The sequence below is a fragment of the Hypomesus nipponensis genome, chromosome 13, assembly GCF_054491055.1.
Source record: "Hypomesus nipponensis isolate SF chromosome 13, ASM5449105v1, whole genome shotgun sequence".
Taxonomy (NCBI): Eukaryota; Metazoa; Chordata; class Actinopteri; order Osmeriformes; family Osmeridae; genus Hypomesus; species Hypomesus nipponensis.
Window position 1 is genome coordinate 2,896,700 of NC_140373.1, and position 142,415 is coordinate 3,039,114.

Consider the following 142,415-nt stretch of genomic DNA (forward strand, 5'->3'; position numbering starts at 1 on the left):
GTGTTAATTGTTGAAATAACTACCCCCTACCATCTTTCGAAGTTTGAATATCTTTGGGAAGCAGTTACGGAGGGAACACACATTCTTACAAAATCGATTAATTTTTTTGGTGGGTCACACATTCTGACAGCCGTCAGAAATGGTGACCTATGTTGTAATGGCTCTATGATGACTCTAAATCGGAAAAAAATGGCTCCAGATTAGTGTTAAATTGATTAAATAACTACCCCAAACCATCTTTCGAAGTATTGATAAATGTGGGAATTAGTTACGGTGGGAACACACATTCTTACAAAATCGTTTTAATTTTTGGTGGGTCACACATTCTGACGGCCGTCAGAAATGGTGACCTATGTGGTAATGGCTCTCTGATGACTCTAAATCGGAAAAAATGGCTCCAGATTAGTGTTAAATTGATTAAATAACTACCCCAAACCATCTTTCGAAGTATTAATAAATTTGGGAATTAGTTACGGTGGGAACACACATTCTTACAAAATCGTTTTAATTTTTGGTGGGTCACACATTCTGACGGCCGTCAGAAATGGTGACCTATGTGGTAATGGCTCTCTGATGACTCTAAATCGGAAAAAATGGCTCCAGATTAGTGTTAAATTGATTAAATAACTACCCCAAACCATCTTTCGAAGTATTAATACATTTGGGAATTAGTTACGGTGGGAACACACATTCTTACAAAATCGTTTTAATTTTTAGGTGGGTCACACATTCTGACAGCCGTCAGAAATGGTGACCTATGTGGTAATGGCTCTATGATGACTCTAAATCGTAAAACATTTCTCCAGATGAGTGTTAATTGTTGAAATAACTACCTCCTACCATCTTTCGAAGTTTGAATATCTTTGGGAAGCAGTTACGGAGGGAACACACATTCTTACAAAATCGATTTATTTTTTTGGTGGGTCACACATTCTGACAGCCGTCAGAAATGGTGACCTATGTTGTAATGGCTCTATGATGACTCTAAATCGGAAAAAAATGGCTCCAGATTAGTGTTAAATTGATTAAATAACTACCCCAAACCATCTTTCGAAGTATTGATAAATTTGGGAATTAGTTACGGTGGGAACACACATTCTTACAAAATCGTTTTAATTTTTGGTGGGTCACACATTCTGACGGCCGTCAGAAATGGTGACCTATGTGGTAATGGCTCTCTGATGACTCTAAATCGGAAAAAATGGCTCCAGATTAGTGTTAAATTGATTAAATAACTACCCCAAACCATCTTTCGAAGTATTAATACATTTGGGAATTAGTTATGGTGGGAACACACATTCTTACAAAATCGTTTTAATTTTTGGTGGGTCACACATTCTGACGGCCGTCAGAAATGGTGACCTATGTGGTAATGGCTCTCTGATGACTCTAAATCGGAAAAAATGGCTCCAGATTAGTGTTAAATTGATTAAATAACTACCCCAAACCATCTTTCGAAGTATTAATACATTTGGGAATTAGTTATGGTGGGAACACACATTCTTACAAAATCGTTTTAATTTTTGGTGGGTCAAACATTCTGACGGCCGTCAGAAATGGTGACCTATGTGGTAATGGCTCTATGATGACTCTAAATCGGAAAAAAATGGCTCCAGATTAGTGTTAAATTGATTAAATAACTACCCCAAACCATCTTTCGAAGTATTAATACATTTTGGAATTTGTTACGGTGGGAACACACATTCTAACAAAATCGTTTTAATTTTTGGTGGGTCACACATTCTGACGGCCGTCAGAAATGGTGACCTATGTGGTAATCACATACCCCAAACCATCTTTCGAAGTATTAATAGCCTACATTTGGGAATAAGTTACGGTGGGAACACACATTCTTACAAAATCGTTTTAATTTTTGGGTGGGTCACACATTCTGACAGCCGTCAGAAATGGTGACCTATGTGGTAATGGCTCTATGATGACTCTAAATCGGAAAAAAATGTCTCCAGATTAGTGTTAAATTGATTAAATAACTACCCCAAACCATCTTTCGAAGTACTAATACATTTGGGAATTATTTACGGTGGGAACACACATTCTTACAAAATCGTTTTAATTTTTGGTGGGTCACACATTCTGACGGCCGTCAGAAATGGTGACCTATGTTGTAATGGCTCTATGATGACTCTAAATCGGAAAAAAAATGGCTCCAGATTAGTGTTAAATTGATTAAATAACTACCCCAAACCATCTTTCGAAGTATTAATACATTTTGGAATTTGTTACGGTGGGAACACACATTCTAACAAAATCGTTTTAATTTTTGGTGGGTCACACATTCTGACGGCCGTCAGAAATGGTGACCTATGTGGTAATGGCTCTCTGATAACTCTAAATCGGAAAAAAAATGGCTCCAGATTAGTGTTAAATTGATTAAATAACTACCCCAAACCATCTTTCGAAGTATTAATACATTTGGGAATAAGTTACGGTGGGAACACACATTCTTACAAAATCGTTTTAATTTTTGGGTGGGTCACACATTCTGACAGCCGTCAGAAATGGTGAGCTATGTGGTAATGAATCTATGATGACTCTAAATCGTAAAACATTTCTCCAGATGAGTGTTAAATTCTTGAAAAACTACCCCATACCATCTTTCGAAGTTTGAATATCTTTGGGAAGCAGTTACGGAGGGAACATAAACTTTTGCAAAATCGTTTTATTTTTTTGGTGGGTCACACATTCTGACGGCCGTCAGAAATGGTGACCTATGTGGTAATGGCTCTATGAGGACTCTAAATCGTAAAACATTTCTCCAGATGAGTGTTGAATTGTTGAAATAACTACCCCCTACCATCTTTCGAAGTTTGAATATCTTTGGGAAGCAGTTACGGGAAAATAAACATTCTTAAAAAATATTTTTATTTTTTCGGTGGGTCACACATTCTGACGGCCGTCAGAAATGGTGACCTATGTGGTAATGGCTCTATGATGACTCTAAATCGTAAAACATTTCTCCAGATGAGTGTTGAATTGTTGAAATAACTACCCCCTACCATCTTTCGAAGTTTGAATATCTTTGGGAAGCAGTTACGGAGGGAACACACATTTTTACAAAATCGATTTATTTTTTTGGTGGGTCACACATTCTGACAGCCGTCAGAAATGGTGACCTATGTTGTAATGGCTCTATGATGACTCTAAATCGGAAACAAATGGCTCCAGATTAGTGTTAAATTGATTAAATAACTACCCCAAACCATCTTTCGAAGTATTGATAAATTTGGGAATTAGTTATCGTGGGAACACACATTCTTACAAAATCGTTTTAATTTTTGGTGGGTCACACATTCTGACGGCCGTCAGAAATGGTGACCTATGTGGTAATGGCTCTCTGATGACTCTAAATCGGAAAAAATGGCTCCAGATTAGTGTTAAATTGATTAAATAACTACCCCAAACCATCTTTCGAAGTATTAATACATTTGGGAATTAGTTATGGTGGGAACACACATTCTTACAAAATCGTTTTAATTTTTGGTGGGTCACACATTCTGACGGCCGTCAGAAATGGTGACCTAAGTGGTAATGGCTCTATGATGACTCTAAATCGGAAAAAAATTGCTCCAGATTAGTGTTAAATTGATTAAATAACTACCCCAAACCATCTTTCGAAGTATTAATACATTTGGGAATTAGTTACGGTGGGAACACACATTCTTACAAAATCGTTTTAATTTTTGGTGGGTCACACATTCTGACGGCCGTCAGAAATGGTGACCTATGTGGTAATGGCTCTCTGATTACTCTAAATCGGAAAAAATGGCTCCAGATTAGTGTTAAATTGATTAAATAACTACCCCAAACCATCTTTCGAAGTATTAATACATTTGGGAATTAGTTACGTGGGAACACACATTCTTACAAAATCGTTTTAATTTTTGGGTGGGTCACACATTCTGACAGCCGTCAGAAATGGTGACCTATGTGGTAATGGCTCTATGATGACTCTAAATCGTAAAACATTTCTCCAGATGAGTGTTAAATTGTTGAAATAACTACCCCCTACCATCTTTCGAAGTTTGAATATCTTTGGGAAGCAGTTACGGAGGGAACACACATTCTTACAAAATCGATTTATTTTTTGGGTGGGTCACACATTCTGACAGCCGTCAGAAATGGTGACCTATGTTGTAATGGCTCTATGATGACTCTAAATCGGAAAAAAATGGCTCCAGATTAGTGTTAAATTGATTAAATAACTACCCCAAACCATCTTTCGAAGTATTGATAAATTTGGGAATTAGTTACGGTGGGAACACACATTCTTACAAAATCGTTTTAATTTTTGGTGGGTCACACATTCTGACGGCCGTCAGAAATGGTGACCTATGTGGTAATGGCTCTATGATGACTCTAAATCGTAAAACATTTCTCCAGATGAGTGTTAAATTGTTGAAATAACTACCCCCTACCATCTTTCGAAGTTTGAATATCTTTGGGAAGCAGTTACGGGAAAATAAACATTCTTAAAAAATATTTTTATTTTTTCGGTGGGTCACACATTCTGACGGCCGTCAGAAATGGTGACCTATTTGATAATGGTGCTAATGTAGCTGGTGTGTTGAAACTCACTCCTCAAGTATGTAATAGGTCACCCGCGTCAGCGTGTGACTAGGTTTTTCGTTGGCTTAGTAGTTAGTGGTGGCGCTTGGGAAGTCAGAGGTGATGAGTTCGACTCCCAGTGGGAGCGGACGGTTGCCTGCATACCTATGACGGAGCTTGTAAGACCAATTCAATTACGCTATGATGACTCTAAATCGGAAAATATGGCTCCAGATGAGTGTTATAGTCTTGAAAAACCTACCCCATACCATCTTTCGAAGTTTGAATATCTTTGGGAAGCAGTTACGGAGGGAACATAAACTCTTACAAAATCGATTTATTTTTTTGGTGGGTCACACATTCTGACGGCCGTCAGAAATGGTGACCTATGTGGTAATGGCTCTATGATGACTCTAAATCGGAAAAAAATGGCTCCAGATTAGTGTTAAATTGATTAAATAACTACCCCAAACCATCTTTCGAAGTATTAATACATTTGGGAATTAGTTACGGTGGGAACACACATTCTTACAAAATCGTTTTAATTTTTGGTGGGTCACACATTCTGACGGCCGTCAGAAATGGTGACCTATGTGGTAATGGCTCTCTGATGACTCTAAATCGGAAAAAATGGCTCCAGATTAGTGTTAAATTGATTAAATAACTACCCCAAACCATCTTTCGAAGTATTAATACATTTGGGAATTAGTTACGGTGGGAACACACATTCTTACAAAATCGTTTTAATTTTTGGGTGGGTCACACATTCTGACAGCCGTCAGAAATGGTGACCTATGTGGTAATGGCTCTATGATGACTCTAAATCGTAAAACATTTCTCCAGATGAGTGTTAAATTGTTGAAATAACTACCCCCTACCATCTTTCGAAGTTTGAATATCTTTGGGAAGCAGTTACGGAGGGAACACACATTCTTACAAAATCGATTTATTTTTTTGGTGGGTCACACATTCTGACAGCCGTCAGAAATGGTGACCTATGTTGTAATGGCTCTATGATGACTCTAAATCGGAAAAAAATGGCTCCAGATTAGTGTTAAATTGATTAAATAACTACCCCAAACCATCTTTCGAAGTATTAATAAATTTGGGAATTAGTTACGGTGGGAACACACATTCTTACAAAATCGTTTTAATTTTTGGTGGGTCACACATTCTGACGGCCGTCAGAAATGGTGACCTATGTGGTAATGGCTCTCTGATGACTCTAAATCGGAAAAAATGGCTCCAGATTAGTGTTAAATTGATTAAATAACTACCCCAAACCATCTTTCGAAGTATTAATACATTTGGGAATTAGTTACGGTGGGAACACACATTCTTACAAAATCGTTTTAATTTTTGGGTGGGTCACACATTCTGACAGCCGTCAGAAATGGTGACCTATGTGGTAATGGCTCTATGATGACTCTAAATCGTAAAACATTTCTCCAGATGAGTGTTAAATTGTTGAAATAACTACCCCCTACCATCTTTCGAAGTTTGAATATCTTTGGGAAGCAGTTACGGAGGGAACACACATTCTTACAAAATCGATTTATTTTTTTGGTGGGTCACACATTCTGACAGCCGTCAGAAATGGTGACCTATGTTGTAATGGCTCTATGATGACTCTAAATCGGAAAAAATGGCTCCAGATTAGTGTTAAATTGATTAAATAACTACCCCAAACCATCTTTCGAAGTATTAATACATTTGGGAATTAGTTATGGTGGGAACACACATTCTTACAAAATCGTTTTAATTTTTGGTGGGTCACACATTCTGACGGCCGTCAGAAATGGTGACCTATGTGGTAATGGCTCTATGATGACTCTAAATCGGAAAAAAATGGCTCCAGATTAGTGTTAAATTGATTAAATAACTACCCCAAACCATCTTTCGAAGTATTAATAAATTTGGGAATTAGTTATGGTGGGAACACACATTCTTACAAAATCGTTTTAATTTTTGGTGGGTCACACATTCTGACGGCCGTCAGAAATGGTGACCTATGTGGTAATGGCTCTCTGATTACTCTAAATCGGAAAAAATGGCTCCAGATTAGTGTTAAATTGATTAAATAACTACCCCAAACCATCTTTCGAAGTATTAATACATTTGGGAATTAGTTACGGTGGGAACACACATTCTTACAAAATCGTTTTAATTTTTGGGTGGGTCACACATTCTGACAGCCGTCAGAAATGGTGACCTATGTGGTAATGGCTCTATGATGACTCTAAATCGTAAAACATTTCTCCAGATGAGTGTTAAATTGTTGAAATAACTACCCCCTACCATCTTTCGAAGTTTGAATATCTTTGGGAAGCAGTTACGGAGGGAACACACATTCTTACAAAATCGATTTATTTTTTGGGTGGGTCACACATTCTGACAGCCGTCAGAAATGGTGACCTATGTTGTAATGGCTCTATGATGACTCTAAATCGGAAAAAAATGGCTCCAGATTAGTGTTAAATTGATTAAATAACTACCCCAAACCATCTTTCGAAGTATTGATAAATTTGGGAATTAGTTACGGTGGGAACACACATTCTTACAAAATCGTTTTAATTTTTGGTGGGTCACACATTCTGACGGCCGTCAGAAATGGTGACCTATGTGGTAATGGCTCTATGATGACTCTAAATCGTAAAACATTTCTCCAGATGAGTGTTAAATTGTTGAAATAACTACCCCCTACCATCTTTCGAAGTTTGAATATCTTTGGGAAGCAGTTACGGGAAAATAAACATTCTTAAAAAATATTTTTATTTTTTCGGTGGGTCACACATTCTGACGGCCGTCAGAAATGGTGACCTATTTGATAATGGTGCTAATGTAGCCGGTGTGTTGAAACTCACTCCTCAAGTATGTAATAGGTCACCCGCGTCAGCGTGTGACTAGGTTTTTCGTTGGCCTAGTAGTTAGTGGTGGCGCTTGGGAAGTCAGAGGTGATGAGTTCGACTCCCGGTGGGAGCGGACGGTTGCCTGCATACCTATGACGGAGCTTGTAAGACCAATTCAATTACGCTATGATGACTCTAAATCGGAAAATATGGCTCCAGATGAGTGTTAAATTCTTGAAAAACCTACCCCATACCATCTTTCGAAGTTTGAATATCTTTGGGAAGCAGTTACGGAGGGAACATAAACTCTTGCAAAATCGTTTTATTTTTTTGGTGGGTCACACATTCTGACGGCCGTCAGAAATGGTGACCTATGTGGTAATGGCTCTATGATGACTCTAAATCGGAAAAAAATGGCTCCAGATTAGTGTTAAATTGATTAAATAACTACCCCAAACCATCTTTCGAAGTATTAATAAATTTGGGAATTAGTTACGGTGGGAACACACATTCTTACAAAATCGTTTTAATTTTTGGTGGGTCACACATTCTGACGGCCGTCAGAAATGGTGACCTATGTGGTAATGGCTCTCTGATGACTCTAAATTGGAAAAAATGGCTCCAGATTAGTGTTAAATGAATTAAATAACTACCCCAAACCATCTTTCGAAGTATTAATACATTTGGGAATTAGTTACGGTGGGAACACACATTCTTACAAAATCGTTTTAATTTTTGGGTGGGTCACACATTCTGACAGCCGTCAGAAATGGTGACCTATGTGGTAATGGCTCTATGATGACTCTAAATCGTGAAACATTTCTCCAGATGAGTGTTAAATTGTTGAAATAACTACCCCCTACCATCTTTCGAAGTTTGAATATCTTTGGGAAGCAGTTACGGAGGGAACACACATTCTTACAAAATCGATTTATTTTTTTGGTGGGTCACACATTCTGACAGCCGTCAGAAATGGTGACCTATGTTGTAATGGCTCTATGATGACTCTAAATCGGAAAAAAATGGCTCCAGATTAGTGTTAAATTGATTAAATAACTACCCCAAACCATCTTTCGAAGTATTGATAAATTTGGGAATTAGTTACGGTGGGAACACACATTCTTACAAAATCGTTTTAATTTTTGGTGGGTCACACATTCTGACGGCCGTCAGAAATGGTGACCTATGTGGTAATGGCTCTCTGATGACTCTAAATCGGAAAAAAATGGCTCCAGATTAGTGTTAAATTGATTAAATAACTACCCCAAACCATCTTTCGAAGTATTAATAAATTTGGGAATTAGTTACGGTGGGAACACACATTCTTACAAAATCGTTTTAATTTTTGGTGGGTCACACATTCTGACGGCAATCAGAAATGGTGACCTATGTGGTAATGGCTCTATGATGACTCTAAATCGGAAAAAAATGGCTCCAGATTAGTGTTAAATTGATTAAATAACTACCCCAAACCATCTTTCGAAGTATTAATACATTTGGGAATTAGTTAAGGTGGGAACACACATTCTTACAAAATCGTTTTAATTTTTGGGTGGGTCACACATTCTGACAGCCGTCAGAAATGGTGACCTATGTGGTAATGGCTCTATGATGACTCTAAATCGTAAAACATTTCTCCAGATGAGAGTTAATTGTTGAAATAACTACCCCCTACCATCTTTCGAAGTTTGAATATCTTTGGGAAGCAGTTACGGAGGGAACACACATTCTTACAAAATCGATTCATTTTTTTGGTGGGTCACACATTCTGACAGCCGTCAGAAATGGTGACCTATGTTGTAATGGCTCTATGATGACTCTAAATCGGAAAAAAATGGCTCCAGATTAGTGTTAAATTGATTAAATAACTACCCCAAACCATCTTTCGAAGTATTGATAAATTTGGGAATTAGTTACCGTGGGAACACACATTCTTACAAAATCGTTTTAATTTTTGGTGGGTCACACATTCTGACGGCCGTCAGAAATGGTGACCTATGTGGTAATGGCTCTCTGATGACTCTAAATCGGAAAAAATGGCTCCAGATTAATGTTAAATTGATTAAATAACTACCCCAAACCATCTTTCGAAGTATTAATACATTTGGGAATTAGTTATGGTGGGAACACACATTCTTACAAAATCGTTTTAATTTTTGGTGGGTCACACATTCTGACGGCCGTCAGAAATGGTGACCTATGTGGTAATGGCTCTATGATGACTCTAAATCGGAAAAAAATGGCTCCATATTAGTGTTAAATTGATTAAATAACTACCCCAAACCATCTTTCGAAGTATTAATAAATTTGGGAATTAGTTACGGTGGGAACACACATTCTTACAAAATCGTTTTAATTTTTGGTGGGTCACACATTCTGACGGCCGTCAGAAATGGTGACCTATGTGGTAATGGCTCTCTGATTACTCTAAATCGAAAAAAATGGCTCCAGATTAGTGTTAAATTGATTAAATAACTACCCCAAACCATCTTTCGAAGTATTAATACATTTGGGAATTAGTTACGGTGGGAACACACATTCTTACAAAATCGTTTTAATTTTTGGGTGGGTCACACATTCTGACAGCCGTCAGAAATGGTGACCTATGTGGTAATGGCTCTATGATGACTCTAAATCGTAAAACATTTCTCCAGATGAGTGTTAAATTGTTGAAATAACTACCCCCTACCATCTTTCGAAGTTTGAATATCTTTGGGAAGCAGTTACGGAGGGAACACACATTCTTACAAAATCGATTTATTTTTTTGGTGGGTCACACATTCTGACAGCCGTCAGAAATGGTGACCTATGTTGTAATGGCTCTATGATGACTCTAAATCGGAAAAAAATGGCTCCAGATTAGTGTTAAATTGATTAAATAACTACCCCAAACCATCTTTCGAAGTATTGATAAATTTGGGAATTAGTTACGGTGGGAACACACATTCTTACAAAATCGTTTTAATTTTTGGTGGGTCACACATTCTGACGGCCGTCAGAAATGGTGACCTATGTGGTAATGGCTCTCTGATGACTCTAAATCGGAAAAAATGGCTCCAGATTAGTGTTAAATTGATTAAATAACTACCCCAAACCATCTTTCGAAGTATCAATACATTTGGGAATTAGTTATGGTGGGAACACACATTCTTACAAAATCGTTTTAATTTTTGGTGGGTCACACATTCTGACGGCCGTCAGAAATGGTGACCTATGTGGTAATTGCTCTATGATGACTCTAAATCGGAAAAAAATGGCTCCAGATTAGTGTTAAATTGATTAAATAACTACCCCAAACCATCTTTCGAAGTATTAATACATTTGGGAATTAGTTACGGTGGGAACACACATTCTTACAAAATCGTTTTAATTTTTGGGTGGGTCACACATTCTGACAGCCGTCAGAAATGGTGACCTATGTGGTAATGGCTCTATGATGACTCTAAATCGGAAAAAAATGGCTCCAGATTAGTGTTAAATTGATTAAATAACTACCCCAAACCATCTTTCGAAGTATTAATAAATTTGGGAATTAGTTACGGTGGGAACACACATTCTTACAAAATCGTTTTAATTTTTGGTGGGTCACACATTCTGACGGCCGTCAGAAATGGTGACCTATGTGGTAATGGCTCTCTGATTACTCTAAATCGGAAAAAATGGCTCCAGATTAGTGTTAAATTGATTAAATAACTACCCCAAACCATCTTTCGAAGTATTAATAAATTTGGGAATTAGTTACGGTGGGAACACACATTCTTACAAAATCGTTTTAATTTTTGGGTGGGTCACACATTCTGACAGCCGTCAGAAATGGTGACCTATGTGGTAATGGCTCTATGATGACTCTAAATCGTAAAACATTTCTCCAGATGAGTGTTAAATTGTTGAAATAACTACCCCCTACCATCTTTCGAAGTTTGAATATCTTTGGGAAGCAGTTACGGAGGGAACACACATTCTTACAAAATCGATTTATTTTTTTGGTGGGTCACACATTCTGACAGCCGTCAGAAATGGTGACCTATGTTGTAATGGCTCTATGATGACTCTAAATCGGAAAAAAATGGCTCCAGATTAGTGTTAAATTGATTAAATAACTACCCCAAACCATCTTTCGAAGTATTGATAAATTTGGGAATTAGTTACGGTGGGAACACACATTCTTACAAAATCGTTTTAATTTTTGGTGGGTCACACATTCTGACGGCCGTCAGAAATGGTGACCTATGTGGTAATGGCTCTCTGATGACTCTAAATCGGAAAAAATGGCTCCAGATTAGTGTTAAATTGATTAAATAACTACCCCAAACCATCTTTCGAAGTATCAATACATTTGGGAATTAGTTATGGTGGGAACACACATTCTTACAAAATCGTTTTAATTTTTGGTGGGTCACACATTCTGACGGCCGTCAGAAATGGTGACCTATGTGGTAATTGCTCTATGATGACTCTAAATCGGAAAAAAATGGCTCCAGATTAGTGTTAAATTGATTAAATAACTACCCCAAACCATCTTTCGAAGTATTAATACATTTGGGAATTAGTTACGGTGGGAACACACATTCTTACAAAATCGTTTTAATTTTTGGGTGGGTCACACATTCTGACAGCCGTCAGAAATGGTGACCTATGTGGTAATGGCTCTATGATGACTCTAAATCGTAAAACATTTCTCCAGATGAGTGTTAAATTGTTGAAATAACTACCCCCTACCATCTTTCGAAGTTTGAATATCTTTGGGAAGCAGTTACGGAGGGAACACACATTCTTACAAAATCGATTTATTTTTTTGGTGGGTCACACATTCTGACAGCCGTCAGAAATGGTGACCTATGTTGTAATGGCTCTATGATGACTCTAAATCGGAAAAAAATGGCTCCACATTAGTGTTAAATTGATTAAATAACTACCCCAAACCATCTTTCGAAGTATTGATAAATTTGGGAATTAGTTACGGTGGGAACACACATTCTTACAAAATCTTTTTAATTTTTGGTGGGTCACACATTCTGACGGCCGTCAGAAATGGTGACCTATGTGGTAATGGCTCTCTGATGACTCTAAATCGGAAAAAATGGCTCCAGATTAGTGTTAAATTGATTAAATAACTACCCCAAACCATCTTTCGAAGTATTAATACATTTGGGAATTAGTTATGGTGGGAACACACATTCTTACAAAATCGTTTTAATTTTTGGGTGGGTCACACATTCTGACGGCCGTCAGAAATGGTGACCTATGTGGTAATGGCTCTATGATGACTCTAAATCGCAAAAAATTGCTCCAGATTAGTGTTAAATTGATTAAATAACTACCCCAAACCATCTTTCGAAGTATTGATAAATTTGGGAATTAGTTACGGTGGGAACACACATTCTTACAAAATCGTTTTAATTTTTGGGTGGGTCACACATTCTGACAGCCGTCAGAAATGGTGACCTATGTGGTAATGGCTCTATGATGACTCTAAATCGTAAAACATTTCTCCAGATGAGTGTTAAATTGTTGAAATAACTACCCCCTACCATCTTTCGAAGTTTGAATATCTTTGGGAAGCAGTTACGGAGGGAACACACATTCTTACAAAATCGATTTATTTTTTTGGTGGGTCACACATTCTGACAGCCGTCAGAAATGGTGACCTATGTTGTAATGGCTCTATGATGACTCTAAATCGGAAAATAATGGCTCCAGATTAGTGTTAAATTGATTAAATAACTACCCCAAACCATCTTTCGAAGTATTAATACATTTGGGAATTAGTTACGGTGGGAACACACATTCTTACAAAATCTTTTTAATTTTTGGTGGGTCACACATTCTGACGGCCGTCAGAAATGGTGACCTATGTGGTAATGGCTCTCTGATGACTCTAAATCGGAAAAAATGGCTCCAGATTAGTGTTAAATTGATTAAATAACTACCCCAAACCATCTTTCGAAGTATTAATACATTTGGGAATTAGTTATGGTGGGAACACACATTCTTACAAAATCGTTTTAATTTTTGGTGGGTCACACATTCTGACGGCCGTCAGAAATGGTGACCTATGTGGTAATGGCTCTATGATGACTCTAAATCGCAAAAAATTGCTCCAGATTAGTGTTAAATTGATTAAATAACTACCCCAAACCATCTTTCGAAGTACTAATACATTTGGGAATTAGTTACGGTGGGAACACACATTCTTACATAATCGTTTTAATTTTTGGGTGGGTCACACATTCTGACAGCCGTCAGAAATGGTGACCTATTTGATAATGGTGCTAATGTAGCCGGTGTGTTGAAACTCACTCCTCAAGTATGTAATAGGTCACCCGCGTCAGCGTGTGACTAGGTTTTTCGTTGGCTTAGTAGTTAGTGGTGGCGCTTGGGAAGTCAGAGGTGATGAGTTCGACTCCCAGTGGGAGCGGACGGTTGCCTGCATACCTATGACGGAGCTTGTAAAACCACTTCAATTAAGCTATGATGACTCTAAATCGGAAAATATGGCTCCAGATGAGTGTTAAATTCTTGAAAAACCTACCCCATACCATCTTTCGAAGTTTGAATATCTTTGGGAAGCAGTTACGGAGGGAACATAAACTCTTGCAAAATCGTTTTATTTTTTTGGTGGGTCACACATTCTGACGGCCGTCAGAAATGGTGACCTGTGTGGTAATGGCTCTATGATGACTCTAAATCGGAAAAAAATGGCTCCAGATTAGTGTTAAATTGATTAAATAACTACCCCAAACCATCTTTCGAAGTATTAATAAATTTGGGAATTAGTTACGGTGGGAACACACATTCTTACAAAATCGTTTTAATTTTTGGTGGGTCACACATTCTGACCGCCGTCAGAAATGGTGACCTATGTGGTAATGGCTCTCTGATGACTCTAAATCGGAAAAAATGGCTCCAGATTAGTGTTAAATTGATTAAATAACTACCCCAAACCATCTTTCGAAGTATTAATACATTTGGGAATTAGTTACGGTGGGAACACACATTCTTACAAAATCGTTTTAATTTTTGGGTGGGTCACACATTCTGACAGCCGTCAGAAATGGTGACCTATGTGGTAATGGCTCTATGATGACTCTAAATCGTAAAACATTTCTCCAGATGAGTGTTAAATTGTTGAAATAACTACCCCCTACCATCTTTCGAAGTTTGAATATCTTTGGGAAGCAGTTACGGAGGGAACACACATTCTTACAAAATCGATTTATTTTTTTGGTGGGTCACACATTCTGACAGCCGTCAGAAATGGTGACCTATGTTGTAATGGCTCTATGATGACTCTAAATCGGAAAAAAATGGCTCCAGATTAGTGTTAAATTGATTAAATAACTACCCCAAACCATCTTTCGAAGTATTAATACATTTGGGAATTAGTTACGGTGGGAACACACATTCTTACAAAATCTTTTTAATTTTTGGTGGGTCACACATTCTGACGGCCGTCAGAAATGGTGACCTATGTGGTAATGGCTCTCTGATGACTCTAAATCGGAAAAAATGGCTCCAGATTAGTGTTAAATTGATTAAATAACTACCCCAAACCATCTTTCGAAGTATTAATACATTTGGGAATTAGTTATGGTGGGAACACACATTCTTACAAAATCGTTTTAATTTTTGGTGGGTCACACATTCTGACGGCCGTCAGAAATGGTGACCTATGTGGTAATGGCTCTATGATGACTCTAAATCGCAAAAAATTGCTCCAGATTAGTGTTAAATTGATTAAATAACTACCCCAAACCATCTTTCGAAGTACTAATACATTTGGGAATTAGTTACGGTGGGAACACACATTCTTACAAAATCTTTTTAATTTTTGGTGGGTCACACATTCTGACGGCCGTCAGAAATGGTGACCTATGTGGTAATGGCTCTCTGATGACTCTAAATCGGAAAAAATGGCTCCAGATTAGTGTTAAATTGATTAAATAACTACCCCAAACCATCTTTCGAAGTATTAATACATTTGGGAATTAGTTATGGTGGGAACACACATTCTTACAAAATCGTTTTAATTTTTGGTGGGTCACACATTCTGACGGCCGTCAGAAATGGTGACCTATGTGGTAATGGCTCTATGATGACTCTAAATCGCAAAAAATTGCTCCAGATTAGTGTTAAATTGATTAAATAACTACCCCAAACCATCTTTCGAAGTACTAATACATTTGGGAATTAGTTACGGTGGGAACACACATTCTTACAAAATCTTTTTAATTTTTGGTGGGTCACACATTCTGACGGCCGTCAGAAATGGTGACCTATGTGGTAATGGCTCTCTGATGACTCTAAATCGGAAAAAATGGCTCCAGATTAGTGTTAAATTGATTAAATAACTACCCCAAACCATCTTTCAAAGTATTAATACATTTGGGAATTAGTTATGGTGGGAACACACATTCTTACAAAATCGTTTTAATTTTTGGTGGGTCACACATTCTGACGGCCGTCAGAAATGGTGACCTATGTGGTAATGGCTCTATGATGACTCTAAATCGGAAAAAATGGCTCCAGATTAGTGTTAAATTGATTAAATAACTACCCCAAACCATCTTTCGAAGTATTAATAAATTTGGGAATTAGTTACGGTGGGAACACACATTCTTACAAAATCGTTTTAATTTTTGGTGGGTCACACATTCTGACGGCCGTCAGAAATGGTGACCTATGTGGTAATGGCTCTCTGATGACTCTAAATCGGAAAAAATGGCTCCAGATTAGTGTTAAATTGATTAAATAACTACCCCAAACCATCTTTCGAAGTATTAATACATTTGGGAATTAGTTACGGTGGGAACACACATTCTTACAAAATCGTTTTAATTTTTGGGTGGGTCACACATTCTGACAGCCGTCAGAAATGGTGACCTATGTGGTAATGGCTCTATGATGACTCTAAATCGTAAAATATTTCTCCAGATGAGTGTTAAATTGTTGAAATAACTACCCCCTACCATCTTTCGAAGTTTGAATATCTTTGGGAAGCAGTTACGGAGGGAACACACATTCTTACAAAATCGATTTATTTTTTTGGTGGGTCACACATTCTGACGGCCGTCAGAAATGGTGACCTATGTGGTAATGGCTCTCTGATGACGCTAAATCGGAAAAAATGGCTCCAGATTAGTGTTAAATTGATTAAATAACTACCCCAAACCATCTTTCGAAGTATTAATACATTTGGGAATTAGTTACGGTGGGAACACACATTCTTACAAAATCGTTTTAATTTTTGGGTGGGTCACACATTCTGACGGCCGTCAGAAATGGTGACCTATGTGGTAATGGCTCTCTGATGACTCTAAATCGGAAAAAATGGCTCCAGATTAGTGTTAAATTGATTAAATAACTACCCCAAACCATCTTTCGAGTATTAATACATTTGGGAATTAGTTATGGTGGGAACACACATTCTTACAAAATCGTTTTAATATTTGGTGGGTCACACATTCTGACGGCCGTCAGAAATGGTGACCTATGTGGTAATGGCTCTATGATGACTCTAAATCGCAAAAAATTGCTCCAGATTAGTGTTAAATTGATTAAATAACTACCCCAAACCATCTTTCGAAGTACTAATACATTTGGGAATTAGTTACGGTGGGAACACACATTCTTACATAATCGTTTTAATTTTTGGGTGGGTCACACATTCTGACAGCCGTCAGAAATGGTGACCTATTTGATAATGGTGCTAATGTAGCCGGTGTGTTGAAACTCACTCCTCAAGTATGTAATAGGTCACCCGCGTCAGCGTGTGACTAGGTTTTTCGTTGGCTTAGTAGTTAGTGGTGGCGCTTGGGAAGTCAGAGGTGATGAGTTCGACTCCCGGTGGGAGCGGACGGTTGCCTGCATACCTATGACGGAGCTTGTAAAACCACTTCAATTACGCTATGATGACTATAAATCGGAAAATATGGCTCCAGATGAGTGTTAAATTCTTGAAAAACCTACCCCATACCATCTTTCGAAGTTTGAATATCTTTGGGAAGCAGTTACGGAGGGAACATAAACTCTTGCAAAATCGTTTTATTTTTTTGGTGGGTCACACATTCTGACGGCCGTCAGAAATGGTGACCTATGTGGTAATGGCTCTATGATGACTCTAAATCGGAAAAAAATGGCTCCAGATTAGTGTTAAATTGATTAAATAACTACCCCAAACCATCTTTCGAAGTATTAATAAATTTGGGAATTAGTTACGGTGGGAACACACATTCTTACAAAATCGTTTTAATTTTTGGTGGGTCACACATTCTGACGGCCGTCAGAAATGGTGACCTATGTGGTAATGGCTCTCTGATGACTCTAAATCGGAAAAAATGGCTCCAGATTAGTGTTAAATTGATTAAATAACTACCCCAAACCATCTTTCGAAGTATTAATACATTTGGGAATTAGTTACGGTGGGAACACACATTCTTACAAAATCGTTTTAATTTTTGGTGGGTCACACATTCTGACGGCCGTCAGAAATGGTGACCTATGTGGTAATGGCTCTATGATGACTCTAAATCGCAAAAAATTGCTCCAGATTAGTGTTAAATTGATTAAATAACTACCCCAAACCATCTTTCGAAGTACTAATACATTTGGGAATTAGTTACGGTGGGAACACACATTCTTACATAATCGTTTTAATTTTTGGGTGGGTCACACATTCTGACAGCCGTCAGAAATGGTGACCTATTTGATAATGGTGCTAATGTAGCCGGTGTGTTGAAACTCACTCCTCAAGTATGTAATAGGTCACCCGCGTCAGCGTGTGACTAGGTTTTTCGTTGGCTTAGTAGTTAGTGGTGGCGCTTGGGAAGTCAGAGGTGATGAGTTCGACTCCCGGTGGGAGCGGACGGTTGCCTGCATACCTATGACGGAGCTTGTAAAACCACTTCAATTACGCTATGATGACTCTAAATCGGAAAATATGGCTCCAGATGAGTGTTAAATTCTTGAAAAACCTACCCCATACCATCTTTCGAAGTTTGAATATCTTTGGGAAGCAGTTACGGAGGGAACATAAACTCTTGCAAAATCGTTTTATTTTTTTGGTGGGTCACACATTCTGACGGCCGTCAGAAATGGTGACCTATGTGGTAATGGCTCTATGATGACTCTAAATCGGAAAAAAATGGCTCCAGATTAGTGTTAAATTGATTAAATAACTACCCCAAACCATCTTTCGAAGTATTAATAAATTTGGGAATTAGTTACGGTGGGAACACACATTCTTACAAAATCGTTTTAATTTTTGGTGGGTCACACATTCTGACGGCCGTCAGAAATGGTGACCTATGTGGTAATGGCTCTCTGATGACTCTAAATCGGAAAAAATGGCTCCAGATTAGTGTTAAATTGATTAAATAACTACCCCAAACCATCTTTCGAAGTATTAATACATTTGGGAATTAGTTACGGTGGGAACACACATTCTTACAAAATCGTTTTAATTTTTGGTTGGGTCACACATTCTGACGGCCGTCAGAAATGGTGACCTATGTGGTAATGGCTCTCTGATGACTCTAAATCGGAAAAAATGGCTCCAGATTAGTGTTAAATTGATTAAATAACTACCCCAAACCATCTTTCGAAGTATTAATACATTTGGGAATTAGTTATGGTGGGAACACACATTCTTACAAAATCGTTTTAATTTTTGGTGGGTCACACATTCTGACGGCCGTCAGAAATGGTGACCTATGTGGTAATGGCTCTATGAAGACTCTAAATCGGAAAAAAATGGCTCCAGATTAGTGTTAAATTGATTAAATAACTACCCCAAACCATCTTTCGAAGTATTAATACATTTGGGAATTAGTTACGGTGGGAACACACATTCTTACAAAATCGTTTTAATTTTTGGTGGGTCACACATTCTGACGGCCGTCAGAAATGGTGACCTATGTGGTAATGGCTCTATGAAGACTCTAAATCGGAAGAAAATGGCTCCAGATTAGTGTTAAATTGATTAAATAACTACCCCAAACCATCTTTCCACGTATTAATACATTTGGGAATTAGTTACGGTGGGAACACACATTCTTACAAAATCGTTTTAATTTTTGGTGGGTCACACATTCTGACGGCCGTCAGAAATGGTGACCTATGTGGTAATGGCTCTCTGATGACTCTAAATCGGAAAAAATGGCTCCAGATTAGTGTTAAATTGATTAAATAACTACCCCAAACCATTTTTCGAAGTATTAATACATTTGGGAATAAGTTACGGTTTGAACAAACATTCTTACAAAATCGTTTTAATTTTTGGGTGGGTCACACATTCTGACGGCCGTCAGAAATGGTGACCTATGTGGTAATGGCTCTATGATGACTCTAAATCGGAAAACATTTCTCCAGATGAGTGTTAAATTGTTGAAATAACTACCCCATACCATCTTTCGAAGTTTGAATCACTTTTGGAAGCAGTTACGGAGGGAACATAAACTCTTACAAAATCGATTTATTTTTTTGGTGGGTCACACATTCTGACGGCCGTCAGAAATGGTGACCTATGTGGTAATGGCTCTATGAAGACTCTAAATCGGAAAAAATGGCTCCAGATTAGTGTTAAATTGATTAAATAACTACCCCAAACCATCTTTCGACGTATTAATACATTTGGGAATTAGTTACGGTGGGAACACACATTCTTACAAAATCGTTTTAATTTTTGGTGGGTCACACATTCTGACGGCCGTCAGAAATGGTGACCTATGTGGTAATGGCTCTCTGATGACTCTAAATCGGAAAAAATGGCTCCAGATTAGTGTTAAATTGATTAAATAACTACCCCAAACCATCTTTCGAAGTATTAATACATTTGGGAATAAGTTACGGTTTGAACACACATTCTTACAAAATCGTTTTAATTTTTGGGTGGGTCACACATTCTGACGGCCGTCAGAAATGGTGACCTATGTGGTAATGGCTCTATGATGACTCTAAATCGTAAAACATTTCTCCAGATGAGTGTTAAATTGTTGAAATAACTACCCCATACCATCTTTCGAAGTTTGAATCACTTTTGGAAGCAGTTACGGAGGGAACATAAACTCTTGCAAAATCGTTTTATTTTTTGGGTGGGTCACACATTCTGACGGCCGTCAGAAATGGTGACCTATGTGGTAATGGCTCTATGAAGACTCTAAATCGGAAGAAAATGGCTCCAGATTAGTGTTAAATTGATTAAATAACTACCCCAAACCATCTTTCGAAGTATTAATACATTTGGGAATTAGTTACGGTGGGAACACACATTCTTACAAAATCGTTTTAATTTTTGGTGGGTCACACATTCTGACGGCCGTCAGAAATGGTGACCTATGTGGTAATGGCTCTCTGATGACTCTAAATCGGAAAAAATGGCTCCAGATTAGTGTTAAATTGATTAAATAACTACCCCAAACCATCTTTCGAAGTATTAATACATTTGGGAATAAGTTACGGTGGGAACACACATTCTTACAAATTCGTTTGAATTTTTGGGTGGGTCACACATTCTGACAGCCGTCAGAAATGGTGACCTATGTGGTAATGGCTCTATGATGACTCTAAATCGTAAAACATTTCTCCAGATGAGTGTTAAATTGTTGAAATAACTACCCCCTACCATCTTTCGAAGTTTGAATATCTTTGGGAAGCAGTTACGGGAAAATAAACATTCTTAAAAAATATTTTTATTTTTTCGGTGGGTCACACATTCTGACGGCCGTCAGAAATGGTGACCTATTTGATAATGGTGCTAATGTAGCCGGTGTGTTGAAACTCACTCCTCAAGTATGTAATAGGTCACCCGCGTCAGCGTGTGACTAGGTTTTTCGTTGGCTTAGTAGTTAGTTGTGGCGCTTGGGAAGTCAGAGGTGATGAGTCCGACTCCAGGTGGGAGCGGACGGTTGCCTGCATACCTATGACGGAGCTTGTAAAACCACTTCAATTACGCTATGATGACTCTAAATCGGAAAACATGGCTCCAGATGAGTGTTAAATTCTTGAAAAAACTACCCCCTACCATCTTTCGAAGTTTGAATATCTTTGGGAAGCAGTTACGGAGGGAACATAAACTCTTACAAAATCGATTTATTTTTTTGGTGGGTCACACATTCTGACGGCCGTCAGAAATGGTGACCTATGTTGTAATGGCTCTATGATGACTCTAAATCGGAAAAAAATGGCTCCAGATTAGTGTTAAATTGATTAAATAACTACCCCAAACCATCTTTCGAAGTATTAATACATTTTGGATTTAGTTACGGTGGGAACACACATTCTTACAAAATCGTTTTAATTTTTGGTGGGTCACACATTCTGACGGCCGTCAGAAATGGTGACCTATGTGGTAATGGCTCTCTGATGACTCTAAATCGGAAAAAATGGCTCCAGATTAGTGTTTAATTGATTAAATAACTACCCCAAACTATCTTTCGAAGTACTAATACATTTGGGAATTAGTTACGGTGGGAACACACATTCTTACAAAATCGTTTTAATTTTTGGTGGGTCACACATTCTGACGGCCGTCAGAAATGGTGACCTATGTGGTAATGGCTCTATGAAGACTCTAAATCGGAAAAAAATGGCTCCAGATTAGTGTTAAATTGATTAAATAACTACCCCAAACCATCTTTCGAAGTATTAATACATTTGGGAATTAGTTACGGTGGGAACACACATTCTTACAAAAACGTTTTAATTTTTGGTGGGTCACACATTCTGACGCCCGTCAGAAATGGTGATCTATGTTGTAATGGCTCTATGATGACTCTAAATCGGAAAAAAATGGCTCCAGATTAGTGTTAAATTGATTAAATAACTACCCCAAACCATATTTCGAAGTATTAATACATTTTGGAATTTGTTACGGTGGGAACACACATTCTAACAAAATCGTTTTAATTTTTGGTGGGTCACACATTCTGACGGCCGTCAGAAATGGTGACCTATGTGGTAATGGCTCTCTGATGACTCTAAATCGGAAAAAATGGCTCCAGATTAGTGTTAAATTGATTAAATAACTACCCCAAACCATCTTTCGAAGTATTAATACATTTGGGAATAAGTTACGGTGGGAACACACATTCTTACAAAATCGTTTTAATTTTTGGGTGGGTCACACATTCTGACAGCCGTCAGAAATGGTGACCTATGTGGTAATGGCTCTATGATGACTCTAAATCGTAAAACATTTCTCCAGATGAGTGTTAAATTGTTGAAATAACTACCCCATACCATCTTTCGAAGTTTGAATATCTTTGGGAAGCAGTTACGGAGGGAACACACATTCTTACAAAATCGATTTATTTTTTTGGTGGGTCACACATTCTGACAGCCGTCAGAAATGGTGACCTATGTTGTAATGGCTCTATGATGACTCTAAATCGTAAAACATTTCTCCAGATGAGTGTTAAATTGTTGAAATAACTACCCCCTACCATCTTTGAAGTTTGAATATCTTTGGGAAGCAGTTACGGGAAAATAAACATTCTTAACAAATATTTTTATTTTTTCGGTGGGTCACACATTCTGACGGCCGTCAGAAATGGTGACCTATGTTGTAATGGCTCTATGATGACTCTAAATCGTAAAACATTTCTCCAGATGAGTGTTAAATTGTTGAAATAACTAACCCATACCATCTTTCGAAGTTTGAATATCTTTGGGAAGCAGTTACGGAGGGAACATAAACTCTTGCAAAATCGTTTTATTTTTTGGGTGGGTCACACATTCTGACGGCCGTCAGAAATGGTGACCTATGTGGTAATGGCTCTATGATGACTCTAAATCGGAAGAAAATGGCTCCAGATTCGTGTTAAATTGATTAAATAACTACCCCAAACCATCTTTCGAAGTATTAATACATTTGGGAATTAGTTACGGTGGGAACACACATTCTTACAAAATCGTTTTAATTTTTGGGTGGGTCACACATTCTGACAGCCGTCAGAAATGGTGACCTATGTGGTAATGGCTCTATGATGACTCTAAATCGTAAAACATTTCTCCAGATGAGTGTTAAATTGTTGAAATAACTACCCCATACCATCTTTCGAAGTTTGAATCACTTTTGGAAGCAGTTACGGAGGGAACATAAACTCTTGCAAAATCGTTTTATTTTTTGGGTGGGTCACACATTCTGACGGCCGTCAGAAATGGTGACCTATGTGGTAATGGCTCTATGAAGACTCTAAATCGGAAGAAAATGGCTCCAGATTAGTGTTAAATTGATTAAATAACTACCCCAAACCATCTTTCGAAGTATTAATACATTTTGGAATTTGTTACGGTGGGAACACACATTCTTACAAAATCGTTTAAATTTTTGGTGGGTCACACATTCTGACGGCCGTCAGAAATGGTGACCTATGTGGTAATGGCTCTCTGATGACTCTAAATCGGAAAAAATGGCTCCAGATTAGTGTTAAATTGATTAAATAACTACCCCAAACCATCTTTCGAAGTATTAATACATTTGGGAATTAGTTACGGTGGGAACACACATTCTTACAAAATCGTTTTAATTTTTGGTGGGTCACACATTCTGACGGCCGTCAGAAATGGTGACCTATGTGGTAATGGCTCTATGATGACTCTAAATCGTAAAACATTTCTCCAGATGAGTGTTAAATTGTTGAAATAACTACCCCCTACCATCTTTCGAAGTTTGAATATCTTTGGGAAGCAGTTACGGGAAAATAAACATTCTTAAAAAATATTTTTATTTTTTCGGTGGGTCACACATTCTGACGGCCGTCAGAAATGGTGACCTATTTGATAATGGTGCTAATGTAGCCGGTGTGTTGAAACTCACTCCTCAAGTATGTAATAGGTCACCCGCGTCAGCGTGTGACTAGGTTTTTCGTTGGCTTAGTAGTTAGTTGTGGCGCTTGGGAAGTCAGAGGTGATGAGTTCGACTCCAGGTGGGAGCGGACGGTTGCCTGCATACCTATGACGGAGCTTGTAAAACCACTTCAATTACGCTATGATAACTCTAAATCGGAAAACATGGCTCCAGATGAGTGTTAAATTCTTGAAAAAACTACCCCATACCATCTTTCGAAGTTTGAATATCTTTGGGAAGCAGTTACGGAGGGAACATAAACTCTTACAAAATCGATTTATTTTTTTGGTGGGTCACACATTCTGACGGCCGTCAGAAATGGTGACCTATGTTGTAATGGCTCTATGATGACTCTAAATCGGAAAAAATGGCTCCAGATTAGTGTTAAATTGATTAAATAACTACCCCAAACCATCTTTCGAAGTATTAATACATTTTGGAATTAGTTACGGTGGGAACACACATTCTTACAAAATCGTTTTAATTTTTGGTGGGTCACACATTCTGACGGCCGTCAGAAATGGTGACCTATGTGGTAATGGCTCTCTGATGACTCTAAATCGGAAAAAATGGCTCCAGATTAGTGTTTAATTGATTAAATAACTACCCCAAACCATCTTTCGAAGTACTAATACATTTAGGAATTAGTTACGGTGGGAACACACATTCTTACAAAATCGTTTTAATTTTTGGTGGGTCACACATTCTGACGGCCGTCAGAAATGGTGACCTATGTGGTAATGGCTCTATGAAGACTCTAAATCGGAAAAAAATGGCTCCAGATTAGTGTTAAATTGATTAAATAACTACCCCAAACCATCTTTCGAAGTATTAATACATTTGGGAATTAGTTACGGTGGGAACACACATTCTTACAAAATCGTTTTAATTTTTGGTGGGTCACACATTCTGACGGCCGTCAGAAATGGTGACCTAAGTGGTAATGGCTCTATGAAGACTCTAAATCGGAAAAAAATGGCTCCAGATTAGTGTTAAATTGATTAAATAACTACCCCAAACCATCTTTCGAAGTATTAATACATTTGGGAATTAGTTACGGTGGGAACACACATTCTTACAAAAACGTTTTAATTTTTGGTGGGTCACACATTCTGACGCCCGTCAGAAATGGTGATCTATGTTGTAATGGCTCTATGATGACTCTAAATCGGAAAAAAATGGCTCCAGATTAGTGTTAAATTGATTAAATAACTACCCCAAACCATATTTCGACGTATTAATACATTTTGGAATTTGTTACGGTGGGAACACACATTCTAACAAAATCGTTTTAATTTTTGGTGGGTCACACATTCTGACGGCCTTCAGAAATGGTGACCTATGTGGTAATGGCTCTCTGATGACTCTAAATCGGAAAAAATGGCTCCAGATTAGTGTTAAATTGATTAAATAACTACCCCAAACCATCTTTCGAAGTATTAATACATTTGGGAATAAGTTACGGTGGGAACACACATTCTTACAAAATCGTTTTAATTTTTGGGTGGGTCACACATTCTGACAGCCGTCAGAAATGGTGACCTATGTGGTAATGGCTCTATGATGACTCTAAATCGTAAAACATTTCTCCAGATGAGTGTTAAATTGTTGAAATAACTACCCCATACCATCTTTCGAAGTTTGAATATCTTTGGGAAGCAGTTATGGAGGGAACACACATTCTTACAAAATCGATTTATTTTTTTGGTGGGTCACACATTCTGACAGCCGTCAGAAATGGTGACCTATGTGGTAATGGCTCTATGATGACTCTAAATCGTAAAACATTTCTCCAGATGAGTGTTAAATTGTTGAAATAACTACCCCATACCATCTTTCGAAGTTTGAATATCTTTGGGAAGCAGTTACGGAGGGAAAACACATTCTTACAAAATCGATTTATTTTTTTGGTGGGTCACACATTCTGACAGCCGTCAGAAATGGTGACCTATGTTGTAATGGCTCTATGATGACTCTAAATCGTAAAACATTTCTCCATATGAGTGTTAAATTGTTGAAATAACTACCCCCTACCATCTTTGAAGTTTGAATATCTTTGGGAAGCAGTTACGGGAAAATAAACATTCTTAACAAATATTTTTATTTTTTCGGTGGGTCACACATTCTGACGGCCGTCAGAAATGGTGACCTATGTTGTAATGGCTCTATGATGACTCTAAATCGTAAAACATTTCTCCAGATGAGTGTTAAATTGTTGAAATAACTAACCCATACCATCTTTCGAAGTTTGAATATCTTTGGGAAGCAGTTACGGAGGGAACATAAACTCTTGCAAAATCGTTTTATTTTTTGGGTGGGTCACACATTCTGACGGCCGTCAGAAATGGTGACCTATGTGGTAATGGCTCTATGATGACTCTAAATCGGAAGAAAATGGCTCCAGATTCGTGTTAAATTGATTAAATAACTACCCCAAACCATCTTTCGAAGTATTAATACATTTGGGAATTAGTTACGGTGGGAACACACATTCTTACAAAATCGTTTTAATTTTTGGGTGGGTCACACATTCTGACGCCCGTCAGAAATGGTGACCTATGTTGTAATGGCTCTATGATGACTCTAAATCGTAAAACAATTCTCCAGATGAGTGTTAAATTGTTGAAATAACTACCCCATACCATCTTTCGAAGTTTGAATCACTTTTGGAAGCAGTTACGGTGGGAACACACATTCTTACAAAATCGTTTTAATTTTTGGTGGGTCACACATTCTGACGGCCGTCAGAAATGGTGACCTATGTGGTAATGGCTCTCTGATGACTCTAAATCGGAAAAAATGGCTCCAGATTAGTGTTAAATTGATTAAATAACTACCCCAAACCATCTTTCGAAGTATTAATACATTTGGGAATAAGTTACGGTGGGAACACACATTCTTACAAAATCGTTTTAATTTTTGGGTGGGTCACACATTCTGACGGCCGTCAGAAATGGTGACCTATGTGGTAATGGCTCTATGATGACTCTAAATCGTAAAACATTTCTCCAGATGAGTGTTAAATTGTTGAAATAACTACCCCATACCATCTTTCGAAGTTTGAATCACTTTTGGAAGCAGTTACGGAGGGAACATAAACCCTTGCAAAATCGTTTTATTTTTTGGGTGGGTCACACATTCTGGCGGCCGTCAGAAATGGTGACCTATGTGGTAATGGCTCTATGAAGACTCTAAATCGGAAGAAAATGGCTCCAGATTAGTGTTAAATTGATTAAATAACTACCCCAAACCATCTTTCGAAGTATTAATACATTTGGGAATTAGTTACGGTGGGAACACACATTCTTACAAAATCGTTTTAATTTTTGGTGGGTCACACATTCTGACGGCCGTCAAAAATGGTGACCTATGTGGTAATGGCTCTCTGATGACTCTAAATCGGAAAAAATGGCTCCAGATTAGTGTTAAATTGATTAAATAACTACCCCAAACCATCTTTCGAAGTATTAATACATTTGGGAATAAGTTACGGTGGGAACACACATTCTTACAAATTCGTTTGAATTTTTGGGTGGGTCACACATTCTGAGAGCCGTCAGAAATGGTGACCTATGTGGTAATGGCTCTATGATGACTCTAAATCGTAAAACATTTCTCCAGATGAGTGTTAAATTGTTGAAATAACTACCCCCTACCATCTTTCGAAGTTTGAATATCTTTGGGAAGCAGTTACGGGAAAATAAACATTCTTAAAAAATATTTTTATTTTTTCGGTGGGTCACACATTCTGACGGCCGTCAGAAATGGTGACCTATTTGATAATGGTGCTAATGTAGCCGGTGTGTTGAAACTCACTCCTCAAGTATGTAATAGGTCACCCGCGTCAGCGTGTGACTAGGATTTTCGTTGGCTTAGTAGTTAGTTGTGGCGCTTGGGAAGTCAGAGGTGATGAGTTCGACTCCAGGTGGGAGCGGACGGTTGCCTGCATACCTATGACGGAGCTTGTAAAACCACTTCAATTACGCTATGATAACTCTAAATCGGAAAACATGGCTCCAGATGAGTGTTAAATTCTTGAAAAAACTACCCCATACCATCTTTCGAAGTTTGAATATCTTTGGGAAGCAGTTACGGAGGGAACATAAACTCTTACAAAATCGATTTATTTTTTTGGTGGGTCACACATTCTGACGGCCGTCAGAAATGGTGACCTATGTTGTAATGGCTCTATGATGACTCTAAATCGGAAAAAAATGGCTCCAGATTAGTGTTAAATTGATTAAATAACTACCCCAAACCATCTTTCGAAGTATTAATACATTTTGGAATTAGTTACGGTGGGAACACACATTCTTACAAAATCGTTTTAATTTTTGGTGGGTCACACATTCTGACGGCCGTCAGAAATGGTGACCTATGTGGTAATGGCTCTCTGATGACTCTAAATCGGAAAAAATGGCTCCAGATTAGTGTTTAATTGATTAAATAACTACCCCAAACTATCTTTCGAAGTACTAATACATTTGGGAATTAGTTACGGTGGGAACACACATTCTTACAAAATCGTTTTAATTTTTGGTGGGTCACACATTCTGACGGCCGTCAGAAATGGTGACCTATGTGGTAATGGCTCTATGAAGACTCTAAATCGGAAAAAAATGGCTCCAGATTAGTGTTAAATTGATTAAATAACTACCCCAAACCATCTTTCGAAGTATTAATACATTTGGGAATTAGTTACGGTGGGAACACACATTCTTACAAAAACGTTTTAATTTTTGGTGGGTCACACATTCTGACGCCCGTCAGAAATGGTGATCTATGTTGTAATGGCTCTATGATGACTCTAAATCGGAAAAAAATGGCTCCAGATTAGTGTTAAATTGATTAAATAACTACCCCAAACCATATTTCGAAGTATTAATACATTTTGGAATTTGTTACGGTGGGAACACACATTCTAACAAAATCGTTTTAATTTTTGGTGGGTCACACATTCTGACGGCCGTCAGAAATGGTGACCTATGTGGTAATGGCTCTCTGATGACTCTAAATCGGAAAAAATGGCTCCAGATTAGTGTTAAATTGATTAAATAACTACCCCAAACCATCTTTCGAAGTATTAATACATTTGGGAATAAGTTACGGTGGGAACACACATTCTTACAAAATCGTTTTAATTTTTGGGTGGGTCACACATTCTGACAGCCGTCAGAAATGGTGACCTATGTGGTAATGGCTCTATGATGACTCTAAATCGTAAAACATTTCTCCAGATGAGTGTTAAATTGTTGAAATAACTACCCCATACCATCTTTCGAAGTTTGAATATCTTTGGGAAGCAGTTACGGAGGGAACACACATTCTTACAAAATCGATTTATTTTTTTGGTGGGTCACACATTCTGACAGCCGTCAGAAATGGTGACCTATGTGGTAATGGCTCTATGATGACTCTAAATCGTAAAACATTTCTCCAGATGAGTGTTAAATTGTTGAAATAACTACCCCATACCATCTTTCGAAGTTTGAATATCTTTGGGAAGCAGTTACGGAGGGACACACATTCTTACAAAATCGATTTATTTTTTTGGTGGGTCACACATTCTGACAGCCGTCAGAAATGGTGACCTATGTTGTAATGGCTCTATGATGACTCTAAATCGTAAAACATTTCTCCAGATGAGTGTTAAATTGTTGAAATAACTACCCCCTACCATCTTTGAAGTTTGAATATCTTTGGGAAGCAGTTACGGGAAAATAAACATTCTTAACAAATATTTTTATTTTTTCGGTGGGTCACACATTCTGACGGCCGTCAGAAATGGTGACCTATGTTGTAATGGCTCTATGATGACTCTAAATCGTAAAACATTTCTCCAGATGAGTGTTAAATTGTTGAAATAACTAACCCATACCATCTTTCGAAGTTTGAATATCTTTGGGAAGCAGTTACGGAGGGAACATAAACTCTTGCAAAATCGTTTTATTTTTTGGGTGGGTCACACATTCTGACGGCCGTCAGAAATGGTGACCTATGTGGTAATGGCTCTATGATGACTCTAAATCGGAAGAAAATGGCTCCAGATTCGTGTTAAATTGATTAAATAACTACCCCAAACCATCTTTCGAAGTATTAATACATTTGGGAATTAGTTACGGTGGGAACACACATTCTTACAAAATCGTTTTAATTTTTGGGTGGGTCACACATTCTGACAGCCGTCAGAAATGGTGACCTATGTGGTAATGGCTCTATGATGACTCTAAATCGTAAAACATTTCTCCAGATGAGTGTTAAATTGTTGAAATAACTACCCCATACCATCTTTCGAAGTTTGAATCACTTTTGGAAGCAGTTACGGAGGGAACATAAACTCTTGCAAAATCGTTTTATTTTTTGGGTGGGTCACACATTCTGACGGCCGTCAGAAATGGTGACCTATGTGGTAATGGCTCTATGAAGACTCTAAATCGGAAGAAAATGGCTCCAGATTAGTGTTAAATTGATTAAATAACTACCCCAAACCATCTTTCGAAGTATTAATACATTTGGGAATTAGTTAAGGTGGGAACACACATTCTTACAAATTCGTTTGAATTTTTGGGTGAGTCACACATTCTGACAGCCGTCAGAAATGGTGACCTATGTTGTAATGGCTCTATGATGACTCTAAATCTGAAAAAATGGCTCCAGATGAGTGTTAAATTGATTAAATAACTACCCCCTACCATCTTTCGAAGTTTGAATATCTTTGGGAAGCAGTTACGGGAACATAAACATTCTTAAAAAATATTTTTATTTTTTCGGTGGGTCACACATTCTGACGGCCGTCAGAAATGGTGACCTATGTTGTAATGGCTCTATGATGACTCTAAATCGTAAAACATTTCTCCAGATGAGTGTTAAATTGTTGAAATAACTACCCCATACCATCTTTCGAAGCTGGAATATCTTTGGGAAGCAGTTACGGAGGGAACACACATTCTTACAAAATCGATTTATTTTTTTGGTGGGTCACACATTCTGACAGCCGTCAGAAATGGTGACCTATGTTGTAATGGCTCTATGATGACTCTAAATCTGAAAAAATGGCTCCAGATTAGTGTTAAATTGATTAAATAACTACCCCAAACCATCTTTCGAAGTATTAATACATTTGGGAATTAGTTACGGTGGGAACACACATTCTTACAAAATCATTTTAATTTTTGGGTGGGTCACACATTCTGACAGCCGTCAGAAATGGTGACCTATGTGGTAATAGCTCTATGATGACTCTAAATCGTAAAACATTTCTCCAGATGAGTGTTAAATTGTTGAAATAACTACCCCATACCATCTTTCGAAGTTTGAATATCTTTGGGAAGCAGTTACGGAGGGAACATAAACTCTTGCAAAATCGTTTTATTTTTTGGTGGGTCACACATTCTGACGGCCGTCAGAAATGGTGACCTATGTGGTAATGGCTCTATGATGACTCTAAATCGGAAGAAAATGGCTCCATATTAGTGTTAAATTGATTAAATAACTACCCCAAACCATCTTTCGAAGTATTAATACATTTGGGAATTAGTTACGGTGGGAACACACATTCTTACAAAATCGTTTTAATTTTTGGTGGGTCACACATTCTGACGGCCGTCAGAAATGGTGACCTATGTGGTAATGGCTCTCTGATGACTCTAAATCGGAAAAAATGGCTCCAGATTAGTGTTTAATTGATTAAATAACTACCCCAAACTATCTTTCGAAGTACTAATACATTTGGGAATTAGTTACGGTGGGAACACACATTCTTACAAAATCGTTTTAATTTTTGGTGGGTCACACATTCTGACGGCCGTCAGAAATGGTGACCTATGTGGTAATGGCTCTATGAAGACTCTAAATCGGAAAAAAATGGCTCCAGATTAGTGTTAAATTGATTAAATAACTACCCCAAACCATCTTTCGAAGTATTAATACATTTGGGAATTAGTTACGGTGGGAACACACATTCTTACAAAAACGTTTTAATTTTTGGTGGGTCACACATTCTGACGCCCGTCAGAAATGGTGATCTATGTTGTAATGGCTCTATGATGACTCTAAATCGGAAAAAAATGGCTCCAGATTAGTGTTAAATTGATTAAATAACTACCCCAAACCATATTTCGAAGTATTAATACATTTTGGAATTTGTTACGGTGGGAACACACATTCTAACAAAATCGTTTTAATTTTTGGTGGGTCACACATTCTGACGGCCGTCAGAAATGGTGACCTATGTGGTAATGGCTCTCTGATGACTCTAAATCGGAAAAAATGGCTCCAGATTAGTGTTAAATTGATTAAATAACTACCCCAAACCATCTTTCGAAGTATTAATACATTTGGGAATAAGTTACGGTGGGAACACACATTCTTACAAAATCGTTTTAATTTTTGGGTGGGTCACACATTCTGACAGCCGTCAGAAATGGTGACCTATGTGGTAATGGCTCTATGATGACTCTAAATCGTAAAACATTTCTCCAGATGAGTGTTAAATTGTTGAAATAACTACCCCATACCATCTTTCGAAGTTTGAATATCTTTGGGAAGCAGTTACGGAGGGAACACACATTCTTACAAAATCGATTTATTTTTTTGGTGAGTCACACATTCTGACAGCCGTCAGAAATGGTGACCTATGTTGTAATGGCTCTATGATGACTCTAAATCTGAAAAAATGGCTCCAGATGAGTGTTAAATTGATTAAATAACTACCCCAAACCATCTTTCGAAGTATTAATACATTTTGGAATTTGTTACGGTGGGAACATAAACTCTTGCAAAATCGTTTTATTTTTTGGGTGGGTCACACATTCTGACGGCCGTCAGAAATGGTGACCTATGTGGTAATGGCTCTCTGATGACTCTAAATCGGAAAAAATGGCTCCAGATTAGTGTTAAATTGATTAAATAACTACCCCAAACCATCTTTCGAAGTATTAATACATTTTTGAATTAGTTACGGTGGGAACACACATTCTTACAAAATCGTTTTAATTTTTGGTGGGTCACACATTCTGACGGCCGTCAGAAATGGTGACCTATGTGGTAATGGCTCTATGATGACTCTAAATCGTAAAACATTTCTCCAGATGAGTGTTAAATTGTTGAAATAACTACCCCATACCATCTTTCGAAGTTTGAATATCTTTGGGAAGCAGTTACGGAGGGAACACACATTCTTACAAAATCGATTTATTTTTTTGGTAGGTCACACATTCTGACAGCCGTCAGAAATGGTGACCTATGTTGTAATGGCTCTATGATGACTCTAAATCGGAAAAAAATGGCTCCAGATTAGTGTTAAATTGATTAAATAACTACCCCAAACCATCTTTCGAAGTATTAATACATTTTGGAATTTGTTACGGTGGGAACACACATTCTTACAAAATCGTTTTAATTTTTGGTGGGTCACACATTCTGACGGCCGTCAGAAATGGTGACCTATGTGGTAATGGCTCTCTGATGACTCTAAATCGGAAAAAATGGCTCCAGATTAGTGTTAAATTGATTAAATAACTACCCCAAACCATCTTTCGAAGTATTAATACATTTTGGAATTAGTTACGGTGGGAACACACATTCTTACAAAATCGTTTTAATTTTTGGTGGGTCACACATTCTGACGGCCGTCAGAAATGGTGACCTATGTGGTAATGGCTCTATGATGACTCTAAATCGTAAAACATTTCTCCAGATGAGTGTTAAATTGTTGAAATAACTACCCCCTACCATCTTTCAAAGTTTGAATATCTTTGGGAAGCAGTCACGGAAAAATAAACATTCTTAAAAAATATTTTTATTTTTTCGGTGGGTCACACATTCTGACGCCCGTCAGAAATGGTGACCTATGTTGTAATGGCTCTATGATGACTCTAAATCGTAAAACATTTCTCCAGATGAGTGTTAAATTGTTGAAATAACTACCCCATACCATCTTTCGAAGTTTGAATATCTTTGGGAAGCAGTTACGGAGGGAACACACATTCTTACAAAATCGATTTATTTTTTTGGTGAGTCACACATTCTGACAGCCGTCAGAAATGGTGACCTATGTGGTAATGGCTCTATGATGACTCTAAATCGGAAAAAAATGGCTCCAGATTAGTGTTAAATTGATTAAATAACTACCCCAAACCATCTTTCGAAGTATTAATAAATTTGGGAATTAGTTACGGTGGGAACACACATTCTTACAAAATCGTTTTAATTTTTGGTGGGTCACACATTCTGACGGCCGTCAGAAATGGTGACCTATGTGGTAATGGCTCTATGATGACTCTAAATCGTAAAACATTTCTCCAGATGAGTGTTAAATTGTTGAAATAACTACCCCATACCATCTTTCGAAGTTTGAATATCTTTGGGAAGCAGTTACGGAGGGAACACACATTCTTACAAAATCGATTTATTTTTTTGGTAGGTCACACATTCTGACAGCCGTCAGAAATGGTGACCTATGTTGTAATGGCTCTATGATGACTCTAAATCGGAAAAAATGGCTCCAGATTAGTGTTAAATTGATTAAATAACTACCCCAAACCATCTTTCGAAGTATTAATACATTTTGGAATTTGTTACGGTGGGAACACACATTCTTACAAAATCGTTTTAATTTTTGGTGGGTCACACATTCTGACGGCCGTCAGAAATGGTGACCTATGTGGTAATGGCTCTCTGATGACTCTAAATCGGAAAAAATGGCTCCAGATTAGTGTTAAATTGATTAAATAACTACCCCAAACCATCTTTCGAAGTATTAATACATTTTGGAATTAGTTACGGTGGGAACACACATTCTTACAAAATCGTTTTAATTTTTGGTGGGTCACACATTCTGACGGCCGTCAAAAATGGTGACCTATGTGGTAATGGCTCTATGATGACTCTAAATCGTAAAAAATTTCTCCAGATGAGTGTTAAATTGTTGAAATAACTACCCCCTACCATCTTTCGAAGTTTGAATATCTTTGGGAAGCAGTTACGGGAAAATAAACATTCTTAAAAAATATTTTTATTTTTTCGGTGGGTCACACATTCTGACGGCCGTCAGAAATGGTGACCTATGTTGTAATGGCTCTATGATGACTCTAAATCGTAAAACATTTCTCCAGATTAGTGTTAAATTGTTGAAATAACTACCCCATACCATCTTTCGAAGCTGGAATATCTTTGGGAAGCAGTTACGGAGGGAACACACATTCTTACAAAATCGATTTATTTTTTTGGTGGGTCACACATTCTGACAGCCGTCAGAAATGGTGACCTATGTTGTAATGGCTCTATGATGACTCTAAATCTGAAAAAATGGCTCCAGATTAGTGTTAAATTGATTAAATAACTACCCCAAACCATCTTTCGAAGTATTAATACATTTGGGAATTAGTTACGGTGGGAACACACATTCTTACAAAATCATTTTAATTTTTGGGTGGGTCAAACATTCTGACAGCCGTCAGAAATGGTGACCTATGTGGTAATAGCTCTATGATGACTCTAAATCGTAAAACATTTCTCCAGATGAGTGTTAAATTGTTGAAATAACTACCCCATACCATCTTTCGAAGTTTGAATATCTTTGGGAAGCAGTTACGGAGGGAACATAAACTCTTGCAAAATCGTTTTATTTTTTGGTGGGTCACACATTCTGACGGCCGTCAGAAATGGTGACCTATGTGGTAATGGCTCTATGATGACTCTAAATCGGAAGAAAATGGCTCCATATTAGTGTTAAATTGATTAAATAACTACCCAAAACCATCTTTCGAAGTATTAATACATTTGGGAATTAGTTACGGTGGGAACACACATTCTTACAAAATCTTTTTTTTTTTTGGGTGGGTCACACATTCTGACAGCCGTCAGAAATGGTGACCTATGTGGTAATGGCTCTATGATGACTCTAAATCGTAAAACATTTCTCCAGATGAGTGTTAAATTGTTGAAATAACTACCCCATACCATCTTTCGAAGTTTGAATATCTTTGGGAAGCAGTTACGGAGGGAACATAAACTCTTGCAAAATCGTTTTATTTTTTGGGTGGGTCACACATTCTGACGCCCGTCAGAAATGGTGACCTATGTTGTAATGGCTCTATGATGACTCTAAATCGTAAAACATTTCTCCAGATGAGTGTTAAATTGTTGAAATAACTACCCCATACCATCTTTCGAAGTTTGAATATCTTTGGGAAGCAGTTACGGAGGGAACACACATTCTTACAAAATCGATTTATTTTTTTGGTGAGTCACACATTCTGACAGCCGTCAGAAATGGTGACCTATGTTGTAATGGCTCTATGATGACTCTAAATCTGAAAAAATGGCTCCAGATGAGTGTTAAATTGATTAAATAACTACCCCAAACCATCTTTCGAAGTATTAATACATTTTGGAATTTGTTACGGTGGGAACATAAACTCTTGCAAAATCGTTTTATTTTTTGGGTGGGTCACACATTCTGACGGCCGTCAGAAATGGTGACCTATGTGGTAATGGCTCTCTGATGACTCTAAATCGGAAAAAATGGCTCCAGATTAGTGTTAAATTGATTAAATAACTACCCCAAACCATCTTTCGAAGTATTAATACATTTTTGAATTAGTTACGGTGGGAACACACATTCTTACAAAATCGTTTTAATTTTTGGTGGGTCACACATTCTGACGGCCGTCAGAAATGGTGACCTATGTGGTAATGGCTCTATGATGACTCTAAATCGTAAAACATTTCTCCAGATGAGTGTTAAATTGTTGAAATAACTACCCCATACCATCTTTCGAAGTTTGAATATCTTTGGGAAGCAGTTACGGAGGGAACACACATTCTTACAAAATCGATTTATTTTTTTGGTAGGTCACACATTCTGACAGCCGTCAGAAATGGTGACCTATGTTGTAATGGCTCTATGATGACTCTAAATCGGAAAAAAATGGCTCCAGATTAGTGTTAAATTGATTAAATAACTACCCCAAACCATCTTTCGAAGTATTAATACATTTTGGAATTTGTTACGGTGGGAACACACATTCTTACAAAATCGTTTTAATTTTTGGTGGGTCACACATTCTGACGGCCGTCAGAAATGGTGACCTATGTGGTAATGGCTCTCTGATGACTCTAAATCGGAAAAAATGGCTCCAGATTAGTGTTAAATTGATTAAATAACTACCCCAAACCATCTTTCGAAGTATTAATACATTTTGGAATTAGTTACGGTGGGAACACACATTCTTACAAAATCGTTTTAATTTTTGGTGGGTCACACATTCTGACGGCCGTCAGAAATGGTGACCTATGTGGTAATGGCTCTCTGATGACTCTAAATCGTAAAACATTTCTCCAGATGAGTGTTAAATTGTTGAAATAACTACCCCCTACCATCTTTCAAAGTTTGAATATCTTTGGGAAGCAGTCACGGAAAAATAAACATTCTTAAAAAATATTTTTATTTTTTCGGTGGGTCACACATTCTGACGCCCGTCAGAAATGGTGACCTATGTTGTAATGGCTCTATGATGACTCTAAATCGTAAAACATTTCTCCAGATGAGTGTTAAATTGTTGAAATAACTACCCCATACCATCTTTCGAAGTTTGAATATCTTTGGGAAGCAGTTACGGAGGGAACACACATTCTTACAAAATCGATTTATTTTTTTGGTGAGTCACACATTCTGACAGCCGTCAGAAATGGTGACCTATGTGGTAATGGCTCTATGATGACTCTAAATCGGAAAAAAATGGCTCCAGATTAGTGTTAAATTGATTAAATAACTACCCCAAACCATCTTTCGAAGTATTAATAAATTTGGGAATTAGTTACGGTGGGAACACACATTCTTACAAAATCGTTTTAATTTTTGGTGGGTCACACATTCTGACGGCCGTCAGAAATGGTGACCTATGTGGTAATGGCTCTATGATGACTCTAAATCGTAAAACATTTCTCCAGATGAGTGTTAAATTGTTGAAATAACTACCCCATACCATCTTTCGAAGTTTGAATATCTTTGGGAAGCAGTTACGGAGGGAACACACATTCTTACAAAATCGATTTATTTTTTTGGTAGGTCACACATTCTGACAGCCGTCAGAAATGGTGACCTATGTTGTAATGGCTCTATGATGACTCTAAATCGGAAAAAATGGCTCCAGATTAGTGTTAAATTGATTAAATAACTACCCCAAACCATCTTTCGAAGTATTAATACATTTTGGAATTTGTTACGGTGGGAACACACATTCTTACAAAATCGTTTTAATTTTTGGTGGGTCACACATTCTGACGGCCGTCAGAAATGGTGACCTATGTGGTAATGGCTCTCTGATGACTCTAAATCGGAAAAAATGGCTCCAGATTAGTGTTAAATTGATTAAATAACTACCCCAAACCATCTTTCGAAGTATTAATACATTTTGGAATTAGTTACGGTGGGAACACACATTCTTACAAAATCGTTTTAATTTTTGGTGGGTCACACATTCTGACGGCCGTCAAAAATGGTGACCTATGTGGTAATGGCTCTATGATGACTCTAAATCGTAAAAAATTTCTCCAGATGAGTGTTAAATTGTTGAAATAACTACCCCCTACCATCTTTCGAAGTTTGAATATCTTTGGGAAGCAGTTACGGGAAAATAAACATTCTTAAAAAATATTTTTATTTTTTCGGTGGGTCACACATTCTGACGGCCGTCAGAAATGGTGACCTATGTTGTAATGGCTCTATGATGACTCTAAATCGTAAAACATTTCTCCAGATTAGTGTTAAATTGTTGAAATAACTACCCCATACCATCTTTCGAAGCTGGAATATCTTTGGGAAGCAGTTACGGAGGGAACACACATTCTTACAAAATCGATTTATTTTTTTGGTGGGTCACACATTCTGACAGCCGTCAGAAATGGTGCCCTATGTTGTAATGGCTCTATGATGACTCTAAATCTGAAAAAATGGCTCCAGATTAGTGTTAAATTGATTAAATAACTACCCCAAACCATCTTTCGAAGTATTAATACATTTGGGAATTAGTTACGGTGGGAACACACATTCTTACAAAATCATTTTAATATTTGGGTGGGTCAAACATTCTGACAGCCGTCAGAAATGGTGACCTATGTGGTAATAGCTCTATGATGACTCTAAATCGTAAAACATTTCTCCAGATGAGTGTTAAATTGTTGAAATAACTACCCCATACCATCTTTCGAAGTTTGAATATCTTTGGGAAGCAGTTACGGAGGGAACATAAACTCTTGCAAAATCGTTTTATTTTTTGGTGGGTCACACATTCTGACGGCCGTCAGAAATGGTGACCTATGTGGTAATGGCTCTATGATGACTCTAAATCGGAAGAAAATGGCTCCATATTAGTGTTAAATTGATTAAATAACTACCCCAAACCATCTTTCGAAGTATTAATACATTTGGGAATTAGTTACGGTGGGAACACACATTCTTACAAAATCTTTTTTTTTTTGGGTGGGTCACACATTCTGACAGCCGTCAGAAATGGTGACCTATGTGGTAATGGCTCTATGATGACTCTAAATCGTAAAACATTTCTCCAGATGAGTGTTAAATTGTTGAAATAACTACCCCATACCATCTTTCGAAGTTTGAATATCTTTGGGAAGCAGTTACGGAGGGAACATAAACTCTTGCAAAATCGTTTTATTTTTTGGGTGGGTCACACATTCTGACGGCCGTCAGAAATGGTGACCTATGTGGTAATGGCTCTCTGATGACTCTAAATCGGAAAAAATGGCTCCAGATTAGTGTTAAATTGATTAAATAACTACCCCAAACCATCTTTCGAAGTATTAATACATTTTGGAATTAGTTACGGTGGGAACACACATTCTTACAAAATCGTTTTAATTTTTGGTGGGTCACACATTCTGACGGCCGTCAGAAATGGTGACCTATGTTGTAATGGCTCTATGATGACTCTAAATCGGAAAAAATGGCTCCAGATTAGTGTTAAATTGATTAAATAACTACCCCAAACCATCTTTCGAAGTATTAATACATTTTGGAATTTGTTACGGTGGGAACACAGATTCTTACAAAATCGTTTTAATTTTTGGTGGGTCACACATTCTGACGGCCGTCAGAAATGGTGACCTATGTGGTAATGGCTCTATGAAGACTCTAAATCGGAAAAAAATGGCTCCAGATTAGTGTTAAATTGATTAAATAACTACCCCAAACCATCTTTCGAAGTATTAATACATTTTTGAATTAGTTACGGTGGGAACACACATTCTTACAAAATCGTTTTAATTTTTGGTGGGTCACACATTCTGACGGCCGTCAGAAATGGTGACCTATGTGGTAATGGCTCTATGATGACTCTAAATCGTAAAACATTTCTCCAGATGAGTGTTAAATTGTTGAAATAACTACCCCATACCATCTTTCGAAGTTTGAATATCTTTGGGAAGCAGTTACGGAGGGAACACACATTCTTACAAAATCGATTTATTTTTTTGGTAGGTCACACATTCTGACAGCCGTCAGAAATGGTGACCTATGTTGTAATGGCTCTATGATGACTCTAAATCGGAAAAAAATGGCTCCAGATTAGTGTTAAATTGATTAAATAACTACCCCAAACCATCTTTCGAAGTATTAATACATTTTGGAATTTGTTACGGTGGGAACACACATTCTTACAAAATCGTTTTAATTTTTGGTGGGTCACACATTCTGACGGCCGTCAGAAATGGTGACCTATGTGGTAATGGCTCTCTGATGACTCTAAATCGGAAAAAATGGCTCCAGATTAGTGTTAAATTGATTAAATAACTACCCCAAACCATCTTTCGAAGTATTAATACATTTTGGAATTAGTTACGGTGGGAACACACATTCTTACAAAATCGTTTTAATTTTTGGTGGGTCACACATTCTGACGGCCGTCAGAAATGGTGACCTATGTGGTAATGGCTCTATGATGACTCTAAATCGTAAAACATTTCTCCAGATGAGTGTTAAATTGTTGAAATAACTACCCCCTACCATCTTTCGAAGTTTGAATATCTTTGGGAAGCAGTTACGGGAAAATAAACATTCTTAAAAAATATTTTTATTTTTTCGGTGGGTCACACATTCTGACGGCCGTCAGAAATGGTGACCTATGTTGTAATGGCTCTATGATGACTCTAAATCGTAAAACATTTCTCCAGATGAGTGTTAAATTGTTGAAATAACTACCCCATACCATCTTTCGAAGTTTGAATATCTTTGGGAAGCAGTTACGGAGGGAACACACATTCTTACAAAATCGATTTATTTTTTTGGTGGGTCAAACATTCTAACGGCCGTCAAAAATGGTGACCTATGTTGTAATGGCTCTATGATGACTCTAAATCTGAAAAAATGGCTCCAGATTAGTGTTAAATTGATTAAATAACTACCCCAAACCATCTTTCGAAGTATTAATACATTTGGGAATTAGTTACGGTGGGAACACACATTCTTACAAAATCGTTTTAATTTTTGGGTGGGTCACACATTCTGACAGCCGTCAGAAATGGTGACCTATGTGGTAATAGCTCTATGATGACTCTAAATCGTAAAACATTTCTCCAGATGAGTGTTAAATTGTTGAAATAACTACCCCATACCATCTTTCGAAGTTTGAATATCTTTGGGAAGCAGTTACGGAGGGAACATAAACTCTTGCAAAATCGTTTTATTTTTTGGGTGGGTCACACATTCTGACGGCCGTCAGAAATGGTGACCTATGTGGTAATGGCTCTCTGATGACTCTAAATCGGAAAAAATGGCTCCAGATTAGTGTTAAATTGATTAAATAACTACCCCAAACCATCTTTCGAAGTATTAATACATTTGGGAATTAGTTACGGTGGGAACACACATTCTTACAAAATCGTTTTAATTTTTGGTGGGTCACACATTCTGACGGCCGTCAGAAATGGTGACCTATGTGGTAATGGCTCTCTGATGACTCTAAATCGGAAAAAATGGCTCCAGATTAGTGTTAAATTGATTAAATAACTACCCCAAACCATCTTTCGAAGTATTAATACATTTGGGAATAAGTTACGGTGGGAACACACATTCTTACAAAATCGTTTTAATTTTTGGGTGGGTCACACATTCTGACAGCCGTCAGAAATGGTGACCTATGTGGTAATGGCTCTATGATGACTCTAAATCGTAAAACATTTCTCCAGATGAGTGTTAAATTGTTGAAATAACTACCCCATACCATCTTTCGAAGTTTGAATATCTTTGGGAAGCAGTTACGGAGGGAACATAAACTCTTGCAAAATCGTTTTATTTTTTGGGTGGGTCACACATTCTGACGGCCGTCAGAAATGGTGACCTATGTGGTAATGGCTCTATGATGACTCTAAATCGTAAAACATTTCTCCAGATGAGTGTTAAATTGTTGAAATAACTACCCCATACCATCTTTCGAAGTTTGAATATCTTTGGGAAGCAGTTACGGAGGGAACATAAACTCTTGCAAAATCGTTTTATTTTTTGGGTGGGTCACACATTCTGACAGCCGTCAGAAATGGTGACTTATGATGTAATGGCTCTATGATGACTCTAAATCTGAAAAAATGGCTCCAGATTAGTGTTAAATTGATTAAATAACTACCCCAAACCATCTTTCGACGTATTAATACATTTGGGAATTAGTTACGGTGGGAACACACATTCTTACAAAATCGTTTTAATTTTTGGGTGGGTCACACATTCTGACAGCCGTCAGAAATGGTGACCTATGTGGTAATGGCTCTATGATGACTCTAAATCGTAAAACATTTCTCCAGATGAGTGTTAAATTGTTGAAATAACTACCCCCTACCATCTTTCGAAGTTTGAATATCTTTGGGAAGCAGTTACGGGAAAATAAACATTCTTAAAAAATATTTTTATTTTTTCGGTGGGTCACACATTCTGACGGCCGTCAGAAATGGTGACCTATTTGATAATGGTGCTAATGTAACCGGTGTGTTGAAACTCACTCCTCAAGTATGTAATAGCTCACCCGTGTCAGCGGGTGACTAGGTTTTTCGTTGGCTTAGTAGTTAGTGGTGGAGCTTGGGAAGTCAGAGGTGATGAGTTCGACTCCCGGTGGGAGCGGACGGTTGCCTGCATACCTATGACGGAACTTGTAAAACCACTTCAATTACGCTATGATGACTCTAAATCGGAAAACATGGCTCCAGATGAGTGTTAAATTCTTGAAAAAACTACCCCATACCATCTTTCGAAGTTTGAATATCTTTGGGAAGCAGTTACGGAGGGAACACACATTCTTACAAAATCGATTAATTTTTTTGGTGGGTCACACATTCTGACAGCCGTCAGAAATGGTGACCTATGTGGTAATGGCTCTATGATGACTCTAAATCGTAAAACATTTCTCCAGATGAGTGTTAAATTGTTGAAATAACTACCCCCTACCATCTTTCGAAGTTTGAATATCTTTGGGAAGCAGTTACGGGAAAATAAACATTCTTAAAAAATATTTTTATTTTTTCGGTGGGTCACACATTCTGACGGCCGTCAGAAATGGTGACCTATTTGATAATGGTGCTAATGTAACCGGTGTGTTGAAACTCACTCCTCAAGTATGTAATAGCTCACCCGTGTCAGCGGGTGACTAGGTTTTTCGTTGGCTTAGTAGTTAGTGGTGGAGCTTGGGAAGTCAGAGGTGATGAGTTCGACTCCCGGTGGGAGCGGACGGTTGCCTGCATACCTATGACGGAACTTGTAAAACCACTTCAATTACGCTATGATGACTCTAAATCGGAAAACATGGCTCCAGATGAGTGTTAAATTCTTGAAAAAACTACCCCATACCATCTTTCGAAGTTTGAATATCTTTGGGAAGCAGTTACGGAGGGAACACACATTCTTACAAAATCGATTAATTTTTTTGGTGGGTCACACATTCTGACAGCCGTCAGAAATGGTGACCTATGTTGTAATGGCTCTATGATGATTTTAAATCGGAAAACATGTCTCCAGATGAGTGTTAAAGTGTTGAAATAACAACCCCAAACCATGTTTCGAAGTATTAATACATTTGGGAATTAGTTACGGTGGGAACACACATTCTTACAAAATCGTTTTAATTTTTGGTGGGTCACACATTCTGACGGCCGTCAGAAATGGTGACCTATGTTGTGATGGCTCTATGATGACTCTAAATCGTAAAACATTTCTCCAGATGAGTGTTAAATTGTTGAAATAACTACCCCATACCATCTTTCGAAGTTTGAATATCTTTGGGAAGCAGTTACGGAGGGAACACACATTCTTCCAAAATCGATTTATTTTTTTGATGGGTCACACATTCTGACAGCCGTCAGAAATGGTGACCTATGTTGTAATGGCTCTCTGATGACTCTAAATCGGAAAAAAATGGCTCCAGATTAGTGTTAAATTGATTAAATAACTACCCCAAACCATCTTTCGAAGTATTAATACATTTTGGAATTTGTTACGGTGGGAACACACATTCTAACAAAATCGTTTTAATTTTTGGTGGGTCACACATTCTGACGGCCGTCAGAAATGGTGACCTATGTGGTAATGGCTCTATGATGACTCTAAATCGTAAAAAATGGCTCCAGATTAGTGTTGAATTGATTAAATAACCACCCCAAACCATCTTTCGAAGTATTAATACATTTGGGAATTAGTTACGGTGGGAACACACATTCTTACAAAATCGTTTTAATTTTTGGGTGGGTCACACATTCTGACAGCCGTCAGAAATGGTGACCTATGTGGTAATGGCTCTATGATGACTCTAAATCGTAAAACATTTCTCCAGATGAGTGTTAAATTGTTGAAATAACTACCCCATACCATCTTTCGAAGTTTGAATATCTTTGGGAAGCAGTTACGGAGGGAACACACATTCATACAAAATCGATTAATTTTTTTGGTGGGTCACACATTCTGACAGCCGTCAGAGATGGTGACCTATGTTGTAATGGCTCTATGATGACTCTAAATCTGAAAAAATGGCTCCAGATTAGTGTTAAATTGATTAAATAACTACCCCAAACCATCTTTCGAAGTATTAATACATTTGGGAATTAGTTACGGTGGGAACACACATTCTTACAAAATCATTTTAATTTTTGGGTGGGTCAAACATTCTGACAGCCGTCAGAAATGGTGACCTATGTGGTAATAGCTCTATGATGACTCTAAATCGTAAAACATTTCTCCAGATGAGTGTTAAATTGTTGAAATAACTACCCCATACCATCTTTCGAAGTTTGAATATCTTTGGGAAGCAGTTACGGAGGGAACATAAACTCTTGCAAAATCGTTTTATTTTTTGGTGGGTCACACATTCTGACGGCCGTCAGAAATGGTGACCTATGTGGTAATGGCTCTATGATGACTCTAAATCGGAAGAAAATGGCTCCATATTAGTGTTAAATTGATTAAATAACTACCCCAAACCATCTTTCGAAGTATTAATACATTTGGGAATTAGTTACGGTGGGAACACACATTCTTACAAAATCTTTTTTTTTTTTGGGTGGGTCACACATTCTGACAGCCGTCAGAAATGGTGACCTATGTGGTAATGGCTCTATGATGACTCTAAATCGTAAAACATTTCTCCAGATGAGTGTTAAATTGTTGAAATAACTACCCCATACCATCTTTCGAAGTTTGAATATCTTTGGGAAGCAGTTACGGAGGGAACATAAACTCTTGCAAAATCGTTTTATTTTTTGGGTGGGTCACACATTCTGACGGCCGTCAGAAATGGTGACCTATGTGGTAATGGCTCTCTGATGACTCTAAATCGGAAAAAATGGCTCCAGATTAGTGTTAAATTGATTAAATAACTACCCCAAACCATCTTTCGAAGTATTAATACATTTTGGAATTAGTTACGGTGGGAACACACATTCTTACAAAATCGTTTTAATTTTTGGTGGGTCACACATTCTGACGGCCGTCAGAAATGGTGACCTATGTTGTAATGGCTCTATGATGACTCTAAATCGGAAAAAATGGCTCCAGATTAGTGTTAAATTGATTAAATAACTACCCCAAACCATCTTTCGAAGTATTAATACATTTTGGAATTTGTTACGGTGGGAACACAGATTCTTACAAAATCGTTTTAATTTTTGGTGGGTCACACATTCTGACGGCCGTCAGAAATGGTGACCTATGTGGTAATGGCTCTATGAAGACTCTAAATCGGAAAAAAATGGCTCCAGATTAGTGTTAAATTGATTAAATAACTACCCCAAACCATCTTTCGAAGTATTAATACATTTTTGAATTAGTTACGGTGGGAACACACATTCTTACAAAATCGTTTTAATTTTTGGTGGGTCACACATTCTGACGGCCGTCAGAAATGGTGACCTATGTGGTAATGGCTCTATGATGACTCTAAATCGTAAAACATTTCTCCAGATGAGTGTTAAATTGTTGAAATAACTACCCCATACCATCTTTCGAAGTTTGAATATCTTTGGGAAGCAGTTACGGAGGGAACACACATTCTTACAAAATCGATTTATTTTTTTGGTAGGTCACACATTCTGACAGCCGTCAGAAATGGTGACCTATGTTGTAATGGCTCTATGATGACTCTAAATCGGAAAAAAATGGCTCCAGATTAGTGTTAAATTGATTAAATAACTACCCCAAACCATCTTTCGAAGTATTAATACATTTTGGAATTTGTTACGGTGGGAACACACATTCTTACAAAATCGTTTTAATTTTTGGTGGGTCACACATTCTGACGGCCGTCAGAAATGGTGACCTATGTGGTAATGGCTCTCTGATGACTCTAAATCGGAAAAAATGGCTCCAGATTAGTGTTAAATTGATTAAATAACTACCCCAAACCAACTTTCGAAGTATTAATACATTTTGGAATTAGTTACGGTGGGAACACACATTCTTACAAAATCGTTTTAATTTTTGGTGGGTCACACATTCTGACGGCCGTCAGAAATGGTGACCTATGTGGTAATGGCTCTATGATGACTCTAAATCGTAAAACATTTCTCCAGATGAGTGTTAAATTGTTGAAATAACTACCCCCTACCATCTTTCGAAGTTTGAATATCTTTGGGAAGCAGTTACGGGAAAATAAACATTCTTAAAAAATATTTTTATTTTTTCGGTGGGTCACACATTCTGACGGCCGTCAGAAATGGTGACCTATGTTGTAATGGCTCTATGATGACTCTAAATCGTAAAACATTTCTCCAGATGAGTGTTAAATTGTTGAAATAACTACCCCATACCATCTTTCGAAGTTTGAATATCTTTGGGAAGCAGTTACGGAGGGAACACACATTCTTACAAAATCGATTTATTTTTTTGGTGGGTCACACATTCTGACGGCCGTCAAAAATGGTGACCTATGTTGTAATGGCTCTATGATGACTCTAAATCTGAAAAAATGGCTCCAGATTAGTGTTAAATTGATTAAATAACTACCCCAAACCATCTTTCGAAGTATTAATACATTTGGGAATTAGTTACGGTGGGAACACACATTCTTACAAAATCGTTTTAATTTTTGGGTGGGTCACACATTCTGACAGCCGTCAGAAATGGTGACCTATGTGGTAATAGCTCTATGATGACTCTAAATCGTAAAACATTTCTCCAGATGAGTGTTAAATTGTTGAAATAACTACCCCATACCATCTTTCGAAGTTTGAATATCTTTGGGAAGCAGTTACGGAGGGAACATAAACTCTTGCAAAATCGTTTTATTTTTTGGGTGGGTCACACATTCTGACGGCCGTCAGAAATGGTGACCTATGTGGTAATGGCTCTCTGATGACTCTAAATCGGAAAAAATGGCTCCAGATTAGTGTTAAATTGATTAAATAACTACCCCAAACCATCTTTCGAAGTATTAATACATTTGGGAATTAGTTACGGTGGGAACACACATTCTTACAAAATCGTTTTAATTTTTGGTGGGTCACACATTCTGACGGCCGTCAGAAATGGTGACCTATGTGGTAATGGCTCTCTGATGACTCTAAATCGGAAAAAATGGCTCCAGATTAGTGTTAAATTGATTAAATAACTACCCCAAACCATCTTTCGAAGTATTAATACATTTGGGAATAAGTTACGGTGGGAACACACATTCTTACAAAATCGTTTTAATTTTTGGGTGGGTCACACATTCTGACAGCCGTCAGAAATGGTGACCTATGTGGTAATGGCTCTATGATGACTCTAAATCGTAAAACATTTCTCCAGATGAGTGTTAAATTGTTGAAATAACTACCCCATACCATCTTTCGAAGTTTGAATATCTTTGGGAAGCAGTTACGGAGGGAACATAAACTCTTGCAAAATCGTTTTATTTTTTGGGTGGGTCACACATTCTGACGGCCGTCAGAAATGGTGACCTATGTGGTAATGGCTCTATGATGACTCTAAATCGTAAAACATTTCTCCAGATGAGTGTTAAATTGTTGAAATAACTACCCCATACCATCTTTCGAAGTTTGAATATCTTTGGGAAGCAGTTACGGAGGGAACATAAACTCTTGCAAAATCGTTTTATTTTTTGGGTGGGTCACACATTCTGACAGCCGTCAGAAATGGTGACTTATGATGTAATGGCTCTATGATGACTCTAAATCTGAAAAAATGGCTCCAGATTAGTGTTAAATTGATTAAATAACTACCCCAAACCATCTTTCGACGTATTAATACATTTGGGAATTAGTTACGGTGGGAACACACATTCTTACAAAATCGTTTTAATTTTTGGGTGGGTCACACATTCTGACAGCCGTCAGAAATGGTGACCTATGTGGTAATGGCTCTATGATGACTCTAAATCGTAAAACATTTCTCCAGATGAGTGTTAAATTGTTGAAATAACTACCCCCTACCATCTTTCGAAGTTTGAATATCTTTGGGAAGCAGTTACGGGAAAATAAACATTCTTAAAAAATATTTTTATTTTTTCGGTGGGTCACACATTCTGACGGCCGTCAGAAATGGTGACCTATTTGATAATGGTGCTAATGTAACCGGTGTGTTGAAACTCACTCCTCAAGTATGTAATAGCTCACCCGTGTCAGCGGGTGACTAGGTTTTTCGTTGGCTTAGTAGTTAGTGGTGGAGCTTGGGAAGTCAGAGGTGATGAGTTCGACTCCCGGTGGGAGCGGACGGTTGCCTGCATACCTATGACGGAACTTGTAAAACCACTTCAATTACGCTATGATGACTCTAAATCGGAAAACATGGCTCCAGATGAGTGTTAAATTCTTGAAAAAACTACCCCATACCATCTTTCGAAGTTTGAATATCTTTGGGAAGCAGTTACGGAGGGAACACACATTCTTACAAAATCGATTAATTTTTTTGGTGGGTCACACATTCTGACAGCCGTCAGAAATGGTGACCTATGTTGTAATGGCTCTATGATGATTTTAAATCGGAAAACATGTCTCCAGATGAGTGTTAAAGTGTTGAAATAACAACCCCAAACCATGTTTCGAAGTATTAATACATTTGGGAATTAGTTACGGTGGGAACACACATTCTTACAAAATCGTTTTAATTTTTGGTGGGTCACACATTCTGACGGCCGTCAGAAATGGTGACCTATGTGGTAATGGCTCTATGATGACTCTAAATCGTAAAAAATGGCTCCAGATTAGTGTTGAATTGATTAAATAACCACCCCAAACCATCTTTCGAAGTATTAATACATTTGGGAATTAGTTACGGTGGGAACACACATTCTTACAAAATCGTTTTAATTTTTGGGTGGGTCACACATTCTGACAGCCGTCAGAAATGGTGACCTATGTGGTAATGGCTCTATGATGACTCTAAATCGTAAAACATTTCTCCAGATGAGTGTTAAATTGTTGAAATAACTACCCCATACCATCTTTCGAAGTTTGAATATCTTTGGGAAGCAGTTACGGAGGGAACACACATTCATACAAAATCGATTAATTTTTTTGGTGGGTCACACATTCTGACAGCCGTCAGAGATGGTGACCTATGTTGTAATGGCTCTATGATGACTCTAAATCTGAAAAAATGGCTCCAGATTAGTGTTAAATTGATTAAATAACTACCCCAAACCATCTTTCGAAGTATTAATACATTTGGGAATTAGTTACGGTGGGAACACACATTCTTACAAAATCATTTTAATTTTTGGGTGGGTCAAACATTCTGACAGCCGTCAGAAATGGTGACCTATGTGGTAATAGCTCTATGATGACTCTAAATCGTAAAACATTTCTCCAGATGAGTGTTAAATTGTTGAAATAACTACCCCATACCATCTTTCGAAGTTTGAATATCTTTGGGAAGCAGTTACGGAGGGAACATAAACTCTTGCAAAATCGTTTTATTTTTTGGGTGGGTCACACATTCTGACGGCCGTCAGAAATGGTGACCTATGTGGTAATGGCTCTCTGATGACTCTAAATCGGAAAAAATGGCTCCAGATTAGTGTTAAATTGATTAAATAACTACCCCAAACCATCTTTCGAAGTATTAATACATTTTGGAATTAGTTACGGTGGGAACACACATTCTTACAAAATCGTTTTAATTTTTGGTGGGTCACACATTCTGACGGCCGTCAGAAATGGTGACCTATGTTGTAATGGCTCTATGATGACTCTAAATCGGAAAAAATGGCTCCAGATTAGTGTTAAATTGATTAAATAACTACCCCAAACCATCTTTCGAAGTATTAATACATTTTGGAATTTGTTACGGTGGGAACACAGATTCTTACAAAATCGTTTTAATTTTTGGTGGGTCACACATTCTGACGGCCGTCAGAAATGGTGACCTATGTGGTAATGGCTCTATGAAGACTCTAAATCGGAAAAAAATGGCTCCAGATTAGTGTTAAATTGATTAAATAACTACCCCAAACCATCTTTCGAAGTATTAATACATTTTTGAATTAGTTACGGTGGGAACACACATTCTTACAAAATCGTTTTAATTTTTGGTGGGTCACACATTCTGACGGCCGTCAGAAATGGTGACCTATGTGGTAATGGCTCTATGATGACTCTAAATCGTAAAACATTTCTCCAGATGAGTGTTAAATTGTTGAAATAACTACCCCATACCATCTTTCGAAGTTTGAATATCTTTGGGAAGCAGTTACGGAGGGAACACACATTCTTACAAAATCGATTTATTTTTTTGGTAGGTCACACATTCTGACAGCCGTCAGAAATGGTGACCTATGTTGTAATGGCTCTATGATGACTCTAAATCGGAAAAAAATGGCTCCAGATTAGTGTTAAATTGATTAAATAACTACCCCAAACCATCTTTCGAAGTATTAATACATTTTGGAATTTGTTACGGTGGGAACACACATTCTTACAAAATCGTTTTAATTTTTGGTGGGTCACACATTCTGACGGCCGTCAGAAATGGTGACCTATGTGGTAATGGCTCTCTGATGACTCTAAATCGGAAAAAATGGCTCCAGATTAGTGTTAAATTGATTAAATAACTACCCCAAACCATCTTTCGAAGTATTAATACATTTTGGAATTAGTTACGGTGGGAACACACATTCTTACAAAATCGTTTTAATTTTTGGTGGGTCACACATTCTGACGGCCGTCAGAAATGGTGACCTATGTGGTAATGGCTCTATGATGACTCTAAATCGTAAAACATTTCTCCAGATGAGTGTTAAATTGTTGAAATAACTACCCCCTACCATCTTTCGAAGTTTGAATATCTTTGGGAAGCAGTTACGGGAAAATAAACATTCTTAAAAAATATTTTTATTTTTTCGGTGGGTCACACATTCTGACGGCCGTCAGAAATGGTGACCTATGTTGTAATGGCTCTATGATGACTCTAAATCGTAAAACATTTCTCCAGATGAGTGTTAAATTGTTGAAATAACTACCCCATACCATCTTTCGAAGTTTGAATATCTTTGGGAAGCAGTTACGGAGGGAACACACATTCTTACAAAATCGATTTATTTTTTTGGTGGGTCACACATTCTGACGGCCGTCAAAAATGGTGACCTATGTTGTAATGGCTCTATGATGACTCTAAATCTGAAAAAATGGCTCCAGATTAGTGTTAAATTGATTAAATAACTACCCCAAACCATCTTTCGAAGTATTAATACATTTGGGAATTAGTTACGGTGGGAACACACATTCTTACAAAATCGTTTTAATTTTTGGGTGGGTCACACATTCTGACAGCCGTCAGAAATGGTGACCTATGTGGTAATAGCTCTATGATGACTCTAAATCGTAAAACATTTCTCCAGATGAGTGTTAAATTGTTGAAATAACTACCCCATACCATCTTTCGAAGTTTGAATATCTTTGGGAAGCAGTTACGGAGGGAACATAAACTCTTGCAAAATCGTTTTATTTTTTGGGTGGGTCACACATTCTGACGGCCGTCAGAAATGGTGACCTATGTGGTAATGGCTCTCTGATGACTCTAAATCGGAAAAAATGGCTCCAGATTAGTGTTAAATTGATTAAATAACTACCCCAAACCATCTTTCGAAGTATTAATACATTTGGGAATTAGTTACGGTGGGAACACACATTCTTACAAAATCGTTTTAATTTTTGGTGGGTCACACATTCTGACGGCCGTCAGAAATGGTGACCTATGTGGTAATGGCTCTCTGATGACTCTAAATCGGAAAAAATGGCTCCAGATTAGTGTTAAATTGATTAAATAACTACCCCAAACCATCTTTCGAAGTATTAATACATTTGGGAATAAGTTACGGTGGGAACACACATTCTTACAAAATCGTTTTAATTTTTGGGTGGGTCACACATTCTGACAGCCGTCAGAAATGGTGACCTATGTGGTAATGGCTCTATGATGACTCTAAATCGTAAAACATTTCTCCAGATGAGTGTTAAATTGTTGAAATAACTACCCCATACCATCTTTCGAAGTTTGAATATCTTTGGGAAGCAGTTACGGAGGGAACATAAACTCTTGCAAAATCGTTTTATTTTTTGGGTGGGTCACACATTCTGACGGCCGTCAGAAATGGTGACCTATGTGGTAATGGCTCTATGATGACTCTAAATCGTAAAACATTTCTCCAGATGAGTGTTAAATTGTTGAAATAACTACCCCATACCATCTTTCGAAGTTTGAATATCTTTGGGAAGCAGTTACGGAGGGAACATAAACTCTTGCAAAATCGTTTTATTTTTTGGGTGGGTCACACATTCTGACAGCCGTCAGAAATGGTGACTTATGATGTAATGGCTCTATGATGACTCTAAATCTGAAAAAATGGCTCCAGATTAGTGTTAAATTGATTAAATAACTACCCCAAACCATCTTTCGACGTATTAATACATTTGGGAATTAGTTACGGTGGGAACACACATTCTTACAAAATCGTTTTAATTTTTGGGTGGGTCACACATTCTGACAGCCGTCAGAAATGGTGACCTATGTGGTAATGGCTCTATGATGACTCTAAATCGTAAAACATTTCTCCAGATGAGTGTTAAATTGTTGAAATAACTACCCCCTACCATCTTTCGAAGTTTGAATATCTTTGGGAAGCAGTTACGGGAAAATAAACATTCTTAAAAAATATTTTTATTTTTTCGGTGGGTCACACATTCTGACGGCCGTCAGAAATGGTGACCTATTTGATAATGGTGCTAATGTAACCGGTGTGTTGAAACTCACTCCTCAAGTATGTAATAGCTCACCCGTGTCAGCGGGTGACTAGGTTTTTCGTTGGCTTAGTAGTTAGTGGTGGAGCTTGGGAAGTCAGAGGTGATGAGTTCGACTCCCGGTGGGAGCGGACGGTTGCCTGCATACCTATGACGGAACTTGTAAAACCACTTCAATTACGCTATGATGACTCTAAATCGGAAAACATGGCTCCAGATGAGTGTTAAATTCTTGAAAAAACTACCCCATACCATCTTTCGAAGTTTGAATATCTTTGGGAAGCAGTTACGGAGGGAACACACATTCTTACAAAATCGATTAATTTTTTTGGTGGGTCACACATTCTGACAGCCGTCAGAAATGGTGACCTATGTTGTAATGGCTCTATGATGATTTTAAATCGGAAAACATGTCTCCAGATGAGTGTTAAAGTGTTGAAATAACAACCCCAAACCATGTTTCGAAGTATTAATACATTTGGGAATTAGTTACGGTGGGAACACACATTCTTACAAAATCGTTTTAATTTTTGGTGGGTCACACATTCTGACGGCCGTCAGAAATGGTGACCTATGTTGTGATGGCTCTATGATGACTCTAAATCGTAAAACATTTCTCCAGATGAGTGTTAAATTGTTGAAATAACTACCCCATACCATCTTTCGAAGTTTGAATATCTTTGGGAAGCAGTTACGGAGGGAACACACATTCTTCCAAAATCGATTTATTTTTTTGATGGGTCACACATTCTGACAGCCGTCAGAAATGGTGACCTATGTTGTAATGGCTCTCTGATGACTCTAAATCGGAAAAAAATGGCTCCAGATTAGTGTTAAATTGATTAAATAACTACCCCAAACCATCTTTCGAAGTATTAATACATTTTGGAATTTGTTACGGTGGGAACACACATTCTAACAAAATCGTTTTAATTTTTGGTGGGTCACACATTCTGACGGCCGTCAGAAATGGTGACCTATGTGGTAATGGCTCTATGATGACTCTAAATCGTAAAAAATGGCTCCAGATTAGTGTTGAATTGATTAAATAACCACCCCAAACCATCTTTCGAAGTATTAATACATTTGGGAATTAGTTACGGTGGGAACACACATTCTTACAAAATCGTTTTAATTTTTGGGTGGGTCACACATTCTGACAGCCGTCAGAAATGGTGACCTATGTGGTAATGGCTCTATGATGACTCTAAATCGTAAAACATTTCTCCAGATGAGTGTTAAATTGTTGAAATAACTACCCCATACCATCTTTCGAAGTTTGAATATCTTTGGGAAGCAGTTACGGAGGGAACACACATTCATACAAAATCGATTAATTTTTTTGGTGGGTCACACATTCTGACAGCCGTCAGAGATGGTGACCTATGTTGTAATGGCTCTATGATGACTCTAAATCGGAAAAAAATGGCTCCAGATTAGTGTTAAATTGATTAAATAACTACCCCAAACCATGTTTCGAAGTATTAATACATTTGGGAATTAGTTACGGTGGGAACACACATTCTTACAAAATCGTTTTAATTTTTGGTGGGTCACACATTCTGACGGCCGTCAGAAATGGTGACCTATGTTGTGATGGCTCTATGATGACTCTAAATCGTAAAACATTTCTCCAGATGAGTGTTAAATTGTTGAAATAACTACCCCCTACCATCTTTCGAAGTTTGAATATCTTTGGGAAGCAGTTACGGGAAAATAAACATTCTTAAAAAATATTTTTATTATTTCGGTGGGTCACACATTCTGACGGCCGTCAGAAATGGTGACCTATGTGGTAATGGCTCTCTGATGACTCTAAATCGGAAAAAAATGGCTCCAGATTAGTGTTAAATTGATTAAATAACTACCCCAAACCATCTTTCGAAGTATTAATACATTTGGGAATTAGTTACGGTGGGAACACACATTCTTACAAAATCGTTTTAATTTTTGGTGGGTCACACATTCTGACGGCCGTCAGAAATGGTGACCTATGTTGTGATGGCTCTATGATGACTCTAAATCGTAAAAGATTTCTCCAGATGAGTGTTAAATTGTTGAAATAACTACCCCCTACCATCTTTCGAAGTTTGAAAATCTTTGGGAAGCAGTTACGGGAAAATAAACATTCTTAAAAAATATTTTTATTTTTTCGGTGGGTCACACATTCTGACGGCCGTCAGAAATGGTGACCTATTTGATAATGGTGCTAATGTAGCCGGTGTGTTGAAACTCACTCCTCAAGTATGTAATAGGTCACCCGCGTCAGCGTATGACTAAGTTTTCGTTGGCTTAGTAGTTAGTGGTGGCGCTTGGGAAGTCAGAGGTGATGAGTTCGACTCCCGGTGGGAGCGGACGGTTGCCTGCACACCACTGACGGAGCTTTTAAAACACTTCAATTACGCAATGATGACTCTAAATCGGAAAACATGGCTCCAGATGAGTGTTAAATTCTTGAAAAACTACCCCATACCATCTTTCGAAGTTTGAATATCTTTGGGAAGCAGTTACGGAGGGAACATAAACTCTTGCAAAATCGTTTTATTTTTTTGGTGGGTCACACATTCTGACGGCCGTCAGAAATGGTGACCTATGTGGTAATGGCTCTATGATGACTCTAAATCGTAAAACATTTCTCCAGATGAGTGTTAAATTGTTGAAATAACTACCCCATACCATCTTTCGAAGTTTGAATATCTTTGGGAAGCAGTTACGGAGGGAACACACATTCTTACAAAATCGATTAATTTTTTTGGTGGGTCACACATTCTGACAGCCGTCAGAAATGGTGACCTATGTTGTAATGGCTCTATGATGATTTTAAATCGGAAAACATGTCTCCAGATGAGTGTTAAAGTGTTGAAATAACAACCCCAAACCATGTTTCGAAGTATTAATACATTTGGGAATTAGTTACGGTGGGAACACACATTCTTACAAAATCGTTTTAATTTTTGGTGGGTCACACATTCTGACGGCCGTCAGAAATGGTGACCTATGTTGTGATGGCTCTATGATGACTCTAAATCGTAAAACATTTCTCCAGATGAGTGTTAAATTGTTGAAATAACTACCCCATACCATCTTTCGAAGTTTGAATATCTTTGGGAAGCAGTTACGGAGGGAACACACATTCTTACAAAATCGATTTATTTTTTTGATGGGTCACACATTCTGACAGCCGTCAGAAATGGTGACCTATGTTGTAATGGCTCTCTGATGACCCTAAATCGGAAAAAAATGGCTCCAGATTAGTGTTAAATTGATTAAATAACTACCCCAAACCATCTTTCGAAGTATTAATACATTTTGGAATTTGTTACGGTGGGAACACACATTCTAACAAAATCGTTTTAATTTTTGGTGGGTCACACATTCTGACGGCCGTCAGAAATGGTGACCTATGTGGTAATGGCTCTCTGATGACTCTAAATCGTAAAAAATGGCTCCAGATTAGTGTTGAATTGATTAAATAACCACCCCAAACCATCTTTCGAAGTATTAATACATTTGGGAATTAGTTACGGTGGGAACACACATTCTTACAAAATCGTTTTAATTTTTGGGTGGGTCACACATTCTGACAGCCGTCAGAAATGGTGACCTATGTGGTAATGGCTCTATGATGACTCTAAATCGCAAAACATTTCTCCAGATGAGTGTTAAATTGTTGAAATAACTACCCCATACCATCTTTCGAAGTTTGAATATCTTTGGGAAGCAGTTACGGAGGGAACACACATTCATACAAAATCGATTAATTTTTTTGGTGGGTCACACATTCTGACAGCCGTCAGAGATGGTGACCTATGTTGTAATGGCTCTATGATGACTCTAAATCGGAAAAAAATGGCTCCAGATTAGTGTTAAATTGATTAAATAACTACCCCAAACCATCTTTCGAAGTATTAATACATTTTGGAATTAGTTACGGTGGGAACACACATTCTTACAAAATCGTTTTAATTTTTGGTGGGTCACACATTCTGATGGCCGTCAGAAATGGTGACCTATGTGGTAATGGCTCTATGATGACTCTAAATCGTAAAACATTTCTCCAGATGAGTGTTAAATTGTTGAAATAACTACCCCCTACCATCTTTCGAAGTTTGAATATCTTTGGGAAGCAGTTACGGGAAAATAAACATTCTTAAAAAATTGTTTCATTCTTTCGGTGGGTCACACATTCTGACGGCCGTCAGAAATGGTGACCTATGTGGTAATGGCTCTCTGATGACTCTAAATCGTAAAACATTTCTCCAGATTAGTGTTAAATTCTTGAAAAAACTACTACTACTTTTTTTGGGGGGGGGTCACACATTCTGATGGCCGTCAGAAATGGTGACCTCTGTGGTAATGGTGCTATGATTAGGGTTACGATTTAATCAATTCACAAATTTCGCGCCAATGTTTCCGTTTTATACTACTATAAAACGGAAACATTGGCGCGAAATTTGTGAATTGATTAAATAACTACCCCAAACCATCTTTCGAAATTGTAATACCTTTGGAAAGCAGTTACAGTGGGAACACACATTCTTGTTTTTGTGTGTGACACATTCTGACGGCCGTCAGAGTGTGAGACCCACAAAACAAAAGTTATTTGGGGAATGTTTGTCCCCAACGTAACTGCTTCCCAAAGGTATTAAAACTTCGAAAGATGGTTTGGGGTAATTATTTAATCGATTCACACTAATCTGGAGCCATTTTGTCTGATTTAGAGTAATCAGAGCCACTACCACAGAGGTCACCATTTCTGACGGCCGTCAGAATATGTGACCCACAAAAAAAAAGTTATTTTAAGAATGTGTGTTTCCTACTTTAAATGCTTCCCAAAGGTATTACAACTTCTAACGACGGTTTGGGGTAGTCATTTCATCCCTTCACACTAATCTGGAGCCATGTTTTCTGATTTCGAGTCGTCACAGAGCCAATACCACAGAGGTCACCATTTCTGACAGCAGTCGAATGTGGGACCCCACCGTAGCTGCTTTCCAAAGGTTGTTCATTTTTACCAAAAGGACACAGAAAATAACACACATGATGGCAGGACAGACCCTTTGTATATTAGGGGATGGGGTACACATTATATCAGGTAAAAAAACGGCCTGATATAACGTGTATTCCCTCTGTAACTTTTGCAACCAAAAGAAAAGAGAAAATAACACACACGATGGGAGGACAGATTTTTTGTATGTTAGGAAAGGGGGTACTAATTATATCAGCTAAAAAAACGTTGCAACTGTGCAACACCGGAACGTTAGGTAAATCGTGTCATCAAACACGGACATGTTTTTACAGCGTACTCAAAGAAAAAGCAGGCGGCATTTATCAAATATGTTCTGTTGCTACTTGGCACAGGTAAACATTTGTTACCATGATCATTAACATTACCTTAAAAGGTTCGATAGCAAGCGAACTAGCTAATACAGCTTAGTAAGGTAACATAAGCCATTCAGACAAGAGCATGCTACAGGTTGGTGGCTAGCTAACCATCCATACTATTAAATGTTTACAGTCAATCTCGCTTTATATTAATGTATTGTCAATTTTATTGAAGTTTACGATGTACCAGCCAGTGTCATAAGATATTAAGGTTTGACTAACTGTCTAGCTGTCATGTTTAGGTTATGATGTCTTGCACTAGTTTATGTAAACGTGTTCTGCTACCATCCTTGAAATCATGTTGCTAGGTGCCTTCCACTTTTAAGAAAACACAGTTTGAAACATAAGGCGACATTTTTTGTCCCCAGCAGGTATATGGCCACATGAATGATGCAGGCCCTCACCCCAGACACTAACGTTCGCCTAGCAGTGGGCCACAGTGTCAGAACTCTCACCACCTCCAGGAACAGGGAAGAGGTGCTAACTGCTCTCCAGACACTCAACAGTTATCTGAATAAGGAGCCAAAAACTACAACTACCACAGTTCAACGAGATGAGTTCAGTCGAGCCCACTACACACGGACCCTGCAGTTTTTCATTAGCAGCATCAGTGCTGATTGGGTCCAGTTTCTCACAGATGCTCAGCGCACTGAATTATGGGATGGCTTGTTTCTCAAAGGTCCTGCCGAGCAGGCTCTGATGGTACTGATGGATGGCATAGGCTCCCTGAGGTGATAGCTGTTCCAACATGGTCTATTAGGTTAAATGTGCATGCAGTGCTATACATTTTGCAGATTTTCTTCGTTTTTTTTCTTGTGTGTGAGCGTGTGTGACTGCAGATCAAGAGGTCACGGGTTCAAGTTCCCCATGTACTGTACATCGCTTTACACGAATCATCTTCTAAATGAATACATTATTATTTTTACCCCCAGCAACCCTAGTGCTGGTCTGGATCGATTGGTCAGCATCCTTGTGGAGTTCCTACAGAGCGGTCGTCTGATGGACTTGTTGTGGTCGTACTGCCAAGGAGCAGGACCCTCCGACTCTCCCCAGCTCAGAGAGACCTTGCTGGGCCGCCTGGTGGCTCTGCCTGACTTCACTGCCAACCGCCTACACCCAAACAACCAGCCCCTCTTCCTGCCTCAGCAGTATTACCCTCTACTGGCCAGAGAGATGCTTGCAGCGCTGGAGAAGACCTGCAAGGCACTCCGAGGTACGGGTCATGTCCATTTTATACTAGAACCTCTTTAAAATGGGAGTTGACGTACAAGTTACCAATATTTTATTTTGTTGTGTTTCCTCAAGGGTAACAATTACGTTTGGGTCATTTCATTTACGTTTCTTTTCAGATGGAAAAGACTGCTCTCTGACATTTTTGTCTCAGACTTTGGGGAAGGCGTGCGTTCAGGGACACAGTGGTAAGTTACATTTACTTTCATGTATTCAATGTTTCCAAACATCAAAAGTTTCCAAAGGTAGACAAATATTTACTTAATTTTTAAGAATATATTTTTCTATTAAGAATATTAATAGAAAGAATACGTTTCTAAATACAATTTTAGAAGAAGGGAAAAAAAAATGAGTGTTCTCTTTTTGCAGAGTTGGTGTTCAGGGATCTTGCCCCTCGCCTCTCCTCCTACACTCGCTCAGACATGGTGTGGCAGAGGGTGTGCTGGAAACTCCTGGAGAATGTTCCGGAACGCTGGCTTGAGGCCGTGCTCACTGGGCTAATACCAGCTGTGGACGGGTATAGATGCCTAACTTACTGTATATCCAGTTGTGTGTGTCTGCCTTTCTATGCTTAGTGTAAAATAATCCCAAACTGGTCTCTTCTACAGGCCAGATGCTTTGGGTCGGATCATGGGAAACCTGGTTCTGAAGAATAAAAAAGCCCAGTTTGTTGTCACTCATAAACTGTTACTGCTTCAGTACAGGCATGAGGTGAGAGAGGTTGGCTGGTACCATAGAGTCACTAGTGACAGTACAGTAACAGGCAATTTAAGAAAACATGAAAATGCATGACAAAAACAAAGACGTTAGGATACTGTGACTGACATCTTTTTCACCCTTCTAGACTCGTGTTTTGAGGATTCTTCTGGGTTATCTTGCACAGGACAGAGAGAGAAGGCCACTACTTACCCAGGTGTGTTTCTGGAACATTTACAGTAGTATGTAAAACAAGAGAGGGTACCATTTCAGGGTTGAGGTGTGCTTGCATCAGTTGCAGCAAGAACCCTGGCCTGTGGCATTTTTTTTTTCACAGTTTCAGCTTCCAGAAGCTAACGAGCGACTGAACTGATTACTGTAGGTAAACGCGCGCAGGTTTGTGACTGTGGCTAGCTAGTTAGCTAGCTCTACAGTTACTAGCTACCGCTACAAGCAACGCTTTCGGGATCAAGACAAACATATTGACACCGACATTGTCTATTTAATGAAAAATGTGATGAGTAGTTCAAAAGAGTGGTGGAGAGGAATACAAAATAATAAATACATATATATATATGAGAGAGAATAATAGGTTGTGCCCTTGCTAAAGAGGCTAGCACACCCAATAACGATGATAACAAATGACACATTTGCAGTGTATTACCTGCAGTATTTGTTGTTGTTGACTGACTGTGTGTGTGTGCTCAGGTCCTGCGATCGCTGTGCCAGACCTGGGCCAACCCCAGTGCGGTGAAACACACCTCCCTGGAGCAGCAGATGTACGTGAGCAGAGCCCTACTGCTCTGTGTGTGCCTGCTGAACGACACAGAGCTGCAGGAGCTACGTCCAGGTAACTCAACACTACTGTCCCCGCCAGTCAAATCAGTACAGGATGAACACTGACTATCAGAGCTGCAAACCAATGTTTTTATTGATTAATTCTCTCTGAAAGTGTGGCTTGTTGTATGAAAACATGCTGAACCTCATTGAAGGTAGCTCTAAACTGTCTTCCCTCCTTAACATAATTGAGTTATGTCCCTCCTCTCCCTTTTATCAGCATAATGATACACATTTGTTATTGTGACCCCTCTCCTGCCAGAGCTGCTGCAGTGCATGCTGGGAGGCATGCAGAGCCACCTGGACTGCAGTGTGGTGGGCGTGAGGCGCATGGGCATGGTGGTGGGAGAGTGTCTGAGCTCACGGATGGATTTAGGCGCTACCAAGCTCAAGTTTGAGGTACCAATGACCAATGCCAATGACCCTGTTCAATAGCCATACAGATGATTGATTATAGGCTGTCTAAAACCCACATTCGGGTAAAACCTTTCTGTTAAGTGCTGTGACTGGGAACACTTGGATTTGTCTTGCTCTGTGTCCTGGGTGTCATTGTCTCTGCATTTACATTTAGTCGTTTAGCAGACGCTCTTATCCATAGCGACTTACAGTAAGTACAGGGACATTCCCCCAAGGCAAGTAGGGTGAAGTTCCTTGCCCAAGGACACAATGTCATTGGCACGGCCGGGAATCGAACTGGCAACCTTCAGATTCCTAGCCCGATTCCCTAACCGCTCAGCCACCTGACTCCCTTTGCTCCACCTTTGCTCCTCCTCCCAGTATGAGCAGAATGACGACACCTTGGAGCTGCTCTCTCTCATGACTCCTCCTCCTGATGAACACCAGGAGCCAGCTCCCCACAGGTCAGCCACCAGCAGCCCTTCTCCACAGGGCCACGCCCGGGCGGCTCACACCCACCTACATAGCCGTTCTCTCTGGTGTCTGGAGAGCTAGCCTTATTCGATTTTCTCACCGTTTGCCACACTTCTTCTCATCACGTTGGCAGGATGAGCCCTGACAGAGAGGTCAAAGGGCAAACCTCACCCCTTCAGGAGGCCCCGCCCACGGCTACCCAGCAACACAGAGCAGGACCAGACTCAGATCTGGATAGGTAAGAATGAGCACTGTGTACCACACACTGTATATGCATGGAAAACTATATGCTACTAATGTGTGTGTGTGTGTGTGTGTGTGGACCAGCGATGATGAGCTCACCCCCTACGACATGTCAGCTGACCAGGAGATGAGCAAGACTGCCCCACCGCGCTACCTCAGAGACTGCCTAGAGGGTAGGTCCTAATCATCACTTGCTTCGGCAACTGTTTTGGTCTGCACCCATTTATCCATCAGTCCGTCTATCCATCCACCTGCACATCCGTCCATCTATTGATTCATCCGCCCTCCTCCCTGTCAAGCCTTCTTGACATCTGAGGAACCTGAGCGTGTGGAGCTCTGTCTGAGAGCTGTGGAGGGCCTGGTTAGGAACAACCCTTCTACAGCCCAGGAGGTAACACTCTCTCACACACACATACACACCCCATGGTGTGTGGGGCTAGTGTGTAACCTGGTTGTGTGTGTGTCCAGGTCGGCGTGCAGCTCACCAAGGTGCTGCTCCACATGGAGGACCGCTACAACACGGCCGGCTTCTGGGGCCTCAGGCAGGCCGCCATGGTCGCCCTCGTCGTCACCGACTGTGTCCCCGTAAGAGGCCTCACCTCCGACTGTGCTGTGTTTGTTTAAATCAAGTCAACGTGAAATCAAAATAGTTGTTATTGGCCCATGGCCTTACTGTAACTGAATTTTAAGATTTCCTATACTTTTGACATTTTCTTTATTTAGCTTTAGTCGCCAAATTGACACACAAACCGTAACTCTCAATCCCCTAGGTGACAGAGTACCTGACTACTGAGTTCTTCTCCATGAACTACAGTATCCGACAACGCCTGGATATCTTAGAGGTGAGGGAAACGAATGCTTCTCCACATCTTCAGTAGTCACAAAACACACTCAGGTGACATCCTTTGTTTACGGTGTGTTTGAACTATTAGATACCTGTCTCTTTTGTATGTCAGGTCCTGGCAATGTCAGCCCAAGAGCTCTCTCAACCAATCACAGCTAAAGATGGCCTGTCCAAGGGAGTTTCTCCTATTACCATGGGTATGATCCCTTACCCCGGCAACGACCCTGTTAACTGGCGACAGGTGGTAGAGAGGCGAATCCAAAGTAAGACGACGCGTATCAGCAAGGTCGGTCGCATCACAACCTTTTGGTTTCGTTTGTTTCAAACGACAGTTTGACGGCCAGTCATTCGGGGAGTGCAAACTCAATCCACAGCTCATGTCGGGACCTATTTGACGGTGGATGACTCTGTTGTTGTGATGCCTACAGGGAGTGACTCGCCCTCCAGCCAAGGCCTCCCCAAATCGCTACGCCCCTGTGGCTGGGCACTTCTTCTTTCCTTTGCTCAGGAACTATGACAGGTGAGTGTGCGTCCCTCTTCCTCTCGTGTGTGTGTGTGCAGGGCTTATGGTAGGTTGTCTCTGTATTGGGGAAACTACAGCCTGTTATGCAGGTTGTATGTCGTAACAGAAGTACCATCAGTGTCTCCTCACTGTAAAGCCACACTCCACCTCGTTCCCTAGACCTCAGGTGACCTTTGACCTCATGGGGGGGGACCACCTGGTTCTGGGAAGGCTGATTCAAACCCTGGGCCTCCTGATGCACTTAGCTGTCAACGCTCCCGTAAGTTTAAATACAGGGCCCTGTCTGTAATCTGGTGTCACCTTGTGAAATGCTTAGTGGCTAGTGAATGTGCTTGACTGAAGTGTCCGTGACTGGCTGCAGGTGGCCACTCAGATGGGCCGCGCTCTTTTGGACTTTGCTTGGGCTGTGCGTTACCATGTCGACCAGTAAGTACCTGTAAAGCAACAGTACATAGAGCTTAGTTTTTTCTGTTGTCATGAAATGTATTTTATGAAGCACCGCTATCCTTTAATATCCTGCTACCCCCAAATATAATACAGAAAGCGGTCGGATAACAAGATGTTTTAGATACGGCGACAGGAAATTTTCTTATCTCTGTCATTAGTCTGAACCTGTATCAGCCACAACGGTGATGACAAACGATCTCTGTTTCCAAAACAGGATGGTGCGGCGAGGCGTGCTCTTTGCCGTCTGCTCTGTGTTCCTGAGCATGCCCAGTCAGAGCCTGCTGGAGGAGCTCAGTGATCAGCTGTTGGAGACCAGGGCGTGGCTAGCAGGTGGGTGGACCTCAACCTTAATGAATCGATTCATGTGTTCGTTTAGCACTTTTATCCGATGCGGCCGGACGGAGGGAGATGTGGACCTGCAACCTCTAGATCTGCAGCCATTAACAACTGAGCTATTACTGTCCCTCATTTATTGTCCTCAGAAAACCATCTGGCATGCCGTTGTATAAAAATATATGTTAATAGCATCAGATTACGGGAGTCCCTTGTAGTAGACAGAAATACATTAGGATCACGTCAGGGTTTTGAAGTTGGTGTATTGGCATATAAGACGGTTTCACTGGTTTTTCTTTACCCCTGGAAACTATGGATTTGGTCACATTATAGACAGCTGCATTCCACGGGTGTTCCAGTTCTGTTATTGTTATTATAAAGGATCTTATACAGGAATAACTACGTAGGCCTTGTTCTGGTGTTGCAGCTGCATCGTGTGCGTCAGTCAGAGATATCTATTTCACCCCAATACACACACACACACACACACACAAACAGCTGGTAGGAACATTTCTGGGAAATGGTGGAGATCCAGGATGTCCGTCACAGTACAAGCTGGGATGTGATCTGCGCAACACTATCAATCAACCCACAAAGGGCCCAACTGGTTTACAAATGTCAAACTGTCAAAATCATGAATCAGAATATTGTTACAGCAGCACACATGACCTGTGTAGCCTTTCAGAGTGAATGCTCTGGCTAGCGCCAATACTAGCAGTACTGACCCTGCTTTCGTGTTGTTGGCAGATGTGGCAGAGAGCGACCCTGACGCGGACTGCAGGAGTCTGGCTGTACAGAGCCTGGTGCTGCTTGAGAAGAGCCTGAAGGCCGGTCTGGAGAACCCTGCCCTGGGCTCACAATCATGACCACCACACAGGTACACCGATGGGGCCAGAGTCTTCCTGAGTCGGTGACTAAGGCCAGTGTTCAGTTTGCTGGTTCTGAGTGCTGGGCCTCGGAACACAGGCTGGTACGGAGGGAGGCAGAGAGCAGATGAGGACCACCGGACACGGGCAGGCAGAAGGGGTGAGAGGATGTGGAGGACCCTGGACATGTGTGGAAGTGCCCCTTGTACTGGTCTGCAGGTGCGAGCCCTACTACTGCATGTCCTGGGACACATGCCCAGGCGGAAGACGGACACACACGCACTCTAATTTGATTCCTTTACCAGAAGAAGCCTTTAAAAGGCAGTAAAGAGGATGTCATCTGACCGAAATAAAAGGATTTAAATGTACCTAAGGAGGATGTCTTTTTGTTTTTTCTTCTCTTTCCTGTGTGGGAAGCTTACTGTACCACTGGCTGTTTGTTTACACAAGGATGTCCTGTAATTGGACTGACACACACACAATGAAAATACTATGCATCCTTCCCTTGGTGAAATACCTCATTGATGTATTTATGTGCTGTGATTTGTATACATAAATAGTCCTATTTCCCAGCATCGGGCAAGAAAGGGTAGAATGAGGTCGGAACTTTTAAATATGGCATACTTGCTAATAATAAAATAACTGTCATCATCATCATCAGGTTCCTGGAGAAGCTCTACCCAGCCTCTGAGGAGCTGGGAGAAGATCTGGTGACCAGGTTCCTCTCTCTGGATGGTCAGCTTTGCACATTAGTCTACTCTAGAACATTTAGGCCAGATCAGAATCAGAATGGGATTTAATTGCCATGAAATTTTGCACAGACAAGGAATTTGCTTTGGCAAGAAATATGCATACAATAAACATATAGGAATCTGAAATTTAAATATGTGGTCTAACTACACTAAGGATACATAAACTAGCAGTACTAAGTGGAATACAATTAAAATAAAATATACAATAGAATAAAAGTTGCCATTAAATAAAATATAAGTTGCCAATTTACAATATAAAATACAAATATTACAGGAATTGTAATGTAGTGCAAAATGCAAATTGTTTTAAGACATGAAGTCATTAAAGTCAGTGTGAACTCTTGGCCTTGTTGAGGAGGCCAACAACGGAAGGGAAGACACTGTTTTTGTGGCGTGAGGTTTTGGTCCTGATGGACCGCAGCCTTCTACCGGAGGAGAGTGACTGAAACAGGGAGTGTCCAGGGTGGGAGGAGTCGCCACAATATTCTTCGCTCGCCTCATGGTCCTCGAGGTGTGCAGGTCCTCGAGGGAAGGCAAATTGCAGCAAATCACCTTCTCCGCAGTGCGGATGATACGCTGCAGCCAGATTTCACAAGAGCTGAACCTTCCGTCAGGAGCTGGCGAAGCAGAAGAACTCTGCTGACAAGAGTGCCATGGCTGAGAAGATCTATGCGGAGTACTGCAAGAAGTTCTCAGGTCAGTCCCTGGGGATTGTGGCCTTCTCCCAGGATCAGGACAGATGTCTGGTGGTGGCCAACATGGTGTCTAACCTCCTGGGGCACCTCCAGCCTCGGCTGTCCCGCTCAGCCACCCAGTTTGACCTGAGCTCCTCCTTCGAGTCCCTGGGCAGGGCCAAGCCTGAGGGAGGAGGCTGGGGGAGACTGAGGTGGCTGGCCTGCTGCTGCAACGTGTCCAATGAGGACATGCAGGTCTACACCATCTCATCTCCACTCAGGAAGGACATCTGAGCTCCTTGAAATATTATTTATTTGACATTTTCATAAAATCCTTAGCAGTAATATTATTTTGTTGTGTTCTTTATAGACATTTGTATTGTAGGCTATGTATTGCAAGAGTTCATTGCAAGTTAAAAAGATCAAACCTGATGGTTGACATACGTAACTGAACTTCTACCTTACCCCACACAGGAGAGTAGTCTTATTAAACATTTAAAGCCTTGGATAGCAGCTTAGTAGTGTTTTCCCCTCTGATTCCAGCTGTGTAGGTCAAATATAGGTGTATTTTATTTTTGCGTTTTTCAACCGTTGCAAAATGTTGACAATAACCAAAGCTCAACTAGCAACTTTTTTTTGTGCGAACAACACGGTGGCGTTTTTTAGTCGCTGCACTCGGTTATTTCCGTTACTCCTCCTCTCTTCTCGAGTCTTCGCGACGTTGTCGGGGTAACTGGAAGGGACGCTTAAGTTCCACCCATACAGAGCAGGAGGTACAAAACACAATACTAGACTAGATAGCGATTTTAACTGTAACAATCCTATGTTGTCAGGAGTATTTGTCAGGTTTACGACGGCAGCATTTAGGAAGCTCTTCAGGTAATTCCTTATTCCTAACATAATACAACATAATCTTAGCAAAACCTTTCTTCGCTAGCTAGCTGAGCTTTTTCCACACAGGCCTCTGTACACACTGGTAGCATCAAATGGATTAGCAGTTAGCACAAGGCAAGAGCGAGCTTGATTAGCTAGTTAGCTGATTTTGGGGGGTACTGATGTACTACCATTGCTTACTGCATGTGTGGCTGTATGGTTTCACGCACGTTTACTGAACTGGCCACAAAATGGGAATACATATGTTACACTGTAATATCAAGCTATCATGTAACATTGCTATCAAGTTGGTTAGCCACTTAGCAATGGGAATACAGGTACAGGACATTAGATGGCCCTATCTATTTTTTCTACTTCCAAGCAAGCTAATAAGGATGGGCTATAGCTCGTCTTCTGTTTGTATATTTGCTAGGCTTACTTATCAGTCCCAAATCTGAATATGTTACGACAAGTCTGATTTGTGCATAATCACTTTGAGTTTAAATTCCATGCACTACAGGTTCTATCAAACAAACACAATTGTAATTCTATCTTTATTTTGGTCAACAATAACATATTGCTTGCTCCTTATCTTTCATGATCTCTATCATCCTCGTCCTCTGCTCCACAGATCAGGGCAGAGGGGACATGGCGGTATACTTTGATCACCGTATTGAGGCCCCTGAGTCTAGCGGGGCCCCTTCCCAGGTAGCATGGCACTCCACCCAGCCTGTCCTGGCTGTGGCCTCCAACAGCCCCACCACCGGAGGCAACATAGATCTGTACCTTCAACAGGTGGGCGAGCATCCTCGGAAAACACTAGCTCACTTGTGAAGGATAGACGTGTTCATATTCAAAGTATAAAGAGTAAAATGTTGTAATAATAATTACATTTAGTCATTTAGCAGACGGTCTTATCCAGAGCGACTTACAGTAAGTACAGGGACATTCTCCCTGAGGCAAGTAGGGTGAAGTGCCTTGCCCAAGGACACAACGTAATTTGTCATGGCCGGGAATCGAACTGGCAACCTTCAGATTACTAGCCCGATTCCCTAACCGCTCAGCCACCTGACTCCCAGTAATAATTAACAGACAACAATAATAATTTTCTACAAAAAAAATCACACTATCATACCTGTTTAATGTCTCCAGTGATGATTCCCGGTTTGCTTTGTTCATCCAGGGGGAGTGTGTGAGCAGCTGCCATGTGGACCGACCCTTCCAGCCCACGGTGCTGCGCTGGCACCCCACCAAGCCTGTGCTGGCGCTGGGCTGGGAGACGGGCGAGGTGCTGCTACTGCCACACCCCTCGGGGGAGCAGACGTCCCTGCCCACCACACACACCGCCTGCATCACCCTGCTGGAGTGGAGCAGCTCAGGCAGTCGCTTGGTCACTGGGGATCAGGTGGGTGTGAGGATGAACGCTGCAGAAACACACACACACACTCTCACACAAACACTCTCTCACGCACGCACTCTCACGCACACACACACTGTCACACACACACTCTCACACACACACTCTCTCACGCACGCACTCTCACGCACACACCCACACTGTCACACACACACACACACAGACACACACACACTCTCTCAGACACACATGCATTCACACACACACACTTACCTTCTCTGTCAGTTTAGTTAAGTCACTGTTTCCATCCACAGATGGGAGTTTTAGCGGTCTGGAAGATGGATGCCAGAGGAAGACTGCAGGGAGGTCATCTTGTGAAGCACGAATACAGCAAACCTTTAACCTACTGCATCTTCAGACCAGCTCCACCAGGAGAGTGAGTAACAGGAACCCACCAGAACTCCTCTTGGACTTCCAGAACCCTCAAGCTAACGACCCTGCCTAACCCCCTCCAGCCTGCTCCCTCTGCAGCAGAGGCAGTAGTGTCACGCTGATGTGTGTTTGTGTGTGTGTGTGTGGCGGCAGGGATGTGGCGATGCTGGCGAGAGCGGCGGTGAGCGGGGATGAGAGCGCTCTGGACATGTTCACCTGGAGGAAGGCTGGGAAGGGGGTCCCCCTCAAGATGGGCCCTCAGGAGGGGCTGCTGTTCTACGTCAGCACGGCCGATGGTTAGATTAGATCAGATATATGTTATTGAGAGACACCCTCAAAGTCTGTGTGTGTGTGTCTGTGTGCTCCTGTGTGCGTGTGTATCTATCTATTACGTGCATGTGTAAAAGACTTGTCAATGAGTTTGAGTATAAGACTTCCCGTCAGTTTTCGACTGTGTGTTCACGCGTCTGTGTGGTGTGAAAGAGAACTTGTTGTTTCCTTCTGTTTTGTTAAAAGTTGTGAGGGTAGGTTTCATGTTAACTGTGTACCAACCTCGTGTGACTGTGTCTCCTGTGGTTCCCCAGGCAAGGTGCACTGTGTGGACGAGAGAGGCCAAAGCAGCTCCGTCCTCAGTGTGGAAGGCTCCATCCAGAAGCTCTTCTATCTGGAGAGGAGGGATGTGCTGGGGGTTGTCACGGAGACGCTGATGCTGTCGCAGTACACTCTGGGACCTGAGGGGGGAGCCCAAGAGCTGATGAAGGTACCTCTACACAGCCGCCATGGATTTTTCATATGATGCACTTGATTATGTGAATAAATCATCATTATCCCATTCAACTATTGCCTTTATCTACAGGTCAAGCTAAGTGGAAAAAGTGGTCAAACCACAGACATCGTCTGGACAGACAGTGGTCTGCTTATCACAGCGACAGGGGAGCAGACAATCAGGTCAGACACACGCACACACACACACACATAAATATACAGACCCACCCACAGTCCCACACAACAGGGCACATAAGGACAATGCAGTTGACCTTGTGTGTATATGACCTGGCAGGCTTTGGGACTTGGAGAGGGATGATAACTACGTCCTCTCTCTGGATGAACGCCTGGGCTTTGAGAAAGGAGAGCTGCTCAACTGTGTCTCCTACTGTCCAGGCAAAGGTACCGTCAACACTGCTGGTGCCTCCTGACGCTGCATATGGAGGGTATTCATGTGTTACCGTACGTTCAATGGATCCCTTCTGGATATGGGAAGGATCGTGATTGGATCGCTTGTTCTGTGCTGGTTTGTCCCAGAGATCCTAGCTGCAGGCACAAACCGTGGGCGTATTGCTCTGTGGAAGATGCTGGTCCAGCCCAATGCCCGGAACGACAGCAGGACCCAGTGGAAACTGCAGACGCCTACTGAGCTGGAGGGCAGCATCAGCCAGCTGCAGGTACGGCCCACAGCAAAGCACACCGTGCTACATGTGACTCATCAAGATAGGCCTTACCAAACTACAAGTACACCCCACAGCAAAGCACACCTTGTGACACGTACAATATACTTTGTTGTTCCTTTGGGGAATTTGACAATTCAGCTCGGTGTCACTGCATTTAACAAATGAGATGTGTGTGTGTGGTGTGTGTGTGTGCGTGTGGTGTGTGTCTCCAGTGGGGCTCCAGCCTGGGGCTGCTAGCTGCCAGCAGTGAAAGCTCGGTTCAGATCCTGTGTGAACATGTGATGTCGGCCCACTTCAGCCAGCAGGTGGCGGCGGTGCAGCTCACCCCGTCCCAGCTCAGCCTGACCCTGTTCAGCACGGCCACGCAGCTCACCCTGCGCTCAGACATGCACATCAGGGGCGTCTGCGTCACCAAGGTAACCGGGGCTCCCCCCCGGCGTTCGCCGTAGCGAGGCTTGGGCCGTCGTAGCGTCAGGCGTGCACGCGTCTGTGGTTCTAACGGCCATGGTTGTGTGTGTGTGTGTGTGTGTGATCGCCTCGTCCTCAGAACACCGTCACCGTGTGGAACGGGAAGCAGGTGACCGTCCACGAGACAGCCGAAAATGTCCTGCGCAACACAGGTGACACACCTTGCACAGGAGACACACCTAGCACAGGAGGCACACCTAGCACAGGAGACGCACCTGGCACAGGAGACCCACCTAGCACAGGAGACCCACCTAGCACAGGAGACACACCTAGCACAGGAGACACACCTAGCACAGGAGACCCACCTAGCACAGGAGACGCACCTAGCACAGGAGACCCACCTGGCACAGGTGACGCACCTGGCACAGGAGACGCACCTAGCACAGGTGACGCACCTAGCACAGGTGATGCACCCTTGCTGGGTGACACTCACCCAAACCAGAGGCTTGCGGCCCACGCCTGAGTCAAGTTCAAGTTTAACTTTATTTATATAGCGAGTATATAGAGTCCTACCCTCCTCCCATCCTTCCCCCCTCACACCTCCTCTTTCCCCTCCACCCCCACCAGGGTCTTTCCAGTGTGACTCCCAGGTCTTGGCCGTGCACGATGAGAACATCTACTCTGTGGAGCCCAACAGGGTGCAGGTCCGCACCCCTCAGGTCAGTACCCCTCCTGGAGTCCTCCACCCAGCCTTCACTGTCCCTTCCTGCCCCCCTCACTCCTCCCACACACAGAGACACATGCACACTCACTCACACTGTTTGTAGACCTGAATACACACACACACACACACAGATGCAGGTATGTGGTAAGGTAGTCTGCCTGGCCAGCACCACAATGATTGTCATGATTGTCTGGTTTGTGACATCACACACACACACAGATATTTTTCCACCCAGATGAGGTCTTGTATATCATACCTGTCTTCTTGTTGCCTGTTGCCCAGGGAACAGTCAAGCAGCTGTTGGCTTTCTCTGAGGCGGAGGGCAACCCTGCCCTGCTCAGTGTGTGCCAGGCATACCTGGTGGTCGGCACGGATACCGCCCACATCAAAGTCTTCGATCTGACCCGCAGGTCAGTCAAACGCCGGAGAAGAGCTTTACTGAAGCCACAAATGGTTACACACAGAGCGGTCCCAGCTAACCAGGCTCCTGCTGTACTTAACAAGGCTGCTGATTTTCAGCCGTGTGTGTATTTCCGTGTCTCCGCAGGGAAGCGAAGGCTCACTGCAGTGCCAAGAACCTGGCGGAGCAGATCCCCAACCTGGGGGCGCTGCGCTCCGTCAAGTGTAACGCCAACGGCAACCAAGTCAGCATTCTAGTCACACAGGTAGGTGGATGATCAAACTGACATGGCTACACACACACACACACACACACACACACACACACACACACTTAGCTTATTCGACTGTTCTCTCAGGGAAGTTAAAAGTGACTTTTGGATTTTAATTCTAATCTTAACATGTTTTGTAGGCTCACCTAATTGTTATAATTCCATCTTTTCCCCTCTAGGTGAACGGGAGACCAGACAATAAGGTGTACTTCTATGACGTGGAGATGGACACTGTCACATACTTTGACTTTTTCACTGGCAGGCCACCCAGTGGGATCTCCCAGGCTGAAGACATGGAGAGGTACTTCCCCACGGTGTGTGTGTGTGTGTGTGTGTGTGTGTGTGTGTGTGTGGGGGAAAGCGTGTGTAATTCCTGTTGGGGATGTGTTCCAGACATCACTCCCAGGCCTCAGAGCTGAGTGGCCGGTGTCCTGTGACTCACTGCTGGGACGAGAGCGAGCCCCGCCTGTTTGTGTGTGAGACGGTGCCTGTGAACAGCTCCTCTCGCCATGACGACACAGACGAGGTAGGGCCTACAGCCACCGCTTCAGCACCAGACAGATGTCTGTGGCGGGCTCATTCTGACAGGCTGCTTGTAAGGATGCTCATTTTTGAAAAAATACATTGGCCGATAATCAACGCCAGTTAACGACCATTAACCGACAAGATACATTTTTTTTAATGGAGTGTCTGTGACCCATAAAAATCAAAATAAATACTCCATAAGGGGTTGATTTTAAATAGAAGCATAAGCAACAACAGAACAAAAAGAGATGAATCAAACTGATATCCGTTTCATAAAACAGATACACAAAATATATCTATACATGTTCAGGGGGACAGTGAAAGCATTGAATGTAACCATGCACCGATATATCCCTGGTAGTGTGACGCGTGACGGCAACCCCTTCTCTCCTCCCCCAGGCGGATGTGCTGGTGGTGACGCTGTTCTGCACCCAGGAACATGGCCTCCTCCTGCAGGACTCCTTCCCCAGGTCGGCCAGCCTGCAGGCCCTCCTGGCTCTAGACGTGCCCTACTACTACTTCACATGCAAGGTAGGCCAGGCGGTTTGTGAGGAGGTCATCACCTCCTCTGGGTTAGGGCCTCCCTCTCATCATATATCAGAGGCCACATTCATATTTTGCCCTGTTTTTTTGGTCTCTCTCAACATTGTGCAAAATTGACTTCATGTCCCGTGCATTATCTGTGTGCTTGGTCTCCAATCACACCATCTGTGAAGCTGTTGTTTCGGAGGGGTGCTGTCTTTCTACCGGAGGTAGGTCGTCTTAGTCCAGCGCCAAGCCAACTATACCCTGCACTCCCAGTGACATCATCTGCAAGCCTGCGGATGATGCTGTGGTCCTAACAGAACCCTCCTAGGGGGATAGGAGGATACAGTACAGTCTACCCCCAGCTAGGGAGCGATAACACTGGATTGACATGCGGCCTGTAAGCTAGACACCCTGTATCTCCCTAGGGCGAGTCCTCTCTCTTAGATGGCTTCTGTCCTGCTTGTGCTGCTTTGTGTACCTCTGAACCTCAGCTCTCTGCTTTTGGCCCCAGACGGCTCCTAGCACACGACAGGGCCTGAATCTGACGGTCGTGCTAGCTGATGGCACTGAGAGACTAACCCTGGTTTGACCCCCCTCCCCCCAGCCTGGTGAAAGAGATCCAGAGGTGCTGGAAGTCCCTCCCTCGCCCCCCTCCTCCACCTCCCCAGCCCAGGCCCAGGCCCTGGCCCCCCTGGCCCCCCAGGCCCCCCACATGGTGTCCAGAAGAGCACTCCGGGACTTTGTGGGTCTGGAGGACTGTGAGAAGGCCACCCGCGACGCCATGCTCAGCTTCAGCTTCTACCTGACCATCGGGGACATGGATGAGGCCTTCAAATCCATCAAGCTCATCAAGAGGTATTTACCCTGGCTGGCCTTGACATACAGCAACAGTTGCTCGACAACGGTACACCCTAGAACCTATAGTTTTCCTTGAGCCTGTTGGTAAACACATGGGCTGTATTTGTGCTAGTTTCTGCATCCACTTGTAGAACTGTGTGCTCGTGTGTGTGCTTGTGGGTGTGTGTGTGCTTGTGGGTGTGTGTGTGTGCTTGTGGGTGTGTGTGTGCTTGTGGGTGTGTGTGTGCTTGTGGGTGTGTGTGTGCTTGTGGGTGTGTGTGTGCTTGTGGGTGTGTGATCGTGTGAGTGTGTGCTCGTGTGTGTGTTTCACATTGTGTGTGTGTGTGTGTTTGTCACCGTTCGTGTGTGCCTTGAGATCGCCCATCCCTAGCAGCGTACAGGAATGCTATCCATCACCGCTAGCGTGGCTGAGCGCGTGCGTAACTCTAACTTTCCAATCAGAGGGCGGGAGGAGACGTGCAAGATGGCATGCAGGCTGCTATGCCATCGCCACTTCCTCTGTTTTCTGTCATCACTTCCTGCTCCGGTGGTAATCACCAGGGGCCAGTTAAAAGCCTGAGAGGCCGTCCCAGGCTCAGGAAAGACTTCAGGGATGGTATTGTTAGTCCGGCCTTGACTCCTGTCTGACTCCCTCGGAGGGTCTGTAACAGGAGACCCTGGTGGGAGGTCTGAGGGCAGTCTGACGTGGACAGCGGCCATTGTTGGCCCTCGCTCTTTTGATCAGGCTCTCGCATCACTCCGCGCCACGGTCTGTGTAGGTGGCGAGGGATAAGGAGGTCAGGCCCGACCCTCCACCCAAGGTCAGAGCGTTCCACCGACCCTCCACCCAAGGTCAGAGCGTTCCATCGACCCTCCACCCAAGGTCAGAGCGTTCCACCGACCCTCCACCCAAGGTCAGAGCGTTCCACCGACCCTCCACCCAAGGTCAGAGCGTTCCACTCAGTTATGAGTCTTGGAACTCTGAGTCGTTTTCTCAGAACTCGCTCGGAACACGAATATCTGAGCTCCATGACCTTTTTCTTAACTGAGGTTGATCCCTGGTCTGTTAAGGATAAGGCAGTTGGATGCTCTAATGGAAATATGCAGTTATTGTTGAGGTTTTAGGGTTTCTTTTGAATGTATTTAGGTAGGGGATGAAGTGTGTAGTGCGGGGTTTGCTGTGATATGATCACACCCCACTGAACTAATGTTGTCTGTTTATGTTAACTGAACTTTTAAACACAGGACATGATTAAGGAGTTTTACACTGTGTGTGTGTGTGTGTGTGTTGTACTGTAGCCTACATCATACTGAGGGGATGTGCTTATCTAAACACACTAGGGCACAGACATAAATCCCCTCTGTCTCTTTGCTGTAAATAGGAGGGCTATTCAGCCAAACAGAAATAGGTCAAACAGGGGCTGTCCCGGTGTGCCATGCATGCTGGTGGTTCATCATGTGAATGACTGTACTGAGGATGTGTGTATGTGACAGAGAGGCTCACCTCAGTGAGTCCTCTTCCCTGTCACACTACCGGACACTAATACGTGAGTTTAGGGACTACGTTTCTCCCCCGCTGCTGGCTTACAAAGTGCACGTATCAACTTGCGCAAATGCGTCTTTAAATAAAACAAGCATGAAAAAAAATTCAGAATAGCATATCCCTTGAAAATACTGAATCCCATTGAGCGGATATGCTTCAGAGCTTAATAGGTGTGATGACAGTTTTAGTAAGTTCCTCATTGACAACTATTTTTACAGCTGATTCTTAAGGATAGAAGCCTGGAAGCATTGTGTTCGATTCCCGTATGTCCCTGTCGACAGGATGATGCACTTCCTGTTCTGTGTCACACCAGCACCCTACACCTCTCCCCTCTACAGCCAAGACTGCCACAGCCTCTGCATGGACAAGGACTAAACTACACACACAGTAACCCAGGCAACTCTTTAGAGGCATTGCAAGTGTTGTAGTCATGGCAAAGTGTTAGCTTTGAGATAGCATGTGAAAGCATATATCATAGTTCTCTCTTTTTATGTTCTCTCTCTCTCGGTTTTCTCTTTTTCTCTCTTCTCTTTCTCTTGAAGCGGTATGTCAGATACCATTTGGAATGTCTCTCCCCCGTCCAGACCTCCTGTGCTATTTCCTCTCATTCATGCTGTCCTTGACATAAGGCAACACGCAACAGGGTTATCTGTCCGAATGAATGCAAACCTTCACTTACAAATGTTACTTTGCCATCAGCCCTTCTATTTAAAAGGATAATACTTCATCTTTTCCATTTCCCAGTCAGACAAAACACTTCTGAAAGTTTCCAGGGTTGCAGCCTGTGAGTGATGTCGTTGTGTCAGCGTTCACTTGTATTGAATGCAGTGCTGCTATCAAGTCCTGTTCTGGATTGATAGCCTTTACTAATATATGTTTTGTAGCCAAACAAAATGATAATTTACCTCATTGTCATCCTAAGAAAATGCTCAATTAGTATTAGCACAGCCCTCAAAATAAAGAAAAACTTTACTGAATCTAGCTAGACGGCTAGAATAGTTTTATATAATTCATGGCTTCTCTGGATAGGCCGGAACTCCAGGTAACTAGTCTACAAACCCAGACTGGAATATTGCCTGAGTGGCTGTCTACAAGAGACTAACGAACTGAGAGGAAAAACTGTCTTTTATAAATCATGTGTACGTAAAATATGAATGGTAAAACTATGGCCATGTCCATCTCCTCAGTGCAGACAGGCATCTGGAGGTCTTCTTCTCTGCCCTCTTGTCTTTGGCCTGCATCTCCTCAGTGGTCTTTTCTCCCTAGAGCACCTCCTCCTCTTGATCCAGCTGACTCCTCCTCTGGCTCTCCTCACAACTCTGCACCTCCTCCTGGTACACCTCCTCCACCTGGCACACCTCCTTATCCTGCACCTCCTCTTCCTCCTGGTACACCCCCTCCCGGTACACTTCCTCCTCCACCTGGCACACCTCCTCCTGGTACACCTCCTCCTCCTGGTACACCTCCTCCTCCTCCTGGTACAGTTCCCTCCTCCTCCTGGTGCACCACCTCCTCCTGGTATATCTCCTCCTCCTGGTACACCCCCCCCTCCTGGTACACCTCCTCCTCCTCCTGGTACACCTCCTCCTGGTGCCTGCCCTGCAGGGTGGCTCGTAGCCTCTGGCATCACAGAGACAGAGTCACAACACGAGGCTACTGGCCACGGTGTTTGTCTAAACACTACATTCAGAGTTATGATGTTTGTCAGTCGACACACTTACCTGGGCCTCCTCAAACAGAGTTTCAGTGTTTGACTGAAACTCCTTCAGCTCTTCCATGACCTGCAAGAGGGAGGCAGTGCATCGGTCCAGTTTGGCCTCCTTAGCTTAGAGAACGCTCTTTTAAAACGGAGAGAGAGAAACGGAATACTTGAAGAAGAAGAAGCAAAAAATCAAAGACATCTACGATTAGCAACTCAACCAATTAGTGAGTGTTCGGAGACCACAAGCCTGTACCTCCAGCCTGGGAAGGTTGTTTTCATTCACCACGACCCACTCTTCTGCCCTCTGCAGAGCCCACTGCTCCCTCAGCACCTGTGGAGCAGGGGCAGGGCTTTTATTTTGAAAGTTTTGAAAACTACAAAGGGCTTTTGTAGCTATAGTTGTCGTTATCGTCCTTGGTCTGAACGCGTCTTTAGGATGGTTGTGTACCTTCATGTGGAGCCGGTCGCATTTCTTCCTCAGTTCTGCGTTTTCTGTCTCCTGTGTGGGTTGCAAGACCACTGAGCGTTGCGACTAAGCACTTAAAACAAAGTGGTTTCACTCACGTCTACCCAGTCTGACATGGAAAACTACTGCGGAGGCTTAGCATTTCCATCATAATTTAATTTTTTAAAGACCATTTGTATTCATATGTTAGTATGTTTGTAGTTATACTTTGTAGGTATACTTTAAGTAATACCTTTCACCGTGGGTTAGTACTGAGTCATTAGTGGAAGCAGAAGTGTCGAGCCGTACGGTCTGTCTCACCAGGGCATGGATCCTCAGGTGCAGGCTGTACTGAGTCAGGACCAGGGGGTCAGTCATGTCAGGGACAGAGGTAGAAGCTGTCACTGGGTCAGCCAGACCAGGGGGTCAGTCATGTCAGGGACAGAGGTAGAAGCTGTCACCAGGTGGCCCACAAGCCCTGGGGCACGAGCCCATAGTAGGAAGAACAAGGGACATCTCAAAACTACCAGTAGCTGGTACCAGAAGAAGAAATCCGCCCAGTTTAAAAGAATTCCTCTTATTGGATGATATCGGCTTGTAGGAATGATGGCTTGTGGCTTTTCCGTGAGGCGTTGCTGTTGGCCGCAGGGTCCTAAACTCAGTACTTATGGTTTGGAGGAAGGAAGGTGGTGACTACTTGACAGTGTTTTGGTTTCAATGTTGCAGTCAGAGCTACGTTGCCGTGGAAACCAATCAACTTGAACGCGAATCTAGAATCTGATTTGTTTTGAATTGAGCACTGCGACTACAATGACAAAAAACAACAAATCTCAGCATAGAATAATAATGGATTGTATTCTGTTCAATCCGTGTTATGTGCAGCAAGTCAAAGCACAAAGTAAATCACACCCACACCACACACAGTGTCCATTATATCTGGATGCCTATCCATACATTTATTGTTTTGGTGTCAGTCATCTGTTCTTTCATGCACAACCTCCATTTGTTTATAAAGTGACTATCACACTTTTCTATCAGCGGTGTAATATGATGGCAATATAACAGCAACACTACCATACAATTGTATGACATTAACTTCAGTACATGTACCACAAGCGAGCAGATTACCAAAAGGAAAGCACCACTACATAAATGAGCATAAATGTTCAAGGTAATTGTTGTATTTACTACCACTGTTCAACAAGCTGCACTGCCACTTTGAGCAAACCTAGTCGAAAACAGGCTTATTGGACTAAGCACTGAGCATGTAAAGTGGTTTTAATGTGAGTAGTTAATATATTCCCAGCTTTTTCAGAACACGTCACATTGTTATGAAGCTTTTGTGGTTTGAATAGTAAACAAGGATTACTGAATTTGTGCCAAATCACCCAGGTCAGTTTTAGAATACTATGTTAGACAGTGTTTGTGTGGATACTGCAGGATGGGGTTAACTCATTTTCCAAGTCGATGCTATCTCAAGTTATAACTCTAAAGTCGCTTTTAATATTTATAATAATAATATAGATAAACAATTTGCAGGAAGTATGTGTCATTACGTAAGTGCACATAAAACAAAAACATGTCAAGATCCAGCTTGATCTTTTCCTAAGAAGGGGCGTTTCAGACATACAGGAAATGCCAGTCCAGATTCCAGGTCAAACAAACATTCATCACATCTCAGCTTCAGTGACTAACATGTTTACCAAAACAATAAATTCACCACATCCTATGTTTTGATTGATACGTAACTGTTTTGTCATCTCGGAGACGTATGTTTGCTGTATGGATTGGATTCCGTTTGTAGATAACGGGAAACAAAACAACGGCATGTCCAGACCGTCTATTCAAGTAGCAGACAAAAGCAGAGGAGGTCTGTGAGGCGTGGTTTGTGATGGAGGGAAGGGAGAAGGTGATCTGTCCAGTACCAGACTACAGCCCAGTACCAGACTACAGCCCAGTACCGGATTACAGCCCAGTACCAGATTACAGTCCAGTACCAGATTACAGTCCAGTACCAGATTACAGCCCAGTACCAGACTACATCCCAGTACCAGACTACAACCCAGTACCAGATTACAGCCCAGTACCAGATTACAGCCCAATACCAGACTACAGCCCAGTACCAGACTACAGCCCAGTACCAGATTACAGTCCAGCACCAGATTACAGTCCAGCACCTGTAGAGCTGCAGAGGGGTCCTTTCCTCCACACTTCCAGACGGGGGCGTCAAAGTGGGCCTGACTGACTACCCACAGCCCCAGTGGTGGGGGGGGGGTGAACTTGAAGGAAAAAACTGACAACCAAAATGGGGAGAGATGGGGAACCAAAATGGAATCAACTTTTTTTTTTCTTTTTTTTGCAGCGTCCCTGTTTCCAGATATTTAGGAATGAAATTGTGTGCACAGCTCAGAGCATTGTCCGTTTTCTCTAGCCTGTGAAGTGTCCGTGTGTTCAAGGAGCACACCTCAGCAGGGCGACTCCACGTAGTCGTTGTCGCGCCGCGGGTGGAAGGGCGCCGCTAGCGAGCGGCTGATGACGATGACCCGGGGCGTGAGGCAGTCGTCTCGGCGGTGCAGGATGTTCCAGATGAGCATCGCTGCAGCCAGGGTGGCCAGCAGACAGGCGGCAATGTCCACGTAGCACGAGTAGGAGAGCTGTGTGTACGGACCGATTCTGTAGAAGGTCACCAGGCCGATCACCAGCACAAAACCTGGTGAGAGAGAGACAGAGAGAGAGACAGGGAGAGAGACAGAGAGAGAGACAGAGAGAGAGACAGAGAGAGAGACAGGGAGAGAGAGAGAGACAGGGAGAGAGAGAGAGAGAGAGAGACAGAGACAGACAGAGAGAGAGAGGTTCATTCAGGAGCTGTCGTCAAAATCAAGTCACATTTAATTTGTATTGCCCTTTTTACGAGCATTGTTACAGAGGGCTTCACATATGCCCATAGAACTGCAACTACACACATGAATTCATTACGCATTATCCTCGTTACATACACTCTAATACGACAATGTTCAGTTACTTCAGGTGTGGTTCAGTCGTTCATTTTTGACACAGTAGCAGGAGGTGGGGTTCATTAGAGAGTCCTTCAGATGTAAAGTGTTTATTATAAAGGTTTCCACCCCTATCGTGTCCATGCTGATGTTCTTGTATCAGTGATGTGATAGAAGTTCAAAGCCCTCTGTGAGGGGTCTTTGACTGGAGTTTCCTCTGACGGTGAACTTCAGAGATCTCAGGATAAAAGTGTTCCTCGGTGTATAAATATCACTTAATCCGTGCTTCTCAGAACTACCGGCACAATAACATGATAGCCAATCAAAATGAGGTTCTGCTGTGTCTAGCCTTGGGGTAGAAGATTGACAGGATCATTGGTTGCTCTTGGTTTGCTCTGTAATCCTGTTTTGCAGTCCACAGTAGCACAACGTCTGGTTCAAGGACTCTCATTATCTCTCAGAATTGATTGGTCGTTGCTGGTCAAGTGAAACTTCTGTTCACAGATCTCGGTGAGATCAGGAGCCAGTCAGTAGTTTAGCAACAAAAAAACTGGTCAGAGAGCTGTTTTTCAGGGTTACCGGTAGAAGTATAGGAACCAAAAATACTCCCCAGAAACAGAGGGATGTTGAGCCAGTAGGATATGAATCAGTTGGTTTCCTCTACCTTACCAGAGCTGGTGCTCTGGCTGTGTTCTTCAAATTGTGTGTGTGTTTGTGTGTGTTTCACTCTCAGCATTAGTTAGGGGCTGTCTATTGTTCATGTGGTTGTGCCTGTGGTTCACAATGTAAGCTTGTGTGTTTGTCTGACTGAATACGAGTCTTTGTCTGTCTCCCTGCCTGTCTGTCTGTCTTGCTGTGTGTCTGTCTCCCCGCCTCCCTGCTTGTCTCCCTGCCTGCGTCCTGTGGTTGCGTGCAAGTATTAGCCCGTCAGTCTGCATCAGTTTAACCTGCCTGACTCCTTTTCTAAGAATGACCAGTCCCTCTCTGGTTCCAGGCTGGGTGGGCTCTGTGAACCGTCTTTTTGGCACGGCTTAATCTCTCTAACTTCCTTCCCCTTCTTCCTCTTTCCATCCTTCCTTCCTTCCCTCCTCTCCACACCCCCTGCTTGAGGTTAACATATTCAGTGAACCTTTCATATTATCCACCGAGAGAGTCTGACCTTCATAAAAGACAATGTAAACCCACCTGGTCTCAAACCATGTCCTGAAAATCCACTGGAACGGCCTTATCTTTACAGCAGAGATAACGGATGATAGTCAGGTCATACCTAGACCATTCCCATTCCTTTTATGGTCTCTAAATCTTTTAAAATACCCAGACCGCTGAAGCGTTTAAGCCAATCAGTAACGGTCTCCAGCTGTGCTCGGTCAGGCTCAGTCCCGAGGCTCCCTCTGCTCACATTCCTTGACTTCTCAGCCCCAGAAAACTTCAACTAGTTTTCTCTCCCTCCAGGGACGAGCGCATATTTCAGTCTGTATTGTTGTTCTTGGAAGTGCCCGTTGCCTGTTGTGCATGAGACAGACACAATAGCCCAAGGCCACGACTTGGGCACGGCACCCACCGCTTAATCCGCCAAACTCCCCTCACTCCTTACTTAAAAACATCAAAGTGTTAATGTATCCCTCCAACCCTCATGGACCCGTGACCTATGACCTGCCAAGCTCTGTCTGTTGAGCCAGACATTCCAGAGTCGTCGGAGAGGAGAGAAACTTCCAGCACTGAGACAATCCAGACTTAGACCTGGATCCAGTGTTCATATCACTGAATGGAATAGTTTTTTTCTTATTCCACTGTCTGCATGTGATAGCCGAGGTTTTTCTGGCCAGGGTCCGAAAATGAAAACAGTCCATTCCTGAGAAAGGCTGCTGGGTAAAAATAACTCCATTCATTGAGGGCCCAGGCTCATTCACTGGCTCAGCGGGGGAGCAAAGAGGGACGAACTGCGGAGCGATTGAGGTCTATGAAATGACCCATCCTCAGGAAATGAATTTCTTATGTATAGATGAAGTGAGAGCAGGGCTGGTGCTGGAAAATCACTGAGCTCGCTAGCAGACAGCTGAGCCTTGGCCCGTTACTGAATGTCTCTCTACCAAGACTGTGGTTAGCTGTCTTAGCATTCACGGTCTTAAAACACAGCTACAATCTCCTCCACATTCAATTATCAACAATCTTACTGCTTATCACCAGTCTGGAAAAATATATATAGTCCATAGTTATTTTAAATATAAAATCAACATTGTCAATTTTGAAATGTAGTCTTACTCACGACAGTCAATTAAGCATGCTTGGCCATGTGCTTAATAATATATTCCTGTGCAGATTTCCTGGTGTCTGTCAAACGGCCTAAATATAATCATGTGCTGTTCTTCACCAAATACGGTAAGACATTCCCAGAGTGCTATATCGGTAAAAGGAATATGTCATTTTTTCCAAAGAGCAGCGTATTTTTAGAGATTGGGGAAGTAGGTGTGTACCTGTCTCATTAGTCATGTCTCTATTCTTACCTAATGTCAACATGTTTGGAGGGCGTTTTAGGTTCAATTTTAGTCTGTTTATGAAAATAGCTGAGTGCGGTGACCGTCTACATAAGACTGAGTAATAGGATGTTAAGGACTTATTTTTACATCATATGAATACACCCTACATTGACAGGGCAGATTAGTATGCCATACGCCTAATTATTATTTATGAATATAATGATACTCATACTTAGTGCTTAGCCTCAATAAACTGTATGACTATGAATCAATCGTTTGGGTCGACCTCTTTATCTAGAACTTTCAGATAAAAGACCTTGACCAGGATGGCTTTACGTGCAGAAGAAGCTAGGTTTTTATCAATTTTTTCAGAGGGGACTCTTTCTTTACTCCTGTTCCTAGAGATGTTGTAAACACAGGCATGAAAGCCAGCACAGCTTATCAGCACAGCAGCTGCTCCGACCCACTGTGATGTGGACGAGAGGACCACCCAACAAACACACACACACACACAGTCCCCCCTCCCTACACACACAAACACAAAGTCCCTGTCGAACTGTCTTTTGCGTCCCCTCCCCCCCCCCCCCACGTCCCTCCGTCTTTCCTCTTGTGCGGGTTTGCATAACAGGTAGTCGCAGGCATTTCCTCGTCCTGAGCAGGGATATCCTGGCGCCCGACAGTCGCTCTCTGGCTCGTTGCAGCTCCGGTCCGACAGCACGGACGAACCCGTCGCTAAATTTAGCTCGGACCCCCGTCCGTGCCTGGCCGTGCCACAAGGCTGCCCTGCGCCAGACGCCTCCTAAACAACACGCCGCAGAGCCGCTAAGACACGACGCCACACCTACCCAACAGGGGCTCTGGGGCAGGCCACGCCCACCCTGACCTACAGGCCACGCCCACCCTGACCTATAGCCCACTGGGATAGATAAGGGTGGAAGGACAGGGAGGTGCAGAGAGGGGGTGGAGGGGGTTGGCTTGCCAACAGTCACACACTCACACTAACAATGCTATTCTTGGTGGTTCTAAGCTTTAATTGACTTTCTTAGACAATTCCGTCTTGGACTGATAAGGCCTTTCCTGGTTTTCCTTTTTTTTCCCTTTTTACTCTGAGTTTGATTTGTTTGGTCTTTCTGGGGATTTATTTACATGTCTTTTTCCTGGCCCAGTCTCTTAACTCCGCCTACTTTCTCTCAGTGGGAACCCGGTGGGAGAGGGTCTCTTTATTGTTCACTGGCAACAGTATTTCCATTTTCGGATGTAGGAGAGGAACTGTGTGTTGTGATGTTGCATTCCAAAAACACTCGCTTAATGCTTACTTGCTGACTTATTCAAAATGTTTTTTACGAAAACCCTCTGATGGAAGGTGTACGATTTCACTAAGTGTCGCGTGTAATCTTATTACTGCAGTTCTCACTTTTGCTTTTTTTGGGTGTGATTTCATTCAACATTCTGTCTGCTCACCTTTCCACTTTTGTTTGATGTCACTGGTGTTGACAACAACCCACCGTGTCTCTGTGGTGACGTAATGAGCGCTAGTGTCCTTTTGATCAGAACAGAGCAGTACGGACAACACCAGACTACACCACTAGTGTAGGCGGAGCTACAGAACAGGAGACATGGTTGTGGGCAGGTTGTGGAGTACAGATCCTGCTGAGGGGGTGTTGGTGGTCCTCACTGGCCCTGCTGAGGGGGTGTTGGTGGTCCTCACTGACCCTGCTGAGGGGGTGTTGGTGGTCCTCACTGACCCTGCTGAGGGGGTGTTGGTGGTCCTCACTGGCCCTGCTGAGGGGGTGTTGGTGGTCCTAACTGACCCTGCTGAGGGGGTGTTGGTGGTCCTCACTGACCCTGCTGAGGGGGTGTTGGTGGTCCTCACTGACCCTGCTGAGGGGGTGTTGGTGGTCCTCACTGACCCTGCTGAGGGGGTGTTGGTGGTCCTCACTGACCCTGCTGAGGGGGTGTTGGTGGTCCTCACTGACCCTGCTGAGGGGGTGTTGGTGGTAGTCACTGGCCCTGCTGAGGGGGTGTTGGTGGTACTCACTGGCCAGCTGGAAGAGGGCGGCGATGGCTTCCTCCCACCACTGTGAGTCCTGGGTGATGAAGGGCAGCTCCATCAGGCCCAGCAAGAAGATGAGCTGGCCCGCCGTCAGAGCTACGGTGGCCATCAGGTTACAGGCCCGCATCATGTCGAACTGCACTGCAGGAGGGGAGGGGGGGTTAGGACTCGACCCTGAACACCTGACAGAGGTCATGACCTTTCTGAGGAATCAACTGAAAGTCATACTGAATGTATGTAGAGACCAATAAATGAATGAACTATGAGAGCCAATTTAGATAGAAATTACAAATATGGCAAATGCTTGATTTTGTTAAAATGCAAGGAGTTAAACCAATTGAAAAAGTTAATAGAATGTTCTGTACATTCTTTCAATTTTTTTTCATTTATTTAGGACCTATATTTAGCCCTTATTGCTTCATACAGCCTAATAATTTAGAGAGAAAACAGTAACTATAGCTGGAAAATTTTAAATGTATCCACACACACACACACACACATACACACACACACACTTTAATATATCTGAGGTGAGAGGTGCCAATGAGTGGAACAACATCCTTTGGTTCATGGCAGGCCAACTGGGTCTGCTGAAAGCTCCAATTCATCATGATGTCATCATGATGTTAGGGCTATGTTGTTTGAGATCAGGTTACAGTGTTGGGTTAACCCACAGTGACCTGCAGGGTTTAATGGAAATGATCCATCATTGTCAGCAGACAGTAAACTGTGGGTCCTCCTGCTCAAGCCCTTATCAGTGTGTCATGTATCCATCACATACACACCAGGAGATCATCACTGTGGGTTTTAGGTCATCGCTATACATCTTCCATAGACAAAGGATGCAAAGGATTTCTCACAGTTTTTGGGGGGCAGGTTTATACGAGAAATATACAATTCAAGCTGTGTTAAGCATGGTTACTGTATCGACCTTTGTTTTGATTCGATTGCAGCAACGGTGTGAATTCAAACATCTTTTTGAAAACCAACACTCCCCCACACACACACACACACACACACAGATACTCTCCGCCTACACACACACCCCACCTCTCCTCCACACTTACGTTTCACCGAGGTGCGGGACTCCTGGTACCCTGCGAACTCGGAGCCCCATCCCAGGCCCTCACACTGTCTCTGTCCCTGGCCCCTCCTCCCCGCCCCGGGGTCGTCGCGGCCCCGCTCCCCCCCGGCAGGACACATCCTCCACAGCCCCACGCTGCGCTTGCGTCCGTCCTCCAGGGCTTGCAGCACCCAGCTGGGGGTGAAAGCCGCCACGTTGTTGAGGACGAGGGACAGCAGGGCCACCGCCACCGCCGCCACCACCAGCCTCTGCACGGCCATGCGCTGGGTGGTTGCCACCTCTCCCTCCCCTCTCTCCTCCTCCGCGTCCCGTCCTCCTCCCACGCCGCGCTGCTCCTCGCCGGCTACGGCGCCGTCGGTGCCCGTGGTCGGGAGCGACCGGCTCTCCTCCTCCTCCACCACCTCCTCCACGGCCACTGAGCTAGCGGCGACGGCTGACTCCTCGGTGCAGCGCTGGACGGGGGGGCAGAGGGTGGGCCAACGGGTGGTGTGTTGCGGCTCAGCTAGAGAACATCTCCGTTCATCCTCATTCAGGAGGGGTGGTGTCGGTGGAGTCGTCTCAGCCTTCCTCCTCGGACTGCACGGTGGGCAGGAGTGGGTTAATCCTACAGACACCTGGGTCCATTCCACTGGCTTGGACCGGCTGCAGCTTGGCGCTCGAAGATCGCTCCCGCTCTCTCTTCTTGTCTTCTCAGTCTTCTTCTCGTCCGACGCTCCCCCTCTCCGACACTCTTTTTCCGCTTGGTTCTGCAGCCGGGGTTGAACTTCTCTGGGTAGATCGTCTCTGTCTTTCCTTTTTTTGTCGTTCCCTTTGTTCTTTTTCTTTCTTCGACTCTCTTCTTTTTCTTTCCCCTTCAGTGGCTCTGGGGGTGGCAGGGGAGTGGAGGAGACACGGCGGGAGCGTGGGTCCACTGGGTAGTGCTGCTGAGGGCTGGCTCACTGGTGGCTTCGCTGGAGCTTAACCCAACCAACCGCTCTCTTAACTGGAAGAGCTCCTACTGCACATGCTGTAGTCTACCTCCCTCCCCCCTCTCCCTTTCTCTCTCTCTCTCTCTCTCTCTCCCTCCCCTCTCTCTCCCTCCCCTCTCTCTCTCTCTCCCTCCCCTCCCTCTCCCTCTCCCTCTCTCTCTCTCTCTCTCTCTCTCTCCCTCCCCTCTCTCTCTCTCTCCCCCTCTCTGTGGGAAACAGCGTCGGCTCTGGCACAGTTCAGTCCCAGGGGTCAGAGTTGAAGTGGGGAGGGGGCAGCTTGGTAGTGGAGGGTCTGTGTCTGCCTGCAGCAGGTCTCAGGTCAGGAGACCCCTCCTCTCTCTGCCTGCTGAGGGCTTGTGCTTGGGAGAACACCCACTGGGGGGAGTGTTTTTTTTTCTTCCTCCAAGAGCCTATAAGCAGCAGCGTGTGTGTGTGTGTGGGTGTGTGTGTGTGTGTGTGCTACACACAGGCCCCTGCAGTCCAACCAGCAACAGGATGCGTTTCCTGAGAGGAAAAGGGGCGAGAAGGGGGAACAGCAATGTCTCTCTTCCCTTTTTTCTCTTCTGTCGTTTGTTCTGTCGTTCTTAGTCTCTTTTTCTGTCTGTTCTTTAGACCCCCTCCCCCCCTCCCCCACACACTCTCTCTCCCCCTCCCCCCTCCCTCCCTCTCTCTCTCTCTTCCTCCTCCAAACTAAGTCATGGCTTAGTGAGCCTCCCTGTAAGATGTGGGCTGTGTGGAGTCAGTCTGTGACGGTGGGGATTTTTAGGGCTGCTTTCTTTGAGTTTGTGGAGAGCCTAGTTTCGGTTGCCAGTGGCTACGCTAGTCTCTCTGCTTGGCCTTCTCTTCCTGGCCTGATCCAGGCCCCCTAAAGATTCTGGGAATGTCCTGTTGCCTAACTTTAATAAACATCCCACATCTGCATCGGAGGGGAGGGAGGGAGGGCCTCGCAAATAGGGACCAGATGGGTGTGGAATGTGTGTGTTGTGTGCGTATGTGATGGATAGAGCTTTACCATGGTGTACTTCTGAGGGTTGGCCCACAGCACTGGGCTTTGAGACTGGATTCTCACACACACACATGTTGATGCAGTGATCAAATCAGTGCTTTTGTGTCGAAGGACTTTGGTTGTCATCTGACTGTGTTTAATGTTGATTGTTTATACTGCACAATATAAGACGTATCCCTTCTCTCAGGCATCAGAAAATGGTTTGCATTGGTCAAATAATTCAACTGTCATACAACAACTGTTAGATCCAAATGAGATTTCCAAACCAGCTATTAGGAATGAGAAGGTTTTTCAATGTTCTATCAACATTTCTCAAGCATATGTTGTCATGTACCCTATGCTTTGCATAAAATCAAAGCTCTTCGTGTTTCTAATCCACCCCCTAGCTAAAGAATGAGCCAGCTCATTCTTGAACCAGATGCCAGTGTTGAGAGTAAAACAAAACTCCTGTCCTGTTCTCTCCGCAGCGAGGCGGTGTGGCAGAACATGGCCAGGATGTGTGTGAAGAACCGGCGGCTGGACGTGGCGCGGGTCTGCCTGGGGAACATGGGCGACGCCAGGGCAGCGCGGGCGCTGCGAGAGGCGGAGTCAGAGCCGGAGCTGGAGGCCAGGGTGGCAGTGCTCGCTGTGCAGCTGGGCATGCTGGTGAAGATGGCCGCGCACCACCAACACCACCAACACCATCACCACACCATGAGCTTCATGTAGTAGCAAACTCGGAGAGGGTCGTTTCGTCCACTTGTTGGAGATGCCTCTTCTGGGAAGATGTATGCATGTTTGGATCGGAGTATCCCACCTTAACTGAAAATTCACTTTTTCGTGTTTGTGTGTTATTTTGTTGAAAGAACATACAATGTTCTGAGGTAACTGAAACATATAGATTGTGCGAAATGACCCTACCTGCTCCCCTCTCTAACCACTTCTGCCTGAGCACATTTAGTCATTTAGCAGACGCTTTTATCCAGAGTGACTTACAATAAGCACAAGGACATTCCTCCGAGGCAAGTTGGGCGAAGTGCCTTGCCCAAGGACACAACCTCATTTGGCACAGCCGGGAATCAAACCGGCAACTTTCTAACTAATAGCCCGATTAATAGCCCGATTCCCTAACCGCTCAGCCATCTGACCCTCTGAACAGGAGGATGCGGAGAAGCTGTACAAGAGCTGCCAGCGCTACGACCTCCTCAACAAGTTTTACCAGGCGTCTGGCCAGTGGCAGCAGGCAGTGGAGACTGCCGAGACTCAGGACCGCATCCACCTGCGCACCACCTACTACAGCTACGCCAAGTACCTGGAGGCCGTGGGAGACAAGAACACCGCCCTCGTCTAGTAAGAGACACGTCCACGCTCAAGCTACTGGGTTACATTTGTTTATGTTTTTTTTGTTATTAAAAAATATGTATTTATTTACAGTTGCCAATGCACGTTACTGAACATGACTGTAAATGTCCGGATTAAGATGTGTAGAAATGAGTTATGTTGTGTGTCAGAGGAAAGGCCTTCTTCTGTCGTCAGCGGAAGTGTCCAGTTCTTGGTTCCTGACTGTGTGTGTGTGTGTGTGTGTGTTGCAGCTATGAGAAGTCAGACACTCACAGGTTCGAGGTGCCCCGCATGCTCCTGGACGACGCGCAGTCGCTGGAGATCTACGTCAACAAGACCAAGGACAAGTCAGTATGCTGCTCAGGCCACGCCCTGTTTGACCATGTGGCCACGCTCTGTGTGACCATGTTGACCATGTGGCCACGCTCTGTGTGACCATGTGACCATGTTGACCATGTGGCCACGCTCTGTGTGACCATGTGACCATGTTGACCATGTGGCCACGCTCTGTGTGACCATGTGACCATGTTGACCATGTGGCCACGCTCTGTGTGACCATGTGACCATGTTGACCATGTGGTTCAGGCTATCATATTTAGGGAATATTTGGAGCTTGGGACACTTTCTACCAGAAGACTCAAACTGGCAGTTATTTAACATGTTGTTTCTTTATTAGATGATGCTGTGTTGCACATAATAGAAAGCGTTCTATAGCCCCTATGCCATGCCTTGACGAGACTGGTGACATGCTGCCCTCTGGTGTGTTGCTGCAGGAGCATCTATAAGTGGTGGGCCCAGTACCTGGAGAGCCAATCAGACATGGAGTCAGCGCTGCGCTACTACGAGCACGCCCAGGACTACCTCTCTCTGGTCCGCGTGCACTGCTACCTGGGGAACATTCAAAAGGTAACACCCGTCTGAAACAGGGCCCGGGGGAAGGTTTATAAAGTTACACACTTCTGACATCACGAAAGAACTGGTAGGGGGTCGGGAAGAGTTGAAATATAGGTTGTTTGTTTGCGTGTGTAGTCTGGTAACGTCGTAACCATGGCTCCGTATTTGACAGGCGTCCGAGATAGCCAATGAGACAGGGAACCGGGCGGCGTCGTACCACCTGGCTCGTCAGTACGAGAGTCAGGATGAGATCAAACAGTCTGTCCACTTCTACACACGAGCCCAGGCCTACAACAACGCCATCCGCCTGTGCAAGGTACTGCACTGTCCTCCTGCTAGACAAGGCTCACAATACCTCTACAGTCAACATGCTACTTATCAAAGTCAACATGCTACTTATCAAAGTCAATGACCAAATACCTGTCCTTTTTTCATATTTTATCATTTTTATTTCTGATATTTGTTATTTAAAAAGCTATTTCAGCGATTTAGGCTTTATTTAGGATGAAACTTCCGGCTTTGTTTCCTGTCGAGCAGTTAGGTGTTTAGTAGCTTGTGTTGACTTGTTTGTTGTTGTTGTTGTTCAGGAGAACGGTGTGGACGACCAGCTGATGAACCTGGCCCTCCTCAGTAACCCTGAGGACATGATGGAGGCTGCCTGCTACTACGAGGAGAAGGGCACTCACATGGACCGTGCCGTCATGCTCTACCACAAGGTAGCTCCGTTCACTCCTGACCTTAGCAACTGTCTGCTCGGAACAACAACCAGTGCGTTCTGCTCTGTGCCACAAGGGGGAGCTCCTGCTCTGATATTGGCATCAAAAGACCGACAGACACACACAGCTTCCTCAGGCCTGGTCTTGACGTTTACATTTGACTTAAGGCCATTAAACACTGAGTCAGAAATTTGTTTCCAAAATGTTCACACATTAAAAAAAAAACAATAAACTTAAAGGGGCAATTGAGATGACCGTTTGTTCCTTGCATCTTTCTCTCTGCCTCTCTCTGTCCCGCAGGCTGGCCACTTCTCCAAGGCGCTCGAGCTGGCCTTCGCTACCCAGCAGTTCACAGCCCTGCAGCTCATCGCTGAGGACCTGAATGAAAACTCTGACCCCGCCCTGCTGGCGCGCTGCTCCGACTTCTTTATCAAACACGCCCAGTACGAGAAGGCAGTGGAGCTCCTGGTGGCTGCCAAGAAGGTACCCGAGTGTGTGTTTGAGAGAGAAATAGACAGAGAAGCAACATGCACAGTGCTAAGTTAACGTGTGTGTGTGTGTGTGTGTGTGAACACCCCCAGTTTCACGAGGCTCTGCAGCTGTGCTTGGACCAGAGCCTGACCATCACAGAGGACCTAGCTGAGAGCATGACCGTGTCAAGGGACTCCAAAGACATGTCTGAGGAGGCCCGCAAGGACCTGCTGGAGAGGATAGCAGACTGCTGCATGCGCCAGGGAAACTACCACCTGGCCACCAAGAAATACACACAGGCCGGAAACAAGATGAAGGTGTGGGAGAGTCTTCCAGACACAAGCTGACACACTGTCACACAGTTAACTGATCTATTTCTCCTACCCATCAGGCCATGCGGGCTCTGTTGAAGTCAGGTGACACAGAGAAGATTGTTTTCTTCGCCGGCGTGTCGCGTCAAAAGGAGATCTACATCATGGCTGCCAACTACCTGCAGTCTCTGGACTGGCGGAAGGATCCGGAAATCATGAAGAACATCATAGGGTTTTACACTAAAGGCAGGGCCCTTGACCTGCTGGCTGGCTTCTATGAAGCCTGTGCCCAGGTAAAGCATCATCAATATATCATTTAATCATCCATATACTGTACACACGTTATTACTTACACAGTCTTGATCAGTTCACAACTTCCGGTCAGCTACTTCGCTTGTATACAGTTCTGATGTTGTGGTCTTGATGTGTTTGCAATGCGTTCAGGTGGAGATCGATGACTATCAGAACTATGAGAAGGCCCTGGGCGCTCTGACGGAAGCCTACAAGTGCCTGTCCAAAGCCAAGGGCCGCAGCCAGGAGGAGCAGGACAGCCGCATGGCTGAGCTCCAGCACAAGATCAACCTGGTCAAGAGGTTCGTTCAGGCACGCAGGTGAGGACACACACCACGGTCACTCCGGGTCACGGCACTGTAGCGAGAATGTGTGGCTTTTTGGTCTTGTATGTGAACTTTATGTGGAAACCCCCATTGGTTTTGAGCGCTGTTGTGCCCCCTGCAGGCTGTATGAGGAGGATGCGGGTGAGGCGGTGAGGCTGTGTGAGGCCCTGTTGGAAGAGGGAGACCTGGACGCTGCGGTCAGGATAGGAGACGCCTATGGCTTCCTGGTGGAACACCACTGTCAGAAGGGCAACTTCCAAGTGGTCAGTACGGACAAAACATAGTAGAGGAACCCATACACTCGTGGTTGTATATGTACTTTTACTCAGTAGCGCCCATCATCCATCCTGTCCCCTCCTGCCTGTGCTCTACAGGCCTACCGCAAGCTGGAGGAGCTCCAGAAGATGCTGCCGTCTCTGAACATCAGCTACTATGTGAGCCAGGGCAGCCTGGAGGCCCTGCAGAGGGCGGTGGGCCTTCCCCTGGGGAGAGGGAAGCTGGCTGACCGGGGAGACCGCAGGGATAGTGGGGGTGAGGAGGACGAGGTGGAGGAGGATGAGACTCTGGAGTCACACCAAGGGGACTGATCCACACCTGTAGGCAGGTGTAGAGCACCTGTAGGCAGGTGCAGAGCACCTGACTGGGACAAAAGCTTGTACACAATGAGGTCCATGTCAAAGTGGATACAAGCAGCTCTAGAAACCACAAAGAAGCTCCAAATGGTGGCCTTGTTCTTCGACAGGGTCACCTTATTCAGCTTGATACAAGGGGCTTGACTTACTTACACTCTGCTTCGAGAGAGGATGAGTAGTACAATGTAATCAGTAGTTTATAATGTTATCATACTACTTAAATCCATTCAAATACTCACAAATATCACTAAAATTAATTTATCAACCGACTTACATTTCAGATGTTTTCAACACTTTTAAGCCTGTATACCTTTAAGATGAGAAAGAAAAATCGGAATACCTCACACAATTACTTATTACATTTCAAAGCTCATAAATTAACGTATTTTGCTGACACCAGTCTGCAGTTTGCCTTATGCAGTATGGTATGCAGGATATTGCCTTTGGGGACAAAACATTTGTATCTGAGGCATCTGTTTGGCTTTGTTAATTCCTTACAGAACAAGTGTATTTTTGTAGTCAGTACACCTAAGAAAAGACAATACATAAATTGTTATATCTTGAATTTAAAGTGTACAATGAATATAAAACATTTGGATAAATATTTAAATAAAGATTCTGCAGCTGTGTTTTACATAGCTGAAATACATTTTATACATTTATATGATAATTTGTTTTTTGGTGTGTTAGTGTTAAGATTTTGTACATGACCTTGGTGTTATTAAATCTCTGAGATATATTTTTGTGATCTGTATAGTATGTTGCTATTTTAAATAAACTGTTTATACATTGCTTGGACAGATTAGTGTGATTTGACATGGGTGTTGGCCTTGGTGCTCAGGGATCAGCGTAGTAGCCTAAATAACATGCGAAAATATGGTTAGTGGTTAGCCGGTAAATTTTATTAGTCTTCAACAAATCTAGATCCTTGAAACTTTTTCTTTTTGACTACTTATAGAGTTCAAAACTGAGCTAGAACTAATCTAGGCTACTCTAAGTAAATGCCAAAAACCATGCCAACAGCGAACAAGTGCTGGTTCTCAAAGTTCAAAGTCAGAAAATTGTCCTTTTCAGCATCCCAAAGGGCCCGACTAGCAATTTTCACAGTTTGGCCTCTCTTTTCCCCCACTATCACCCTGACAACGTATCTGTAGCGGTCGCACACCTGCTCTTTGGTGAAGGCCAAGATATCAGCGGCGACTTTGTCAGCCACATCTCGACATTTGTCGTGTTCGTAGATCAATTCGCCGAAAGCTTGACTCATCAACTCAGTGCCTTTGTTCCTTATCAGATGGGGAAGGAATTGCACTGTTGGTCCCAATCTGTAGGTGTTGCCAAGTTTGATCTTGAACCCTGATTTCCATACAGACGACCCCCTTTTCAGTTGGTTCGTGTCATCGTCGTCATATGGGTCAACGTCAACATTTGATCCTCTGGGTCTGTCCACGTAGCTATCTCTGCGAAACCCCTTCGCAATGCTCATTCGACGACCAGACATTTTGAGTACGAAGTAAAGAACACGTTTTCTTGCAACTGAACCGTAGCCTACTCGCTCTTATTATTATTAACCTGTATTTTGGTGGCCAGGTAGAAATGTGGTGTCATCAAGTTTCAGCACTACCAACTGCCGCAGCATGCGCACTCTACATTGTTGTTAAGGGGCCCGTGCACTGAGAATATTATTTACAGAACGTTGAAAATAATTCTGGCAAAAGAATAACAAGCGTATTTCTTAGTATTCTTAGTATAAAAGATAAAAACATGTCTCAAAAATACAATCTGAAGCAAACCCACTACGGTTTATAACGTTTCCATTCCTAGTGTTTGAAGGAGCCATAGCAACACTGTTTGTAGATAGTGATTGAAGCTCACTATTCACTAACAGCAACCCGAGTCAAACTATTCCAAGCAAATTTAAGATTCACTTGAACATTAGTAGCCTATACTCCATATTGAAACATGGAATCTCGTGACCTTCGACCTTCCTTAAGTGAGCTTCAGGAGCGAATACGTTCTTTAACTGAGGAAAATGTAAGTAGTCTGTAAAATATTTTTGTATTTTACCAGGTACGACTTTCAGATTTGTTATGTTGGTTCAGTTTCCAATAGGCCCATTGGCCTGCCAGACAAAAGATGGATTGTAAAGCTCATGTTTTTTATGAATGTGTAGGCTATCGACTGTTTTGGAAACTCAAACTCTGTCCATTAAGGTCCAGCTCCGTGACAAAAACGAGCGCCTCTTTACCAAATTGGGCTACTTCGAAAGCAGATTAGGCCATCTTGCAGGCTCCAAGACAGACCTGTCCTCCAAACTGGTTCAGAGTGAAGAGGAGAAACTGAAGGTATTTCAGAATATTCTTAACACTTCAACAGTGCATGATAAGATGCCATGAAATATATATCCATATTTGTGTGTATTAGATATCAAAGGAGCTTGTGGAGGTGCAGATAAAAGGCAACAAGATACGAGAGCAATATGAAGAGGAAACCTTTGAGTTGAAAAACAAGGTGATCAAACTAAACGTATCCCGTTGCTTTGGTGTGTGAGCCAATAAGGGTGATCGCTTTTATGTGCTTCATTTCCCCCCCCCTGTTATCTATGTTTATTTTATGCACCTTCCTGCCACAGTAAATTCTGTGTTTGTGTAAACTTACATGGTCAATAAACCAAATCGATTCTAATCTCCAACAAATTCCCCCCAACAGATTCTGAACCAGGAGAGTGTGGTAATGGATTTGGAGCTGGAGAGAGACAAGCTTGGTAGGGAGCTCCAGTCCGCCACGACTCGTCTTCAGCTGGCTGAGAAGACCAGCGGGGACCTGGCGGAGGAGTACGTGACCCTGAAGAAGAACCACCTGGCCCTGACTGAGGCCCAGGAGCGAGAAGTAGCCCAGAACGAGGAGCTGAGTGCTGAGCTGCTGGAGATGGCCCAGGCTCAGGACGCCCTCCGCAGGAAGCTGGAAGAACTGCAGCGAGATAGGGCCTCCACTCAGGGTCTCTATGGGGAGGGGGGGCAGGAGCAGGACAGGGTGCGGGCGCTGGTCAGCCGCATGTCACACAACAGAATCAGGGTGAGAGGGGAGAACTTCCATTCAAACGACTTATTCCATCTTTTTTTTTTTTTTTTTACTTGTCCTTTTTTTTTTATTACATTTTATTCCTGTTATTCAACCCATTTTTTGTATCCTGTCAATCTATAAGTCAAGAAAATAACTTTTCTGTGTTCTTAACAGCCTGAGGACCTGGCTGTGATGGACCAAGAGCGTAAAAGCATGGAAAAGAGTGTACGTGTATCTAAACTACCAGAAGTGTCAGTGGTTACCCCTCTCTCTCTCTCTCTACCCCATCTCTGTGTGTGCATCTTTCTCTCTCCCTCTCTTTACATCTCTCCCTGATTTGTGTGCGTTCTAGTTGCTTGGTAACCAGGATGAGATCAAAGACATGCTGGAGAAGATGAAGCAGGGCTACGAGGAGCAGCAGCGCAGGCTGGAAGAGAGAGTGTGAGTGTCTCCGGATCAGACGGCTGAGCGGTTAGGGAATTGGGCTAGTAATCGGAAGGTTGCCGGTTTGATTCCTGGGCTTGTCAAATGATGTTGTGTCCTTGGGCATAGCACTTCAGCCTACTTGCCTCGGGGGAATGTCCCTGTACTCACTGTAAGTCTCTCTGGATAAGAGCGTCTGGAGAGCGTCTGCTAAATGACTAAATGTAAATAGAATGTAAGTGTCTCCACTCGCACCTCAGACCTCCTCATCTTAGACTCCTGCACTGTAAACAGCAGACGCGTTGAGGGATACGACCCCCTCAATCATCATCAAGGCATCAAACGGTCTCTAACTCGTCTCAGGTCGCCCCCGGAATGTTCCGCGTCGGTTTCGTGGTCGTTTTGTTAAAAGCTGTGGGTTTTAGCTTGGGTTTGTTTGTGATGTGGTCTCATTGGTCCTTTTGACGTGAGTTCCTCTGGGATGTGGTTGAACCCTCTGCAGGGTGGCCATGGGCAAGGAGCAGCTGGAGAACAAGAGAGGCATCCGAAACACCCAGCAGAAACTGTCTGAACAGACTGCGGTGAGCACCGGGGCCCTGTTCCCATTATCATGTCATCAGACTAGTCATCTACCTCCTAGTCATCTACCTCCTAGTCATCTACCTCCTAGTCATCTACCTCCTAGTCATCTACCTCTTAGTCATCTACCTCCTAGTCATCTACCTCCTAGTCATCTACCTCCTAGTCATCTACCTCCTAGTCATCTACCTCCTAGTCATCTACCTCCTAGTCATCTACCTCCTAGTCATCTACCTCCCATCGCACCCACAGTTTCACCTAAACTCACTCTGATTGTCTGCAACTTGATGGTCTGTCTAGAATGTATCTGTGTGTTGCTTGATTTTATGTTTTGAGTTGTGTGTGTGTGTGTGTGTGTGTGTGTTTGTGTCAGACCCTCCTGAGCTCCCAGAGCCAGCTGAAGGAGGTGGAGGAGGAGAACTCCAAGTTGCAGATGCGGGTGAAGGAGCTGAACGAGGAGTACCGTGCCCGGCTGGTGCGCTACTTACATGACCTGGCTGTGAGTAAACAACACACTTTTTTTTCTCAAAATATTTCTTTCAACTTTTCACGTTTTCATACACACAGTGAAAGGAAAAGAGACGAGAGAGAGATCATGCCACCAAATACAGATTTAAACTAAAGTAACAAGCCTGGCTTGAGTAAGAAGTAGAAAGTACAGATACCAAAAAAAACGACTTGAGTACAGTTCCCATCTCTGGAGCTAACACACACACACACACACACAAGGGCAGCCAGCCGCAAACCACATCTAGAACATTGAGGGGACTCAAAAGGCACGCCACCCATGCTGAAACATCTGGTGTGGTGTTCTGTGTTCCAGGAGTACATGGATGGGCTAGCGGAGGGAAAAGGGGGGAAGGGCCCCCCTGAGCGGGTGAAGATGAGGGGCTTTGTGGACAGCATGCTCCAGGAGGTGCGCTCCTCCTATAGGGCGAGAGAGGAGCAGCTGGCCTCCGCCGCTCGCTCCTACAAGAAGAGACTGCAGAGGACCACCAAGACCCACCAAGCCCTGCTCATCGCGTACAGGTGAGCCCTGCTCATCGCGTACAGGTGAGCCCTGCTCATCGCGTACAAGTGAGCGTCCACCCATCCACACACGTCGGCCATGTTTTCTTGTCGTGTACACCATTTCACGTGATTGGACGTAAGGACGATACTTACCGTAAAGATACTGTGGGACGATGTGCTTCTGATCCTTGATCTTCAACACTAATTGTATGTTGCTTTGGATAAACGTGGACTGGTGAGCTACTACTAGCACTAGACGCCCCCCAGCTACAGCACTTTCCTTCCCTCACCCAACGTTTTTGCACACACACCTGCTCTCCCTCCCTCATTTCTTCTTTCCGTTGATAAATGCATATGACGATGTGCTCTGACAGCCAGTGCTGTGTGTCAGGGTGCTGAGGGAGCAGGTGCTGGCCCAGCCAGAGAGCGGTCTGGACCCTGGCCTCCCTGAGGCCCACTTCAGCCTGCAGCCCAGTGAGCTGAGCGGGGAGACGGAGAGGGAGCTGCAGCACCTGCGCCAGGACAAGGCCTCGCTGGAGAGCCGGCTCAGGGACGCCCAGCAGCAGGTAGACAGCTAGATCCAATTAAATCAAAAATGTATTTGTATAGCCATTTTTTACAAGCAATGTCACAGAGGGGCTTCACATACGCCCATAGAACTGCCCCTCAGCCAACCTCAACCAACCTCAACCCTCAAGGAAGACAAGGAAAAACTCCCAGAAAAACTCACTAGAGGAGAAAAAAATGAAGGAAACCTTGGGAGGAGCAATTCAGTGAGGTCTCCCCTCCTCCTCCAGAGACGGTTAGCTCGAGGAGAGACCGTCTGCTCTGAGCCTTTGGTCAATCCGTTTGAGTTTTGTCAGCTTAGCTTGGAATTGAACTGTTATCTTAACCTCATTTTGTGTTCCGATATACTTCTAAAGTTTTTGTTCCTTATTTTTAGATGCCAGTTTTCACCAAGCCAGTTCAGACGGTCAACTTTCAAGAGTGAGTCTTAAAATAAACTGTTAGAACCTAAAAAGAACTACACTTACACTAGGTGTAAAAGTATATTGATCGTGCTGGACACTTGTGTAGTGCTGGGAAATCTGGACCAATTTCCGATCTGGCCTGGGCAGACATCAGGAAACAGCTACGAGAGATTACCAACTCTACACAGGTGAATTCATCCTTGCACAAACTCCCAAAACCCAAGACAGTGACAAAAAAAGAATGAACTAGTGTTATTGTATGAATCCATACCGTGTTCCGTGGAAATGCATATGTAGCCAAAGCAGGTCTCAGATTTAAGAGATCACAAAGATGATGTAGTGAGACATCCAATGTTCCTGTTCCCTCACTAGGAGGCTCATGAGCGGGAACGTGCTCAGCTGATAACCAGGGCAACTGTTGCCGAGGAGCAGGTTTTGGAGCTGCAAGATTATGTTGACAGACACCTGGGCAGGTAACAACAAGAATATGAATACTTTGTTAATGCCCAGCCAAAAATATATTTCACTGACATAAAAAGCCTGTCTGACTGGTAGGTACAGTCTAGTCACTAATGTTTTCGAACCAGAGTGAAATGATAAAAGAAGGGATATTAATATTTGCTTCTGACTATTATGTTAACTCGATACAGTACTCTAGATACTGTGAAGGAGATACAGTAATGGCCTAAAGGTCTAGTTCTATTACATTTGAATAATATATATGAATATATATTAAGGAGGATCTATTATGGATAATAATATTATCTCATCATCTCAGAGCAGGCTGAAACCAGACATGCATTCTCTGACAGATACAAACAGGAAGTGACACGCCTGCGCAGACTGCATGGGCTGGAGGAGGAACGCTCACATAGCGCTGAGGCACATAGGCCACGCCCACCTGGCCGCTCCACCAGGAATACCAGCCATGAAATCTGATCACCCTCTCTACCTTCATCTAAAATGGATTATTCATAGTTGCACTTTAAAGATCTAGAATAATGTTTGTTAAAATGTAATGGATTAATGACAAATAAAATTACAACATATCAGATATTCAACCAAATTGAACATTTCAGTTCTGTCAAAGGTTAATGCAAACTTTAACACATCGAAATGCCTCACAGAAAATCTTTACTTGTGCCAATCATTTAGGGGTAGTGGTTTCCTACATTTTTGTCGGTTGGTTAGATTGTTATAGAAACAGTTTGAGAAACAGAAAGCACCATAGTAGGTAAGATTGCGATTCGTGGGTTATAGGTTATTCGTAGTTTAAAATCAACATTAAAAAGCCTTTTGTATTTTTGGGAGGTGATGACAAAAGATAATACATTTTCTCCTCACCACTTAGCGGGGAATGGCATTCTCCAAAGTTGAAAGTAAGTTTTACTGTGCACATTTTGAATACCCTGAATTTCGCTTCAGAGATGAAGAAAGTTCTATCTGACCTTTCTGTTGGCAATCTGCAAGTTTAGTATTTTGGTATATGATTCTGCATGAACTTATTTTGCTGAGTAAAATGTTAACTACACTGCCAATTAGCTACTAGATTCTGTATAGCAGGGGTGGGGAACCTTTTTTATGCAAAGGGCCATTTGGATATTTATAAAATAATTCGGGGGCGGTACCGAATTATCAACTTAAAAATGTGCCTGCTATATTTGGTCAAACATTTAATTAACTCACCCCTAATGTGATGGCTGGAACTGCTTCTCTTTGGTGAGGTTTGTGATGTTAGCTGGCACGGATGCAGCATGCTTTGACTGGGGGTGTAGCATAGCCGCGGGAACATATTTTATCTGGGGGGGGGGGGGGGGGGGGGGGGGTTGGGGCTTAATGTTGCGGAGCGGCAGGGACGGACTGGGAGTAAAAATAGGCCCTGGACTTTGATCCAGACCGGCCCACCAGAACCGGCCCCCGTATACACCACCACAGCTGCCCTGCTAATGCATGCACATTCTGGGTTTGATGTAATGCTAGTTCGGGATTTTTTTTGTGATGCTAGTTCATGTTTTTGTTATGAGAACTGGATGCCAGGCCTGAACTTTCCCCTAAATTAGGAAGTGGTAATCAAAAATGCTGACCTGATGCTGGAATTTATGCTGTTGACTGCATACAAATGTGAAAAAATAAATCATTGGATTACATTACATGGTGCATGATGACTGCTCTATGACTAGTACAATAATGTGAGCTTCAAAATATTTCAAATACACTACCTGTAATTAGGAAACAGCCATTTTAGGGATATACATGTGTTTCCTATTTATATAGACAATATGTTAGTCAATGTATTTCGGATATACAAACAAGACGGTTTCTCTTTCTATTAACAGGTAATATTAAACTTATCACTGGAGATCTTGTCCAGACAAACTCTGGTAATGAGCTGACACTCAGCTGCTTCCTTGATCCCAAGATCAACGCTAACTTCGTAACAATCAAATGGTTTAAGGAGAGTGAATGCATTTACTTGTACAGGGGTGGCTTTGTGACAGAGGCGGTGGGCTATGAGCACAAAGTGAGTGTGCTCCCAGAGGAACTGGAGAGAGGTAACGTGTCTCTAAGGTTGAGAAACGTTAAAAAGTCTGATGGAGGAGTCTACATCTGTCAGGTCATCAGTCAGGGACAGATGCTGGAGGCTGCAGTGGGGTTAAGGGTCAGCAGTAAGTGGATGTTATCAAGATAAACATACAGATCATTTTTATCTTAAAAGACGAAATCCAGACTGACATTTTATTTGAGTTAATAGTTAATGTCTCTAGACAACTATCTTTATTTAGCTAGTTGAGCACCTGTTTATGGATTGTGTTGCATAGCTACAGTATGTGCAGTAGTAGACTTTGCTAACCTTTATATTGTCTGAAGTAGATGCCAAGGCTTACTTACAATATGAGACTTTGACAGACAGGATGAGAAGGATGGAATCTGCAAACAGGCTGGGTACGTTGAAGCTAAAAGTGCACTGGCGATTACATTTTTTTACCAATGTAGTGAAATGATAATGTAAATCACGTGTCACTTTATTTGTAATTTTTTTAATTTAATCTGCAAGAGAACAAGAAACCACATCATTTGATTATCAAAGAACCTAGACAACTAGACAAACTGCAAGAGGAAAAAGACAATTGTAAGATGATTCTCTTTTTAAGCTTTTTAATACAATGTTGTTCACTGTCTGTGTCTGCATACTAATGTAAAATATTTTGTGTATATTGTTCTGTTGTGTTGTTTTTGTTTTGTATACATCAGTGTATACCTCATGTACTAAATGTATTCATAGTGCAATTTTAATTGTCATACAGAACATAAAACATTGTCATAGTATTACTAATATTTCCAAATGTCTGTCTCACAGTAAAGCAGGATTTCACTCGAAAAAGAACAGTCTCAGAACTCATTCAACCTTTGATGAACAGAACCAGTAAGAGGATTCTATTAATTCCATCCGTTGTTTGTATTCATAACAAGCTTGTTCTTTATTTATTTAAAACTCAACTGTAACTATTTTATAACTTTTTACATTTATTTACTTACTTTAAATGAATGATATTGCTAGTAGTATGAGCTGTGTCATGTGTTGTGTTGCAGTGGAAGATATAAACCTAGCTCCAGCACAGAGGAGGATAACCATCTCTTCTTCCTGCAGTGAGAACCAGTTAATATATTCACATCTTAACATTTGATTAGGTTCTTTACATTATCAGCAACTCATAATAAAAATGCATTCCATTACATTACAAAATTCTTACAAACACGAGTTAACTACAGGGACAACTCCTACATGATGTTCCTTTGGTTGGATATTGACTCCAGGGTTTTCTGTGTTGCAGTGGAGGCAGAAAGCAGCTGTCAAGTCCTGTCACTGTCCCCAGTGCCTTCCAGTGTGTCTGAGCTTAGAGTGGTGCTGCTGGGGAGGACAGGAGCTGGGAAGAAGGCAGCAGGAAACATGCTCCTGGGCAGAGAGGAGTGTGGGGCCCAGGACAGCCCCGCTGAAGTCACCCAGAGTGGGAGGAGAGAGGGGGACGTGTGTGGGAGACGGCTGGTGCTGGTGGACACTCCAGACTGGTTCTGCCCTGGACTCTCTCTGGAGGAGATGAGACAGGATGTGGGGCAGTGTGTCCTTCTGTCCGCCCCAGGACCCCACGCCTTCCTCCTGGTCGTACCTGTGGAGCCCTCTGAGGGGGAGGAGAGGCGGGCTGTGGAGGTAATGGAGGAGATGTTTGGGGAGGGATGCTGGGGACACACTATCATTCTATTCACCCACGCTGGAAGTCTGGGAGGACAAAAGATGGACGCCAGGAGTCAGAACATGCAAATGCTTATAGAGAAATGTATGAACAGCTACTGCATACTCAACATCGAGGACAAGACCAGTGGCAGTCAAGTCTCAAAGCTGCTGAACCAGATAGAGGAGATCATGGCTGGAAACAGAGAGAGCTTTTACAGCAGTCAGACTTACCAAGAGGCCCAGGCCAAAGGGATCGCAATGGAAAATGTATGTAGGGAGAGAGAGGAGAGAATGCAGAGGAAAGCGAAAGAAAAAATATGAGATGAGATGTCTCATATTAGATGTGTGTGATGCTCTTGAAGAAATAGAGGAGGAAAGGGATCTTCTCGCATGAGAGAGGCGTCGGAACACTCCGTGGACAAACGGAGCTGAAGCAACAGATGATTGGAGCGGGACAGAGGAATGGAGGAGATGGGTGAAGAGATAGCAAGGTAGAAACTGAAAGTTTTGGATCAAAGGGTCGATCAAATGTAAAAAAATATCAATGTAAATATGTTTTGGAATATGCATCAACATACATGCAATTATTGTAATGCTACATTTGCCAACGTGAAGAGACTATGAGTTACAGAGTATGGCTGTTGAAGAAGATACACATTCAAAATGTTCCAGTGATTATAAGTATTTACAGTATTGTTCAGGTATCTAGGCTCAAAATTAGCATTTTAATGCCTAATAGTTCACAGACTGGGCCTCAGGACGATGGCGCTGCAGGCTCGTGTTCTCTCCTACCACAGGGGGGCGCTCACGCTGCTGGTTCCCTCTATAAAAGGGCCCAAAGAAATCCAGCCTTGAGAAAAAATGTCAGGAATGTTTGGAAAGCTTATGTCAATTTCACAAGCTGGGGAGAAGAAAGCGTGCTGACAATGAACGGTAACCCGGGTGAGAATAATGTCATTACATGTTATCCAGGGACACACACACACATGTGAATACTACTCCTCTAAGCTGAGAACCGTGACCTAGACGACCCAGGATCTCCGAGAATGTAGGCTCGTATTGATGACATAGGCGGTGCTTGTGTGAGCCAGTCCCTACTCCCTTTAAATCCTTTTACCAGTGAAAGAGCCCTGGAACTGCATTTGTTCCCTGGCCTTGACACCAACAACTATGGTCTCTGTCTGATGACTGATGTTCATGGCACGCCAACACGTTACAGCTGACATATAAATAAAGATCCCGTCCCTTTGAATAATGCAGCGGTCCAACTGTTTAGTGTGACTCTAGAGTTCCTCTTTACGTGGGAGCAACACTGGAAAGTGCAGTGACAGCTGTGTCAGGGCACACTGACTCTACTGACGGAGGGAGAGAGGGTGAGAAGGAGAGAGGGAGAGAGAAGGAGAGAGGGATGGAGAGAGAGAGGGTGAGAAGGAGAGAGAAAGAGGGAGAGAGAAGGAGAGGGAGAAAGAGAGAGAGGGATGGAGAGCAATGGAAAAAGAGAGAGGGTCTGGAAAGAGAGATGATGCAACAGTCATGTCAGGCATATCCACCCCAATCCCCTTTATAGGGGCCATGCCAGGAGGCAAGGGGGTTAGAGGATGGGTGGGAAGGATTTTGTCAGTAATGTCTGACACTCCCAGAACCTCTGGGAAAAAGAGGGTGGGGGATCAGGGCGGGGGGGGGGGGGGGGGGTACAGGCTGGGTTTGTGCCAGCGTGGTCACCGTGCCAACGAGCTGTGGTGCCGGGCACGACTCCTCTCACCGGTAGATCTGTGGGAAAATCGTAACCAGGTTGTGTTCCGCTGCAGAGACGACAAAGACTGAGGGAGACGAGCACGGCGCTGCAGACATGAAGAGCTGCAGACAAGCAGAGCTGCAGACAGGCAGAGCTGCAGCAAGCTGCCAGCGACCGGCTCAGGCGAAATAGAAACGGTTAGTTGTGTGAGTTCTGCATAAAAGTGTCCAATTTGCATCCCATTACAAAGTTTGAGTTATCAATAGCAGAGCTCAAAGAAGGCACCTCCAAACTACCACCCCACCACACGATGACAGGAACAAACGTACTTAATACTGTTCGTAATGTGTTACATGCAATAAACCTCTCTGGTTCCATGTATAATCTGAATATGCTAATGTCTGCTGAGGAGCCGGCCGGGTGGAGGGTGGACGGAGTGGGAGAGAGCGTGGATGAATGTGTCCCTGGCTGGATGGGAAGCAGGGTGAGGAGGAAGTGGCTGGCATGGCATGTGATCATGGCAGGGCCTCTGGTAAAGAGGGCCTTTGTTTTAAGGGTCTAACGCCTAATTGATACAGGCTTAATGAGAGCGGGCTGTGTGTGTGTGAGCCAGGGTGTATGAGCTGGGCGGAGGGGGGTGGGGGGACGGGGGACGTACGCTTCGACCATAATTGGAACCGACAAGCCTTGTGTGTATGAGAGCAGAGGGAATGGATTTGTGGGAACGCTAGCAAGAGAAGGGAACGAGAGGGAGGGGGTGAGGAAGAAAAGGTGACAATGGAAAGGAGGAATGCGGAGGCGGTGAGAGAGGAATTCAGTGTGCGATACTGAAATTATTGCAAGATCATGAGAAAGAAGAGGAGCACAAGGTCAGAGGCAACTGCAGGTTCAATGAGTACTTTCCCATGGGCCTTTGTGAAACACAGCCTCGCTAAAGGGTTGCCGACAGTGTCAGTTGGGCTTTCAAATTGAATTCTGACAGTTATTGTGATATTTATTGTATAATTTGTGTTGTTATTATAATGTTTTTTATTCATTGCTTAAACCATAGTGTTTTTTGAGCATCAGCATATTTCTTCTTCTGTGGAATCCATAAAAAAATAAAATACAATTTGACTTTTAAAACCGAAATCAAAACTTTGAAAATCTCTTTTCTGAGGCACCTGTCTTTTCTTTTGAGCTACTGTTGCCCTGCCTTCCAGCTCTGTAGCTCCACACCATTCATGAGAGAGTCTTCTCCTCCCCTCTAGACAAGCTTTCAATCTGAAGACTGGGGGAGGGGGGTACTGGAGCACAGATGAGCTGTGCTCTTCAGAAGACTTCAGAGAATGGAGCATGAAAACTTTGGAGAGCTGAGAGAGAAAAAAAGAGAGAAAGGGGGTAGTTTAAGCTACTGTAAGAAAAAACAAGATGAAAGGTCTACTGACAGTCATGAATGACCGAGGGGAACAATTAATTGACAGGAGAGATGAATTTTGTCAAATGAGAGTAAGGTTAAGTGAAATGTTGGAGAAAGAGAAAGAAGCAAGGGACGAGGATTAAAATGAAAGTAATTAAGCAGCAAGTCTAAGAGTACAAGAGGGAAGGGAAAAAACTGAATATAGGGTGAGAATGTGAAAGGAGAAGAATTACAGTAAGGGAGAGGGGCTAGAGAGGGTGAGAAAGATGAGGAAGGGAGGGAGCGAGAGGAACAAGAGCGAGTGAGAATGAGGCTGAGGGGGCAACCAGAGAGAGAGAGAGACAGAGAGAGAGAGAAGGAGAGGGGGATGCAGCCCCACTGCTTTCCCACACTGGGGTATGTTCCCACAGTGGAGCAGCTAATCCCTGTCTTAATTGGGAGAGAATTCCAGCGCACATGTTCCCCTGGAATGAGTGCAGTGCTGAGGGAAGGCCGGAGGATTGCCATCCTACGACACGCTGAGACACAGCCTAGACCGGCTGCACCCGTGTGTAGGAGTACACCGTGTTAGAAAAACATGCCACCCAACTGTCAACACCTCGCCTGCTTAAATGACATCGGCAGGTTCTCTCTGTCCTCCCTACCTCAGAGTTTAAAAGTAAAACACCACTTTGGAATTATTAGTGACATTCCACCTCATTAGCTAGCTTCGGTAAGAGAGTTATCAAACTATTGTAGTTTCTGTGTGGCTCCGTGAATAAATGTATAAAGTTACTTTCAGAGCTTTGACCCGAAGAGAATAATAGGTCTCAGATATCACGGTTGAATCTTTCAGGAAAATGTAATCTCTAGAGATTTTCTTTTGATAAATCAAGGGCCCACAGGCCCCCACTGAAAGGAAAGGAGAGAGAGTAGATACTCGCAGGTAAAGAAACGTAACAAAAACAAACATGATTGGCAGTTTCGTTCCAACCTCTTTCAAACCTCGCCCTCTCAACTGGGCATGAACAATTGGAACAGCAGACACAGTGCGTTGAGTTTCTGTGGAGGTTAACTGAAGATGGGGAGAGAGAGAGAGAGAGAGAGAGAGAGAGAGAGAGAGAGAGAGAGAGAGAGAGAGAGAGAGAGAGAGAGAGAGAGAGAGAGGGAGAGAGAGAGAGAGAAAAGAGAGGGGGATCAAGAGGCCATGCTTCAGTATTTACAGGATTAAGTGGGTGAAATATACAAACGTGTGACCGAAAGGGAGAGAAGAAAGTGAGAAAGATTGAGAGAGAGAGAGATGGTTGTGAAAGGACTGTACCTTCTCATAGGGAGGTTTCTCTCTATTGTTCAGGCACTCTGGTGGGTTTTGTCTGTGAACCACAATCCTGGCTGTTAATTGCAGGGTTTTAGGGGCCAGGGAGAGACAGGTGTGTTCCTCTGCAGAGGCTAGGTTCTCAGCCGGGGGCTTAGCCCGGCATCCAGCGAGACTGACGTCAGGCAGACAAGCAAAACAAGGGAGGGAGAGGAGGAGTGGAGGGAAGACAAATGTTTCAGCCTTGGAGGAGTGGAATGGTGAGAAGAAGAAGGAAGCTCACGTGTAATATAAGAACGGCATCTCTCTGAACGTCACATTGTACCAAATGTAAAAACCATAATACTACCTTCCCTTCCAATACAAGAAATGTGGCCCCCTGATGCTTCATGTCTGTCGACAGCAGTGTGTTTACGCCAGGTGTTGTCAAGGACAACAATCAACTTGATACCGTATTTCAGACATCTTGAAGATTTCCTCCACCTTCGGGGGGGGGGGGGGGGGGGGGGAGTTTTTCCAGGAATACAAAGCATACAGAGTGAAAGAAGGACTGACTCATATTTATGTTAATGTTACATGGGCACAGCCCACAGAACATTTGCTTAGGAGATGAGAATCTTTGTGAAGTTATTGTTTTCAATCAACAAAAAACTCGAAACAGATGTCCTCTTGAAATTGCCCGCCTGAAATGCCTTTGTTGCCCTTTGTATTGCCGTATGAGTGTTGCTATGAATAGCATCACCAACCCTCCCATATACAAGGCACCCAATTCATATCTCACAATAAAGTGAGAGTGTGCACCAACTCTTGCCTCGGAAACAGGTTTTGTGCTCTTGCCGCCGAACAGGGTTGTTTTTCAATAACCTGAGAACAAAATGGGTGTGGGTCTCCTGCCCTCCACTCCCTTTCATGATCTCTCTCTCTCTCTCTCTCTCTCTCTCTCTCTCTCTCTCTCTCTCTCTCTCTCTCTCTCTCTCTCTCTCTCTCTCTCTCTCTCTCTCTCTCTCTCTCTCTCTCTCTCTCTCTCTCTCTCTCTCTCTCTTAAACACACATACCCTCGCACGTCCTCCTTGGCTGCTCAGATGGCTCCAGTCGCCTGTAATGTCAGGGTTCCGAGGTCATTTTGATCTCACGCCTCCCGCTGGTTGCGTACGTCAGCCCCCCCAGGTCCTGGGGAGTAATGGCAGCTGTGTGCAGCTGAGACATGGGATGTGGGTGTTTGGGCCTGTCTTGCACGGAGGGGGTTGCAATTCGCTCTCCCCGTCTTTCCTTACAATGCTGCTTTTTTGGCGGGAAGCGGTCTAAGACGCAGCCTGCCCTAGACGTGGGTTTCTTGTGTTCAGGGACCCCTCCCAGAGAGACGCACTCTCCCGCCTCTGCAACCACACACACCATGTCCACCCGCTCCAGATTGATTTGCTGTGTGCTTTTGGAAGGGGATTACAGCCATCTGCAAGCTCTTGAGGAACAAAAGTGGCTCCTTGCACCCCCTTGCCACCACCCCTCCCTCACTCTCGGTCCTTCAGAGGGATAACACGGTCAGATAAACATGGTCTTGGCCCGCTCTGCACTGCCTTGTCAACCCATGTGGAAGGAAGCACGTTAGAAATCCCTGATTTCTCCCACACCCAAACTAAACTCTCAACACCACCCAAACTACACTCTCAACACCCTCCCAACTGGCCTCATAACCCTCTAGAGCTGCCCCCATGACCCACTTGAAACTGCCCTCTCAACCCAAACCCAAACTGCCCTCTCAACCCATCCAAATTGCCCTCTCTTGCCCCTCCAGAGGCCTCGGTTCTCACCAGGACACCACCCCTAGTCTGTATGAAAGGGGAGCATCTCCAGACACAGTCTCAGAGTCCCACCACTTAAACTCCATCCCGCAACTCCGCAGAAAGCTTGAGGAGTAGAGAACACTAAAGTGAGGGAGAAAAAAAAAAAAAACGTTGAATGGACGCTTTGTTTGAGTTCTGACAAAAGAAGAGTCCCTAATGCCTTGGTGAGAGACCTTACCCTCTGAGGGCATTTGTGTGATTTCCATTCTCTTTTGGGAACCATCATCATCGTTTCTTGTTCTAGGGAATGTTCTGGAAAGCAGAGCTGGTCAGCTGGGAAGCCTCACTGTGGTCACGGTGTTTAGCCTCTCTCAGCTGGAGAGGAGCTGACTAAGTACTGCCAGGGCGCTGGCTGGTGGGAGCAGCTCATATAACCCGCCTGGAGACTACACATGTGGGAATGATTCATTCTGCTGTTCTGTTTTCCTGGTTGGGAAATCACCAGGGCAACGTTGAATCCTCGGGATCTACTTCTCCCACCTGGAATCTTTTTGCTAGAATCTCGTGGTGACGAGCTGGTCTGCTCTGCTGAGGGGGTGTCGGACAGTCCGTGTCTTATCGTACGTGTTACGTTTATTGTCTGTGTCCTTCGACAGAAACAGAGACAGACCTGGGAACCGCACAAACTTCGCTGGAATGCGTTGGCTAGAAATAGATTGAAGTCGTTAAGTCAAGCCTTATTCATTTACAGGCTAACTTTAATGTTTCCTCTGAGACAGAGATTCTGTCCTCATACTAAAAGAATACGTCAGGTCGATGGGTTTATGCCAGTTGAACATTTTAACCAGAGCTCTTGCTGTTAATGCTATGAACTGGCTGTGTTGTTGTTATGTTCGACTTCAAGGCAGTGTCCCAGAGCACTTTGCCCCCCTGTCTGCACTCTCTCTGGGGCTTGTGCTCCAGACACTTCCCCCGGTCTCCCTCTGGGGCCTGCGGAAGTCCACACCCCACCCACCCTCTCCCATCCCTTTGGATCCCTTTTCCTATGAATTTCCTGTTTTCCAAATGTTATACATCCCCCAAACCATAGCACAGAGGGAGATATATATATATATACCCCATATTGTATGCAGAGAGAGAGAGAGAGACAGACAGAGAGAACTTTGTTACATGTCCCTGCTCACTGAAGGACTGTGTTTCTGTAGTTTTTTTTGGTCGATGGAATTAGCATGTCAGCATGAAATTCCTCACCACAACGTATAAAATGACTACAACTACTATATTCTTCGGGATTCTTTTTCTCTGTTGTTGTTGCATTCCCTCTTGAAAGCAATTGGTCTTAGTTTGGAGCTTGTTGTTGTGTGAGACTACAGAGGTCACACTGAGGTTAAAATTTAGTGTGTGGGGGAGGGGAAGAGCTCACCCGAATGTCACAGGATGATATACTGTATGAATGCAGTGGGCATCATTTAAGTGTTCTTTGTTTCGGCTTATCAGCACAAAAGCAGACAGCTCAAATGGACTGAGAGGTGGAGGAAAGAGGGAGACAAGGAGGGAGGGATAGATGGAGGGATAGCAGGGGCCCAGGGGGCCTGACAGCTACTGATGCAGAGGCAGAAGGTTTCACCCGGGTTTGCACCAAGGGAAGTGTGTATGACACATGCTTGTGGTTCTTCTGCATGAGTCTAACACCGTGTAAAATGCCCCACCTGCTCGCTTTCAAACAGATTTACAGTATGCAGTAAATTTGTGAGGTTTTAACAGACGAATGCATTACATTTTGAAAACGCATATGGGCATTGCAGTTTGCGGATACCATTTATTATGGTTTTATTGGGAAATCTGCCGAATATGCTGTGGGTGGAGGGAAACAGGTGGTCAATTTAACAAAGTGGGTTAGTGTTATGAGTATCACATGAGTGAATGTCGGTCCATTCTTATTTTGTTAGTGAGAGAGATAGCACATACAGAATGCCAACTGTAGTCTTATTATCAGTCGGTTTGATAATCCACGGTCACATTAGCGTGAAATGGGGCTCAGACTTTAGCGCTGCCTGGTCACTGAGATAAGACTGGGGACCATTAGTGCTCTGGATAAGACAGCCTTGAAGTTAATGGCGGTGCAGTCTGCGGAGCTGTAAAGGTTGTCTCTGTCTGAGCTGGGAGGCTGAGCAGGGTCGAAGGCAGGCTGTCTGGGGGCCAGGATGGAGAGAGCGACTGTGTGGCACCTCCACTGTGCCTGCCATGGTGCTCTGTACTCGTAATGGGGATTTATGACTTCCTGGATCATGAGGCCCTCCAGCACAACAGGATTCCGAGCGTGGCTCCTACGCCCACCAACACCCAGCCCCTACAGAGCCCGGAGCATGTTAGAACACCTCTAAATCTCCAGTCGCTTTCGTTTATCTCTCCGTTAGTCAGGTCGTTTGTTCTGGGCCTTAAGAGATCCGGGACTGGGCTTTAAGAATGGACACTGAGTTATGACGGCAGTTTGGATTCCTGAGATGTTTTAAGTTTGTTTGTTATTTAACTATGTGTGAAAGGACCAACATTTTTATGTATGATGTTAGTGAAAATCAAGACTAAAACATCTATGTTCTTTTCAACAATTTAATATAGCCACACATAGGCCTACACATGATCATTTCCAGACAATGTTTTTCCACCATAATAACGTTTTTTTTTCCTCTAGAATATCTTATTTACAAATTTACATTGATTTTCATTTAAAAAAAACAATAACACAAATAGAAGACATTGAAACAACAATAGCAAAAATCACACAAAATGGCAGTACAGCTTTTTCTTCTAACATACCGCTCCAGCACTTGTTAATTTGGTATTAACCCTTTCCCTTCATTTCTATAGTGCACTTAGGACAGTCCGTTGAATAACCAATGCAGTGGAACTCTTTTTTTGCTAGTCAAGCCCAGATATAGGAAATGCACTTGTTTGGAAAGAGTATATTCCATATATTTATCAGGCATGGCAGTGTAGTTGTTATTGTATGAAAATAACTAACATATTTTGACCAACAACGTCTGACACATTGTAGTTTTTCACTGGACCATCATTCCCGGTTAAACTCCCATTAACAGTTATGTTTATACAACGTTAAGTTTTGTTGAAGATTACATACAAAAAGGTGACGAAATAGCTGCTTTGGCAACAGTGCTGCAAAGTCATGGGTCGACCGAGAATGAACGCTATCAAACCACATCTCTTAAGTCAAATGGAATAATACTTTTTTTTTGCAGACATAGCATGGCAACCAAAAGTATTACGTAACTACCTAACACAACAGCAAGCAATGAAAATGCTGAAACGTTCATCATAGACATTTTTATCATAGACATTTTTTTAAACATCTTTATACAGGGATCTGAGTTTCAGAATTACCCTGTGAGTACAAAGAGAAAAAGAATCTCAGAGTTGGCTACACATGTGAAAGTGCTCTCAGCACTAGCTTGCCAAGCGTCGCTAGCATCAATCCTGCTATGCTAGCTCTGGCCTAGCGCTAATTATGCGCTAGCATCGTCTGGTCATATATTACGTTCTTATCGCCCGTCTATGCTACATATAGTTGCTTTTTATTTGGTTTTCAGTGCTTGCAGAACCAGGCTTTCCAGATCAGTCCCTTTCCCTAATCAGTGCAAATTAATATTTTCAATGACAACATTTCAAAAGAATAACTATTCTTCATCTCCGCATAAAGAACAGTAACATCGAGAATGGTCTCTCAATGATAGCTACAGATACATGGCATTTATCATGGCAATTACCTTTTTTTTTTTTTTTTTTTACTGTTCATGAATTCAAAACAGCGAAACACTGGTGACCATTTTTAAGCCTTTAAACACTGGGATTTCAGTTCAACAATTAATAACAATCTTCATAAAACTTCTCATATATTTTCCTGAGTTTCATAAGACACAATCACAAATGGACTTGGAAATCATGCCATTCATTCTATTGGGTACATTTGAACCAAATAAACTGTGAAATCTGGAGAAATTCCTAACATCCTGTCAATGCCAAATGCTTTGGAGCCACAATCCACCATGTTGCCTGTTTCACACCTTCGTAGGTCTTTGTAAACCAGATTGCATATTGCATTAGGAGTGGTGCTACGCAACCAGACAGGGAACTTCTCCATGCTTTTACAGGGCAGGATCCACTGGAGCCATCATGGTGGCATCTTCCCACAGTTGCACACTACAGGCTTCGTCACGCATCAACCCTTGTCTGAGGGTTGCGGGAGGTCAGGGGGGTGCAGCGAGCAGGTTTGCCTCCCAGGACAGCCTTGGTTCAGTGTTACAGAAAGCTGAAGGCTCAAGTATTGGTCGGTTCAGTCCACATCCAGTTCGCAGGGGATCTCCTGGGCCTCTTTGGCCATAGTATAGGCCTGTTGGAAGTCCTTGTAGCGGGGGGCGCAGCCAAGCCACGCCTCGCCAAAGTGGACCCGGCCGGTGAAGAGGAAGCTGCCTGGCCCAGGCCGGACCCCACACTGCAGAAGGGTACGAATCTCGCCCGACTGGGTGAGACGGCCCGCGCCGGTGAACAGGGCGTACTTCTGACGGAAGACTCGGGTCGCGCTGACCTTGATCACAGCTGCCCGCAGATCCTCATCCTCCTGTACCGCCCGGATGTTCCCCCGTACCACTGTGGAGAAAGGAGCAGTTCGATGTCAGCTCAGTGTTGGATCAAACTACACGAATGGCACATCATGCAAAGCATCGCAATACATGAATCATTTGAGGCGGGGTACTGCGGTGGATGATTGATCTATATACACATTTTGTGGCTCGCAAGGAAAATCTCACAGGACTGTTGAACAGCTGAAGTTGTATCCAAGGCCAGCAGAAGACCTCACTCAGGATAGCCACAGGGTTACGGGGGGGCAGTGGGGGATAATCTTTAATCCCTCCGACTTTGAGTTGCCAAGAGGCCGGCCCACAGTCAGGTTACAGCTCAATCAGAGCCACACGGATTAGTCCACTACTCTGACTCTGAAGGGGGGGGAGCGAGGTTGAGATTAGTCCACCACAGTGCCCCAAGGAGGGGGGTTCTAGGAACCGGAGAGGATAAAGAAGTGCTGTTTCACCTCTGACCTCTGAAAACATTAAGTAGACCTAAGGTGGGAGGATTCAGATCTGAGCACTGTCGCCCCAAAAACCCTCTCTGCATTTAAGCTCATTAGTCACAACGTTCTGAAATCCTGACACAAAATCATTAAGTTCTTTGGCTGTGGCTGCTTAGAGGTAGCTGGCACCATTTGGTGGTTAAATAAATGTACTAAACCTGCCATAGAGTAGAAGGGGGGGGGTCACCACACAGTCTTTGTACTGTGAGTTTTTATTGTTATATGACCAGAACTAGCGTAGGAGGCCAGGCAGTAAAGAGGGAGAACTCACCAAAGTCGCTGGTGCAGACAGCCATTAGGATCTCTGTGTTGTTGCAAGGTCTGCAAGCACCTGGGGAGAGAGAAAAGGGGGGAGGGAGAGAGAGAAAAGGAAAAAAAAGAAAGAGGGAGTCAGTCAGCGACCTTCACTAATTAGCGAAACTACAATCACTACGTTATCTTTTACACTTTATTTACCACCGTATTGTATGGAAGGCCATGCAGGCATAGCTAAAAGTTACTAATTGAAAGCTCTTCTTTTTTTTCTCCCCTTGAAAGCTTTAACTGTGCAGGGCTTGAAACCGATCATCTACAAACATATCCTGTAGCAGAAGTGAAGGACAACAGCTTTAGATCCAGTTCCCAGGAGACGCGTGACGGGGATAACCAGACCTGGAGCCCCATACACACGCCTGCACACTGACCCACCGCAGTGGAGTGGCAGACAGCTGTTCCTTTTACGGTTGTGAAAACTTAAAGGTGTGAGAGACCTCGATCCAGACGTATCTTTCCGCCTCATGAAACTTCCTCCCTAAAGCCAGCAAGGGTGTCTGTAGTCACACCTCGTCAATACAGAGACCTACACAGGGGTGGTGGTGGAGGAAGGGGGCTTTATAACTTCAAAGGATTTAAAGGGGCAAAACAAAATCCACTTCCACTTTTCACAAGAGCCTTCCCTTCCTACTGGACTGCGGTAGCTTCGTTCACAGCTGTTTATCAGTTTAAAGCACTTCAGAGGGAAAGGAAGTACAGAAGAACAGTCCTTTAGATTCATAAAAAGGATCTGCAGATGGCCACAAGAAAGAGACTGAAGCGAAACCAACCGCTAAACTATGGCTGCATTGATGCCACAGGGAGAGGGGAAAACACCCGAACATTTTTTTAAAGTTCTGCTGGCCTTGTAGTTGTGAGAAAGGTCTTTTGCCTTGTCCTCCCCCTCCCCCCTTCTGCTCCTTGGTGAAAAACTCTTGATAAATGAGATTCCTTCCTCCTTGGGCCATAGGAGACCTCCCCCTATCCCCAACCGGTCAGACTATGTGTGTGTGTGTGTGTGTGTGTGTGTGTGTGTGTTTCAGGGAGTGAGAGGAGGGGGGGGGGAGATACTTCTAACAGAGGAGCAGTCCAACAAAAGAAGGGAGCATCTCAGCTGGGCAGAGGCCTTTGGGTCGCCAAGGCAACGGCAGTAATCCCAGAATACTCATGCTGCCCCCATTGAAAAGGGCCTCTGGACTCTGGAGAAGGCCCCACATACTGGGCTATTGTCCCACAGTTCTCCCCTCCTCCCTCTCTCTTTCCCTTTACACCCCCTTCAAACCTAAACCAGAGGCCTGATAAGATCTGCATGCCTCCAGGGAAAGTTTGGATACATTCTCCTACTTTCTGACTGGGCAGTGGAAAACTCCTAAAAGCCCCCAAAAGCCTGTTGAGAAACCTCTTCCAAAGGGATTTGGGAAAATAACTTAACAGGATTCATTGTTCTATTACGCAAAGGTTTTGCTTGTTTTTTTTGTAACTATTCGAGAGCATCTGATATTGCACTGTCTTTATAGAGGTGAAACTTAGCCTATTTATATAACTTTCTATTTTCATTTGACCTCAAATGGCCCCAAATGGCAATGTCACTGTTAGCCAAAAAAGTCTTCCTTCACTTCCTGTCTCATTCTTCTCACCTTCACTGCTGACTGGGCTGGAGTCGAGTGACAGCCGCGCCGTCCAATCCCCTCTCAGCTCGTAGCGGAAGGACGCAATCCTGCGACTGATGTCCTGGTGCGGCGTGGCCTGGAGGAAGAGGGCCACCCTTTCCCCGGGCAGGCGGCTGAAACAGCGCACCCTCGGCGGGGGAGAAGACTCCAGGCGGTCCCCCACCAGGAGCTCCAAGACGCCGTCTCTCTCCAGGTACAGCTGCGCTCCGTGGAAGTGCTCCGAGGGCTTGACGCAGGCCGTGATGAGGCCTGAACTGCTGCTCCCGGGTCCCACTGCCGCGGACGGCAGGCGGGGGGACAGGGTCAGGCGGAGTGCCCCCTTAGGGTACAGCCAGTCTAGTGTACCCTCGGAACAGTGGAGGGAGATCTGCTCCACGCTGCCTTGTTGCTGGGAAAGGCCACTGTAGGAGGTGAAGAAGGCGGGAGGAAGGGAGGGAGAGAACCGTGTTACAACCAGCCCTGCCATGACCCCTGGCTTAAGACAGAGTTTGCAATTTCAGTGACCACCAGCATACCAGCTATGGGAAATGATGCTATTTATCTCCAACCATGAAGGAAATGGAGCAGGGTTTGTGGTTAGTAAATGTTTTAGATGTGTCTAATTGGGGTTGGGGAACTTAGAGCATCAAAAAGATTCTGACCAAAAGTAAGGAACAGATTAGCGATTTTCCACTGCAGCTTTGGTGTATGAAAACATTAATATAGTCACGTTTCACAAATCTGAGCATAGTTGGGCAGCCGAGCGTTTCATGGTTAAGAGAAAGCGCCTCCTACCGGACACTTGTATAAAGGAACGGTGACGGTTGAAGCATTAGTCGGCGTTAATTTTGAAGACTTTGCAAGAGTTGCGGTTAAATAAAAACCCGCTTTTAAGTTTGAAATGTGAAAGTAAACATTTTACAATTACTTTTTTAGCTTTAAGAGTCTGTGTAACACAGTTGGTCTCATCATGACAAGTAAGGGCGCAATCGTTTGGAACAGTGCACATGAGAAATATTCTATTATAAGAGGGACCTGTCCTGACCTTTTTTTGCAACTAGGCCTAGAGAACACTCAGGAATGCTCACCATCAACAAGGTAGAACACGCACACAAATGTACAATCACAGAAAATCTATTTACTCTGGGTCTAGGTCTTTAATTAACATACATTTTATCCAGTCTATTAATGGTCACACTTGCCTTCCTCTCCAGCTGCACTGGTCTTCAGAATAGTTTGCCACTACCAACTCAAAAATGGCAAACAGTACGATCCACATTTTGTTATTCCAAAAAACGGTCATTTTTCTTCTATGAGCAAGACGTGCTGAAGCCAAAGTAGCAGTTACTCCAAAGAAGTTGTCGCGTGCAAGTCACCTATAAATCTAACCGTAAATGGCTGTACTTCACTATCTCCATAGTTTGGTTATCCTCCCGCTCTAACAGATAAGATAAGATAAAACTGTGCAGCTAGCTGAGACTAAACTACCGAGTGTCCATACTTCTATCTCGACTGTAGGACGGTGTAGTGACAAATGCAAGTAGAGGACCGAACTTATTCACAGTAAGCAAAAGTTTGCCGACCAATCAGAGTTGGAGAGTCGTAACTTTAAACCACTCACACTAAAGAGGAGGAGGGGTGTGGTCTATCGCTCGTGACGAGAAGAATGGTCTATCAGTATGCAAGAATAAACGATGTTTAAAGTAGATAACAATGATGATAAGAATAAAAGCTTTTTAAAGGTCATTAGCAGCAGAGGATACAGATACTATCTTTGATTATTTAATTACAATTCAATAACATAAACGTATGTTATTAAATATACATTTGTAAATAGATTTACAAAAAAAGTGTATTCAAATAAAAAGTCCAGCCTATCGGTCTTGAAATTGTTGACTATAGGCTATTTCCTTCCGACAAAAGGTACAATATGCAATTTTTGGCCTTTGAAAGACCTGTTACCCATGGACGGCATGCGGGTGTCAACGAAGCCGATTTGAAGAAAGCACTTAGTTAATTACATCTGGAGATGCATGCGTATGTTTCTACTAATGTTCTCTCTCAATATACGGTGACACGCATGGAGAAATGAGAGGTCGAGGAGGATGATGAAGGTTTGGAGGGTGTCGCCCTGGTAGAAGTGCCCTCTGCCCCACCCGTACTGAGCTTCTCTTTCATGTGGCTGTATTATAACCAAATCAAATATTCTTTTGTGCTCGTATTGCCATCCATCTCACTGAAGTGAAACAGTGACATTGAATGTACGCAAGTGGCAGGGGGAAAGACTGAGAGTGTATAAGACAGAGAGAGCGAGTGAGCGTGTGTGCGACTTGAGAGTGTGTGCATGCATGCGTGTGTGTTAGACTCTGACGGAGTTATGACAAGGACTCAAACCAACATAAAGACACATGTGCAGACGTCTAGCTGTGCTATTGTCTCAGTCCACGGAGCCCTGTTCGCTCCGGGGAATTTCAAAGCATAAACGCTTCAAAGAGAGAGATGTAGGGGGTAAAGGGAGTCCTGGAGAAATGAATATATTAGTACCTAATACTAGTTAGCCATGACCACCATGACCATGACTTGGCATGGGTGTGCTTATACCAACATTCATATATCGTCATGTAAGCATCCACTTTAAATGCATTGCAGCCATAACTATGCAATGTTTGGGGCTACCTCGGGGCTACCTCGTTGTTATGATCAGTGACCTATGCTCTTTTGTAGGCCTAAAGCTCTCTCGTGGAAGTCGCTTTGGATAAAAGCGTCTGCTAAACGCATAAATGTAAATGTAAACCTAAATTGGTGTGCAGTAAACTAGCTTGACCCTAACAAGCAGCTGAACAGGTGGGCAGCTGGGGGTGTTTTGGTTTCAATTTTGCTATGACTTTGTGCTCTTTCTACAGAGGATGTTGTGGAAGGTCTGTTTGTATCTCTCTGTTTTACCCTCTACTCTTCTTTCTTTTTCTCTTCCAGTTCTCTCTCCCACACTGTTTTCTCTGACGTTTTCTCTCTGTCTGTATCTGTGTTCACAGCATTCTCACTGGCGCGAGAACGCAGTGTCTTTAAACAAAGCTTTTGTACGCAGACGAGAGTTTATATGTGTCTGTTAGTACTGTGCGTATTTATTTGTTATATGTATGTTGCTGTGTGTGTGTGTGTGTGTGTGTGCCAAAAAAGAAGGTATTTGTGTCAGTATGTGTGTGTACTTGCAATAGGAGGGACTACCAGGGTAGTGTGACTAACATTTACGGAACCTTGACTCTGTAGCAACTCCCGGGCCTCTCTCCCTCCCTCTCTCTCTCTCTGTCTCTCTTTCTTACACACACACACACACACACTCATGGTCTCGACCAGGCTTTCCCGGGCAGGTAGATTGAGATTGGGGACATGGATGACCTCACCTGGTGACCTACTCTGGGATCGAAGCCCCTGGGCTACAGTGCAGTGCTGCTCAAAGGAACTGGTTGGCTCTGATGTATAGGGACCAGCAGGGATTGGCGAAGACTGAGAAAGTCTTCTTTGTGGACTACCTTGTAGTACAATTGACACAATGATTGAGAAGACAGATCAAGATCTGTGACTGCTGTACTGTGCATGCATACATTCAGTTTGTGTGTGTGTGTGTGTGCGCATGTTTAATTTTTTAAACACCCCCCATTAAATAAGCACTTTCCTCAAAAAATCATGTTTTACAGAATGTCCTCTTGCAACAAATAGAATAAATCCTTCAAAGATCAATTCAGACCCATGGGAATGTGTTCATCCTGGACAGAAACTCGAGAGTGGACGTGAACCTGCAGGTTTTCAGCGGAGAGTCGTGGGATCGTCGATGAGGGCGTCTTCCCATCGGCAGCAGGTGAGGGGCTCCTGTCCTGTTCTCAGAATCATGTGACTGTCTTTCGGGTCTGGCTAGCTGGTCAGGGCAGGCTTGTGGTAAACACTAACACAGGGATCCCACGCAAACTACTGTGTTTCCCCTCCAAGCCCCTATGAGAGCACTATGTGAAAACCAACACCTGTCTCTCATTGCACTTTCTAAGGGTTGTGTTTGTTTGTGTGTGTGTATGTATGTATGTAGTAGGAGTAGTTGGTGTGCATGTTTGTTTATTTATGTGTGTGTGTGTGTGTGTGTGTAGGGCCCAGTGGGACAGTCAAAGCTACGAGAGTCCTAAAAGATAAACACAGAGAGGGTGTGGATTGCAAACGCAGCTGGAACCGCACAGAGAGACATTGAGAATGCTACTTAGCTCTCATAAACAGGTAACGCACCATTTAGCTCAACCACCACAATACTACCATACACACTCAACATGATACTCAACACTCAACATCTTCTGTCACGTACATCTTTGACACAGGAAAACATGCAAAAAGATCCATTTCAATTTTTGTTTCCATAAGTAAACCCAGACGCATTTAAATCACATCTCAAAATATCAGGACCAATTCTTTATCTCAGATCCTGTGTGTTGATGAAGGAATATAGCATCAACCAATCACTGGTCATTGGTAGGCCTCATGGACCTCACACTCAACCCAAGTGACGTAACGTAAACATAGACTGACTTCCGGCCCTTACCAAGACAGCTCAGGGGATTGGTCTATAAATATAATGTAATTAGTGCTCCAAGGGTCAGGGGTCACAGCTGGGTGCCCTTGAGGGTCTTTCATTACTGAAATGGAGGGAAGAAGGCTGCAGGTGTGAGGAGGGGGAGGGGAAAGTGGTCTTTACTATCTGAAGTGGTCAAGTCATTTTTCTTTCAAATTAGCCTTAACAGTCTTCACTAAACTTCAATAAAACTTCAATGAAAAAGTATATATCTCTCATAAAGGTCCAGAGAGTATGTTACCATTATAGATACGGTTATCAAGACATTATCAATCCAGATTTTACATGTGTATTTTACACTGTTCAGTGTGTGTGTGTGTAAGAAAGAGAGAGAGACAGAGACAGAGAGAGGGAGAGAGAGAGAGAGAAAGAGAGAGAGAGAGAGAGAGAGAGAGAGAAAAAGGGTAGTCTCTGTTCTGTTATCTCACAGTGCAAGCAGATAACGATAGTATCATTGAAATGAAATGGGTTTTCAAAAGGAGAGGGTCAACAGGACAGCAGTCACCCCTGACGGTCGCTCGCTGGCTCTGGCATTCCTCACTGCTGAGGAGCACATAAAGAAGAGCTTTAGCTCCAGGGCAAACAAGAGCCAGTCTTTGTGAGGTGGGTCTCCTCACTGGCCAGTCAGCAGAGAAGACAGACGTTGACTTATGACAATCAATGGAAAGTCACAAACGAGAGACTCTTCATGTGTGTGTGTGTGTGTTTGAGTGAGAGATGAAAGAGAGAGATTGAGACATGGTGGCTTATCTAAGACTGATGATTGTGGACGTTTCCAACATCTATTTTGGAAAATGGTTTTGTATTTATATGTATTATGTCTCTGTGTGTGCGTGTGTGTGTGAGTTAGGAGTGAGTATATTGTGTGGTGGGTCGTTGGGGTGTTTGGGCGTGTGAGAGATGGTGTGTGTGTTTTTGGAGGGAACTGCACTTTTGTCTTCTGACTTTTAACCTCCCACACCACTCCACCCCAACCCTCCCCTCCCCACCCCACCCCCTGCCTAGCCAACCCCCAACTTTCCCCCCATGACTACCACTGTATGTTTATGAGGATCATTAGCCTTTACTGAAAAACTACAACTCCCTATACCACTTACAGTGGCACACAAGAGTAAACTGCAATTGCCATGCTAGAAGACAACAGTAATGATACTAGGCCTGCTGTGAGCTGAGGGCCAGTGTTGTCAGAGTCCAGCTGGGGGTCAGACAGAGGTGTTGCAGTCGCTGACTCCGCCCCTACCTCCACCCAGAGGTCCACCATTGGCCGAAGCATCTTGGAGGGAAACCTTAAGGGTGGTATCCCTCCAAAACTGACAATAGGTAGAATGTTTTACAATTAGCCATAGCAAGACAGATGTTGCCAGGGTTGCATCCACCCCTCCTCCTCCACACACCCACGTACACACTTTGTTTTTGTACAATGAAAGTCAGGACAAAGGTTTTTTGGCGGTTAAGCCCTTTTTTTGAGTCTCTGTCATTGATATTATCACTATGTAATGAGATCTCTGAGAAGCAGAGTTGTGTCAGTGTTGGTATTATAACGATATAATTGGGAGACATGCATTATTCAACAGCAGTTTAATCAGATGCTGAATGGTTTCTCCCCTGAATAACAACAAAACAGTTATAATAAAGTTACACCGTGTTTCGCACCGTCATTATTGTAGCTTAGTTCATATGGGCATTTATGGGCACGTCAATGTAAAAATGCATCTTCTTGTGGTTTGTTTTTCATTATAATTATCAGGGAATCAATCAATCGATCATTTGCATAAGTATACTACGATTGGCTGAATAATCTTGGAGGGAAATTCAAGAACCACTATCCCTCCAAAACTGACAATGGCTGTGGTGTTTAACATGTCCATTGAAAGCCCTAAGCAGTCTGTCCCCCCACCTACACCCCTATTTAAAGAGCATATTTAGATACAATGCAATTGAGAACAATTGATGTCTATTCTGGCGTTCAAGATGAGCCTTTCAGGTCTACGGACACCATCAGTAGCAACACAAACAACAAAGTTTAACTGTGTCTCGTTCTGCATCGCCGACTGAGGTGGTGTTCCATTACGGTGTTGATATTTTTTTATGTCGAGGTGTTTGCTGCTGTCATTTTGTTAGACCACACGATTTCCTTCTGCCTTAGTTTTTCTTTCTTTCTCTTTCTTTATGTTTCTTTCACAAACAGTAACACAAACACACATACAGAAGCACTTACACACCATGTATTCAGTCACAAGGCCTGCACACATTTAAGTTTAGGTCCTCCCATGTGTTGCACGCATGGTCTTCTTCTTCTGCAGTCTTGTTAGACATTCAGCTCCACTCCTCCAGAGCTTGCTCTCTGCTTCTGACTTCTCTGTGCATTGTGTTAGGCTTCATCCATGGCTGCACACCATATAATTAGCCAACACACACACATTCACCACACACACACACACCACACACACATTTTTAAAGACCCATACAATGGTAGGTTCAGACAATAGACACATGCCAGTCCCCCCCCCACCCCCACTCCCCCCACACACACACACACACATATACCCTGTCTCTACCTCGCCTGCACCAAAAACCTTAATTTTCTCAGCTCCCCACTCTACCATCAGCAGTATAATGAAACTGTCTACAGATAGGATTACGTCTGAGACAATTCACTCACCCAATTATCTCTATTGGGTTACAGACACTGTTGTTGTGATATGAGCAGAAGTATACAGCCACATATATTTCCATGACACGTGTTTCCACAATGTTCTGCAACATCTCCAAGAAAATACATTCACTTAACAGTTTTATGGATTCATATTTTGTTTTGTCGAGTATTAATACATTTTATTTTATTTTGTGTCTTGTAGTTGTTATTTGGCAATATCCCGCATCCAGAACATTTAAGACTGTCAGCCTCTGCATAATCTATACTTCAAAGAGAATTGTTCAGCCTTCTCAGTGACCTTGGTATTATCTGGGCGGTGGTCATGTTTCCTTTTGAGATGCCATCACACAAGAGACGCTGTCTCCACCGAGGTCTCTGATCACCTGAGCCCTTCTGTGGTGACCGACAGGACTGCCTTTTTAAAAACCAAAACATCTGTTGCAAACGTAGACTCTTTGTTGGGGGAACCCCTTGAGGGAACCGCCAATTTTTGGGTGTCCACCCATCATTTAACTGACCCCCCCTTTCTCTCTTCCTCCCCCCCCAGCACCCCCCCCCCCCCCCCTTCAACTCACCTCTCCCCATGGGGGTATCATGTCACCTGTGCCCTGGAGACATACGGGGGGGTTGTTTATATTGTCTTGGCAACGTTGACATCCGTTTGAATGTAAACAACATGCCAGAGTTGGCATGCGCTGAGGGCCTTGATGTTGCTGCTGTGTAACGGCTGTCTTTCTGGTGTGATTAAAACGAAATAACTTTGGTGGTGTTAAATTAACTTGTTGAAACGGCGACTAGAACCAAACAAAAGTATAACTGATGCAGTGTCAATACGTTTTTTACGTATTGACACTGCGTTATGTATTCAAAAATAAGTTTGGTTTTGAATGATTTTGTTTAATTGTGAAACATTTTCCACCTTTAAATCTTTTACTAAAACGTTAAACGTTCGGAAGTTACTCTCTTGTCTGAATTTAAGATTCTGTAAAGCTTCTTTGGAACGCTAAATATTTATGTCACAGCTCCATGTTGTCATTTGGCTCTCTGTGACTGATCCCGGGGCTGTGGAAGAGAGGACAAGAGAGGGAGCAGACAAAACAGACTCTGTCCTGCCACTGAACGACTCTTGAATGCAGCGGGTCTCCGTGTCTGCGCGGTGAACACTGTCTGCAGAGAAGTGCGGGAGAGAAAGAGGGAACGAGACACAGAGGAGAGAATAGGAGAGGGAAATAGTGAATAATTACAGAGCATATTGGAAGAGTGTGCATTTGTCTTTCAGTTCTGTCACACACAGACACACACACAAAGCCCTGACTTAAGGCTTTAGCCCGGGTGTATCAGCACATGCATGGGTCCTAATCAGCCTCCTTCATAGAGAGTGCCTCTGGGTCAGCCAGGGTGAGATGTTTGTGATGGAAATTTGGACGGCAGGCGTTGGAAAACAATGATGAGACAAGACGCCCCGGAGACGACATACTTTACACATGAGATAACACGCATCTAGAGGGTGAATAAAAAGTACCAGGACTGGGGGCTGTAAAGCCGCTCTGTGGATTACTCGTCTGTGCAGTTAAGCTCAATTTCAGTGGTTTTCATGGACTTGATTGAACACAATTGGATTGTAAAAGCAACTTGACTTTTTAAGTTGTACATTTTACAAGAAATTACATAAAATGTTAACAGAAATAGCTTACATGAAACCTACGTGGACAACAATTTATTATTCAGTTCTTGGAAATAGTTGGTTTGAATCCATTCAAACATGCTTTTGAAAAACTTTATGATCATGATTTCCAGCCAGGTTTCAGTGGACCTGTAATTCACATTGATGCACCAGAACACAGTATTTTGTGGGAGGCTGATATGACCATTTGTCATTAAACTATTCATCAGTGTATATTCATCTTATTTAGATCTACTAGTTTCTGATCTCGCTCAGAATAGATTTTGAGGGACAGGCGTGAGCCTCGATCAATTCCCCCCCTGCTAGCCAGCCAGCTAGGTTCTGGAGGAAAAGCCCATTCCTGCACTGTTTGAACCCCAGGCCTGCAGAGGCCTACGGAAGCTTGTGGAGCCTGGAGAATATGAGGCCATCCAATGGAACCGCTCCATACTGCGGCATCGCACAAAGATGGGATTTAATGACCCTTCGATTGAGCGACTTTGAAAGGGTGACCTCCGACCCCCAGCCTTGACCCCTGGCGACCCTCACGTTCCCCGGGATCCAGTGCTTGTCACTGGTCGTCCGTCAAACTCTTTTCACTGATCTGATTACCGCCCAATTTGGATTTCGCCAACTACACACTTCTTGGACCACAAAGAGATGCTTTCAGCAACTTTACATGACAACACATAACTAGACCGACAATTTAGAAGTGGAGGGAACGACAGTTGTGTAGTGTTCAGACTTGAGAGGAGTACCAAAGTTATCATTTTAACAACCACTGGCTGCGTTCTACAAAATTCCATCTGTATCTACTCATAAACAAGCAGAATCATTAATATGAGATATGAGGTGATAAAAGTGTCTGTGCTGACTTTGAATCGTTGCAGAGCTGATAGTTAAATTATACTTCTTATACGAAGCAACATGGTCCCTCGTTCTATGTGCACCAACGTACAGGTGTGTGTGTGTTTGTGTGAGTGTGTGTGTGCTCACAATTATTGAGTCTACTGTAAAGGAATGTGCTGTCAGATATTGTGTCAGCCCTTTCCTGCCTCTCCCTGGATACCCCTTCCTCTTTTACCTCAGAACTCTGTCTAGCCTCTCCTAACACACACACACACATACCGACACACACACACAAACTTATTTAACCCCTACCCCCTTTCTGTCTGGCTAAGCTCTTTAGGATTATACTGGGGGGAGGTGGTTGCGAGGAGGTTACTGGGGGCTGGGGTAGAGGGGGTGGGTCTGTGACCCTAAGAGAGGATGACTTTAGGGGGCATGGGGGTGTTGGGAGGAGGAGGGTACATCCCTTGGGTCTGACACAGTAGTTTTGAATTCCCTCCAAAAACTTAATTGTTAAACACCTCCCCCACTGGTGATACAAGGCATGGAGCCGTCATCCCCCCCCCCAGCCACCATACATCCATCAAAGCAGCCAGGGCGGAGATGAGGGGGTGGGGGGGTCTGGGCAGTCCAGGGCGGTGTAGCATTAACCCCCCTGGGTGTAAAAGATTTTAGGAGGAACACCTAGAATTATAGAAGAACAATAACTATTTATTTACCTTTTTAAAAAACATATTATTATATGTAAATGACATGTTTGAAACAGACACCATCTTTTAGATGGGTTAATGTATTCATCTTAAATGTTTATAGATACTATTTTTTATGTTTATATTAGTCACTGTTTTTTACTGTATTACTGCCTCATTGTACTAATGCAAGTACAGGCAAATACCATCTGAATCCATGAGCTCTGAGCCTTTAGGAAAGGTCTGACCGTGTCTGGAAGTGGACAAGCATGAATGTGTTGTGGGGTGCTTGTGTGTTTCTATGTGTGTATGTGTGTGTTTATCTGAGTCAAAGACGTTGATGTATCTTTCCCTGAGGGCGCCGGCAGGAGAGATGTTATTCCACACCCCTTCCCCGAACAGGAAGCTTAATCAGGCCCCCTGAGGTGTGTGTATGACCTGTGACCTTTTAGGTGTCACACCCACTGAAGGCCCTTGCCTCACACAACCTCACACTTCCCTTCACCTCTGTGTCAGGATGTTGACTGAACGGCCCATTGAACTACGATACATATGAAATATACTGTGTTATACTGTAACGCTGTTGTTAAAATGAAATCAAACTTGATATTTGTGGCCCTATTTCACACACAATGTCATAATGGACTTAACAGTTGCCTACAAATCAGCACTTAAACCAACAGTATCTAAGCTCTCTGATCCCCTCCTCCAAAGACCATTGATAAGACAGAAAGGTTCAGACTAAACAGGCTGGAGACAATCTTCAAATAAGATTAACAATGAACTGTGTTTAGATCAATTGTTAGTGAAATCTATTATAGTGAGGGTGGGATTTTCCTCCAGCCTCACAAAATCGTTATCTTGTTCTTGGCCTAAAACAACAATCAATGGCCATGGTACCTTGGGGCACGCAAGGTTTAATCTGACCGTGCCAGCACAACAAGCCCAGACATGTCCACCTCAGATAGGGCCTGGCCAGTCTGACCAGACAGAAGAACAATGTCCATCTGCCTTTTAGGTGTCAGCATTGATTAGTGCATTCTAATGCTCTCCAAAAGGAGGCTTGAAACCGCATGCGTATTCATTCATCAGTCAAACGTCAGCATGCTTGTCTCCTCAGCCTGCACACCATTGTCCAATACCTGTTGCTCAAGTAGGCTATATTTGTTAATGACCATTCCTAGTAGGGTTCTATAACATTGCATTGCCAATCCTGGCTGTATACCTTGTGTTTCTCCGGGGAATGATCCAAAATCCTTGTTACAAGGCAAAGCCATATAATTACTCTTTTGTCTTTCCCTTTTAAACTTGGACACCGCTTCAGTGATAAGGAGAGTGTGCTCCCCTTCCCTCTCTTGTTTGAGCTTGGCGGTGAATGAGGAAGGCCACTGCCAAAAGGCTACACAGAGACAGAGAAAAGGAGAATCAATCAGGAAGTGACAGCTTTTCAGCTGTGCCAGTGAAGCCCGGGCAACTTCCTGGTGGTGTTGCCAAGGTGACTGAAGGCCCAGCCAGCTGGAGGAATTGGCTAGTGGAAGGGGTGGCAGTTGGACGCTGGCAAGAAATGGAAGAGAAAGGGGTGGACTAAGCAAGCCTTAGGCCCATGTCATGTGTTTCATACTGTAGGGAACAAACATATTTGGGTAAAAGAATATTTAGTAAGTCATTATTGCGCACCAAACAAGGAAACCAAGTTTGCAAATCCAAGTGTGTGTGTATGTGTGTGTGTGTGTGAGAGAGAAAGAGTGAGAGTGAGAGAGCGTGAGAGTGAGGGTGAAAGTGAGAGTGTTTGACATTGAGGTTTGACAGTTAGCTGCATCCTAGTCATTGCCGGCATTCCTCCGTCCATCTATGTGCTGACTGGTATGCAGCTATGTGTGAGAGCTGGGCGCTGTGGGATAAACTGGTGAACATGAGTAATACCCCGATACAGCTGTGGCCTTCTTTCCCCTCCTCTCCCATGGCGTAGGGCATGGGGGATGTGGGTGGGGGGATATGGGACCAGGGGGTCCCATGGCCAGACTGGGGGCTCTGGGTAAACACAGCTGGGTCTGCAGTTCTGGTTGGTCCCCCGCTTTAACGACCCCTCACACATTATCAGTGTGTTTGCTCAAGGGATGGACCCTAATCCTCACCCACTGATCTGTGTGCAGACCCACCATACTCTTTTATCCTCTATCCCAGCCATCACACGTTGTATCCCCCTGTCTGTGCACCCCTCCTGCCCTGTAACACCAAGGCTAGGGGCATGGATGAAAGTGACCCTTGTCATACCAAGGCTAATTCCCCAGTTAGTAAACCTGGATGTTCTTCCTACAGTAAACAATCCTGGTGGATACCCAGAGAGACAACATTATCTTTTATAGCTCAGTATATCTATCTGTAAAGTAAGTCTGCAAAGAGTGAAACTCTAGGTAGATGGGTTAGGCTTGGTCTAAGCCTTGGTCATGTCCTGTCATGTTCTTGATTGTCTATCAACCCCCACACATGCGCCAAAGTGAGAGAACTTTTATTTAATTCTGAGATCTGTAATGCCATGGACATTACCGTAGGTCTGACCATTTAAATTCACAAGGGTTTGTAGGGCTACAGTGATGCCTGAAAATAGGCAATATTTTAATCTGTTCAATGAGTACCAAAAAAATGAAAAAATAAAAGTGAATAAACTTTGCAAAGATAGTACGGTATAGAGGATTCGACCTTTTCTTGAAAACAAAAAGCTCTTTTCGATTTCAAAAACATTTAGAGATCTGGGGACACATACTGCCCTCTTGTGGACTTCATGATCGCATCAATTTGTTGAAGTTATATTCCTAAAATCCTCAAGAGTACGTAAAGACGTAATAAAGACAGATTCTGTTCACTCTGAATATATTCCTTTTTCTACTTGTTTCGGTGTATATCACTATTTCTGAACGACATCTGAGCAACGTAAAGGATGTTTAACTTTGCTAAAATGCAGGAACCTCGTAGGCTTCCGTCTAAAAGGACATGACGTCAGCATAACAACAAACGATGACAGCCCGTGATGGGAAAAGCTAATCAATTAATAAGAATTGAAATGTTCCAACATCTCTGTCATCTGAATGTGAAATTAATTTCCTAAGGTAAGGTGATGAAAGGTGCGTTTTAGTGGTCGGCATCGTAAAAGTAGCATTCTTTTAGAGCGAAGGGTAGTGGACTCGTAGCTGGCTAGCTTTGATGGTCGCAGCCGCTGGGATGTTGCAACGAAGTGTTTTTCTGCTACTAGTAGCTCTACTAGGCTACCTGTTCTCTGTGGACTAGCTTAGCTCTCTTGCTAGCTACATTTGGGGCCTTGTGTTATCCATATGTTCAATAAGGATAAATGCATCCAGCGAGCAAGTGTTTCTGGTGTCAGTCGAATTAAAGGTCGGATTAGCTAGCCAACAATTACCTTATTAGGCAAGCAACGGTAAACTATTCAATAAATATGTTGTTTGTGGGCCTTTCTACCAAGCAAACAATTTAGCTAGCATAGACAGGTAGCCTGGCTAGGGATTCGTAAACGAGCCTTTATTGTCAGAATGGTCGTCATGTTGCACACAGCACTGTAGCTCGCTAGCTAACTAAAGTGTTTTACAGGAACCCCGACAGGTAATTTATCTAGCAAACGGCAGTTAATAGAACTCTTTCGTCTCCATATCAGTTGGCAAATACTCACTGGCAAACCTCTGCAATTTCTTGCAGTTGTTTCTCCCCCAGGGGGTTGGGTTTGCTAATGGTTAGCTAGCCAGCTAAAAGCGTCGTCTATTTCTTGTCAAGTCTTGACGTAAGCTAGTCGGTTGGCTAGCTACATGCAGTTAGCTGGCCCACACATATGGGGATGCTGATGTGATGATGATGCACGTTCATGGGGTTAAGTGTTTTTGAGTTGCCACAGCGACTGCACCTCACCACGATTGCCCAACGCAATGCAGGTGCATTGCAGCAACGCGTCAACAAGTCTTAGCTTAAATATTTTCTTTTTCGTCTAGTGTGTGAGATAAAGAAGTGACAGGACGTTCTTCAACCTGTCAGCTAGCCAGCCGGAGAAACGGGGAACAGGATAGGGAAGCAGGGCGGAGCGGGCGCCGCGGACCCGGTGGAGAAGATGGCGGGTAGCCCAGAAAAGAGTTCCACGGCGCAGGAGCTAAAAGAACAGGGTAACCGGCTTTTCCTTTGCCGCAAATACCAAGAGGCGGCCACCTGCTACAGTAAAGCCATCGTGAGTATTACTCATTTAAAGCTGTACGTTGTCCTCCCCGATTTCAGTCTTCCATCACAAGGGCCCTCTGTAAATTAACGTCACAGTAGTTGAACGAACTATCGCCATATTAACCCGTTCTCTAAAATGTAAAGTAGCCTCATGTAAAATGAAAACACTACAACAAGCGTCTGTCTGTTTGCCTTCTGTGTGCAGAACCGTAATCCTTCAGTGGCGGTGTACTACACTAACCGGGCTCTGTGCCACGTCAAGCTACAGCAGCATGACAAGGCACTGTCTGACTGTAAGCACGCCCTGGAGCTGGACAGCCAGTCGGTCAAGGCACACTTCTTCCTGGGCCAGTGTCATCTGGAGCTGGAGAACTACGACGAGGCCATCGGCAACCTGCAGAGAGGTGTGACAAGAGCCCAGTTCCCCCCACGCTGATGACATCTCTGTGTTTGTCGTCTTCTCTTTGTCGCGTGTCGGTTATCTGGAATGTACTAGGTCGTTTTCCCATCACAGCCATTGGGAATATCTAGTGGTGTGTTGAAAGGCAGTCTCTAAGTCCAACCGTATTGAAGCTATTTGTAAACCTGTAGTTGAAATGCTCTTATTTATGTATATAGGATTTTAATTTCTTCATGTTAGTGACCTGATGTTGGTGTGACTCTAAGCAATCTCTAGGCATTTCACTGTACCGTGCTGTGTCTCTGCATTTCCCCAGCTTACAACCTGGCGAAAGAGCAGAGGCTGAACTTCGGAGACGACATCCCCAGCGCCCTGCGCATGGCCAAGAAGAAACGCTGGAACAGCATCGAAGAGAAGCGGATCAACCAGGAGAACGAGCTGCACGCCTATCTCACCAAACTCATCCTGGCTGAGAAGGAGAGGTGAGGGAGACCAGTCATATTTAGAAAAGGGTTCAGCATTTGTGTGTTATGAATCCGTTCTTTTTTTCTTTTTTTTTTTTACATAAAAACACAATGAGACAAATATCTACAAACATGTACGGAAACAAAAATACCAAACAGTTGACAGAACACAACAAGGGATGGGGGAAGGGTGCAAGGAATAGGCGTTATGAATCCGTTCTTGAAAAACTGTACATGTACTGCCTTTTTTAATGCTCTGTGGTCTGAGTTGAACATGCCTGTGGGGTATTTGTGTGTCTTCCTCAATATCTGTTCTCTCCCCCCCCCCCATAGGGAAGTGGAAGACAAGCAGGAGGAGGACAATCAAAATGGAAGCAACGCTGTCAAGATCAAATCGAAACATGTTCGTTGAGCTTGGTCATTTTGTGTTAAAAGAATCCTCTGGTATTCCTTTGTGTCGCGTCCCTGTACTGACATTTGTGGGAGCTGTAACTGACCTACTAACCTGTCCTGTGCAGGAAAGGTTTCTTATGGACATGGATGAGCTCTTCTCTCAGGTGGATGAAAAGAGAAAAGTAAGTGTGTATGACTCACGCTGAGTGTTAGTGTTATGGGCCAGCTCTTTAGTAGAGCCAGAAATATGTACTATGCAGGTCTTTATGTCAAGCAAAGCCTGATTAATTTAACCTAATTAATAACAATGCAGTAGTTATTATGTACCGTTCAATTTAACCTGACTTTGCCACAGGAGTTGTTAAGCTGTGTTTTAACATATTTCACCCGTATACTGTCTCCCCCCCCCCCCCCCCCCCCCCCCGACCAACACTCACATTTTGGCTCTTGATTCTGCCATTGTTAGAATATACCCGCATCCATCTCCTTTTTCTAGATCATGCTGTTTCTACGGCAACCGATACCTGCAGTTGCTTGTTAGTCACAAATTAACTGTGCTGTCTTTGGTGCCTAGCTTACTTAGCTCATCGTCATGGAGTTGCTAGTCAACAATGCACCAGTTTGGCTCCTTGTCACACTGACTGTTTAACATGAGCGAGGTTTACTTTAGGTTAGTTTGTCGAGTGCAGTGAGACTCATGGATTTGCTACCCTGCTTGTCCAGTAAAAAAAAAAAAAAAAAAATCCCTATGTATTCTTCTGTACTATAACTTGGTTACAGGAAGGCTATATGTTGACTTGACTTATTAAACTGGATGCAGTTCATTCGAATGCATGCAGAGGGCTATGACATGTTGTGTAATCTCCACAGAAGCGTGAGATTCCTGACTACCTTTGTGGGAAGATCAGCTTTGAGCTGATGAGGGAGCCGTGCATAACCCCGAGTGGCATCACCTACGACCGCAAAGACATCGAGGAGCATCTGCAGGTAAGTTACCGTGGAAACTCTACTATAATGGTAGGGGACACACTGGAAACCAGTGAGCACATCAAGTACTTCAAAGCATCAAAGAAGCATGCGCCTAGTGCGGATGACGGCATCTTCTTTCTTTTTGAAGCGAGTGGGACATTTCGACCCGGTGACTCGGAGTCCTCTGACCCAGGACCAGCTGATCCCTAACCTGGCCATGAAGGAGGTGATCGATGCCTTCATCCAGGAGAACGGCTGGGTGGAGGACTACTGAGCACCTACGCTCCGGACTCCTGCAGACCTCCCAACGGCCTGCAGAGAAGAGGAGGACTGTCTGGAGAGAGGGGGGATTCAAACCTTGGACGCCCCCCCCCCCCTCGCCCTACCGGATATGCACTTTACACACACATACAGGAGGGGCTGACGGTCACAATATGGACTACCTTAACGGGAGCCATTGTCTCTAGGTCTCCATCGTCTCTAGGTCTCCATCCTTTCCTATCTGCTGTCCATTGTAACCTCTGTTCCCCCAACCGAGAGGCTTGTTCTGCAGGTCTCTCTCCCTTTAATGTTTATCTCCATTCTCTCTCTCTCTCTCTCTCTCTCTCTCTCTCTCTCTCTCTCTCCATCTTACTGTCCCCCATGGTGAAGGAGAACCCGCCCCACCACCATTTCTCTCTCTCTCGCTGGCTCTCTCTGTCTCTCTCTCTCTCGCTCTCTCTGTCTATCTCTCTCTCTCTGTCTCTCTCTCTCTCGCTCTCTCTGTCTCTCTCTGTCTGTCTCTCTCTCTCTGTCTATCTCTCTCTCTGTTTCTCTCTGTCTATCTCTCTCTCTCTCTCTCGCTCTCTCTGTCTATCTCTCTCTCTCTGTTTCTCTCTGTCTGTTTCTCTCTCTCTGTCTCTCTCTCTCTCTGTCTTACTGTCTGTCTCTCTCTCTCTGTCTATCTCTCTCTCTCTGTTTCTCTCTGTCTGTCTCTCTCTCTCTCTCTCTCTGTCTTACTGTCTGTCTCTGTCTATCTCTCTCTCTCTGTTTCTCTCTGTCTGTCTCTCTGTCTCTCTCTCTCTCTCTGTCTTACTGTCTCAGTGCCACAATCCTCTCTGAACACATCACACTGCACTCGGGTGTTTCAGAACTCCGTCTATGTACAAATACCAGTTTTCTGTCTGATATAACCATCAATGTTCTGCTGAAACATATTGGCCTTTTGTTTGGCTCATCATCCAGTATTGTTTATTTTATTTAGTTTTTTTTTTTTTTTTTGGGGGGGGAGGGATGTGTGGGAGGGAATCATACGTATTGTACTTAGTTTATTACTAATGGTTTCCTTAAGTTTGTGTTGGTGTTCCCTCAGACATGTTGACATTACCCAGATGCCAAAATGCTGTTTTCAACAAATCAGAGTAATTCATTTTGAATGCAGAATGTCGTTTTGGAATGGGTTCCGAAGAACTAACTAACCAAATTGAAGTCTGCATCACATAGTCACCAACAGAACTAGAATGTTGTTCATTGCATATCAGTACCGGTTAACAGACAATTATACTACGTTGAATGTACTATATGCAAACGTACAGTAAAAGTGAATAGGTTTAAGTCTTCAAGTTGTTTGTATTATTAGCACCAAAAAATGCATTGTTTTCATAATCCTAGGTTGAGTTATGAATGTTAAATTAAGTGAGCTGGAACAGAAATATAAGGGGTCCCATCTATATTTGGTTTATTATTGAAATGTCTAATGAATTTAATTTCTCTTGAGATCTATTTTCCTGTTTCTGCTTGATTTTTGAGGTTCTTGGAAGCTGCTTTGGGAAATATTCTGTAATGTTAATGCTGTAGGATGGCAGTAGGCTGTAAGCTTGGACAATGTTTTGGGCTGGAGGAACTGCTGTTGACGTAAGATGGCTTTGAGCACCGAGGGAGACGTGTTAAGTCACTCAGATGTGCTTTACAAAGACAAGCAAACAGTCGTTGACATCTAGCAACGTGAATACATTTTTTTCTCCCCTCAACCTTTATTTTTGAAACAAATTCTACTTCCCTAATGTACTACACCAATCAGAAAGGTGTTACACCCGTCAAGGAAGTAGTCGTAAGAACTGCAATTAAGACTGACTGCCTTTTTCATGACGCAGTGCAGAGTTTTAAGTAGGTTTGGGGTTTAATAGACTCATTCAAATCCTTAAAAGTCTTCTGCCTTGTTTTGGCTTTCTAGGTAGATATGCTGTAAAGGTAGGACAATCCATATGACAGTTTCCTGGTTAGGGGCTTTAAAATGGGCATGACATCCCTACTAGGAGTTCTCTGCCCAGGTCCAGTATTTTACAGCTATCTCTACTTCCTCTTGTCTAAACTTGTGTTTGTGCTTGGCTCAGGATGCTGGCTATGTAAATATGTTTGCTTGCAGATCTCTGATTTTATTTCTTCTTCATGGAACCAGTCAAAGCTCTGTGGAACTATGGAAAGCTTGGAAAAAAAAACAACTGTATTAAATGTAGATATGTTGATAACACAAACATCTGACTTGTGCTGTTTTTTTCTCAAATCTAATTATAATATCATAAATTATCATATTATAAATATTTTAAAAACTATCAAGAAATGCAACAAATGGAAAATGCTTCAGCTTGACCCAGAGAGGTACGAGGCATAAAGGTGTATAGATGTCCAGGTTCATCGTCCCAGGAGGGCAGGCCTGAACACACTGCATGTCTTGTTCCTGGCAACAACACTCTGTCTGAGGCGAACATGACCAAAGATGAAAGTGTGTGTGTGTGTGTGTGCTTCTGTGTGTGTTTCTCTGTGAGTGTGTGTTTGCTTGTCAGACAGACACTCCAGTGTCAGTCAGTTCCAAAGCCACGCGACCCATTGTCACTGTAAAGGGCTGCTGAGCTGATGTCATGGTTTGTGCTAGGAGGGAAGAGGACTCAAGACTCCCTGGCATAACTACCACAGCCAACCTGACTGAGTGACCATCGCAAGGCCCTCTGGAGAAATAAACATGGTAAGAAATGTTATCTTCATGTTTGAGTTATTCCAATACAATGTACTCTGTTGCCAAGATAAGTTTGACAGTGATTTGCTGAACAATGGATATGGGTGTTTGGGTAGCAGAGCTGGTTGTATTGAGAGACACAGTGTGTGTTTTTGTTAATAGTTTGTCATTTATCTGCTTTGTCTTGGAAGAGTGTCTGCAGTGACAAGGTTGCTGGCATTCTCATACTCTGCTTCTTTGGCCTGTGTTCAGCCAGTGAAGGTATGATTTTGAGCATAATGGAAGAAATGAAATGGTGTCACAAATGGACTTGTACTGTCATTTGTAGTATGAAGTATACAATGAAAAAGGATGATGTCGATGTGTGCCTGTGACAGTTCTGATGGAAAACAAAATGTGTGTGTTTGTGTCTGTATGTGTCTGTGTGCTGATGGCCCGTGCAGTGGGTCTGGGGGGCAAGGTCCTGGTCTTCCCTTACGAGACAGACTTCAGCTTCGTGGCCCTGATCCCCCAGAAGGAAATGGAGCTGCGCTCGTTCACGCTGTGCATGCGCGTTGCCACGGAGCTGCAGGGCGAGCGTCAGGTCATCCTCTTCGCCTACCGCACCTCCGACTACGACGAGCTCAACGTGTGGCGCGAGAAGGACGGCCGCGTCTCCTTCTACCTGAGCGGGGACGGCGTCTCCTTCCACCTGCCGCCCATCTCCACCTTCCGCACCAGCCTCTGCCTCACCTGGGAGTCCAGCTCTGGGCTGTCGGCCTTCTGGGTGGACGGCCGGCGCAGCACCTACCAGGTGTACAAGCCCGGCCACACAGTGAGGCCCAAGGGCACCGTCCTCCTGGGGCAGGACCCAGACAAGCACCTGGGGGACCTGGAGGCCGTGCAGAGCTTCGTGGGGGAGGTGACCGACCTCAACATGTGGGACTACGTGCTCCCCAGGAGCCAGGTCCAGGCCTGGCACTACGGCCACCGTGTCCCCAAAGGCAACATCTTTGACTGGGCCACCATCGAGTACCAGCTGAATGGGAACGTGATGGTGGTGGAGGATGACTGACTCAGCGTGGAGTCACGCGCTCGTGCAGATGGGTATGTGTGTGTCTGGACTGGGCTGGTGATACTGATGTTTTTCTGCGGTTGTTTTTAACTTCTCGTCTGTGTGTCGGGGCCTCTCTACTGCTGGTCCTGAGGAGGTAGGCCGTCTTAAGTGGACGTCCTGTAGCCTGGTAGTTGCCGAAGTGGGACATTATGGGTTCACTCGAATTTCCTTATCTCGAAAGCTATGAACTGTATATACAAGAGAAAGCGAGCACTGGATTGATTAACGTCATTCATCTACTTTTTGTGCGAGGCCTTAGTAGTCACTAAATAGAGGGAACATCTATTTAGAATAATCTTGGTGTTTTCCTTAATCCAAGTCCTTTCTTCGTGTTATAATATTATCATGTCATTTAACTAAAAGGATGTCAAAATATGTAAACTCTAGCAAATTTTTTAAAAATGTTGTGTCAACTTCTCGTGGTAGTCTTTAGCCAGGCTCTGACATCCTGCACACAGTATCTGAAAACTGTGGACAGTGTGACGTTGGTGCTGTGCAAGATAATGCCACAGGGGGGCAGGATTGCTGCTCTCAACTCTGCAGACATCATTTGTGTCAATGCACGAAGCAACACTGGCATGTTAAAACATTATTTTATACTCAAGGTTTCAGTAGCAGTATTGGTCATAATATACCTAATTTGAAGAAACATTAATGCTTTTGTAAATGTCAAGCGCAAAGGCTTCAGGAGTCCTTCAGGAGTGGCTGAGCTGTTAGGGAATTGGTCTAGCAATCCGAAGGTTGCTGGTTCGATTCCCGGCAGTGCAAAATGCTGTTGTGTCCTTGGACAAGGCACTTCAAGGTTTTCTTTTTCTTTATAGTCTTTCGTTGTTTGAGGTTCTTGTGTAATTCCTACAGTGCATCATAATTATGCCGTATGGTTTGTCTAACAAAGAAGTGCTCTTGCAGTGCAGTGCATAGATATCTTATATATACACACAATCTTGCTACGTACTAATAACTAAGGACATTTATTGTGAATATCTAATGAAAAAGGGAAGTTTCTCCAAGTCTCCACGAGAGTGAAGTTGATTTTAATCTATACAGTAGGCCTACATATAGAATTCACAGAAAACCGTAAAATGACATGGTTTTGTGTTACGTGTTGTCAGTAAAAGGCTATAGCAAGAAATATGAAGTATGAAAAGGCGATTCATTATTTCTATACTTCATAATTTAAAAGTGCTGAGAGACAAACAGCAATTACATGTTTAAAAGCCACTGCGTTAATGTTGCCTTTGGTTAGCACACTCACTCTCATAAATGTTCCATGTTTTGAGCTGATGTAAGAATGCTTTTGGGCCTGAAATTAAATCTTGACATGTGCATAACTAAAAACGTGTGTTCATAAAGAGAAATTATGTCTTTGAACTGTTTTAGCGTCTCCTAGAGATATTAGCCCACCTTGATGAAATAAATGGGATGTTGTGGGAAAAAAAAAACTTTGACTTTAGAAGTCAAAATTAATCTGAAATGTTTTGGCGAAATGAAACACAACACAGGAAGCAAGGTTTCAACTATGCTCTCGCATAGCAACGTCCCATGCCAACTTAGTTGACGTTAAATAGTCCCTTGAGAGAGAGGGAGCGTGAACAGTTAATCACGGCTTATATCCTTTCACCTTTGACCCAAGACAACAAACCATCCGCACATGTTCGGTGTCGTCCCTCCGCGCCCTGTCCCATGCGTTATGCTCAGGGTGCGAATTACGGGGATGTTTGAGGGGGTCTGACCCCGCCCAATTAAGACTTGAACCCCCCCAAAAGAGGTAAAAACAACAGGTCGGGGGGGTCAATACAAGCTCTGGAGAAGAAGTTGACCCCCCCTCCCATGAATGTCTTTGTATAATTTGCACACTGGTTATGCTGCCTAGTTCCATGCACTCCCTCCCCCCAGTCACCACCATCTTGACCTCTTTGGAGAAAACAGGAAGAAGTTTCCAGAGCACAGCTCAGGCTCCCTTGAGGGTGGTAAAGTGCGGCGTTCCGAATGTGTGTGTTTATTCTGACCGAATCCCCCGTTGGCTCTCTGCTTCTCTGGCGGCTGCTAAATGAGGAGGAGGCAAGCAGAATGAGTTCTGACTGCGGGTCAGCTGCCAAATGTTCCACCTTCTTGAATGTTGCAATGCATCAATCGCAGTGCCCACTCACTGTATGGTAACACCTTTCTGAACCATCTGCCCCGATTGGCTTCTCAGCCCCCTGGACCAGACACACGGCCTTCTCTCTCTCTCTCTGTCTCTCTTTCTCTCTCTCTTTCTCTTTCTCTTTCTCTCTTTCTCTCTCTCTCTCTCTGTCTCTCTTTCTCTCTCTCTCTCCTTGTTCAAAAGGAGCCATTCCTTCCAGCACCAACATATACACGCAACCGCCCCCCCCCCTTCACCTCATGTTATCCTTGCTCTTCTCCATCGAGGGGCAAATATGGAGGACAACAGTATGTGAAAGATAAATATTTTCAACGGTTAGGTGAGTACATTCTCGTGGCCTCTTACCTGAGTTTTTAAGAGCCTCTCCTACGTTCACATTGCTTGCCTCTCAACACCCAATCAAACAATAAGTTACATATGCTGTCAATGTCACGTACGTCTCCAATGTGTTTAATTGTTTAAACTTGTCAACATGACTTCTTATTTGATGTATTATAATTATTTATTTTTCACAAAGCTGTGCAAGTTAAGCAGACTGTATTTGGAATATGAAGGTTAACAGACCAAAAAAACTAAACAGCAACCAGGTTACAGTAGGCCTAATGTAGAATCGAATTTGTAGTGACACAACGTAGAAACGTAACATGGAAACAATGTGCTGATAGACATGTAGACTAAATTCATATTTTTGAGGTGGAAAAAATACATTTGACAGTATAAGTCACCAGAAACTTTAAATGACTTAAGAACTCCTCAAGAAATCCTCAAACGAACTTAACCTGGTTACTCACCCGGTTTTAACCTGGTGTTATTAGACTACACAACTGGACAAGTTAGTTGCGGGCGTCTTGTCCTGCCTGATGACAATCCCAGGAGCAATGGCGGGCGGCAGCCTGGGAGATCTGCATAATAGCCGGTGGTGGGGCCGTCGGAGGCTCCGCGGCTGGCTGCATGTCCCTGCGTGTGTGAGCTGGTGAAATGTCTTCC

At 43.1% G+C, this 142,415-nt stretch overlaps 10 protein-coding genes and 1 long non-coding RNA gene across 20 annotated transcripts; 6 read left to right on the top strand and 5 right to left on the bottom strand.

Annotated features, from left to right (window-relative positions):
- The first annotated feature begins 59,215 nt into the window (after nt 1–59,215).
- Nucleotides 59,216–66,627, top strand: telo2 (TEL2, telomere maintenance 2, homolog (S. cerevisiae)). 7 transcript variants are annotated; one of them, XM_084670960.1, is made up of 21 exons: nt 59,216–59,346; nt 59,739–60,101; nt 60,303–60,583; nt 60,720–60,788; nt 60,970–61,117; nt 61,209–61,311; nt 61,445–61,513; nt 62,005–62,146; nt 62,396–62,532; nt 62,911–62,993; nt 63,137–63,241; nt 63,331–63,419; nt 63,546–63,637; nt 63,715–63,831; nt 64,017–64,088; nt 64,203–64,376; nt 64,519–64,610; nt 64,773–64,872; nt 64,975–65,039; nt 65,275–65,390; nt 66,141–66,627. In XM_084670960.1, the coding sequence occupies exons 2-21, from the start codon at nt 59,758–59,760 to the stop codon at nt 66,257–66,259; spliced, it is 2,517 nt and encodes an 838-aa protein (XP_084527086.1). In that variant the 5' UTR covers nt 59,216–59,346; nt 59,739–59,757; the 3' UTR covers nt 66,260–66,627. The 7 variants fall into 7 exon arrangements, with proteins under 7 accessions (XP_084527086.1, XP_084527088.1, XP_084527085.1 ...); XM_084670962.1 differs by having other exon boundaries at nt 59,276–59,346; nt 59,742–60,101; XM_084670959.1 differs by having other exon boundaries at nt 59,325–59,461.
- A 1,767-nt stretch (nt 66,628–68,394) lies between these two features.
- On the top strand, nt 68,395–95,512 carry ift140 (intraflagellar transport 140 homolog (Chlamydomonas)). Its single transcript, XM_084670499.1, has 30 exons — nt 68,395–68,564; nt 69,190–69,353; nt 69,742–69,963; nt 70,230–70,351; nt 70,501–70,643; nt 70,932–71,107; nt 71,204–71,295; nt 71,408–71,514; nt 71,650–71,789; nt 72,008–72,211; nt 72,343–72,415; nt 72,831–72,922; nt 73,210–73,337; nt 73,475–73,592; nt 73,778–73,899; nt 73,992–74,124; nt 74,523–74,654; nt 75,256–75,506; nt 90,227–90,404; nt 90,898–91,088; nt 91,331–91,426; nt 91,853–91,985; nt 92,146–92,289; nt 92,561–92,689; nt 92,990–93,172; nt 93,271–93,477; nt 93,552–93,764; nt 93,916–94,082; nt 94,210–94,351; nt 94,463–95,512. Exons 2-30 carry the CDS (start codon nt 69,207–69,209, stop codon nt 94,673–94,675), a joined length of 4,398 nt encoding a protein of 1,465 aa, XP_084526625.1. The 5' UTR covers nt 68,395–68,564; nt 69,190–69,206; the 3' UTR covers nt 94,676–95,512.
- LOC146259476 (uncharacterized) lies at nt 77,653–79,930 on the bottom strand. The gene is made up of 5 exons (XM_084670779.1): nt 79,432–79,930; nt 79,182–79,232; nt 78,987–79,064; nt 78,753–78,869; nt 77,653–78,651 (listed from the first exon to the last, which is right to left on the bottom strand). The coding sequence occupies exons 4-5, from the start codon at nt 78,807–78,809 to the stop codon at nt 78,394–78,396; spliced, it is 315 nt and encodes a 104-aa protein (XP_084526905.1). The 5' UTR covers nt 78,810–78,869; nt 78,987–79,064; nt 79,182–79,232; nt 79,432–79,930; the 3' UTR covers nt 77,653–78,393.
- Nucleotides 80,103–88,720, bottom strand: tmem204 (transmembrane protein 204). The gene is made up of 3 exons (XM_084670777.1): nt 87,769–88,720; nt 86,687–86,842; nt 80,103–81,888 (listed from the first exon to the last, which is right to left on the bottom strand). The coding sequence occupies exons 1-3, from the start codon at nt 88,043–88,045 to the stop codon at nt 81,644–81,646; spliced, it is 678 nt and encodes a 225-aa protein (XP_084526903.1). The 5' UTR covers nt 88,046–88,720; the 3' UTR covers nt 80,103–81,643.
- Nucleotides 95,513–95,575: 63 nt separating the features above from the next.
- LOC146259478 (dynein light chain Tctex-type protein 2-like) lies at nt 95,576–96,369 on the bottom strand. The gene has a single exon (XM_084670503.1). It carries the CDS (start codon nt 96,216–96,218, stop codon nt 95,709–95,711), a length of 510 nt encoding a protein of 169 aa, XP_084526629.1. The 5' UTR covers nt 96,219–96,369; the 3' UTR covers nt 95,576–95,708.
- A 243-nt stretch (nt 96,370–96,612) lies between these two features.
- Nucleotides 96,613–101,811, top strand: ccdc78 (coiled-coil domain containing 78). 3 transcript variants are annotated; one of them, XM_084670500.1, is made up of 14 exons: nt 96,613–96,751; nt 96,931–97,062; nt 97,142–97,228; nt 97,427–97,792; nt 97,955–98,005; nt 98,133–98,221; nt 98,706–98,784; nt 99,156–99,281; nt 99,606–99,811; nt 100,185–100,359; nt 100,737–100,780; nt 100,871–100,952; nt 101,137–101,237; nt 101,577–101,811. In XM_084670500.1, the coding sequence occupies exons 1-14, from the start codon at nt 96,680–96,682 to the stop codon at nt 101,701–101,703; spliced, it is 1,737 nt and encodes a 578-aa protein (XP_084526626.1). In that variant the 5' UTR covers nt 96,613–96,679; the 3' UTR covers nt 101,704–101,811. The 3 variants fall into 3 exon arrangements, with proteins under 3 accessions (XP_084526626.1, XP_084526627.1, XP_084526628.1); XM_084670501.1 differs by having other exon boundaries at nt 101,548–101,727; XM_084670502.1 differs by having other exon boundaries at nt 101,543–101,663.
- A 108-nt stretch (nt 101,812–101,919) lies between these two features.
- Nucleotides 101,920–106,592, top strand: LOC146259480 (uncharacterized). Of its 2 annotated transcripts, XM_084670352.1 has the most exons (8): nt 101,920–101,998; nt 102,116–102,143; nt 103,101–103,430; nt 103,636–103,707; nt 103,820–103,894; nt 104,123–104,188; nt 104,356–104,412; nt 104,598–106,592. In XM_084670352.1, exons 2-8 carry the CDS (start codon nt 102,122–102,124, stop codon nt 105,314–105,316), a joined length of 1,341 nt encoding a protein of 446 aa, XP_084526478.1. In that variant the 5' UTR covers nt 101,920–101,998; nt 102,116–102,121; the 3' UTR covers nt 105,317–106,592. The 2 variants fall into 2 exon arrangements, with proteins under 2 accessions (XP_084526478.1, XP_084526477.1); XM_084670351.1 differs by having other exon boundaries at nt 101,942–102,143.
- An 8,420-nt stretch (nt 106,593–115,012) lies between these two features.
- On the bottom strand, nt 115,013–119,816 carry metrn (meteorin, glial cell differentiation regulator). Its single transcript, XM_084671059.1, has 4 exons — nt 119,490–119,816; nt 118,276–118,709; nt 116,619–116,678; nt 115,013–115,866 (listed from the first exon to the last, which is right to left on the bottom strand). Exons 1-4 carry the CDS (start codon nt 119,588–119,590, stop codon nt 115,553–115,555), a joined length of 909 nt encoding a protein of 302 aa, XP_084527185.1. The 5' UTR covers nt 119,591–119,816; the 3' UTR covers nt 115,013–115,552.
- An 11,921-nt stretch (nt 119,817–131,737) lies between these two features.
- On the top strand, nt 131,738–137,707 carry stub1 (STIP1 homology and U-Box containing protein 1). The gene is made up of 8 exons (XM_084670036.1): nt 131,738–131,860; nt 132,749–132,978; nt 133,174–133,372; nt 133,685–133,850; nt 134,166–134,235; nt 134,351–134,407; nt 135,096–135,212; nt 135,343–137,707. Exons 2-8 carry the CDS (start codon nt 132,865–132,867, stop codon nt 135,466–135,468), a joined length of 849 nt encoding a protein of 282 aa, XP_084526162.1. The 5' UTR covers nt 131,738–131,860; nt 132,749–132,864; the 3' UTR covers nt 135,469–137,707.
- A 407-nt stretch (nt 137,708–138,114) lies between these two features.
- LOC146259483 (C-reactive protein-like) lies at nt 138,115–140,094 on the top strand. The gene is made up of 3 exons (XM_084670038.1): nt 138,115–138,195; nt 138,378–138,447; nt 138,630–140,094. The coding sequence occupies exons 1-3, from the start codon at nt 138,193–138,195 to the stop codon at nt 139,238–139,240; spliced, it is 684 nt and encodes a 227-aa protein (XP_084526164.1). The 5' UTR covers nt 138,115–138,192; the 3' UTR covers nt 139,241–140,094.
- A 143-nt stretch (nt 140,095–140,237) lies between these two features.
- LOC146259484 (uncharacterized) lies at nt 140,238–141,714 on the bottom strand. The gene is made up of 2 exons (XR_014729509.1): nt 141,665–141,714; nt 140,238–141,328 (listed from the first exon to the last, which is right to left on the bottom strand). It is a non-coding gene; the product is annotated as an uncharacterized LOC146259484 (long non-coding RNA).
- Nucleotides 141,715–142,415: the final 701 nt, after the last annotated feature.

Bases quoted from the DNA above. Each gene is read 5' to 3' on its own strand.
- telo2 (XM_084670960.1), top strand. From the start codon at position 59,758: ATGATGCAGGCCCTCACCCCAGACACTAACGTTCGCCTAGCAGTGGGC. The intron at 60,584-60,719 runs GTACGGGTCATG...GTTTCTTTTCAG, and splicing joins GACCTGCAAGGCACTCCGAG to ATGGAAAAGACTGCTCTCTG. The intron at 64,377-64,518 runs GTCGGTCGCATC...TGATGCCTACAG, and splicing joins AGACGACGCGTATCAGCAAG to GGAGTGACTCGCCCTCCAGC.
- ift140 (XM_084670499.1), top strand. From the start codon at position 69,207: ATGGCGGTATACTTTGATCACCGTATTGAGGCCCCTGAGTCTAGCGGG. The intron at 72,212-72,342 runs GTAACCGGGGCT...CCTCGTCCTCAG, and splicing joins GGGGCGTCTGCGTCACCAAG to AACACCGTCACCGTGTGGAA. The intron at 93,478-93,551 runs GTGTGGGAGAGT...CCTACCCATCAG, and splicing joins AGGCCGGAAACAAGATGAAG to GCCATGCGGGCTCTGTTGAA.
- LOC146259476 (XM_084670779.1), bottom strand. From the start codon at position 78,809: ATGGAAGAGCTGAAGGAGTTTCAGTCAAACACTGAAACTCTGTTTGAG. The intron at 78,652-78,752 runs GTAAGTGTGTCG...CTGTGATGCCAG, and splicing joins CTCTGTTTGAGGAGGCCCAG to AGGCTACGAGCCACCCTGCA.
- tmem204 (XM_084670777.1), bottom strand. From the start codon at position 88,045: ATGGCCGTGCAGAGGCTGGTGGTGGCGGCGGTGGCGGTGGCCCTGCTG. The intron at 86,843-87,768 runs GTAAGTGTGGAG...CCCCTCCTGCAG, and splicing joins GTCCCGCACCTCGGTGAAAC to TGCAGTTCGACATGATGCGG. The intron at 81,889-86,686 runs GTGAGTACCACC...CTCTCTCACCAG, and splicing joins CGCCCTCTTCCAGCTGGCCA to GTTTTGTGCTGGTGATCGGC.
- LOC146259478 (XM_084670503.1), bottom strand. From the start codon at position 96,218: ATGTCTGGTCGTCGAATGAGCATTGCGAAGGGGTTTCGCAGAGATAGC.
- ccdc78 (XM_084670500.1), top strand. From the start codon at position 96,680: ATGGAATCTCGTGACCTTCGACCTTCCTTAAGTGAGCTTCAGGAGCGA. The intron at 97,793-97,954 runs GTGAGAGGGGAG...TGTTCTTAACAG, and splicing joins TGTCACACAACAGAATCAGG to CCTGAGGACCTGGCTGTGAT. The intron at 101,238-101,576 runs GTAACAACAAGA...ATTCTCTGACAG, and splicing joins GTTGACAGACACCTGGGCAG to ATACAAACAGGAAGTGACAC.
- LOC146259480 (XM_084670352.1), top strand. From the start codon at position 102,122: ATGGCATTCTCCAAAGTTGAAA. The intron at 102,144-103,100 runs GTAAGTTTTACT...TTCTATTAACAG, and splicing joins GGCATTCTCCAAAGTTGAAA to GTAATATTAAACTTATCACT. The intron at 104,189-104,355 runs GTAAGAGGATTC...GTTGTGTTGCAG, and splicing joins ACCTTTGATGAACAGAACCA to TGGAAGATATAAACCTAGCT.
- metrn (XM_084671059.1), bottom strand. From the start codon at position 119,590: ATGACCGTTTTTTGGAATAACAAAATGTGGATCGTACTGTTTGCCATT. The intron at 118,710-119,489 runs GCAAGTGTGACC...CACCTCCTACAG, and splicing joins CAGTGCAGCTGGAGAGGAAG to TGGCCTTTCCCAGCAACAAG. The intron at 115,867-116,618 runs GTGAGTTCTCCC...CTTTCTCCACAG, and splicing joins TGTCTGCACCAGCGACTTTG to TGGTACGGGGGAACATCCGG.
- stub1 (XM_084670036.1), top strand. From the start codon at position 132,865: ATGGCGGGTAGCCCAGAAAAGAGTTCCACGGCGCAGGAGCTAAAAGAA. The intron at 133,851-134,165 runs GTGAGGGAGACC...CCCCCCCCATAG, and splicing joins ATCCTGGCTGAGAAGGAGAG to GGAAGTGGAAGACAAGCAGG. The intron at 134,408-135,095 runs GTAAGTGTGTAT...TAATCTCCACAG, and splicing joins AGGTGGATGAAAAGAGAAAA to AAGCGTGAGATTCCTGACTA.
- LOC146259483 (XM_084670038.1), top strand. The intron at 138,448-138,629 runs GTATGATTTTGA...TGGCCCGTGCAG, and splicing joins CCTGTGTTCAGCCAGTGAAG to TGGGTCTGGGGGGCAAGGTC.